Consider the following 121,896-nt stretch of genomic DNA (forward strand, 5'->3'; position numbering starts at 1 on the left):
CTAACCTTTTCATGAGACACTTTAAGATTGGCTTTAGCCTTCTTCCAAAGATCTTTAATATTATCCGGATCTATTGTCTCGGGCAGAATGTCACTCAGAGACCAGAGGTTAGAGAGCGGCGTGTTGGGAACAAACTTAAACATCAAAGAAGCTGGAGTAAACTTGTGTGATTCATGAACCGCCGAATTCAAAGCAAAAGCTAACCAATGCAGGGACGTGTCCCACCTAGAATGATCTTCATGATGATAGGCAATAAGTGCGGACCTGAGATTACGGTTAACCCGTTCAGCCAGAGATGGTTGAGGGTAATAAGCAGAAGTGGTTACATGAGAGATGGACAAGTCAAAACAGAATTTACGAAAAAGATTTGATGTGAACGCCTTAGCATTATCAGATACAATATATTGGCACGGACCAAAAGAAGCAAAAATAGAATTTAGACAGGTAATGGTGGACTGAGCGGTAGCCAGCTTAGTCGGAAATAACCAAGAAAATCTGGTAAAACCATCTACACATACAAAGATGAATTTGTTGGCATTTCCCTTCGACTGGGGGAAGGGTCCTACATAATCAATATACAGGCGTTCCATGGGGCGCGACGCTTGATGAGAAGACAAAAGGCCTACTTTAGTGGACATGGTGGGTTTACTGATCAAACAAGATTTACAAGCTTTTACAAGTTCCCGAATTTCACCGTCCATACCTTTCCAGATGAACATGTCACGAATCTTTTCACGAGTCTTAAAGATACCCAGATGCCCTCCTAATGGGGTCTCATGATAATACTTGAAGATCATAGGTACAAGAACTGCTGGAACAACAACTTTCATCATCTTATCATGCCTCGAAGGGCAACATAAAACACCATTCCTCAGAACATAAGGGACAACATGTTCCCCAGAAGAAAGGGTTTCCATTATCGGAGCCAGCGTCGGATCTTCACGTTGGTATTTCTTGATATCCCTAAAAAGCATGGGAGCATCTGTTAGGATGGCATTAACCTCAGATAGCATGGACTCGGGAGGTGATGAACTGTCGACCGGTTCGTGGGTCTCGACGTCGTCATGAAACATACGGCTGAGTCCATCAGCAACAACATTTTCGGTACCTCTGATATGTCTAACATCAAACTGGAAGGCGGAAATACGAATAGCCCAGCGGGCTATACGACCAGTACGACGCGGCCTACCTAAGACCCAGCTTAAGGCTTGATTATCTGTCTCCAGGTCGAATTTGACATGTTCCAGATAGAGACGGAACTTTTCTAAGGCAAATAAGACTGCCAAACCTTCGAGCTCATAGATGGAATACTTGGCTTCTTGAGCCGACAATGTCCTAGACGCATAGGCGATGGGTCGCCTCCCTAGTTCAGTCTCTTGAAGAAGGACTGCCGCTACTGCTGACGACGATGCGTCGGTTTGGACAATGAATTTCTTCGAGAAATCAGGCATAGCAAGGACAGGGGCATTACAGAGAGCTAATTTCAGATCTTCAAAAGCGGCTTGTTGAGAAGGTCCCCACTCGAATTTGATGCCTTTCCTACGAAGAAGGTTTAAGGGCGCCGCTCTATTAGCAAAGTTAGGAATGAACTTTCTGAAGAAATTCACCATACCAATGAACCTGGCGATACCTTTAATGTCCTTGGGAGGTTTAAAATCACGGATGGCCTGTGTTCTAGAATGATCGACTGCTACACCATCGGGTGACACAATATGCCCTAGGAATGACATAGAGGGCTTAGCAAAGGCAACCTTGGACAACTTAACAGTTAACCCCGCCTTACGAAGGCGATCAAGAACTTCTCGCAGATGATCTAGATGTTCTTCAAAAGTCTCTGAAAATACTACGACATCATCTAAGTAGTGATATAAGTACTCGAATTTGATGTCGGAGAAGACCCTATCTAGCAGCCTAGTGAGCACAGCTGCTCCCGTGGGGAGCCCGAAAGGCACGCGGTTGTATTCATATAAATTCCAGTCCGTGGCAAACGCTGTAAGGTGTTTAGACTCTTCGGCAAGGGGAATTTGATTATAGGCCTGATTTAAGTCCAAGATGGTGAAGAACTTGGCCTTACGAAACCATGAAAAACAAGAATGAAGGTCGGGAAGGGGCACAGATTGTAACACCACCTTCCGATTGAGAGCCCTGTAATCAATGACAGGCCTGAAGCCTCCTTGGGGTTTCGGTACTAGAAAAATAGGCGAAGAATACGCTGACTTAGAGGGCCTAATAATACCGTCCTTCAACATCTGATCGATGATTTCCTTCAGAGCCTTCATTTTAGGTGGAGATAGCCTATACGGTGGAAAACGGACAGGAATCGAATCCGTAACCTCAATTTTGTATTCTATAAGGTCAGTAACACCAAGAGTATCAGAGAACACCTCGGAAAACGACTGACACAGTTTGCGAATACTATCAGCCTGCTCCTCAGGTAGATGTCTAAGGTCTAACAACATCTCATCCTGGGTAGGCGAAATAGAAGAACATGACACAGAATTACACTTTAATAGTGGGATTTTACAACTAGAAGCAAATTTGAATGTGCACGACCTAGACTTGAGATCGAGCACAAGACCAGTGTGAGAAATAGAATCAGCTCCCAATATAATGGGGCAAGACAATTGCTTGGCCACAAACAATTTAATTTTCCATGTAAACTTAAAAACACGAATTTTGACCAGTAAGGAACCTAGAATTTCTAATGGAGATGAATTAGCCGAAACGTATTGAACAGGAGAAGAGACATAGTCAGGAAGTTTACAAACCGATTTCAATTTAGAATACCATTCAGCTGCAATGATCGAACAAACACTACCTGAATCTAAGAGAGCTGTTATAGGCTCGTTATTTAACTCAATCTTAAGAAAAGGAACAGGTGCGGGGGTATCCGCCGCAATCCTAAGACATTCTTTAGGGCATTCAAAAGATGAATTTGAAGGCTGATCGTTCTCTGCATTTACAATCTGTTTACTAGGGGCTGAGTCTCGGGAAGATGGATTAGTCGACTCAACCGAAGCCACTAGTCACTTTTTATTATTGGCATAGATGGAATTTGCACCAGAAGTTGAGCAGGAGGGGGTGCTATTTGAGTTCGGACAATTCTTGGCGATATGTGAGAAGGCCCCACATTTAAAACAGCCTTGTGCTGAACCAGCTCCATTATTTGCCCTACTACTTTTGACCAATGGACATTTATTGCGAAGATGGTCAGGCGACCCGCAAGCATAACATTTACGGGGTGTGACTGGTCGGCGAGGTGGAGGCCGAGTGTTACTAAAGGAAGGCGGGGGTTCTTTCGCTACACGCAAGGAATCGGCGTATCTAACTCCTTCCGCTGAGACGGCCAACGCTTCAAGTTCAGAAAAAGTTTGCGGGCACGCCGCAAAACACAAGTATGACCTATAAGATGGTGAAATGCCTTCCACAATAGCTTGTACAATTTGGTCCTCAGGGAAGTGAAGAGCAAACACCCTGGTATAAAACTTAATGTCTTGTATGAAATCAGCCAAGTTTTCATCCAACCTCTGTACTCGATAATAGTATTTCTGAATCAGAGATGACCTTGCGCGGGCAGGAATAAAATTAGCAAGTAGATGTGCATGAAAATCTTCGATGGATGACTGTTCAGCTATGGCTCTTACTATTTTGTCGGAGAGAATACCAATAGCATACGGATAGATAATTTGCAAGATTTGACATGGAGACAGAGAAAAAACAAGGGCATGATCCTGAAATTCCACTAGAAATCTTAAAAATGAAATTACGTCACTGGTGGTATTAACAGAAAACTTGGATATACCTCTGAGCAACATTGCCAATGGATGAGGCAAGCTACTAAATCCGGGTGACATAGTAGGTAAAGGTTTCAATGGCAAGGAAGTCAATTCAGAACGGATGTTACTCAATGATGCACGACGTTCAGATTCGTTGTCCAATGGGGCAGGGATAGTTTGAGCAGCAACGGTTATCCTATTAACTTCTCCCTTGGGAGGCGCTTCCTCACTACCTGGATTCACTATGGTGGGTTGATCAGATTTGGGAGGAACTTCCCCAGTTAACAATTGAGTGACCTTACTAGATAACTCGGAAATATTTTCCAGGAGCGTACTAGCTTCCTTCCTCTGAACGTCATTCAGTTTTAGAGACAACAGATCGTTAACCCTATTCGAAAAATGATATAGCCTGCCTTGCACACGCTTAATTTGATTTGGAGACGGATCATTTTCATCAAAAAAACTAACTACAGAAGCTAGCCCAGTAATATTCTCCGTGATCGTGGAAAGAGAGTCGTCAATTTCTTTCTCTCCCAAATTGGGGATGGAAATGGGCAAATCAAGGGACTCTCTAAGCTTGTTAGTGTCTACTGCAACCGTGCCCCCAGATTGTACATTTCTAATAGTCAATTCATAGATCAACTCCTCCTTGCGCAAATAGTTAAGAAGGAGAACATCGCGAGGGCCGGGCATGATGACAGAACAACTTGGAAAAAATCAAAAAATTCCAGCAACTGAGAAAATGGTTAGAGTTCGGAACAAACAATGTTTAGCCGTCAAAAGGGGCTAAATTGAGACCCATTCAACCACGCTCTGCTACCACTTGTTACCGTGTTTTAGCGGTAGGTAGAGGTGTAAGAAGGTGCGGGCGTGAATGGGTTTCAAACTACGGAATCAAAGTTAATGTAAAATTTAACGAGGTTATATTTTCTTTTCAATATTAAGTAATAACAAAGAACAGGTACTTAGTAGCCGAAACACAATTTGAAATGTACAATTACAGGGGTTACAGAGTTTGGGCTTCGAGCCCTGAGTTCACAATTCTTGAGCAACTAGCCCAACTTTCCGATATACAAATTTTAACAAAGGGGCAGAAGACCCCAACCAAACCCTGGAGCACTTGCTCCAAATTACACAGTTAAGCCTCCTCGAGGCACACAACACTCCGTTTCCAAAAGAGCCACACGCTCTTTAATTTAAGCCTCTCCCAGGCCACACCAAACTCCACCTTCAAGTTGTCCACAACGGACACAAACCCAGGGTAAAATACCCAATCTACTGAGGTCTATTAAATGAAAAGCAGGTTAATTAAATGACCTCTAAAACAATTTGAGAGGAGGCGAACTTGCACTCCTAATACACTTTGATTTTAAGACCTACTTTGGCTCTTAGGCCACTGATGCAAGGGCTAATCCCATACTACAGAGGTGACTTAGAAAAGAACAATTTGTTTTACGTTATCGAAGAATAGGTTGAGAAACAATAAGTTCACCTCAAAACATTATGAGTGGGAGCTCGAGAGGGTTAGCACTCTCTATCCCAGTATGTAGCTTTTCAAGAGAATAGAAGAAAAGACTAGTTACATTTTAGGAAAAGGTTACATGGTGGAACGCTTCGCACCCGCCCCGAGAGTTAAACTGCTGAGCAAGAAAAGAAAGAATTTATTAATCGGCCATTACCTTATTGTTGACCGCTGCCGAAGAAAGAGGCGCCTCCCGCCTCCTGCTAGGTACTTAACACACTGAAAGATGGAACAGAAGTGGCCCAGAGACCCAAAAATCAGCAGTTTAAATACTCTCGCGGAAGTTTCTAGGCGTTAGGGGAAAGAAAACACCCGCCCACAATGTTTTTATTGGATAGGACCCCGCAACAGATACAAGTTGGGGGAAGATACACTAGATTGGTCAGAAATTACTAAAAGAAATTCGGGATTGGATAAATCTAAAACAAGGGGAAAAAGAGGGGTATACAGCCAACTTAAACCATAACAGAAAGAAATTTAACAAGAAACAAACTTTTGAAATAAAAATTTCTCCAACAAAATAGTTCTTTGACTCCGCACTAGGGTGCACTATTGTTGATCTTCAGTAGTGTCCTCTAGAAGAGAAAGTTCACACTTCTTACTTCAAGCGAAACAAAAACACATCAAAAGTGACACAGTTCAAAAACTCAAAATTTTCCACGTGGTGACATCTTCTGAGAAAGTAGAGAATTAATAGAGTAGATAAAGTTCAACCTTCCTCCAGAAGAGGAGTTTCAACTGGCGCAACTTTTAAATAAACGGTGTAGAGGTGTACCGCCCGGTACAAAATTAATAATTAAAGTCCTTGCTGCACAAGACACAGTTTAAAATCGTCACTGATAACGTCTGAAAATACGGTCGTGAAGTAGTAAGCACAGCTCAAACACTTGAAAATGCAATGTTGAATAATTTTTTATCACAGTCTATGAGCCATTATCATAAGCAGATTGGGATGATTGTTGGTCGTGATTATATTATACTAGTATGAATTATCTAATGAAAAGTTCTTAATGTTCACCGAGTTTATTACTGGAAAAACAGTAAAGTCTTGTTCTAATATGGCACGAACACTGAGAAATAAAGTTACACACAGTTCAAGGATGTACTGTCATAAAAGAAATGAGTCCTAGAATAATCAAAGTTGTCGTAAATGATGGTTTCTGTTTATCACACACGATAATTTGAGGTATCGTCGTAGTTCACTATCACGCGAAATTAACAAAGTCCACAATGCCATGTACTAGTCTATAAATATCAAATACTTGAATTTTCATTCCAATTATTTCACAAGTGTTATAGGCCTATTCCGGAAATGTCTAGTATTTTATCGTTGTCGCGGCACGTTAGAATAAGTGCGGTGTGACGTTCTGTACAAATTCAACGGCGTTCGATTATGGCCATAACTACGTACTCGCGAAACGCAACGAGACTGGACTGACAGACTGTACTCGCCACGAGGGTCTGACTGCTCTCTCTCCCCCTCTGCCTCTCTCTGCTTGCTGGCCTTGACATAGTGGCCTATATATCCCCGCCAGATGGGCGGCGCTATGAATCATGTGACGAAGAGTGCTCATTCTTTCCAAACTTTAAATTGTTATATTTCAAAAACTACTGGACAGATTGACTTGAAATTTGCAGGGTTTTACTTTTATAATGTCAGCTACAATTTAGCATTGGTCCTGTTTTAATCGGTCCAGGTGTTAAAAAATTCATGAGAAAAAGAACTTCGAGAAACGTTTATAGGGGAGGCAAGTTACAAGCGGCAGTGACGTCACCTGACCTTGCCTGACTTGCTCGTGAAGTCTGGTAGGTACTAGAATGTTCTTTCACTCAGCTGTTCATATATCGGAATGGAATTGTATGCTGGAAATAAAGTTTTTAATTAATATGTGCCAGGTCCTATGCATTCCTGGTACAGTATCTAGAATGTTTATTGCTGGGAGGAATTTGAGATCAACAGTTTTCAGGAGTTTTGTGTAACCTTTACAATTTAGCCATATTTACTTGGAAGTTATGATTTATATTCCATTCTATCAGTTGAGAGATGTCATAATTAAAGTGCTTTATGCAAGAAGTTTTATTAGTGGTGTAGCAACTACTGGGGGCATTAATGAAACAATTATAAAAGACAAACATTTGGACATTAAATACAATTTAGATAGTTAAAACCATATCATAAAATCAAAATTAAACAAGGTAAAATGCATGGAAACTAACGCCAGGATATAGACAGCGGAAGGAACCCTACGAGGTTGTGGATTGAAGAACTTTTGTGGCTGAAACTTTGAACAAAGAATAATTTAGTTAATATCTACTTATTGTAAGTACCGGTACTTATTTATTATAAAAACACCTAAAAAGGAAATAATCAACACTACCATTAATATTAAACACAAAATAGAAAAACAAACACTGAAGTTACAATCCTACAATCTTATAGATGCTAGTCTTCATGGAAAACACTTTAAATGTGAAGCGACCACCTTCACTAAAAAACAGGTCGAAGGAAAATAATTCCAAAAGAAGCAGATTTACTGAGGTCAAGCTTAATGAAAAATTAATTTAAGTTACAAGAATGTTATAAAAGGCTTGCCTCGTGGCAACGTGAAGATGGATGTAAGACCTCTTTACACCATCATAAATTTAGAAAAAAAAAATTGACGGGTAAACTCTTGTGACAAATTAAAGAAGTGAAATAAAATGAAGTTAAGTTGCATTAGCAAATTTAAGATTTGCTTACCCCAAGAGAAGCCAGAGCTCCCATGGAGCACTGAGCTCACAGACAGTATGTCCGCTCTACATGATGCCAAAAACAGAATTCCAACACTCTGCAACGCGCTTTCCGAAGGTAGTTGATGCCAGATGGTGCAACCAGAAGTGTGCCCGCAAAATTAATGACCAATGACTGAACAGGAGTTACCTTTCGATTTACTTAACCCAATCAAATTTAAATGTTTTAATAGACGCTGGTCGCCTTGTCCTTGAAAACTTCTCAAAGCTTGCATTTGTGCAAGTGGTACATAGTGTCCCACAAATTTAGATGATTAAATTTAATAGAATTTTAAGTAATCCAAAATTTACTTGAACAGGCCAAACATATAAACTTGTGCAGCACACGTCATAGCTTTGTTAACTTTTTGAATGTCTTATAGTATTTGTATGTATGTATGTATGTATGTATGTATGTTTAGTCCTCAGCCCGAAGGCTGGTTGGATCCTCAACAGCTCTGCCATCAGCTGTCATAGATGGCCTAGGCATCACTGAAGAGGCATACTAGGGAAATTTGGAGTGAGGTAGTTTCTCGTTGCTTTCCTCACCGAGCCAGAAGTTGCTATTACATATCAGTCTGCCAAGCCCACTGAAATGCATGCACCAACCGACCCTATGAGCAATATCTTCACACCATTCATAGCAGGGACTGGCTGCAGAAGGAATGGCATTACTAGCATTACTCATACCTCAGTCACTTTCATTCACTGTCAAAGCCAAGGATAAAGCTGAGACAGATCAATGAAAGTAACAAAATTGCTCTAGCCCATACCACTGTAAACACTAGGTCCCGCCAGCAAAGGCATTTATAGTATTTACTTCATTAATTAATATTTGTGAAGTGTATTGCTTTTCAGCTTCGGCCTTGGGGATCAAACCTGGAAATTAATGCACCAGAAAGTCCTGAATTTAATCTATCAGTATACGCAAATGATCCTCAACTGAGCACCAGTAGCAGTGATACTCGACTGAGTAACAGTGGCCCCTTGCGTGTTAGTGTTACTCAGCCGAGTAGTAGTTGTTCTGCGAAGGAAAGAAAGGTGACTAAAACTTTTAAGTAAGCAAAGTCCACGGCTGGTATGTGATGCCTACAAATACATTACAAAGAACAACTTAAGCAATTGTCATACTATGGAGACAGCTAACATTTTGAAATTTGACACAAAAAACTATTAGAAAAATCATACAAAGAGGTCCTACAACTCTGAAAATTTGTAGTAACAATTGAAAAGTGTGTGTGTGGCTTTTCTTATGAAAAATCAGTCAGTACTGATCTGCATTTAGAGCAGTTACCCAGGTGGCAGATTCCCTATCTGATATTTTCCAAGCATTTTCTTAAATGATTTCAAAGAAATTGGAAATTTATTGAACATCTCTCTTGGTAAGTTTTTCCAATCCCTAACTCTCCTTCCTATAAATGAATATTTGCCCCAATTAGTCCTCTTGAATTCCAACTTTATCTTCATATTATAATCTTTCTTACTTTTAAAGACACCGATCAAACTTATTCATCTACTAATGTCATTCCACGCCATCTCTTCACTGACAGCTCGGAACGTACTACTTACGTTATATACTCATCTCGGAAAAGAGCAGCTGAAGAGAATAATTTAAAAAAACTAGAATGGAACATCGACATGAAAAATGCATTTTTTAAATCTTAAAAAAATGAACAACTAGGGAAAACATACACATCAAAGATGGACAAAAGTGCTGTATACTAAAAATGTTTTAACATCTGTTCAAGTTAATAGAAATTGTTTTAAATTAGGTTAGAACATAAGTAGATCCATCTTCCCTTTCCAGTTTAAATACCCCACTCAACTCTTCTCAGTATTTTAATTATTTTTTATCTTTTTTAAACTGATATTCTTTTAGCATAGCAAGGTACTTTTTTAAGTTTTTAAGAATAAGAAAATTCTTTGTAATTTCCCCTATGCAATGTAATATAGCTGAAGATGTTCCTAAGGAATGAAACATGTTCTACAAATAATTAATTTGCTGAAAGCAGATATATAGTACAAAGCAGGTGGAAGTTTACTGTTATTGATTTAATGTAAATAAGATTTGCGCTCCTTTGTAACTTTCAGCGAACACCAAAGAGGCTTTAACGACCAGCCAGGATGCCTTATAAATACTTCCATTCTCAGAGGACTCCTCAAGACAGCAAAGACAGATAAGCAAGATGTTACCGTGATCTTTCTAGACATATCAAAAGCCTTTGACAACATCGGACATGAGCACTTAAATCTAACACTAGCTGGCGAGCCACTTCCATCTAAACTGAAGGAACTAATCATCAATCTACAGACTGACAATACAACACAGATCGAAACCACTAAGGGTAAAACGAAGCCAATTCGCTTGTTGAGAGGACTTATGCAGGGATCACCATTATCGCCAGCATTGTATAACTTGGCCACAGATTTCATTTTTGATGAGATAACAGAAGAAAACCTACTACAAGCATATGGCAAATCAGTTTCTGCAGAATTGCCCCCTCTTAGTATTATAGGTTTCGCCGATGACACAGTTATTGTTGGCAAAAATAAGGAAGCGGCTCTTGAGTTGACACGCATCGCTATCACGTTGTTCCAGGAAATCGGTCTACAGATAAATGCCAACAAATGTGTGGGCATATGTATTGAAAAGGGGAAACTCGTGGACGGAGTGCTCGATATTCATGACAATTTTAAGGTCAGTACTGTTAAAGAAAGAGAAGAAATTCGATATCTTGGTGTCACTTTTAACGAAACACTCACCTTTGATGCAAACACTTCTTTAAAAACCTTGCACAAGAAGTTAGATGCTCTTACAGCCTCACCTTTGTTAAAGGCAGATCAAAAGTTCACTGTTTTGAACAAAGCAGTTAGTCCCATTCTCGTGTATGCTTTTCAGACCGCTGAAATTAGACAAGTACCGCTTAGCTTCCTGAAAACCGCCGACAAAATGGTAAAGAGCTCCCTAAAGGAAATTTTGCAATTACCCACGGATACACCCGATAGTTCTCTGTATTCTGATTTAAGATTCAAAGGCCTCGGACTTTTCAAAGCAACCTGGGAAGTACACCTGCAACAAATAAGCGCATGCAACGCTCTTCGCCGAGCCAGCAATAGCTACGTTTTAAAGATGCGTGATCTGACATCCGAAACGACGCATTGTCTACAGGCCCTCAACATCACAGATATTAACTGATTCTCCAATAAAGGCAGTGACCTTCCAAATCCAAGAAAAATCCGCCAAGAACTAAGAAGTCGTGAAATGGCAACTTGGTGCTCTTTGCCTCAGAAGGGGATCGGTGTAGAGTTGTATAAAGAGTACACACCGGCCAATAATTGGATTAGGCATCACCAGGGACTTTCTTGTAGCGAATGGCGAGAGGCAATCAAGATGACATCGAATGTTTCTGCAGTACGAACTATCCCGGGCAGAACTCAGGACGGAAACCTCTGTCGCAGATGCGTCAGAGAGAAAGAAACACTGGCTCACGTCCTGGGTTCTTGCCCCTACGGCGAAGTACTGAGAAACTCACGTCACCACAAGATAAGATCACTGATTGCAGAAGAACTCCGTAGCAAAAACTTCCGTGTATATGAAGAAGTCCACGGTTTGTCTACGACAGGGAGCACAAGACGAATTGACATAATTGCCTTTAAAGATAACGACACGAAAGGCTTCATTATCGATCCGACTATCCGATTCGAGCACCATGTCGGCCAGTCTACTGAAGTTCATCTTGAAAAACAGAACATCTACGCGCCCACCATTCCGTTCTACAAAAATAAATACCAGCTGAATGAAGTAGAGATTATCGGCCTAATGATTGGTGCTCATGGCACAATACCTGCCTTGTTCGTAGAATTTTGGAAAAAGTTCGACCTGCCCATCAACAGCATTGAAAGAATAGTTACCACCACCATACGTGGATCAGTACAAATCCTGAAATCTCACCTGTTCGGACCTCCATAATCTAAGAAATCCTTATTATCACTATATTTCTATATGATAAAAACTTTCTCTATCCTGATATGCTTTACTTTGTCCATTGTGGCAACCCGTAATTGCGGGAACTCGTTGATTCGTTCAATAAATATATATATAAGCTGATTTCTTGTAAACATACCACTTAGTCGAGCAGCTTGTCTCTTTTCTCCCAAGTTTTCCCAGCCCAAACTTTGCAACATTACGGTACTGCATTCTGGGACAGTGAGGGCTCGGGGGAGAATTGTCTTTATTTGTTGGCTAAAAACACTGGAGACTGCAAAGCTGATAACCATGCAAAAGTGACAGCTCAAGTTTTCAAAAAACTACTTTACAATAGCTGTTAATAAAACTTGGGCTTTTTACTGTAATGGAATCTTCTGGAATAGTAGCTTCACAATATAAATTCATAGACCATTTCTATAAGTTGCATTCTGAGGGGCAAAGAGTTGTCTATCTAGATGTAACTTCGTATGACACTCATGGTATTGTGAAGAAAGGTTTAGATATTGATAATGCAACTAGTAATTGCATATTGAAGGCACCAATATTGCAAAGCAAACATATTATGGTATTGCTTTCTGGGACAGTGAAGGATGGGTGGAGAATTGTCTATTTGTTGCTGAAAAACTTTGGAGACTGCAAAGCTGTTAACCATACCAAATGACAGCTCACGTTTTCAAAAACTGGTTTAGATCCTATGTTGTAGAGAACCTACCATGTGATCAGAAACGTGCAATTATGATGGACAACACAAGCTATCATTCGTAGCAGCTGATTCAGTTTCCTTCCACGAGCAGCAATGTCACTGCACGATCCTCTCGACAGATCTTCAATTTTGGTGTGAGAAGTGTAGACTAAGAAGAAACAGAAGGAAAAGGAAGAAGCAATGATAAAATTGAATATATAGGTTACCAGATGCTTTTAGAAGAGTGTAGGCCTTAGTTCTCTAAAACATAGTGCGGAGGAAAATTATACACTAAAAGCAAAAATATGTGGAAATAGTGGTAAGCAATATTGTATCACCAAACAAAAAGTCCTACTTTTATAAAACACCATTATTATTTAAGAGACATACTGATATGTTGTCCGCCTCTATGGTGTAGTGGTTAGCGTGATTATCTGCCACCCACGGAGGCCCAGGTTCAATTCCCGGCTCTGCCACAAAATTTGAAAAGTGGTATGAGCGCTGGAATGGGGTCCACTCAGCCTCGGGAGGTCATCTGAGTAGAGGGCATTTTGATTCCCACCTCAGTCATCCTCGAAGTGGTTTTCCATGGTTTTCCACTTCTCCTCCAGGCAAATGCCGGGATGGTACCTAACTTAAGGTCAGGGCCGCTTCCTTCCCTTTTCCTTGTCTATCCCTTCCAATCTTCCCATCCCCCACAAGGCCTCTCTGTTCAGCATATCAGGTGAGGCCACCTGGGTAGGGTACTGATCCTCCTTCCCAATTGTATCCTATGATGCTCCAGGACACTGCCCTTGAGGGGGTAGAGGTGGGATCCCTCACTGAGTCCGAGCGAGAAACCAACCCTGGAGGGTAAACAGATTAAGAAGACAGATTTATTGCAAAACATCTGGCCTGTTTGAAACATAATCATAAAACTCAGAGCAGTTCATGTATATGAAGGTATATTTAACTAGAAGTACCCTTCACAATGTCCATCAAGAGTCTGTTTCCCTCATCTATCCATTGAGTGGAAATCAATGTAAAAACCTGTTCTACATTTGCAGTACATGCAGGAATAGAAAGAAAGAAAAAATATATCCACTTATCATTAGATGACTACATTTCAAGGCTTGAATTGTTTTGTTAAGAAATTTGTTTAAATTCCACAAATGTATACCTGCAGTCACAATGAATTCTCCTTCAGAAATAATTATCTGTGCAGTCGAACTATATTTACAAATCTTTTCTTCACAACCCAAAAATAAATATTTTAAACCACAGAATGTTTTGAATTTCTAAAAACGGGGGACTACAGGTCATTTTATGTTTTTGCAGTTTAATTCAGTACCTTTTCTTTGCACATATAATTTACACTTAACAATATTCATACCGAGAGAGTTAGGATCGTGCATCTCTGAGCTTTCATTTGGGAGATAGTGGGTTTGAACCCCATTGTTGGCAGCCCTGAAGATGTTTTTCCATGGTTTCCCATTTTCACACCAGGCACTGCTGGGGCTGTACGTTAAATAAGGCCATGCCCACTTCCTTCCCACTCGTAGCCCTTTTCTATCCAGTCATCGCCATAAGACTTATCTGTGTCTGTGTAAGGTAAAGGAGATTGTAAAACAACAAAGAAAAGCGATAATGTTTTAAAACCTAAAATATTTAGAATACTATATTTTAGCTTCATGAATTCCCAGTTGTAAGTGACTAGATAGACTATTTAATAATTTTTATTTGGTGTAGAGGATAGTCTACCTTCCAAATGCTGGGCAGAATATTAAATTGTAGGGCATGTCCAGAATTTTCTGGGTGTCTGGTAACCTTATGAATATACGTAGATATTGAAAGACTAGGTCACAGGACAAACACAGGGAGAGAAAGGAAGCCAAACAGATTTCTATATGATCTGATTTGTCTTTTTTTTTTTTCCTTGCTTCTTTTCATTACTGGTACTTACCTGCTGAGTCACCATGTGTCTGTAAACATGCATTGCTGCATTGATTTTCTACTGAACTGTTCAAAATTCTGACAAAATAACAGGAAGATAGATGTCTTTATAAGAGATAATTTATTCACACTTTTAAATGATGTCCTCATCAATATGTAAAACCATGGATGCCAATGAGGAGAGAAAAAACAAGAAAAGACAGTATTAATGTTCTTTGAAAACTGCAGTTCAAAGAAAGTCGGTCATAGCTGATCAGTAGTCCTTCATAATTTTGACTGTTTCACTGTATACCAGTTGGTTAGCATCAATGGCCCAGAGAAAATCAAGGTGATTGAAGGAATGTAGTGGTACATCATACTTGTGTGCATTTGGCAGTCCATCGAACAATCTTTGAATATCCTGTAATGAAAAAAAAAGAAAATGCATTTGTTCAGTTTCTGGAAAAAATCTGTTATTTAATTTTATGTTTTTGTGGTTTCATACAGTGCCTTTTTTGTGCATATAATTTACACTTAATGATATTAAAGTTTTATTTATTAATTTTTTTTACAACTTGCTTTACATTGCACTGACACAGATAGGTCTTATGACAACAATGGGATAGAAAATGGCTAGGAATGGGAAGGGCCAAGGCCTTAATTAAGGTATATCCCCAGCATTTTCCTGGTGTGAAAATGGGAAACCATGGTAAACCAAAGTTTAACATGGCAGTATCAAGTGGAAGGATTTCAACATGTGAAATAGAGGAAATGTTATACAATGATAAATTTGACAGATGCTGAACTGGATTTTGTGATACCCAGTGATAATGTTATTTGCTTTACGTACAATTATCTACTTTTATGGTTGTTGGAGATGCCAAGGTGCCAGAATTTAGTCCCACAGTTCTTTTACATGCCAGTAAATTTACCAACACAGGGCTGACGTATTTGAGCACGATCAAATACCACTGGACTGAGTCAGGATCGAACCTGGCAAGTTGGGGTCAGAAGGCCAGCGCCTCAACCGTCTGAGCCACTCAGACCAGCAATACCCAGAGATCGTAAATTCAATAGTGAATATACTGAAGAAGAAGATGTTAGAGATGCAACTTTAGCCAGTACCAGTGTTACAGTGATTACAGAGAATTCAAATGCAGAAAATTTTCCTCTTTATTTTATTTATAAGGACAGAAAAAACTAAGCAATCTGACCCGGCTCGAACTTCTTTAAGTGTTATTTACATGTTACCTTTTGCTCGGCACATTGAGAATCATTATGTTCATTTTTGGAAAATGGTGTTAACAAACAGATATGTTAAGTACATACTGTTTGCCACAAATTTTCATATCAGTTTGTGTTTTGAACCCTAAATGCCAGGCTGAGTGGCTCAGATAGTTGAGGCACTGGCCTTCTGACCCCATCTTGGCAGCTTCGATTCTGGTTCACTCCAGTGCTATTTGAAGGTGCACAAATACATCAGTCTCATGTTGGTGACTTTATTGACACATAAAAGAACTCCTGTGGAACACAATTCCAGCATTTTGGTATCTCTGAAAATTATTATTATTATTATTATTATTATTATTATTATTATTATTATTATTATTATTATTATTATTATTATTATTATTCCTAAATGTTATGCTAATTTTGAATTTGTTATGAAGTGAAGGATTCTCAAAAATGTTTTCAGGTTATTGATAAAATGTCATTTTATTGTAAAATATTTTTAGTGGAATGTCGTATGGCTTTTAGTGCCGGGATATCCCAGGACGGGTTCGGCTCGCCAGGTGCAGGTCTTTCTATTTGACTCCCGTAGGCGACCTGCGCATCGTGATGAGGATGAAATGATGATGAAGACAACACATACACCCAGCCCCCGTGCCGTAGGAATGAACCAATTAAGGTTAAAATCCCCGACCCAGCCGGGAATAGAACCCGGAACCCTCTGAACCGAACGCCAGTACGCCGACCGTTCAGCCAAGTCGGACAATATTTTTAGTGAAAATGAATCACTAATAAGGCTTAGATAATTGTTTTTATATCGGGTCTACCAGTAATGTAATGTTTTCCACCTGACCGCTTTGGGGTTAAACCCCAAAATATTTAGAATACTTTTAGCTTCATGAACTCCCTGTTGTTAACAACTAGACTGACTATTTAATCATGTTTTATTCAGTGTAGAAGATAAGCTACCACAAAGATAATGCTTGCCATTTAATTCAGTTACAAATACATTGGAATATCCTTCTGTGCCTGAAGTGAAAACTAACTTGTCTCTTCATCTGTCTCTTAATACAGACCAGGGCAAAATACAGCTTCAACTGAATTCCGAGCCTCTTTTATGTGTGTGACAACATGGAAGCTGCTGAAATAGGAGTGGTGTTAAGTAATGTCATTCAGAGTCTGAAACGTGCTACTCAGGGAACTAGTCGTGCTGCAATAGAAATTTTTTGATCCAGTGAGGAAAGCAATAGTAAACTAACTCACTCCTCATTATGCCTTGTATGTTTCTTTATAGCACTGCCATCAGTTTTTGCAGTTTTGACACTTGTATAACCTTTGGTGTTACTATTTGGGAATCCAACCAATCTCCGGGCTTTAGACTTAAAAAACAGACAGACAGACAGACAGACAGACAGACAGACAGACAGACAGACAGACAGACAGACAGACAGACAGACAGACAGACAGACAGACAGACAGACAGACAGACAGACAGACAGACAGACAGACAGACAGACAGACAGACAGACAGACAGACAGAATACTCCTTTGATGTTTGTTCCTCAAAATGAATTTAACCCGGGAGTGGTAATGCAGGATGCTGTCAGACCCCCATGGTGAAATCTTTACATGTAACTACTCCATCCACGTTCGGTTGGCTGTATTGCTGATACACCACTGTGCAAAACTTAAGGACGAAAGTAACTTTCACATGTTGTGTCACTACCATGTAACAGAGCTCGAGGAAACTTGAACCATACATAGAAAGAACTGCTACAGTACGGTACGGTAGGCAACTGAAAGGAATATGTGATAAGACTAACAGAAATTACACTTTTATACCGAGACAATAAATTACACGTAAGACACTGCAACTCATGATGGTCGCCTGGATATCAGTAAAGAAGGAACATGGATCTTAAAAGAGTGTATGATCACCACGGACAGCGATGCATGCTCTGCAATGTGTTCCCATGGTGGCCACAAGATTGCTAAGGATTTCTTGTGGTAGGGCGTTCAATTCCTCCACCAGCGCGGTTGACAACTGCTGGATGGTTGTTGGTGCATTTGGTCATGCTGCAATACATCTGCCTAACATGTCCCACACATACTCGATGGGATTTAAGTCGGAGGGAACTGGCAGGCCAGTCCATTCTCCGAATATCCTCTCATTCCAAGAGCTCCTCCATCTGCGCTGTTCGATGCAGTAATGCGTTGCCATCCATAAAAATTAAGTCAGGGCCCCGAAAAGATGCACATGGAGAAAGAGTACACTGTCACCATAATGTTGACGGGTGAGTGTACCCCGTTCAAAGATTTGGATGTCGGTACGCCCATGCAATATTATGCCTCTCCACACCATAACACTTAGAACACCAAAATGATCATGTTCGACAATGTTCCTGGGTGCATTATGTGTTTCCACCTCTTGCCAGATGAGGGTACATCTAGAATAATTGCTCAAACTGAATCTGATCTCATCTGAGAAGAGCACACGACCCTACTACTCGTCGTTCCAGATCTGATGCTCTCGGCACCATCGCAAACGGTGCCACCAATGTGCGGGTGTCAACGGAACACAGCGTAATGGTCGTCGGGCAAACAGACCACCCCCATGCAGTCACTGTGTCACTGTGGAGCATGAGATTGGGTGCCTTGCAGTCCTATTAAACGTGGTTGCAATTGCACCCACTGTTTGACGTGAGTCTCTTCTTGCCTGTTGCACAATGTAGCGGTTATCTACTGCTGAAGGTGACCATGGTTGGCCTTCTCCTCTCCTTCGGGCAGCAGTGCCTGTGGTTCGGAATGCTCACCGTGCACATGAAACAATGATGTGAGCAATACCAAACTCCTGGGCTACATTCATCACACTTCATCCTTCTTCCAGTTTCTTGATTATTCTTCCCTGTGTGAAGTCATCCAGATGTTGTCTCCGGGCCATATTGTGCATCATAACAGCTCGCTGATTGACTCGCACTGTCTTGTCCCGTTCCTTCAACTGCCTCGTTTTGTGGGGCCAGACCCATTTGGCACTAGAGTCGCGCTGACCTCACACCAGGTTTCTATGCACATGTGAGAGACCTCTGGCAACATGTTACTCCACTTTCATTCATTTCCACCGAGTAGTTGATATACCATGTTGCTCTGTGTGTCTCATCCTTTAGTTTTGCACAGCAGTGTACTTTGTCTACTTTCATTTACATGTTTTCTTGACAAGTTCCTGCATGAATCTCCAGTGTTCTTCATCTTAGAGAAATAAAATGACCAGTTAATGTGGAGCATTTGTGGAACTATTCATGTATTAACTCTAAGTCATTCTGTTGTAAGTGCTTAGCTTATTATATTATTATTCATGAAGCACATGAAAAAATGTTTGTTAGCCTTGCATTGATGCCAGAGAACGCACAGCTAGCAAATCTGAATATGACTTATAATGAAACAGAACTGCAATAAAAGCTCAAATGATGGCAAATAGAATTGTTGCTAGATCTGTGATTTGTATCTATCTGTTGATGTGGCAGTGAAATACTGTACGCAATATTGAAGTTTTACTCTCTGTTAAAACCTCTCTTATTGTTTATTTGATACAATTTGATTGTACGTTCATTCTAGTATTGCAGAAGAGAAGAAACTGATGGGGATCCGAGGACACCCCCCCCCCCTCCCTCCCATTACTATTGGCGTTATGAAAAGTCACGTTACTACTCTTGGGTTAAGAAAGTGATAGAGAGAGAGAGATATAGATAACAGTTATATTTATGCACCCAAGAAATCGGCAACATTTTCACTTATAATCTATCCCTGACAAGTCAGTAAAACTGGGTTTCTGCCTTTTTGAGCAAAATTAAAAGCTGGTAAGTTCAGCGCTCGCTTTGATTGCTAAGCAATACGGACAGCGATCAAAAGTGTGGTTCGCCTACCACCAGGAGCGTGCCAATGATCTGGCCACTGCAGGCCTAGTGACGACTAGGTCTGCGCTTATCCCCTCTCTCCTCCTACCCTTTGCTCAGCTATCAGCATTGCTGAGTACAATGTTGAGCTGCAACTATACCAATGAATCATGACTGCACTAAATTAATACCAATATAATGGTCCGTTATTGGACATTATAAATTTTCCAGCTAACTCATTCTTGGTTGCCTGCGTTTCGCCCTCGTGTGCTAAGTTAGGCTCGTCAGTTGGGACTTAGCACACCACCCAAGACGCAAGGCTAGTGCATACTGTGGAGGCCACTGCATAGGCTATTTGAAGCCACCAGCAGTGCCAGTGCACTATGAGAGCTATGTCTCATTTCCAAAAATAGATGCCTGCCTGGCCATCAAATGATGTAGATGTTGATTCCCATAGGGAACCTAAAATATTTGTCCCGAATGAGTAAATTTATAATACCAATATAATGGTCCGTTATTGGACATTATAAATTTTCCAGCTAACTCATTCTTGGTTGCCTGCGTTTCTCCCTCGTGTGCTAAGTTAGGCTCGTCAGTTGGGACTTAGCACACCACCCAAGATGCAAGGCTAGTGCATACTGTGGAGGCAACAACAACAACAAGAAGTTATTTCATTCCAACCTCTGATTTAGGTGGGCGGGCCACAGCTAATCCAGTAGCTCTTAGGCCGTGTAAATTGAATTGTATAGCAAAAGTGAACATCTTGCGTGTGGCATGTATCGTACATACATAGAGGAGGGAGAAGGAAAAGGGTTTGGCGCAGAGGCAACCGAAACCACCCAAGGTGGACCCCAGGGAGAGGCCACACCACACCCGCCCACATTAACCCCCGGTATCCCCCATTTATTGATCAAGACAGGAATACATATATACAGTTAACAACATATAATACAACTGTTAGAATGGAGATGTGCTGGAGTATAGTTCATTGCGTTGAAAATGACAGATATAAAGGCAGTAAAAAGAAGGAATGTGAACACACAGTACAGAACTTTAAACACACACATTGGAAACTGTGGGCCAAAAGAAAATGTTTTCGTGGCAAGGCCTTGTGCACTATGTAAACGGAACACGAATGGCCTGGTGGTGGTATAATCCATCAGGCAGACATATACAAACAAGGAAGATATTTAACACAGTACTGTCAAAAGTAGAAGAGGTACAATTATAATACACGTAAGGAAGGTGAAAAGAAACGGTAGCATGTGATAGTTGAGGAATATCATCAAGCAATAGTAATGTTGAGATCAGTCCATGAGAAAATGACTAAGGAGTACAAGCAACAGTTTGGAGAACAGAATTGTAAGGGATAGCACGTTAGTGCCATAAAACACTCAGTTAGGCAGCATGAGAGTAAGTACCACTGCAGCCAGGAACATTGTACACAAGTAAACATATATAAATAGCAATTGTAATGGGTAGCAGTGGGGAACGGATAGGGAAGCTACGTGAGTGGTGGAGGAATGAGATGATAAGTTCCAGGTATCCTATTATTAGTAAAAATATGAGTAGCTAAAGGTGATAATTTAAGTGCTTCAATGATCGAAGAATTATGGGTGGAGTGACCAGTTTGAAGAAATTTGAGTCTAAGATTATGTAGATGGGATAAGATAGTGGGAAAGGTATAAAGGGGAATAAAATTGGCAGACGGAGTATCAAATGGGAGGCGGTAGGCGATACGTAAGGCATGCCTGTCCAGTTTAAGTAACTGTAGATAAAGACGGCTGTCAGCCGGAAGCCAGGTCAAGGAGCCATAGGTGACGATGGGACAGATGAATGTGTGATAGACACGGAGTACTTGGGGCGGTCTAAGGCCCCAAGTACGACCAGTGAGAAGACGGAGAGCATAAAAACGGTGAAGGGAGCGTTTGTAGACATGATTAATGTGATGATTCCATTTAAGGTTATTTTGAAATTTAATGCCCAGGTACGTTAATAAGTTAGTCTCGGAGAGAAGAGTATTATACATGGTTAGATGGACCCTGTTTCGAGGTTGAGTAATTCGAGATTTTTTCCGAAAAACTATGAGTTGAGTTTTAGTTGGGTTGATAGAAATGTGCCAAGAATTGAACCAAGTTTCAAGAACGGTTAAATAATTTTGGAGATGTTTTGTTAATGTTTTAGTAGTGGGCGTTAAAGCTAAAATGGCGAGGTCATCGGCGTATTGATAAAGGCGGAGGGGGGGATCAGGGTGGGGGATATCGTGGGTATATAGGATATAAAGAAGAGGAGAAAGAGGGGAGCCTTGAGCAACGCCAGCTGTTAAGGGGAAAGGAGAAGAAAGTGTGCCATGGATATTGATCTGTGCCGTGCGGCATTTCAGATAATTGTACACAAAACGGATGATAGTAAACGGAAGCGGGAGATGACGGAGTTTATAAAGTAGTCCTGGATGCCAGACCGAGTCAAAGGCGCGGTTGACATCGAGGCAAACTAATGCTGCTGTTTTGCGAGGTTGTAGAAAGGTATGGAGGGAGGCAGAGATATGAAATAAATGTTCATGAGTAGAATGATGAGGGCGAAAACCAGCCTGAGATGAAGGGAAAAGACCTAAGGGATCGAGGTAGGAAGTAATCCTGCGACTTATGATTCCTTCAAGAATTTTACTAAGAACCGGAAGTAAAGAAATCGGGCGGTAGGAATGTATGTCAGATGGGAGTTTATTGGATTTGAGAAAGAGAAGAAGAGTGGCCTTACCCCAATGAGCGGGGTAGGCCCCGGTATATAAAATAAAGGTGTAAATCGTACTGAGAAGGTCGATGAGAATGGAAGGCGCTTCTTGGATATGCCGGTATGAGATACGATCAAAGCCAGGAGAGGTATTTTTCCTATGTTTCAAATAATGACGGATATCGGAAGGTGTGATAGGAGCATTTAAGGGATGGGTATAATCGACTTGGGGAAAATGTAGAAAAGAAGGTTCGAGGTCAGAGTGGTCAGGGTGAAAAAAGTGATTAATGAGATGTTCTTCAGGATGAAGAAAGTCAGGATTCGAAGAAGGGGAAAAGACTGTCCTAAAATAATCCGCAAAGATATTCGCTTTGTCTTTATCAGTACGGGGATGGTTCGGAGCATGTAAAATGGGGTAGGTGGGAAGGGATTTGTGCATTTTAGTGAGTTGTCGAAAAGTCGTCCAGAATTTTCGTGGTTCGTGATAATCAGCTAAGTCAGTACATTTATCAGTCCAAAATTTACGTTTAATAGCCTTTATGTATGATCGAGCATGTCGTAATGTGCGTCGATGAAGCTGTAACGTAGTCGGGTCTTTGGTACGTAGATATGAATTGTAGTAGTCATGAGCAAGGTGAAGGAGACGTAAAGCCTTAGGTGGGATGGGTGGTTTAGAAGGGTGATAAGAGTGGCGAGGAATATGGAGGTTATCAGAAATGATAATGGCACGTTCAATAGTATCAATCAGGGAGTGAAGGGCGGGGATGGAGGTAGGGGGTGAGGTACCGTGGAGTAAGTTTTCTATAGTAGTGCGATATTCCTGCCAGTTAGCATGGGAAAAACGACGGGTAGGAGGAGGACGGGAAGATGAGAGATGAGAACCCGAATAAACACCAGAAATAGTAATGAGGGCCGGAGCATGATCACTTTTTAACGGGACTAGTTGTTGAATAGTGGGAGAAGATGCCAAAGAGGGGGAAAGGAAAAGGACATCAGGAGTGGATTGGTTAGCAGGTAAGGTATGAAAAGGGAAAGGATAATGTACACCCCGGATATGATGACATAAGCCTGTAAAGTCACGATGTTGTGTTGGAGTATACGAAGTTATATTAATATCGGCTAAAATGATATAATCGGTAAAAGTCGAATCGATGTGCTGTATAAAATCTGTGTGAGCTGATAGACCAGGTGAGAGATATAGAGTAGCAATAGTGATCGATTTGTGAGGAGTAAGTATTTCTAATATGAGGTATTCGGAGAAATTGTTAGGAAAATTAAAATAATGTTGAATTACTGTGTATGTGCGACGAACGCCGATGGCGATGCCCCCGCGACCTTGACCAGGGCGGTCAGCGCGGTAAAGTACAAATGGAGCGAATTTAGGGTGAAAAGCAGGCGTCAAAAAGGTTTCATTTAATACAAAAACGTCCGGGGTATACATGGAAAAGGACGTATCCAGAAGCGGAAGGTTGGCGCGAACTGATCTTACATTAGCATAATAAACCTTGAATTTATCGCATGAAATGTACCGTACTCAGGGGAAAGAATGAAAAATGCATTCGACTCCCCGAGTATGACACATCCACATGTGTATTGAGCACCAACCGAGCCGCTAACTGGATTTGGGTAAGGATATGGGGACGGTGAGTAGGAAGGATATTCTGCAACACCATCGTGACAAAACGAATGATGTTTTCAGAAGTAGGAGGAAGGAGAACAGTATTGGATTGGGTAGTAGGTAGATCATGGGATTGGACTGGTATGGCGGTTTCAGGCTTATTAGGTTCAGGGAGAGGTTTGTTTTTACATTTGTAACTGAAGGAAGGGTGTTCAAGGTTACAGTTAACACACTTGGGAGTTGATTTATTGGGACACACTTGTGTAGAATGTTCCCGACTTGAGCAAATGGCACATACCTCAGGGTGATTACAAGGCGCTCCAGGAGCATGGTCATAACGCTGACATTTTGGACAGCGAATCCGTTGTGGAGGCGCAGATCGAGATGACTCCACCCTGTGACGACGGCCGTAGATCAGCGCGCCGTCTCGCAGCAGCGCGTCCAGCGGCGGGGCAGTCTTGGTTAGAATGCGCACCAAGGTTGTAGGACTATTTGCATTCCTGATGCGGTGGACGCGGTAGATGTCGAGGCCGTCTTGTTGAAGTTGATCTTGAATGTCACTATCATTGTAGTCCTTGTCCACTCCGTATGCCACCACTGACATGATGGAAGATGTGCGGGCGGGCGGGTCAGGGCGATGAACAGGGCTGCGCAGAGGCATGTTGGTGACCTTGGCGTTGGGTCCCAGTCGAGTAATACCAATTTTATTTATAAAATGGGAGTAGTACGACTTGCTGGTTTTAATGTTGAAGCCCCCGTCTCGGGCGCGTTGTATTTCAATATTATATTCTGAAGGATTCAGCGTATAGGCGCACAAGACTGTGTAAAGCGTCCTGATGTTGGAGTGTGCTTCGTCCAGGTCTCGAAGCTTTATAAGGTAAAATGCCGGCTGTAGCGTGGCCTTGAAAGACTGGTCAATGGCACTGCGGTTGCGAATGTTCGGTGGTAAGGCAGGATTCATCGCAGCCTAGGCGTAAGATTTCATTCTGCCAGGCATAAACGGTGGAGGCTGCTGTTGTTGAGAAGTGGTTGGTGTCAGTTGTGAAAGCGGTTCGATTCCCGCTAAAGGGTCAGTAATGGCCCTAGGAGCAGGATCTCGGTCACAAGATGATGAGCGGCTGGAAGCAGGAGAAACAGCAGGCTGTGTACCCGGAGCGTTACGGATCTTCTTACGGCCCCCGGTTGTATCCGAAGCGTCGGAATCCGCCCGTCGTCGAGGCTGCTTTGTCTGCGTGACGTCCATTTCTGGTGATGGAGGTCGATCTGCCAATGGTGTAGAAGATGAGTCACTCATGTTGTAGCTTCCTTCTGGTCTGGAAGAGTGTGTGGATTCGTCGTTGTTCATAGTAGCTGGGCCGATCATTAGCCAAAAACTGAGAGTGTCAAAGAATTTGTCAACACCCAGAATCTACTTAAGGGCGGCGCACTCATCAATGGCAAGCGTTATTCAGTGGAGTTTGCTCCAGACGCCCTGATACATCAACTGCGCTATCCTGTCCGTACTGCCCATCTTGAGTCCGCGCTGTCCCTCCAGCTTCCTACCTTGACTTCCACTTCCCTTACTACTACAACTTCTATCACTACCTCTACATCTGCTCCTTCTCCTTCTTCTAGTATATATACTACGGCTAGCCACTCCTCTCCCATACCATCAACAACTGTCACTTCCCTCTCGACTCCTCCCTCCCACGACCACCAATCCTCCTCAACAGTTGACCGGGCAGCCGCCAGTCCTCGGACTCGACATCCCCTTCCGTCGTCCAGTTGTGTCGTCCGCGGCGTGGATCCTGCCATTCCGGAGGAAGATATCCTGCGTGAACTTTCTATGACAGGCATCACCGCTCACCGTGTCACCCGTATCAACAACGATAGTGGCCCTACTTTCATGGTTCGACTTCACCTTCCTAGTGATGCTGCAGTCCATCAACTGGTCACTTCTGGCGTCCGCCTTCGACGTCGGTATCATCGAGTGGAATATTCACGCTCCCCTCCTATGTCGCCCCCCACTCCCTCTTCCGCCTTCACACCTCGTCCACAATCAGTCCCGCCACCCACCCCCCCTCCACCGCAGGCTGTGTATTCATCTCCTCCAACACAACCTTTCTTTCTTTCGCCCCTTCCAATTCTAGACCTTCTCTGCCTTCTTGCCACTTCTATTACTAACATTTCCACGACCGTCTACTACCTTCTATGCTACCATTACAATCAATATCCTTCCTCTGTGCCTTCTCCGTCCGCCTACTCGGTCCCTCCGCCCTATATATGATCCCTCTTCGCTCTTTTCCGACACAAACTTCTCATCTGTCCTCTCTATGTATATGTAAATTTCTGTAACTACTCATGTAATCTTTTGTCCACAGTCCTTTTGTAATACGCGCCCGAGATACTTCTCAATTACCCCAATAAAGGTGAACCCAGTGGGGTTCGGCCCCGGTTGGTGTGGTGCGGTTTCGGTCCTGTGGGTTCCCTTGCTGGTCGCGGTTCCCCTGCGCCGGACCCGTTAAAATTAATTTTACGTATGTACTACACATACACTCTATGAGTCTACTTTACTGTACACTTTCCTTCAACTGGCCGAAGAGCTGCTTAGTTCAGCTGGTGGCCCGCCTTCCCATCTGGGAAGGAGTGAACCAACCTTATGATGATGATGATGATTATGCTTCCACGGTATGCACTAGCCTTGCGTCTTGGGTGGTGTGCTAAGTCCCAACTGACGAGCCTAACTTAGCACACAAGGGCGAAACGCAGGCAACCAAGAATGAGTTAGCTGAAAAATTTATAATGTCCAATAACGGACCATTATATTGGTATTATAAATTTACTCATTCGGGACAAATATTTTAGGTTCCCTATGGGAATCAACATCTACATCATTTGATGGCCAGGCAGGCATCTATTTTTGGAAATGAGACATAGCTCTCATAGTGCATTGGCACTGCTGGTGGCTTCAAATAGCCTATGCAGTGGCCAAACCCCCAATCCCCCCCAAAGCACTATCATTACTAAAACTAGCTCACGAACTGTACAACTCCTATTTACGTACTCGCGACAATACGACTTTACGAGAACACAGAAGAACACTAAGACATGCACGTTCGTACATCAAAGCAATAAAACAAAAACTATGGACTACTGCATGTTCAGAACTATCTGAAATGCACACGACTCTAACAAATTCTGGACTACATTTCGAAGACTAACTAAAACACATAAACCACGACCCACCTATCCTATACACATCGCTCCCAACCCTCCTACTACAGACAAAGAAAAAGCAGATGTTTTTGCCGACCATTATTCTCAAGTCTTTTCTCCCCCACAAATACCACAATACAGACATCCAGAAGAACCTACAATAATACAGTATAATAACCCAGATCTTACTCATCTCCAACCCTCCTTCAATCACTTTCGAGAAGTAGACTATAACCATCCACTTAACGCTCCAATCACACCTCAAGAAATACAAAATTTTCTACGTTACAAACGTAACACCGCTCCCGGCCCAGATAATATCTCCTATCGCCACATTAAAGAAGCCCCACTCATCCTAATCAACATTCTCTGCACGATCTATAACACTATGTTATATACCGGTGTTTTTCCTGAACACTGGGGTAAATCTATCATATTATTATTCCCGAAACCTAACAAGCTTCCGTCTGACATTCACTCCTATAGACCAATATCACTCCTCACAGTACTCAGTAAAATTTTTGAAGGAATATTATATAAAAGAATGTCGAGATACCTACATTCTCTCAACCTCCTTCCAACCTCCCAAGCCGGCTTCCGACCACATTTTTCCACCCAAGACCACCTCTTCCACATCACATCCTCCGAAAACACCTATATAAAGACCCGTAAACCAGCCGCCCTAATATGCCTTGATGTTAACAAAGCCTTCGACTCTGTCTGGCACGAAGGACTTATATTCAAAATTAGCCACCTCCCGCTCCCCACCACCATCATAAGACTAATATTTAACTATCTCAAAACCAGGAAAGCCGTAATTAACATCAACGGAACCCACTCGTATACCTTCCCCATAACCTCAGGTCTAGCTCAAGGCTCCCCACTCTCTCCTTTCCTTTATATACTATACACATACGACACACCGCACCCAGCACCACCATTACGACTCTACCAATATGCTGATGACCTTGCCATCCTAGCCTTCAGTCCCACCTTCACATCCCTAAGCAACAGGCTACAGAAATACTTAGACACCCTCAAAACCTGGCTAAACCACTGGCACATCTCCATCAACCCCACCAAAACCCAATTCATAGTTTTCCGAAATAAATCCCGTCTCTGCCCTGCACGCCACAAAGTCCACATAACAATGTATAATACACCCTTTGTTGAAACTAACAGACTAACTTACCTAGGAATTAAATTTCAAAATAACCTGCATTGGAACCATCACCTAGACGACATCCACAGGAAAGCTTTAAGCCGTTTTCGAGCACTCAGATCCCTAACAGGTTTCACATGGGGACTTAAACCCACCCAGATAATTAACGTTTATAAGACTTTCATCCGACCATTAATAACCTACGCCTCCCTGACATGGATCACAGCCCACCCAACTGAATACGTTAAACTTAATAGACTCGACCGACACGCCATACGTATAGCCCACCATCTACCTACAGATACACCCTCTGCCAATTTCACCCCCTATTATACCTTCCCAAAAATAACATCATACCTACATAAACTACGCCTCCAATATTTGACAAGAGGCACACTCCATAACAACCCTATAATTAAAGAAGCCCTACCACTGTCACCCCTAGCCACCGCAATTCTAAACGACAACCGCACTCCAGAAAATTCCCATATTTTCCCACCTCCCATCACCTAACTTCCACCACCTTCCCACTGTCACCGCCACAAAGTCTCAACAATCGCATATCATAATAGAAAGGATGCTCCTGACCACAGTGACACATCACCAGAATAGCGTACCGGCCGACTTAGGCACCACAAGTGCTGTCACAGATAATAAGTGAAAGTGAAGTGAAGTGAAATCTCTAGTAATTCTCAAAGAAAGTGAAAAATTTCAGTGAATTTATCATGTGAGTGTTTCAAATTGTATACGTGAAAATGAATAATATTACAATCACCAGTATTATTACTAAAAGATTATTACTATTATTATTGCTTTTCAAAACATTATTATTATTATTATCATATTATGGCTATTAATCAAAATTATCACTACTTCCCTGGACAGCAATAATAACATCTAAACGGACAACATAAACATTTGGCTATCATAATTATCATTCTCATTATTAAATTACTGTCATTATTATTACTATTTATTTACTAAATATTTTATTTCCATCCTATGCAAAGATAAGAATTCAAAATATAAACCGCCACAAGACGAGACCAAACCATCAATGAACACATACTTACTACTACCGCATTGTTGACAACACTGACAGACCCACTAACACAGTGACCACTACGACTATGAATGACATTCCAAACAAACATGTGACTAGTAGTACTACCACAGGTGTTTATAAACAAACAAATAACACCAAGACAAGACAGACCGTACCCCGCAAAAGACGTACTAAATAGTATAAACCACAGTATAAATAAATATTAAATATGTAACTTGTGAAATACAAAGTGTATCGTATTACCAAATACATATGTTACAAATAAAAAACAAAACGGACCTAAAAACTATAGCCAAGCAAGAGGCTCCACGAAACAAGAAATTTACCTTTAAAAATGTGTAAAATATATAACTTGTGCTAAATTTATAATTATTGTAAATTGATACATATGTACTGAATACGATCAGCAAGAAGGACTTAAAGACTCTAACCAAAGAAGAAGCTCAATGAAACAATTACCAAATGTAAATATATATGTAAATACAAATGTACAAAGAAAGAATTCAATAAACGGGATCTAGCGGGGGAAGACTATGGGGGGGTGTGGTGCGGGTCCTCTCCGTGGGATGGTTCCCCTTGGCGGTCCGGCGACCTCTGCGCCAAATCAACAATATAAATGACGTATGTACAACACATACAATCTGTCAAAGGACAGGAATGAAATAACCTCAGCAGCAGCAGCAACCTCCACGGTATGCACTAGCCTTGCGTCTTGGGTGGTGTGCTAAGTCCCAACTGACGAGCCTAACTTAGCACACGAGGGCGAAACGCAGGCAACCAAGAATGAGTTAGCTGGAAAATTTATAATGTCCAATAATGGACCATTATATTGGTATTATAAATTTACTCATTCGGGACAAATATTTTAGGTTCCCTATGGGAATCCAACATCTACATCACTAAATTTATCTGTCAATTTAATTGCAGAATCTGCCAAGCTTTCTATATCTTGCATTCTACCGGCGATTCTATGAATGAGCGTTCTCCAAGTTGTCCTGTTTCACACTGCCTCCTTTAGTTGTTCCAGGGTGAGGGTGGTGTCTGCTTTAATGGTGTCAAACTAATGAGTCCTCTGGCGACCTGGTCTTCTTGTACTGCTGATCATTCTTAGCATGATTGCTTTCTCCAATGCATCTAATTGTATAACGTGGCCAAGTATGCTAGTCTCAGTTTCATTATCACACCAACCAATGATATACAGGGCTTGATGCACTCTAAAACTGCCTTATTGGTAATTTGTTCAGTCCATGGTATTCGTAAGTCTTTGCCAACACCAGAGCTGAAAAGCATCGATCTTCCTTTTGTCTGCCTGTTTCAGCATCGAGCTCTCACATCCATACATGAACAGTGGGAATATAATTGCATTGACTAATCTGCACTTAGTAGCCAAATTGATATCTCTGTTTTTCCAGATCAGGGACATAGTCATCATAGCGATTCATCCAAGCGAAATCCGTCTTTTAATATCAGGACCGCAACTTCCACTTTGACTGATTCTGGCTTCCAAGAAGATGAAATCCTCCACACTCTCTATTTCCTCCACATTTAGCTTTAGAGAAACTGTACCACACTCGTCTATAGTCATAATTTTGGTCTTTTTAATATTGAGATAGAGGCCCATTTTTTCACTTTCATCTTTGAGGTGGGAAATTAAAAGCTTTAGATCTTCTTCTGTTTCTGCCAGCAGGGTTGTATCATCGGCATATCTCAAATTGTTTATAGTTCTTCCTTCAATAGATGATGCTGATTCCTGACAGATCCCCAGCCCAAAACCATATCCATGTTAAAAAAAACATTAGAGTATAACGTAAGGAGGATTGGAGAGAGGTTACAACCTTGCCTCACACCTTCTTATACCTTCATCTCTTCACCAATGTGGTCTCCAAGTTTGATGTAAGCAGTTTGGTTCCAAAACACCTTCATGTCAATGTGTCTCAGGATCAGGTGCGGCTTGTTCTATATGTTCAGTGGTTCAGTGAACTTTGTCTAGAAATAGGTAACTCTTAGTAAAATGGTTTATCAAGGGCCTATTAATTTAATTATCTCTGAATATTCGTGCATGTAGCAATGATTTTGACATCAACACTCAGTTGCTGTTTGGAAACAGCAAAGATGTTCAGTTTCTGGACTGTGGGCAAGGGGGTGTGGGAAGTAATGGGGGTGCGCTAGGCCATGGGTTATGAGATGCAAGGATCAGTCATTGCTTGTGAGTGGACCAGTGATAGACCCAAGCTACATTGGGCAGCCACTAAATTAGCCGAAGCACTGTCTCAAAGTGCACAGTTAAAATTTGTCATTTGTGGTAGTTTTTGAAGGGATTTCAATTTTATAATTTTGCATTTTTTTATATAATTAACCACAATGTACCAGAATATTTTGGTAACTAGGTGTATGATATGTAGCCTAAGTTTATGTAATTAATGTAAATGTTTAATTACCGTAGTAAATAAGTGTTGTATGAAAATTAAATAGCAAAATACATCAAGACAAAAGCATAAATAACAGTAATCTGCCTAAAAAAGTTCTTGAAGAAGTTATTCCAATGCCAGAAACATCTTCAACATCAGATAAAACTGGATCAGCTTGAGGGAATTATGCCTCATTTTCTCTCTTTCATTTCTCATTGTTTTGTCATTTGAGCTGCAGCCATGCACCTTCAAAGGAAAGTTGAATTGCTAATCAAGCAGTATCACTGTTTTACACCAATGTTAACATCAAGTAAATATTAACATGATATTTTTCAAAGCAGTGTATCCTCAGATGTTTCATCCATGCAACACCACTGCTCAGAATATCATGTTTAACATTATTAAAAGTTTTTTCATAATCAATGAAGCAAGCAAGAATAGTTCGTTATTGGTCAAGACATTTTTAACTCTTAAATGCACAGCATTGCATATGTGCAAAGGAGAATATACTTCCTTTTTATATCTGCTTTATGATTTTACAAGTGTTCACTTACTTCTGCCTTGCAGACAAGCTCGCTAGGGGTTGCTAGTGTATTAAAGAAATGAACAATTTTTATTTTATGACTTTTCTTGCTAATCAGCTGGATGGGGTAAACTTTAAACAGTTAAGGTAAAACAAATAAAATGTATTTACCTCACAAAAATTGAAGGGTGGCAGTAGATATAGTAATCATACAGCTTTGCATATACCAATGCGTAAAACATTCAAAACTCTTAACATTTTGACTGATCCAAATAAATAAAAACACGGTATGTTAAGTTTGACAAATAATTTAAAAAAATATTTTTCTGGTAACAATCTATTATTTTTGAAATAAAAACCGTCATATTTAAAAGAAATAATAAATTATGCATTTAACACACTGAAGACAGAGTAGGTGAAGTTAGATCTTACACTGTGGCCTGAGCATTTTGGTGTGTTTTCACATTTTTATACAAAAGTAACCGATAACCTTACTTGCTGACACAAACCTATTGTGGATTCAGCTACATTTGAACTACACATGCATACCTTGTTTTTCACAATTGGAGAAAAACCACTAACTTTTATAAATACATCTAAAAAAACATTTTTTCAATTTTAATTTTTTAAAATTTTCACAATGCATATTAAAAACATGAACAGTTATATATTCACACACACCATGATATATTTATGAAACAAAACATACATACAAATTATTGAAAAGTGAAAAAATACATTAATTGTGGAAACTGGCCATACAAGAGCATGCGGCTAGGAAGCTGCTTTGGTAGTACCAACTTAGTATCATGATACAATAAGGTTCAGATGATGTGCTGCTACCTGGTATTCTTAATGAACTACAAGTACTATGAAATGTGTTTGTGTACTCTGCTAACGTTTTTAGTATATTGAAGTGGTTATAAAAGCACTACAACTCAACGCCGTACGGCATACGTTGCTTAACCTCCATGTGATATTACCATCGATGCACGGCGCACGGTGCTCGTCTACAAAGTGTTAACGGTTAAACTAAACATGGATTGACATACTGCTTACATCATACATAAGATGCTTTAAGTTCAGTCTTTCCCCATTTTTAAGGGACAGTGTGATTTGAAATGTAAATGATGTTGTCCTCACATCAGTTAATTTCTTTTTCACAACCAGGCACTTCAAAACAATATTATGTGGCATAGTACCTCAAAAAAGACATTCAGAACAGTGATAATAGTCAAGAAAGATTTTGAAGATGTGATTCACCAACTTACCCTAAGACCAGCCAACCAGTCATTTTCGCTATAGAGAAGGTACACTGGAGCAGTTATTTTACTAAGATCGTAGTCAGGAGGTGACCATTGACCATACTTTGCCTTGTTTCCAAAAATTCCATAGTCATATTGACGGAAGTGACCTGTAAAAATACAAGCTTTATTAAAATCTAGTGAAACTCATTTGCATTGAATATGAAGAATTGTATATGCTTGAATATTCTGGTGGAAAACAGGTGTATTTGCTTTGTGTGGCAGCATCCATATGCAGTGGAACTCTTTGCTTTGTACTGTGTTATCCTGTAAAATAAGTTTCTAAATGTCCTAAAAATTCTGATGTTAATACATTTACTATATCATGTTTAAATTTTGTAGTTAATCTACAACATAATCAAACAGCAGAATTTTCAACTTACAAATACAGGGATATTCTAAATGATTGTTGGGGTTACAAAAATTCATAATTCATAGGGCAATTGACATAGGAATATGAATCTTGTTTATTGGTGTACTGTAACTCATAAAGTTATTTTGACATACATAGTACATTACAGATGCTCGATATGTGCACCTTGTGTTACTCTACACACATCTACTCGATAGTCCATCTCTTCCCACACACGAGTCAACATGGCAGCGGTGATGCTTTCGAAGGTGGCTTGGATGCACTGCTTCACTTTCTGAATATCCACCAGTAGAGGAGGAACAAATACCTGATCTTTAACATATCCCCACAGGAAGAAATCGCATGGTGTAAGTTCTGGTGAACGTGGTGGAAAGGGTAAGAGCATCAGATTACCTTCCGTTCCACGTCCCATCCATCGTTGTGGGAGTTCTTGGTTTAAAAATGCTCTAACCTCCCTGTGGAAATGAGGTGGTGCACCATCCTGTTGCAGCACGTAATCATCCCTGTCGTCACTCAACTGGGGTAACAGCTATTCGTGAGCATGTCCAGGTGAGTCAGCCCTGTAACTGTCTGTTCATTGAAGAACAGGCCATAGACCTTTGTGTTTGAAATGGCACAGAACACATTCACCTTAGAAGAGTCTCGCACATGTTCCACATTACAATGGGGGTTCATTGCACCCCAAACGCGAACGTTTTGTTTGTTTACCTTTCCACTTACATGAAAAGTAGCTTCGTCACTGAAAACTACTCTGTCAAGAAAACCATCATCTTCTTCAATCCATTCCTGCAGTGCCATGCAAAAGTTGAAATGTAGGGCTTTGTCATTGGCTGTTAGAGCTTGACAGAATTGTAGGCGATATGGCTTTACCTTTAGGTGCCTTCGTAACACACGCCATACTGTGGTTTGAGGAACTTGCCCTGCTACAACTCATAGTTGATTTCTTAGGACTACGGAGATAAACGCCCCTAATCCAATTCACATCCGCTTCTGACACAGCGGGATGCCCACTGCTTTTCCCTATGCACAAACAACCTGTATCCATAAATTGTGCGTACCATCTGCGAATAGAGTTGTCAGAAGAAGGCTCCTTCCCGTATTTTGTCCGAAAATGGCGCTGGACTCGGGTAACGGATCGGTGTTGATGAAATTCAAGAGTACAAAAAGCTTTCTCCTTATAGCTAACTGCCATTTTGTTAAACACAGCTAAAACAAAACTTTGAGAGTTTGTCTAACCATTACTGCAAAAAATAAAAATGGTACATTTTCCACATTTTCAAAAATAAATTTACGAAACCCCGACAATCATTTAGAATAACCCTGTATTATTCTCCAGACTTTCTCTCATAACTGGTCTATAATTTTGTTTTATAGATCTATTCCTTTCTCAATACAATCATAAGTATAAAATACAGTACTTTTTTTTTTGTTAGTGGCTTTACATCGCACCTACACAGACAGGTCTTATGGTGACGATGGGATAGAAAAGGGCTGGAGTGGGAAGGAAGCAGCCATGGCCTTAAATAAGGTGCAGCCCCAGCATTTGCCTGGTGTGAAAATGGGAAACCACGGAAAACCATCTTCAGGGCTGCCGACAGTAGAATTCGAACCCACTATCTCCCGGATGCAAGCAAGCTTACAGTTGCGGGCTCCTAACCACACGGCCAACTCGCCCAGTAAATATAAAATAAACTTATGGTATTGAAATTTTGTTTAGTAAATACCAAGCTTTTCAGTGAAAGTCATGATTTTTGTCTTTAATTGACTGAAGTCATTGAATGGAAAACTCATTACACCCATTTTTCTTTTTCTTTTTTGCTATTTGCTCTACGTCGCACTGACACAGATAGGTCTTATAGTGACGATGGAACAGGAAGTGGCTAGGAGTGGGAAGGAAGCAGCCGTGTCATTAATTAAGGTACAGCCCCAGCATTTGCCTGGTGTGAAAATGGGAAACCATGGAAAACCATCTTCAGGGCTGCCGACAGTGGGGTTCCCTTCGAACCCACTATCTCCCGAATACTGGATACTGGCCGCACTTAAGCGACTGCAGCTATCGAGCTCGGTCACCAATCATCATCATCATCATCATCATCATATGAATCAACTCTTTTTGCCTGAGTGAAGTAAATGAGTGTTCTCTGCTTTGTTCTATCCAAGTAGACTCCTTCCTTTCGCTTTCGGTTCTACTGCTACGTAAACTCTCATGCTTCAAGTTCCTGAATAATAATAATAATAATAATAATAATAATAATAATAATAATAATAATAATAATAATAATAATAATAATAATAATTTCTTCTTTCTTTCTTAATCCGTTTACTCTCCAGGGTTGCCCCCCCCCCCCCCCAGACCCAGTGAGGAATCCCACCTCCACCACCTCAACAGCAGTGCCCTGGAGTGTGAGACCTTGCGTCAGGGAGATACAACTGGGAAGGAGGGCCAGTGGCTCACCCAGGTGGCCTTATCTGCTGATCAAGGGCCTTGTGAGGGGATGGGAAGACTGGAAGGGATAGACAAGGAAGTGGGAAGGAAGCAGCCTTGGCTTTAAGTTATGTACCATTCCAGCATTTGCCTGGAGGAGAAATGAGAAACCACGGAAAACCAGTTCAAGTATAGCTGAGGTGAGAATCGAACCCACCTCTCTCAATTAAATTCCCGAGGCTGAGTGGACCCCATTAATAATAATTTCTTTAAGGAAAAATAAGTGCTGCATTTGAATCTTTCTTCTAATAGAAAATTATATATTCAATCCATAAAAAAATGTCCATGTAAGGAATACATGATTTTATCTTCAGTAAAAGGTCTGAAGATATTTTTGTCAAGCAGTAGACTATATAGTAGTGCACTGCTGGTAGAAACTTTTGCCAAGCTATGCATGGCAGGCTGTGTCCAATACACCAAGAGCTTGTGCCATCTGGCTGCTTAATCAGTCAGTCACTACTGATCTGCATTTAGGGCAGTCGCCCAGGTGGCAGATTCTCTATCTGTTGTTTTCCTAGCCTTTTCTTAAATGATTGCAAAGAAATTGGAAATTTATTGAACATCTCCCTTGGTAAGTTATTCCAATCCCTAACTCCCCTTTCTATAAACAAATATTTGCCCCAGTTTGTCCTCTTGAATTCAACTTTATCTTCATACTGTGATCTTTCCTACTTTTAAAGACATTACTCAAACTTATTCATCTACTGATGTCATTCCATGCCATCTCTCCACTTTAGTCAAGCAGCTCATCTCCTTTCTCTCAAGTCTTCCCAGTCCAAACTTTGCAACATTTTTGTAATGCTACTCTTTTGTCAGAAATCACCCAGAACAAATCGAGCTGCTTTTCTTTGGATTTTTACCAGTTTTTGAATCAAGTAATCCTGGTGAGGGTCCCATATACTGGAACCATACTCTAGTTGGGGTCTTACCAGAAACTTATATGCCCTTTCCTTTAAATCCTTACTATAACCCTTAAATACCTCATAACCATGTGCAGAGATCTGAACCTTTTATTTACAATCATATTTATGTGATTACCTCAATGAAGATCTTTCCTTATATTAAGACCGAGGTATTTACAATGATCCAAAATTGGAACTTGCACCCCATCAACACAGTAATTAAAACTGAGAGGACTTTTCCTATTTGTGAAACTCACAACCTGACTTTTAACCCCGTTTATCATCATACCATTGCAGTTGCTGACAATCTTGTAACTTATTTATACTCTGTGCAGAATAACATCATTGCAAAAAGCCTTATCTCTGATTCCACTTCTTTACACATATCATCAGGGGCGGCCGTACCTTATGTGCTGAAGTGCTGCTGCACATTGCCTGTAGGAAAAATAAATTAGTTTAAAAATATTATCTACAATCAAATACAATGCATTGAAAAAGGCGTCAGCCAAAGAATAGGAAATTATTCAACTCCCCTCACAACCAGGTAACTACTGGGGCACCCCATGCTGGGTGCTGTGTGGTCACAGCTCAGCGAGAACTAAGCTTTTAGCCAGAAATGAGGAACTCTGCCTTTTGCGCATGCGTGCCCAACGTTTCCGATACAAAGAGAATGTGTTCCGACAGGCTGTGGAAACAACAGTCAAGACATCACTTCACAGCGATTCTTCGTTTGACCACAGAGAGGCAGCACTAGCACTAGTCACACTTGCATTACGACCGATATGAGAACGTGGCAGCTGGCACCCTCTTGACTCAGCGGTAGTATTTAAGAGGGGATCGCTCAAAGCAAACGGGAAAACAAAATACTGTAAAGCTGTCCCCGCCAGGTATTTTAATACCAAAGAGGATAGAATACTACCAACTTGCCTATTCCATAGCCACATTTGTAAATCGATGAACTATAAAAATTGTACTTTTTATATTGTCAAAATAATGGCATGATATTGTGATTTTCTTTAATTAAAAATCTCTGGTTTATAAATGTCAACATAAAAACATAACATGTAATTTTGCATTAAGACGTTGCTGGTTTTATTTGAATGATGTTGGTAACATTGCAAAGTTATGTTTTTGCACGCTCACACCAAGTGTTTGAGTTGGTGAATATTTTGCCATTGCAGGTGTTATTGTGTGTTTAATTATATAGGTTTATAGTTTTTTATGAGGAATGTGTATATGTGTTGAGGTTGTTTGCTTGTTTGTTCAGTGTGGAAAACTCAGTGGAGAGTCCCTTGAAAACCACATACCACCGGGCGAGTTGGCCGTGCAGTTAGAGGCGCGCAGCTGTGAGCTCGCATCCGGGAGATAGTGGGTTCGTATCCCACTGTCGGCAGCCCTAAAGGTGGTTTTACGCGTGGTTTCCCATTTTCACACTAGGCAAATGCTGGGGCTGTACCTAAATTAAGACCACGGGCGCTTCCTTCCCATTCCTAGACCTTTCCTGTCCCATCGTCGCCATAAGACCTATCTGTGTCGGTGCGATGTAAAGCAAATGGCAAAAAAAAAAAAAAAAAAAAGAAAACCACACACCGGAATGTTTCTAAATATTTTTATTTTTTGGAGTGGGGATGGGTTACAGCATACAACTGATTTTCTGCACCAGCTGCCACTGCATATCATTGATACATATATATATATATATATATATATATATAAGAAAACATAAAGGTCCAATAATACTGCCTTGAGGAATTCCCCTCTTAATTATTACAGGGACAGATAAAGCTTCGCCTACTCTAATTCTCTGAGTTCTATTTTCTAGAAACATAGCCACCCATTCTGTCACTCTTTTGTCAAGTCCAATTGCACTTTGCCAGTAGTCTCCCATGATCTACCCTATCAAATGCCTTAGATAGGTCAGTTGCGATACAGTCCATTCGACCTCCTGAATCCAGGATATCTGCTATATCTTGCTGGAATCCTACAAGAGCTTCAGTGGAATAACCTTTCCTAAACCCGAACTGCCTTTTATCAAACCTTCGCAAACATGTCTAATATAATCAGAAAGAATACTTTCCCAAAGCTTACATGCAATGCATGTCAAACTGACTAGCCTGTAATTTTCAGCTTTATGTCTATCACTCTTTCCTTTATACACAGGGGCTATTATAGCAACTCTTCATTCATTTGGTGAGAGGTGCTGGTCCCCATGGTCAGCTGTCCTAAGAATGGTTTTCAGTGGTTTTCCATTCTGCACTAAGGCAAATACCGAGACAGTCCTAGTATAGGCCATGGTCGCCAACCCCTTCACCTTTTCTGAACATCTCCTTCACAGTATCACATCTCCCTGGCCTAAGAGACGGCGTTACGATCTAGCAGGACCACCATCCCCTTCATTGACGGAATGAAAATGTTTTAGTAATAGTGCTAGTAGTAGCAATACCAATCTTTTGTTCTGGTTCATACAAACACACACATAATATTTGTATAGCATACATTCTAATCAGCTTACCAGGATCAAAAAGACTGCCAGAGTTAATTTCTTGAGCATAGTGTAACAATTGCTTTACGGAGGCACCAGCTGGAGTATGAGCAATAATACTTGGCAGCATAGTCTGAAAGAGAGGGAAAAAAGATATGTAAAAATATACCTGGATGTGCATGTAATAAATATACCAATTAATGTTCATTGACAGTTTTCTTAATTTTTTGTTTAGCTCATGCAACCTTGAAAAATGTCTACTGCAAAACTTTCTGCATGGAACATATGATATTGTATTGGTCGGTCGGTCGGTCGGTCGGTCCGTCGGTCCGTCCGTCCGTCCGTCCGTCCTGATCTGCATTCAGAGCAGTCACCCAAGTGGCAGATTCTCTATCTGTTGTTTTCCTAGCCTTTTTTAAATGATTGCAAAGAAATTGGAAATTTATTGAACATCTCCCTTGATAAGTTATTCCAATCCCTAACTCCCCTTTCTATAAACAAATATTTGTCCCAATTTGTCCTCTTGAATACCAACTTTATCTTCATATTGTTATCTTTCCTACTTTTAAAGACATCACTCAAACTTATTCGTCTAATGATGTCATTCCCTGCTCTCTCTCCACTGACAGCTCGGAACATACCAGTTAGTTGAGCAGCTCGTCCCTTTCTCCCAAGTCTTCCCAGCCCAAACTTTGCAACATTTTTGTAATACTATTCTTTTGTCGGAAATCACCCAGAACTTATCAAGCTGCTTTTCTTTGGACTTTGTTTATGAAATAGAATTTACTAATCTGGTTTCATGACAAAATTTAGATGTTTATTCAATTAAGACTTATATGAATAATTTGAAGTGATTAAGAATGATATTAGGAACCTCCATTTTTTGCAGGTGTTTCACACAAAATGTTGTCATGGTTCCTCTGGCACCTATTAACAGTCCAACAACTTTAATGCTAGAAATTCCATAGGAGAGTTTGAAATATTCTATTGGTAGCTTTTTTCTTGGTCTATCACATCAGGCAGGCTGGAGTTGACTTGGAATCTGACAGTTCAATCCTAGACCACGGAGCTGTCCTTTTTGCGGTCAATGGCTATTTTGTCATTCTGTCTGTTGCTTCCTCCAGTGGCAATACTGTTCATGGAATTCCTTCACACACTTCCAGGCATTGCTGGGAAAGGGCATTTGCTATCTTCGTCCAGATTCTGTGATGGCTGGTGTTCCTTAGGAGCTCCCCTCTTGGACAAAAACTGATAACGTGTGCAAGAGTTTTGGTCTCGCTGCAGTGGTTCTGTCCCGGCTTTGTGCAACATTATACTGTAGCTCGAGGGCTTCTGTTTGGTCAAATATCGACAAATCTTTCAGGGAAATAAGTACACTGGTTTGTTGATGGGTCCTTACTGTCAATATTTATTATACCTTTGTTAATTCAATCAATCATTGATCGTACATGTTTCGAGAAATGACCATTTTCTTCATCAGCGATAATAACATCATATCTGTTAGCTTGAGCATGATGGCCAAAATCTCCTTATTATCTAAGACCCTTTCATTGATAACAATTAATACATTAATTACTACCATACTTAAAGTTTTATGTTCACTAAAGATTGTTGTGTCTGTTCTTGCCTTAATGCTGAAAACTCATTTAAAAAGTTTTTATAAAATGCCACTATTTTTATACAAATTAACTCAGATATTGAAAATTTATAAAAACTGGTGGTCTTGATTGCTTGAAGTTATTAAAATACCTGTAGTCCAGCTACGATGAAAAAATGATCTTATCATTCATATTTTTGGCTATCTATGTCTTATATTCAAAATGTACTGTTCCTTTTTATGTGCTTCAGTAGAGCAATCTCATTCTATGATATATTCTAGCCCAATTTAAAACAGAACTGATCCACCAGTCGTGCTGTGTCTTTGAAATATGATGAGTGTGCCAGCTAGACGTTCTTCTTATTTATAATGTATGTGACGTTGGTGACGAGTATTAGCTCTCCCCAACCATATTTCGAATACTGCATTTGTGTTTTTTTTTTTAATTGTGTCATTCTGAATTATTTCAGTCTTGTATTCTACAAGTACCTTCTACGTGGCCTTGCCCACTTTATTTAATTGATACCATCTTCGTCATTGTCACCATAAGATTATATTGCTGTAATGTTTTCTCTTGCAATCCTTAATCTTGGTCTGGTAAAATTACGTGCCCTAAGTTGGTGGGCGAGTCTATGACTTTCGCTTTCCGTTCTGTGGGGCTATGCTCATTATCGGTGTGGTCCGCGATGAGTCTTGCCTTGAGTATGATGGAGGAAGGACGTGTGATTACTCCGCTCCGGCATTTGGTTTCTAAATGCGACATGAAGCCTGGATAGATGGCATTTGTATGAGGGCTTGCCCTCAAAAATCTTCTCAAACACATTTCAACTGAACGTCCTCTGAGCTATTTAGTTTTCTTATGATGTGTAAAGTATAATACTTGAGCCTCTACGTAAGTAACGTGTTTCTGCAGCTTCAACCAACATGTAAGTCTCTTCTTAAATTCTATTCCTTTGGCCTCTGGATTCTATTGAAGGTGGTGTACAAACGGTGTGTCTCAAGATTCCTGGTGTGTGAAACTTCTAAAAGCGTCCATCCTCACCTTCTTTGATTTTAGTTAGGGCATTCTTTTATTCGGGTTCCCTATTGTATTTTGATAATATCGCCTAACTGTTTCTGAAAGGCGTGGGTAGTGAAATTTAAGAAGGTTACTTCCAAAAAAGAATTATGATTTCATATTTCTTCTAATTTGAAAAGGCAAATTGGTTTATATCTATCTAACGTTTTCGGAAAGTTATGTGTAATTGGAAAAGTAACTACGCTGTTTATAAACTATGGAGCACGAGAGGTTTCACCTGAATTTCAGTGAAATGTTTTTCTGCCACATTCTAATTCAGGTTAATTTTATTTATTCTCCTAAGCCTTCTTTTTAATTATGTTTTTGGGGTTTCTTTCCCTCCGGTATTTGTACCATTGTTGCTCTTGTTTGATTTTGGTGGTTGCTATGGACGCATGGGATGTTTACGTTTCCATAGTAACCGGTTGGGTTGATCTCTGCTACTATTTTATTATCATTATTTTCTTGGGCAGGCCAATTTAAAGACAAAAATGGTCAATTTTGTGAGTTATTAAAGTCTTTCAGAGTCTCAATCCAGCGGTTCATGGCATATGTTCTTGAAGAGGTGCAGCTCCTTTCCCATGAACACCTCTTAATTCTTTGGTATTTTGGGTATGTTCCTTTGCTTCATTAGTCAGACAAAGGTTGAAAATTCAATTCCCCTGCTCAGCATCAAGATTGTGTGTTTTCACAAAGTATTCATTTCCTCTACATAGGGTTGGCATCAGAAAGAGTATACCACCATAAAAACGACCAGGTCTACATGGGTGACATGGTTTGCACCGTTGACTCTACCAGGGTGTGAGGAAAAGTAGCAGAAGAAGAAGAATGATATAAAAACACTGGGGAAGGATAATGTCATTATGTCTGAGTACCAAAGGACAAATTTTGGAAAAGCTTAGGTGAGAGAAATGTTCCAATGACACTTATCAGAACCATGTATGTTAGAGCTGTCGATAGATTAAATATGTTGATCAATTAACTGAATACCTTTAATCAATTAATTGGTTGATTAATCAAATTTTAATTGGGTTCACACAGTATTCTTGAAAGCTTTATTTAAACTTAATTGTAGAGTGTGGGCTGTACACCGAAAAGTGTCGTACTTTGCTCTCACAACTCCTAGAATGATATTTCTCGCATTGTCAGTGGAAAGAGTGACAACTTAGTCTTCCAACCCCGATTCAGGAACTATATCTTCAAACTCTTCTGTGCAGTTAGCGACATTGTGGTTTTCTCTATGATATGTTGAATGACCGAGCAAATTGGCCATGTGGTTAGGAGTGCGCAGCTGTGAGCTCACATCCGGAAGAGAGTGGGTTCGAACCCCACTGTTGGCAGCCCTGAAGATGGTTTTCCATGGTTTCCCATTTTCACACCAGGCAAATGCTGGGGCTGTACCTTAATTTAGGCCACAGCCGCTTCCTTTGCATTCCTAGGCCTTTCCTGTCCCATCATCGCCATAAGACCTATCTGTGTCAGTGCAAAAAAAAAAGAGAGAGAGAGAGAAAAAAAAGAAAAGAAATATTGAATGATGATACTACATATTTGAATCAATCCAATGAGCAGTAACCCCCAGGTAGCTATGGTTAAATATGGATGATCGAATATCCTCCGCGAGATTAACAAATTCAATCATTTAATACTGATCTGCATTTAGGGCAGTCGCCCAGGTGGCAGACTCCCTATCTGTTGTTTTCCTAGCCTTTTCTTAAGTGATTTCAAAGAAATTAGAAATTTATTGAACATCTCCCTTGGTTATTCCAATCCCTAACTCCCCTTCCTATAGATGAATATTTGCCCCAGTTTGTCCTCTTGAATTCCAACTTTGTCTTCATATTGTGATCTTTCCTACTTTTATAAAGTTGTTGTTTAAGTTCATCCAGTAATTTGACCTTTCTGCATCATACAACTTGTCCTTTTTTTTGTTATGTGTCTCTAGAGAGAAAATAGTAAGTGAGAAATGAGAGCTTCCCACAAAACCACTTCAATACCATGCTCAGAGACATCGTAACTTTCCTGCACAGTCCACTAGTTTGTTGGGGTTTTCAGTTTCTATATTAAAGAATACAGGCTTCACTATTAGGTGTTCTAGTGTTGACTGAGAAGATGAACTGGTAGAGACATTGATAGATGCAGGTACACTTTGGAAGGGATGAATATGTTCAAAATGATACTGAAGATACTTGTATAGTACGCACTAGTTCCCATTCAGCACTATGGAGCTCAGGGCTCAAGAAAAGGTTCGTGTACTATACTTTCAACATAACGTTTTACCACATTTCTTACAAAACACTCTTTTTCTGTCTATCGCCTTACAACAGTCATTTAGTTTATGTCAGGAAAATTCACGAAGTTTTCCTCGCATCGGTTGATAAGCCGTATTTGTTTGGTAACTGAAGTTCACAAACACTGAATGCGAATATATACTGTCTGCTGTACAACAACCGCACATGAACTGAGGTTTAAGTTGTCACATTTTCTACTGTGTCTTTCTAGAAAGTGGTATCTGCACATTCCCACATTACCTGGAAATTTCTTAATGACAGTCACTTCAAGTACCTTCCCCACATCCTTCCATTATGCCGCCTGACTGTGTTTTGTAAAATTCCGCAAATATACTACAATAGCATTAGAGAAAGATATGAACATTAGCTTACTTTAATGACCAGTCCATCATACAACAGCTCAGGCTAGCACACCAAATGGCAAATAACAATGCAATACACTTTGATCGGTTAATCAAATTTTTAGATTAATCAGTTAATCAGCCTGGTTAATCAATTAAATTGACAGCTCTAATAAATATGCTGAATGATTATTGTCAGACTGCGTCCAATTAGGTAACAAACAAAACAAACTCCATAGCACTATAACCGTGATGGGCCATGACCTACGAAACGACCTCTACTCAGCCTGAAGGCCTGCAGATTATGAGGTGATGCGTGGTTGGTATGCCAAAACCTATTGGCTGTTATTCTTGGATTTCTAGACCAGGGCTGTTATCTCACCATCAGATAGCTCTTGAATTGTTCTCACATAGTTTGAGCTCAAACTAACCCTCGGCACCATCAAATTCCACTTTAATCAAATGAAATTTTCTTCATTCCAGTTACAAGGTATTACAAGATGTAGGTTTGAAACAACCAACAAAAATAACTGCATATTTCCAGCTGCAGAAATTAAGTTCTTACAAATAAAAAAAATAAAAAAAGCTGGATAAAATGTTAGTGTCAGCTTCCAGATCATAAGACCACAGATTCAAACCCAGTATAGGTACTGTAATACAATTTTTGATGGTTGGAGAAATGTCCTGTCAGTACTGTCTTGTATGTTGTTGGCATGTAAAAAATCTCTGGTGGTGCATTCAGTGTTAATCAGACAAAATTAATTAAAATTCATCAATTGATTGCCCAATTGAATTATGGTTTCAAATCAAAAGGCCAGCATATGGTAGCTGAAGCATACAATTATTACAATTCTTTAGATCTCCAAAATGATTTAATATATATTTAGCAGTAACCCTTCTTTTCATGGCTTTCCTATAACTAGACCAATCAGGTCTATGAAGAAGTAGGATGTCTTTCCACAAATGGATCCACAAGATGAGCTAATAATTATTGTTGTTGACTGGGCAAAATGTGTAGGTATGGTGATTGATCCCACTATAATATTCAAGGAAAACGAATAGCAACCATGCACTGAGGCTCTGGGAAAGAAGTATGGAATTAAAAAATGGGAAGTCATTGGACTTATGATTGGCAATAGAGGGACAATTCCTTCAGAAGTTCAGCTTTCTATGAATAGAAAAAAGTCCTGGACATCATAATCTAGACACAACGGACTTCATGCTGAAATTTTGTTGGCGATTGTTAGACACCATTTGTAATACCTGACCTAAAATATCATGTATTGGATTTTCTTTTTCCAATAAAATCAGAAAGAGAAAGTCCACATGATGGTTGACAATTTCAGTTTTGAGTAATGTCTCAAACCCTGCTTACATCTAAACAACTGATAAAAGAAAAATGGTTCATAGGAACTTATTAGGAGGACAATAATTTTGATTCCCTAATAGGGGCAGCTATAAGAATAACTTACTTACTATGCTTTATGCATGGGAACATAAATCATGTCCTAAGTTCACAAGAATAAATTAGTACCTTACTGGTATCTAGGTATTATGGATTTGGATATGAATCATACTATACCTCATTAAGTTCCTTTGAGTCATAGCCTGCAATTAGGAACAAGACATCGCTGCACACTTTCTGAAATATTGCTCCATCCTTGCACAGCACCTTTCCAGCAAGATCCATCAGTTCATTGTTGGGTAGGAACTCCTTAATTCCGAGAAGTTTCAGTATGACCTGTTATGAAAAAAGAATTTTGAAACTGTAACAAGTATTGTTGACACGAGCGTCAGCAGAATTAGTTGCAGGGGTGCAGTTCTGGGTGGTCTGGTGGTGGTGGTGGTTGTGGTAGGGTAATGGAGGGAGACAGTGTCTGGAAACATTTTTATAATATGTCAGAATGATGTGTTTTTAAGGCATTTTCATCATTTAAAATTTTGTATGCTGATGCTGCAGCAGTCAGTCAATAGTTTCAAGAGAGCATATGATTGTTTTGGCCTCACCATGACTCAGGGTTGTCAGATACTGTACCTGAAATCAAAATACTGGACAGATGTGCAATCGAGGAAATCAACGGGCTCGTATTCAACTAGTTACGAACTTTGTTTCAAAATGATACACACATTATTATGCTGACATCATAGTGCAGTTTATTAATGGATGCCTTAACATTTGTACACAGACTGAAACTGAGCAAGTTGGCCGCGTGGTTTAGGTCATGTAGCTATGATCTTGTATTCGGGAGATGATGGGTTCGAATTCCACTATCAGCAGCCTTGAAGGTGGTTTCTTGTGGCTTACCATTTTACACCAAACAAATGCTGGGGCCGTAGCCTGTTTTTTAAGACCACGGTCGATTACAATCTTAGCCCTTTTCTATCCCATCGTCACCGTAAGAGCTGCCTCTGTTGTGCAACGTAAAACAAATAGGGAAAAAACTCAATTTATTTAATTATTCATATCATTTCTTTCAATTTCAATATACTTTTTCATTTCTCTGAAGTGCTGTTAACAAATATTTTGTAATTCTTTGCAATTTCATAAAAATATCTGCATGACATTGAAGAAAAATTCACGGAAATGAACTCGGACCTAATCAAGTCAACAGAACATAATATTTCTCACAGCTGACAATTTCACATGAACATATGGTGGACTCGGACTACCGCAGGTAGTGGTCTGCCATTATGCGTCTTATTCGCCAGGATGGACAACCCGAGAATTGCAAAATATAAAATAAATTTTTTAAAAATCTACAAATTCACACCAGATAAAGAAATCAAGGAGTGAAGAAATCTATCCTCTTTGAAATAAATAAATAAATAAATAAATAAATAAAGAAAGAAAGGAAGAAAGGAAGCTCTTGGTACTTATCAGAGCTGGAAACACTGGTGTATTTCTCTCGATGATCAAAATACAGGACAATTGCTGTCTCGGATAGGAACTGTCCAGGACATTTAACACAAATACGGTACTGTCCTGTAAAATCCAGGAAGTCTGGCAACCCTGGCGTCCATGCACAAATATTGTATCAGTTTTTACTTACTGTTGCTGCTTGTTGCATTCTGTCTCCTATTTGCTGCCTCATAACATATTTCACATGACTCCGTACTTGCACATTGTCAACATCAAACTGAACGAGCAGCCTATGAAGATTATTCATTGCTGACGTCATGGATTGCTGCTCCACAACATTATAGAATCTTCTGTTTTGATGTGTTTCCCTTATTACCTCTCTGCCTTGGCCAGTATATATTCTGTTCGCCTGAGCCTAAACAGCAAGTTTGTCACCGTGTTCAGCGGTCGAGTGTTGACAAAGAGGTCCTGTTCTGTTTTTAGGAGCTGGTCTCCCCGCTAGTAATCATCCTTACATTCAAAGTAAGAGGATTAAAATTTGTAAGGAGGAACCAGCTGTTAAACTTTCTGCAACACAAGGTTAAGTAATAAACCATGGAACTGAAGTCTGTAAACATCTTGGAGTAATTATTCAGCAGAGGACTTTGTGGGATTTTGCAAGAAGTAGCAAGTCAGGCATTGTTCATTTACATTTAAAAAATCCAAGATCCTTTCCCAACTTACCCCAGGGACTAGCCGTGCAGAGTTCAGTGTCTGTCTCTCAGGTGTCATTCTGGAATGGGTAGATCGCTTCTCATTCCTTGGCAGCATCTCATATAAACGATGCACCTCAGAAGAGGATGTAGAAAACAGGCTCTGTGCGTGTTGTTCATTAGGCATTTGGTTGGCTATCCAAGTGGGTCTTTAACAATAAAGACCAAACAGTTTATACCAGACTCATGATGTATAAAGCAGTCATTAAAATATCATTACTCTATGGATGTGGAACTTGGATGCTGTACCACTAAGACATCAAAAAACTTGAATGTTTTCATCAGCAGAAACTTCATTCAGTCTTAAATATCAAATGAGAGATCCATGTCTCCAAACTTGCTGTTTTTGAGAAAGCGTGCATGAAAAATATAGAAGCCTCTTTCATTGGCCATTGGCTTCAGTGGTTGGGCATGTGTGCCATATGAATGACACCAGGCTTACTCTCCAATTCCTTTATGGTGAACTATCCTCAGGCACAAGACCCTCTGATGCCCCTTTGAAGTGTTATAAAGACCAGCTTAAACAAACCATGAAGGTCACTGACATTAAACCTAAAACCTGGGACTCACTTGCCACTTTTGCAGCAAACTGCTGCAACAGCACGCAGGCATGAAGAGGTTAAACAACAATTACGCATATTCCATCAGATGCAGCCTTATTCTCCCCCATCCATCGAGTCACGTCAACAGTCACGTAAGAACTAGCTGAACGTGTGTGCTTACATAACATAATATTACTAACGTATAATAATGAAATATATTCATTGGAAAAGATAAGAACAACACTCTAAGGCAATAATAGAATTGATAATGTGACCAGCTTTCATGCAGATGAATTTGAAATTTCATGGTAGTAATAATACTAACAGTGGCAGACCAGCACACAAAATGCAGTAGTAATAATACTATTGCTGGGTGCACAGTATTAATTGATCACCCTACTACAGTGATTTTCATTCCAACTGATCTGGTCTGCAAAGTTCGGTAGTAATAATACTACTTCTGGGTGCACAGTATTAATTGATCGCCCTACTAATTTTCATTCCAGTTGATCGGGTCCGCAAAGTGTGGTAGTAATAATACTACTGCTGTGTGCGCAGTATTAATTGATCACCCTACTAATTTTCATTCCAATTGATCGGGTCCGCAAAGTGCGGTAGTAATAATACTACTGCTGGGTGCACAGTATTAATTGATCGCCCTACTACAGTGATTTTCATTCCAACTGATCTGGTCTGCAAAGTTCGGTAGTAATAATACTACTGCTGGGTGCACAGTATTAATTGATCACCCTACTAATTTTCATTCCAGTTGATAGGGTCCACAAAATGCAGTAGTAATAATACTACTGCTGGGTGCACAGTATTAATTGATCACCCTACTACAGTGATTTTCATTCCAACTGATCTGGTCTGCAAAGTTCAGTAGTAATAATACTACTGCTGGGTGCACAGTATTAATTGATCACCCTACTAATTTTCATTCCAATTGATAGGGTCCACAAAATGCAGTAGTAATAATACTACTGCTGGGTGCACAGTATTAATTGATCACCCTACTACAGTGATTTTCATTCCAACTGATCTGGTCTGCAAAGTTCAGTAGTAATAATACTACTGCTGGGTGCACAGTATTAATTGATCACCCTACTAATTTTCATTCCAATTGATAGGGTCCACAAAATGCAGTAGTAATAATACTACTGCTGGGTGCACAGTATTAATTGATTGCCCTACTAATTTTCATTCCAATTGATCGGATCTGCAAAGTGTGGTAGTAATCATACTACTGCTGTGTGAGTGTGGTAGTAATAATTGTACTGCTGTGTGCACAGTATTAATTGATCACCCTACTACAGTGATTTTCATTCCAACTGATCTGGTCCAACCCACACACATATGATTTATTTGGTTTATTAAACCAATCAATATATGAAAATACCTTCAGAGCAGTGAAAAATCCTGTTATATGCAATAACCAAAACGTAAAGCACAAAACACAGAGTAATGCAACAACCCTCAGATGAAACACTTACACTTTTGTCAGAGTGTGTTCAATCTGTTCTGTTAGTGTACCGTATATTACAGTACATAACAAATGCAGAACTGTTCCCTTACAGCAGCCATTCCCAAACTGTGGTCTGCGGACCCCTGGGGGGCCACGAGGATAATCCTAGGGGTCCGCAATAATAATGTAAGTTGTATTTAAACAGCAAACTTTTATTGTACACATACAATTCATAGATCATTATTCTAAACTTATGAATTATGTATTCACTGTTGTATAATATAGATAAGGTAGGTATTAGACCCATGTAATTCTTGGCCAGTAAGTGGTAAAAGTTGGCAGTATCTCGTAAAGACCTTGTATCGCAACTCCATGTCTCTGATAGACTTTTGGGTCCATGACATCCCCTGCTATCATTTCTTGATGTGTACAGTACTTTGCATCCATCTCTTGGCACAGGCCAGAGCAAAGTGTAGCTTCCACCGAAGTCCCAGTCTCATCCATGGCTGTGACAATATGGAAGCTGCTGAGGTATGGGAGGTGCTGAGTAATGACACTCTAGTAATTACATAATTTCTAGAAAGGAAGTACAATTCACTATTGTAGAGGCTGATCTTTGGTTCAGGTGACTACGTTTGTAAAACACTTGGTCTTTGGAAAAGAACACCATCCGTCCCATTGATCCAATAACCATACCAAATGAATTTTCTCAAGTAACTTTCCAGATCCAGACTGTTATAATTATTAGTTAAGTGTCACTATGTTTTATAATTTCTATGCATATATAAAGTATCTTTTTGCAGCCTCCATGGCTTAGGTGGCATCACACTGGTCTCTCACCGCTTGATACCGTGGTTTAAGTCCCGGTCACTCCATGTGATATTTGTGCTGGACAAAGCAGAGGCAGGACAGGTTTTTCTCCGGGCACTCCGGTTTTCCCTGTCATCTTTCATTCCAGCAACACTCTCCATTAACATTTCATTTCATCTGTCAGTCATTTATCATTGCCCCAGAGGAGTGCGACTGGCTTTGGCAGCCGGCACATTTTTCCTATCCTCGCCGCTAGATGGGGCTTCATTCATTCCAACCCTGACCTGGTCGAATGACTGGAAACAGGCTGTGGATTTTCATTTTTTTTTCATATAAAATATCTTTGTGTAAATGAAGTTAAGTTTAAATTTAAAGGAAAGTAAATATTAGTCTTAAATTACTGTATACGAATACAATCAAACATGGTAACATTCCAAATTCTGTTTTTTGTTCACTGAATTCAGAATTACAAGGGCAAGTAAATAAGTATCTGCAGTTTTGCTCTAATTGTCTTTAAGTTGGCTCTATAGTATTGTGTGCTAACCAGTTGCTAGATGGCACCATTGTCTACATCTGGAGTAGGTTTCAGCATTATCAGATCAGTACAACTTGTGCTGCCATGACATAAAGGATGGCTACACCACTCTGTTTGCACCAAGGAAGAACAACATTCTGTAATCTGTTTTTTGTGGTCTGAGGGTGTACCAGGAGCGGAAATTCATAGAAGACTTTCAGCACAATACGGAGATAATGTTTTGCCACAGCGAAGTGTTTATGAGTGGATTGAACAGTTCAAAAGGTGTCGCACGAACATGAAGGATCAGGAAAGATCCGGGCGTACATCTGCAGCCGTAACTGATGCCAATATTGAACAAGTGTGTGATATGATCCTGAATAAGAGATGAGTGATTATTGATGACGTGGCAAACCATATGCACATTAGCCATGGTTCTCAGACCACAAAAAACGGATTACGGAACTCTGTTCTTCCTTGTTGCATACAGAGAGTGGTGCGGCCATCTTTACATCGCAACGGCGCAAGCTGTACCAATCTGATAACGCTGAAACCTACCACAGACGTAGAAAATGGTGCTATCTAGCAGCTCGTCAGCACACAATGCCATAAAGCCAACCTAAAGACAATTAGAAAAAAATTGCTGATACTTATTGACTTGCCTAAGTATGTTCTGTGACTGGGGGTCCTTGGGCATGAAGGGGGCCTCAGACACAAAAAGTTTGGGGAATCCTGCCTTACAGCTATTGTTCAGTGCAATACAGATACAAAGCTACGAAGGTAATCCCATAATTAGGTCTCCTGTATTTTATAAATACATAGACCTGTTTATTTGTACAATGGTTTACATCATTTTACAGCTTGAACACTTACCTATTTTTATACATAATCACCATTTTGGTTGATGCATTTTTATAGACGCTGTGACAGTTTGTTATGCCCATGTCATACCAGCTCGCCGTCATACTGTTCAGGAAGTTATGAGCGGTGCTTCGGGAAACCTCAGGAACCAAAGTGCAGAGATCATCCAGGGTGATCCGCCGATCTTCACACACTATTTGCTCAACCTTCACGACTGTCTCGATGGAAATTGACGGTCTCCTACTCATTTGTTCGTTCGTCGTGAATTTCAGTCCGACTGGCTGCAAACTCTGTACACCACTTATAAACATTTTTGATATCCATGTACAACTCACCATACACTTCCGTCAATTGGCGATGGATTTCAATCGGTTCAGTACTTTTTGCGTTCAAAAACCGAATAACTACGCGCACTTCGCACTTGGCGGTAACATCCAACGGTAGCTCCATTCTAAATGGCTGCCAAGCCAAAACTGAGTGTCTCAGCACTGCGTGCGCATGTTTATGAGTGAGCCTGGGAAACACTCTTCACAATATTGTGACCAACAGCCACACAAGCAGAGTTCTGTATTTATAAAAAAAATAGGAGACCTTACTTTTGGGATTACCCTTATAATTGGGGTAACAAACCAAATAAAATGCAACTTCTCTGTAATGAGCCACCAGAGACTAGGAGGTATCCCTGAAAGAGCAACCTCTAAAAGTTTGTTGGTAGAGTTAAGTTTACCCATGAGTGAATTTTCGAGAAAATCTGTGAAAAATGTCAAATTTTGATTTTGATGTCATAAAATACTACAGGCCTTCATCTATCAGAATACTGCATCGCCACTCCACTACCGCAATTTTTTAAATCCCTGCGCTGATTTCATTGTTCTGTGGATTTTAGTGTAAGTAGTGTATATCATGTAGATGTTTACTCACTGTTTTTTCGTACGAAGTTCGATCAAATATAAACAGGATTTTTGTTCCTGAACATCAACAATTGGTAGGACTGGCCCTGTGCTTCTGCTATGCTTAGGCGGGACCGCTAGGTGTGGGGAGAGCATGCTGTTAGATATTTCCCGCTGTTTCGTCAGTAACGCTCACGATGTCGGAGCAACAGGTGCACCCCTCCACTGCGCAACGCATAATTATAAAATTTCTTGCTCGTGAAGGAGTTACAGTGGCAGAAATTTGCCAGAAGTTGACTGCACAGTTCGGTGATCAAACATTGTCAAGGACGCGTGTGTAAGGAGATGCGGAGGAAAGGAGAGGCAGCACCAGTGAAATCCAAGACTCAACTGTCAGCTGGCAAGGTTCTTGCAACCAATTTTTTCGACTGGCAACGCATTTTGCTGATTGATTTTTTGCATGAGCGACACACAATCAATGCTGCTTACTACTGCGAGTTGTTGAACAAGGCAAGGGTTGCATATTACTGCAAAAGACGAGACCAACCAATTCAACAATGGGCGGTCCCATACTGCAGCTCTAACTGTCTTCAAGCTACAGGAAATGCACTGGATTACACTTAATCATCCTCCTTATAACCCAGACTTATCGCCCTGCAATTTCCATTTGTTCAGACCGCTTAAAGAAGTTCTAGGAGGGCAACGATTTGAAGATGATGAGAGTGTGGAAGACTTCGTGCACAACTGGCTGGTGACCTGGTCCTGTTCTTTTTATGTGAGGGCATCAAAAAGCTGCCCATATGCTGGGACAAATGCATTTACAAAGCAGGAAACTATGTGGAAAAAAAATATTGTAATTGCGTTGTGTTTTTTCAATAAATGAATTTAAATAAAAAATAAAATCCCGTTTATATTTGATCCCCCCTTGTACTTTAAATTTTTAGTAGTTTTCTGTCTATAAAATGTCCCTTGCTTTACAGTTTTTCAGAAAAGGCAGTTAAAATGTGCTAATTTACTTCACATATACCGGGTGGTACAGCTGCCCCTATTCACGCAGTTTTATGCAACCCGCAGATTATAGTCGAACCTAAAAATATTGACCTTGACTACTCACTACAATCTCTGCTCTTACAACGCTTTCCATAATTCGTTTATTCGTGTCAAGCAAATCAGCATTAATGATAAAATACCGATTGATGGTAAAGAATCGTGAAAATTATGTGTCGCAGAAACGTCCTGTACAGAGAATATTATTGGTGAATGACTAGAAGTAGCAGCAACACAACAGTGCTAAACAGCAACCCGTGATAGCCGAGCTTGCTAAAAGTTAGAGGAGAGTACCGGTGTTCGTTAGTAGGCGGTTCGAGTCCTGTGTACGACGAATATTTTTATTGCGTTGTTGATGTTCGTGAGAGTCGTGTTGTTGACGACAAATCTAAATCATGATCAGTTCTCATATTGCAGGTACTCAGCTATGTTTGTTTTTTAAGGAGCTCTCAAAAGAGCTATTTGCAATAAAGTGAGATTGTACCGACAGCGGTGCGATGGGCTTATGCATGGCCATTCGATTAATGAAGCAAATGTTCAAAATGACCACCTGTTTCGTTAATGCATATCTGTGCACGGTGGAGGAGAGACATTCTTGCTTGCTGCAACATATGTGGTGGAATCTGCCTGCAGGCTTCCGTGATGAGCCGCCGTAAATGATTCGGGCTCTCAGGCTCCTGCTCATAGGCTCTTTCCTTTAAATAACCCCAGAGGAAAAAGTCGAGTGGAGTAAGGTCAGGTGATCTAGCCGGCCATGGGACCGGACCCCCTCGTCCAATCCATCGTCCAGGATATGTCCTATGCAAGTGGTTCCGTACTGCCAACGACCAGTGTGGGGGAGCTCCATCCTGCTGGAACCACATCCGTAACCGTGTCATAAGGAGCACATCCTCCAATAAGAGTGGGAGGTACTCACGAAGAAACTCTAGATAGCGTCATCCCGTGAGGTTTCCTTCGAAGAAATATGGTCCAATTATCTTGTCACCTAGTATCCCGCACCACACGTTGACGCCCCATTGTACCTGAAATCGAGCTCCCCTGATCCAGTGAGGATTTTCAACGCTTCAGTAATGGAAGTTGTGACGATTAACAGTTCCGTTGTTGTGAAATCTGGATTCATCACTAAAGAGAATGTCCATTAAGAAATTCGCATCAGCTTCAACTCTTTGTAATATCCATTGCGAAAATTCTGTCCGTTTTGGAAAGTCATCTCCGTGAAGTTCCTGGTGCAGCTGTTGATGGAAAGGGTGGAATTTATGGCGGTGCAATATTCGCAGTACAGATACATGACTGATGTTCAGTTCATTTCCTATGGCCCGTGAGCTTGTGTGTGGGTTGTATGCAATTGCATTTTGAACAGCTTCGTCGTTATTTCCAGACGCCACTGGAGCATCCCGAATGGGGGGTAATGTATGAAATGACCCCGTTGCACGCAACCGTCTTTCAAAACGTCGAAATGTATCTGCAGTTGGCAGCCTTCGTCCAGGAAATCGTTCTTGATACAAGCGTCTGGCTTCCCGTGCATTTTGCCTTGCTTCTCCATGAAGTAGTACCATATTCACATAATCATCCCGTGAATACATAATGTTTGCTTTCGTGCTAACCGTACAGTACGTGCTCACACGTTGCTGCTAGGATTACGATATGCTGTTTCATGTGCCCTACGTATGAAGTGTAGACCGCTGTTAGTTGGTCTTCGAGTCGAACGTGCGCAGTTGCTTGGTTGAATGGGTGGGTCAGAATGTTGACAATACGTGCACTGCGCTTCATTCCCTGTAGTCGTTCGCCATATGGAAGTCGCATGTTATTATTCCTTTCGTATGTATGCTTTCTTTGTAAAGGTGGCAAATTACTTTTGAGACTTAAGCACGTTAAATATTTATTACGAATGGCCTTACAAGTATAATATAAAAATAAAATTGAAAAGCTCGTAACTAGATTCGAACTCTAAATGCCTGCTAACATATCGTATGCTCGCTGCGATTGGTGCCATGTAGCCACTGCAGGCGACAAAGAATTGGTCTCGTAGCTCTGTACTAATGGAATTACCTAGGCTATCGCTTCGATACTGATCGTTGATGTTAAAAGTTCTGAACTCGAATGTGCAAACACCACAGTGAACTAAAGAATCGCGTCTCTCTTACGCCCAGATAGTTGCAACCATTTTCTACGCGTTACTTGGTTGAATGAGTCCAGCGTTATGTTTCAGGTGGTATTCACAATCGGAGGTATGTGGCGATATTTATGATACCTGTTTATTATAACTTCTGTAGAAGAATATCGGAGACTTCAGAAAGGTCTTCGTAAACGATGCCTAGGCGAATACGAAATGACATTAAAAAATGCATGACGCAAGAATGGTTGGAACCCTTCCTGCTTCAAGTAACCTATCGAGGTACGTCTTCCATACGTAATTCCGCGCAGCTATTTGCAACGTACAAGCGCCATCCTTGTAACTCTGTATTCACGAGGAGAGCGGAAGTTCCCGCTTCGACAAGTTACTGATGAGTTACAGCCTTATGGTCCCGTTTTATGCCTTTTTTGATCGCTCTAACGGTAGTAATTACATGGTGTAAGCTATCACATCTGCTGTACAGCATTTGTGTGCCACAGATTATAAACTACAGTGCAAAACAGGTTTCTTTTCGATGTGATGAGACTGTACAAAATGGTGGTGCATTGACATGTCTGTAAATGGTCTTACCCTATCACGTTTTCTATGATACCACGACCGCCCTTTCTATCAAAAGAAAATGGCCTCTTGGACCAAACAGGTGTGCAATTCTCTACCGACAGCTATAGGCGTGTTTATGGTTTGTACAGTATAGTAACATTTCGTAAAAATTAGAGTATTGGACACTGCTCTACATACAATGGTACAGTGTTTTTGAGATGGACCTCACTTACTGCCTCTTGTACCATTTTTCCATTGTGCGGAGAAGTCTACATCGGGTTAACTGCACATAACATTGCTGTAAGGTGTTGCGCAAGATGGGACTAAGAGGCATTTACGTCCTAGCTGGTTGCATATATTCGGGAAAAAATAGGGGCAGCTGTACCACCCGGTATATGGTGAATTAAAAATAGCCGTTGATTTTCATCTGAGAAAAAATATATAAAAACTAATCATGAAAAAATTATGGTGCACAAATTTTAAAAGAAATTCTAGAGGATTATCTATCATTAGATATTAAAACCGAGTGCAATCTTAAAAAGTGCATATATGATGAACCTGTTGACAAAATATGAAGTTGAAAAACTTGAATTTTCAATACAAGGGACTATTTATGGGCCATCCCATGAAAATGAAGTAATTTGGCTACAGTTAAGTAATTTTATGAACAGTATTGCGATATTATATTACATCTCTGGAACAACTTAGAAAAATGTAGCTTTGTTAGGTTAGAACTTTTGAATTTCACTCATGGGTTACCTTAAATTTCAGTTTGTATATGATTTGATTTTGGATTTCATTGTTCCTTTCCAGGACTTAAATTCCACCTTCAGTGTATCAAAACTTAGTGGAATGTCTAAGTAACAATTTTTATAATCTACTTTACATTGTACCGATACAGATAGGTCTTATGGCGATGATGGAAGAGGAAAGGGCTAGAAGTGGGAAGGAAGTGACCATGGCCTGGTGTGACAATGGTAAACCACAGAAAACCATCTTAAGGGCTGTCAACAGTGGGGTTTGAATCCACTATCTCCCAAATGCAAGCTGATAGCTAGATGATCAAATCACACAGCCACTTGCTTAGTTGTCTTCGTAACAAAAGGAAGTCCTACACACTATTAGTTACATTGCTGGCTACACACTATTAGTTACATTGCTGGCATCTTTGGAACAAACAGCAAGGGATGTCTGGAGACTTTCGGCCACAAAGTATATATTTCATTGTGTAGAAATTCAGTATGACTTACATTACTTTTATAGCATGATAAGGATGTAATATGTTAAAAAACTTAAATGGAATACCTTGTAGAGGAGAGATGTGTCCACTGCGACAGCCAAGAACCCACCTGCCATCCCCCAGAAGTAATTTTGCTTTTATAACCTAATGCAATTTATCACGCACCACTGTCCATCGCCTAACTATGTACCAACATTTCCATTGGGTGAGCCACAATTGGATATGATGTCACTCCCAGCATTGAAGTAAAATGAATTCTGTTACCAACCCGCGCACAAGAAACACACAACTGCACAATATCCAGACCAATGCAGGTGTCACGCAGGATACTAGAGGCCTAGGGCCGCTTCGCGGCTTCTAACTTGCGGGCTTACGCCCCCAGACCCCCTTTGCTTGATCCAGACCAATGTCTTTGTCACTAACCGACCCTAACCAATCCAGACCAATGGCTTTGTCACTAACCTACCTTAACCAATCCAGACCAATGGCTTTGTCACTAACCTGCCCTAACGTATCCAGACCAATGGAGGTGTCACGCGGGGTACTAGAGGCCTAGGGCTACTTTGCGGCTTCTAACCTGGGGGCTTATGCCCCCAGACCCCCTTTGCTTGATGCAGACCAATGGCTTTGTAAGAAGTGAGCGAGACAGAAATAAATGACAGCGCTATCACGCCTAGATGCTTGCACTGCAAAATTGTAAGTCTTACTGAACTTTTGCCATTTCATTGCATCTGCCACAATTCCTATGGAATAAGTTTAAAGGAGGGCATTTCAGTTTTACTGAGTGTCAGATAGAATGAATCAAATATCAGAGTCTATAGAGGTTCGTTATAACCAGAGCTGACAAAGTTAACTGCATTGATGACTTTCCTTTTGTATTATATTTCACTGTCTTTTGTGTCCTATCCATGCTACTGTAAGTTGCTGAGTATTTTAATATCAGTGTGACTTACCGCAATGAATGCTTCCCCTTTTGAGAATAGTTTGAAGAATGGACTTGTCATATGGTTCATGTAGGCAATGGGAGCCAAGGAGAACATAGCTCGGATCTTGTCATTGTATTCAGGCCTTTCAGAACACATCACATAGAACATGGTGGTACCCATGGAATGACCAGCATAAAACAGCTTCTCCTCGCCAGTGACATTCAGAATGTAATTTATTTCCGCTGGAACATCATGGATGCCATTCTCATGCCAGCTGTAAAGTAAAATATTTCTAAGTCTCATTGAAGAAACAAGCATTATACATTAAAATGAAAATCTTCATATATAGGGTGTGCACAAATTATTGGAGTGGTTTCAAAAAATTCCTATTTGTTTATTATTTGTTGTAACATTACAAAATTATATAGACAGACAGAAAAACTCACAAAGTTGTTTTATGAGCCTCCCAATTTTCACACTGTATTGCTCTCAAAGTTCTGTATAGCCACTGCATCCCTGATATATCTGCTGCTTGATCATGTCAGCAGTAACTTCATCAATCCCAGCTGATTTAGTATTTTTTTTCTTTTTCGTTAGTTGTTTTACGTCGCACCGACACAGATAGGTCTTACGGCAACGATGGGAGAGGAAAGGGCTAGGAGTGGGAAGGAAGCGGCCGTGGCCTTAATTAAGGTACAGCCCCAGCATTTGCCTGGTGTGAAAATGGGAAACCACGGAAAACCATTTTCAGGGCTGCCGACAGTGGGGTTTGAACCAACTATCTCCCGAATACTGGATACTGGCCGCACTTAAGTGACTGCAGCTATCGAGCTCAGTACTTAGTACTTTTCATCCTTCTTAGAGCAATTTCCACCTCTGACCAAGTAATTGGAACATCATCTGTCTTCAGCCTTTCTTCCACCTCATTTAGGAGTGTCTCGAAATAGATCTTACTGAGCTCGATAGCTGCAATTGCTTAAGTGTGGCCAGTATCCAGTATTCAGGAGATGATGGGTTCGACCCCACTGTCGGCAACCCTGAAGATGGTTTTCCATGGTTTCCCATTTTCACACCAGGCAAATGCTGGGGTTGTACCTTAAGGCCACGGCCGCTTCCTTCCCACTCCTAGACCTTTCCTGTCCCATCATCGCCATAAGACCTATCTGTGTTGGTGTGACGTAAAACAACTTGTAAAAAAAAATTAAAAAATAGATCTTCATTTTATTTCTAATTTCTTGTTCGCTCCTGACTAGGTTTGTCAGATCTCTTGCTTTTACCAAGCTATACAGCATCTTCCTGTTTCCTTTACTATCTTCCTGTTGTTTTGGGTAAATTCAGCCCAGCACTTTTCCTTCTCTCACAATCCTTTTTACTTCTAATATCCTATTTCAGTATTCTTGGTCTAGTTTTTGTACTTTCTCATCTCTCAGTTAACTGTTGTCTCTCTTTCAACATCCCTCACTTTCATGGCCTTATTTCATTTTTCTATCACCTCTTTCACTCTGTCATTCCACCAGGATGTTCTTTTATTCATTATGTTTCTGCTTGTTCTTCCTCACACTTCTTCTGCACTACTGATGAAACTAGTTTTAAAATTATTCCATTCCTCATCACTACAGCTGGACTGTGACATTGGTAACTTGCTTGTGATTATTTCTTGGAACTTCTGATCAGAAATGTAGTCAATCAATGTCCTTGTCAAGAACAAAGCCAGCACCAGTACAGTTTGTATCCATCATTTATTGGTTTTGTGTTGCATCCCTTCCACTTCAACTCACTTAGACCCAAGATGTTAATGTGTCTATGCTTCATCATATCTGTTTTTTGTTACATTTTCCAGTCAATGTTAATATGTTCATGGAAGCAACTCTGAGGCTGGCTTCTCGGTTATTTCATCTCCTTTTGGTATTTCTTCTTATACTGTCTGGATGAACTTGAGACTTGTTAGAATCATTATTATTTTGAAAAATACTTGAAGTTTGGTATTCATTTGAGTTATTTTTCACTTGGAGGCCTTGTTCTTTGGTTGAAGGCAATTTGCACAGTAGTCTTCCAAATGACTTGCTAGGCCTATCACCGAAGATAATTTTTTTGTGGTCCCCTGCCACATCTGCAAGGCAAAAGTTTGTTGATTAATTTATGTGTCATCAAACCTCTTAAGGGTAACTCTTCCACCCGTAGCCGTTGGTTCACCATTAGGTATTGATGAAATGAAATGAAATGTCGTATGGCTTTTAGTGCCGGGATATCCCAGGACGGGTTCGGCTCGCCAGGTGCAAGTCTTTCTATTTGACTCCCGTAGGCAACCTGCGCATTGTGATGAGGATGAAATGATGATGAAGACAACACATACACCCAGCCCCCGTGCCGTAGGAATGAACCAATTAACGTTAAAATTCCCGATCCGGCCGGGAATCGAACCCGGGACCCTCTGAACCGAAGACCAGTACGCTGACCGTTCAGCCAACGAGTCGGACATTAGGTATTGATTTTAGCTAATTATATCTTTTTTTGTGGGTATATTTTGTTGTTGCATATTTTCTTATTACTGTATCATTATTATATTGGTTACATATAATATCTAGGTTAGTGGTGAGAAGAGTGGTAAAATATCGAAGGAACAATAAGAAATTAGAAAGAACACCTAAAAGTGAATTGCAGTTTTAAAAAATTGGTTTTAAGAACATACAGTAAAACATTGTTCATCTGCCACTTTCGGGACTGAAGGCATGGTCAGAGCACAAGTATGGCCAGATTACCAGACGAGCAATGGTTAGTGTTATTAACTGCTGTCCTCAGGGGCCCAGGTTCGATTCCCGTTACTGCCAGAAATTTAAGAATTGCAAGAGGGCTGGTATGTGGTTGAAATGGTACATGCAGCTCACCTCCATTGGGGGTGTGCCTGAAGGGAGCTGCACTACCTTGGGATGAGGACACAAGTTTACTTACCATTAGGTTGTCAGGTTTGGTACTGGCCACCCAACCCTCGGCCGGACAGTCGCAGGTGGTACTGTATACTGTCACATAAGGTAGCAGGATTTCTCCTGACCTGACTAACAATCTCTATTGTACCATTTTTTTTCAATTGGTTTTTACGTCACACCGACACAGATAGGTCTTTTGGTGGTGATTCTATTTTACCAGATCCTATTAAACTTTTCATAGTAATCTCTCTCATTCTGTAAGAAGAATATCATACCTCCTAATTATCATAGAAGAAACAAAGCAATTCTTACTCCATACCTGAAGTCCCAGAATTCATCACTGTTGACATCCAAAGTTTTATGCCTCTTGGAATATGTGTTGCCTCGGCAATTACCTAACCAGACATCATATCCAGCGTCAGCAAGAATGTATGCTACGAAAAAGACCAGTAAGCAAATTTGTATTAATAGACTCCACTAGATTTTCCATTCAAACTTAATTTTTACTCCCTGTTGCATTAGGATAAGACAACTGCAGAATTGTGTTCTAGGTCATGGTTCTAATCTAGAAAACTGGATAAGAAATTAGGCCATAATTGAAAAGGTAGGATTCCATCCAGTGGTGTATCTTGACGCTGATAATGTGGTGTGCTGATAGTGGCCTTGAAAAAAATGTAGGTTTTCAATCATTTTATTATGATTCAATATTTATTAATTCACATAATAATTTCACACAGTGTAAATGGATACAACCGCCTCTGTGGTGTAGTGATTAGTGTGATTAGCTGCCAGCCCCGGAGGTCCGGGTCTGATTCCCAGCTCTGCCACAAAATTTGAGAAGTAGTACGAGGGTTGGAACAGGGACCACTCAGCCTTGTGAGGTCAACTGAGTAGAGGGCGTTCGATTCCCACATCAGCCATCCTCGAAGAGGTTTTCCATGGTTTCCCACTTCTCCTCTAGGCAAATGCCAGGATGGCACCTAACTTAAGGCCACAGCCGCTTCCTTCCCTCTTCCTCGTCTATCCCTTCCAATCTCCCCATCCTCCCACAAGATCCCTGTTCAGCATAGCAGGTGAGGCTGCCTGGCCGAGGTACTGTCCTCCTTCCCAGTTGTATCTCCCGACCCAAAGTCTCACGCTCCATGACAATGCCCTTGAGGCAGTAGAGGTGAGATTCCTCACTGAGTCCGATGGAAAAACCAACCCTGGAGGGTAAACGGATTAAGAAAGGAAGTATATGGATACATTTCTTATAGGAGTATTCAATATAAAAAGAGGAAAAGCTAAAAGATAATATTTAAAAAAATGATGTCATACATAACAGCAGTTATTTACATACTACATTTATGAGAGTTAAAATATAAATGAAATATTAGGTGCATGTCTTTGGAGGTTTCAACTTCATTTGTAAGTTAGTTTAAACAAAATCTTTTCTATGACCTTGTCATGTATGAATCTTTGAGTCTTAGTTCTTGCATACGTCTTTTTCAGTTGCTATGATAATTAAATTACTAAGTCTATTCTGACTTTGTGTGCACCCTTGATATGTGTGTATTCATTTCAGAGCTGAAAACAAGTGCTCAACAGAAGTAGGTGTATTTGGTATGGTTAGAATCAGCTCAGCCAACTTGTGCACTAATTCTTTAAATCTCAAAATTAAGTCATTGTTCTTCGAGAACCTCAGCAACTTATTTGCAGGTAATCTTTGGAATTCTTTGCTTGAATATTATATTGCTGTTAGACTTATAAAGTCAAATAATGACCCATACACAAGTTTTAAGGAGTCTAGAAGTTAATCTCGAAGTGTTACTTTGTAGTTATCCAACTTTTGATGCAGTGGCGATGCGTGATGTTTTGAAAAGTGTTACCACACTCCTCCTTGAGAGTATATTGTCGCTTGCACCTTCTTTCTGTAAGCTGTACTCTAGTCTGGACCTTCTGAACTGAATCATATTGGCAGCAATGTTGATGTGTGCTTGAGACACCTCATGGCGTTTCTTTAAAACTCTTAAACTATATAAATTCTCCATACCCTCATTTTCCCAAGCATTCTTTCTTGAGGAAACTGGGACACACGGCCAACAATACAGTTTATTCATTTTTGCATAACCAAATAACCAGTGCAGATCCCTGTACCATTGTCATGAAAATATCGTACTGTTCTTTCCGATTCCTTGATGAAATTCTTAAGAGAAGGTGTGGGTCTAACTTTTCAGTTACCTATGTTTTTCTTTACCTTCAAAGTTTCCTAAGGAAATTGGTGTGTTCATTAAACTTTCTATTCTGCATGAGCATTATGGGCCCACCAACACAGTTACTTATGAGAGTTAAAATATTAATGAAATATTAGGTGCATGTCTTTGGAGGTTTCAACTTCATTTGTAAGTTAGTTTGAACAAAATCTTTTCTATGACCTTGTCATATATGAATCTTTGAGTCTTAGTTCTTGAATACATCCTTTACAGTTGCGACAGCACTTATTTTAATGTTTAATAAGTTGTATAGTACAATATGCTATCTCTACCTAAGACAAATTAAATATAAATTCACTCTGTAACAAGAAAAATCAGGTAATTTTATATCGAAAACAATAATTAACACAAATTATAACAGTGCACTTATGAGCGCAGTGGAAAGAACAGACAGAACTGCTCACCACCAAAGTTTTAAATATTTGTTACCACTTTGTATTGTGGTAACATGACGAGAGAACATACGAGGGTACATCTCAGTGTTGGGAGGGGGGGGGTGTGTGTGCAGGTCTTTGCTGGGCGCAGGCGCAGTAATACTCGCCTAGCTGTTAGAAAAGATTTAATGCGTATCCACTGCTTGGAGTTTGCAACAGTCTCTCTCTCTCTCTCTCTCTCTCTCAGCTTTGACAGTGGCTATAGAGTTTTTGAGACATGTCCCAGTGAAGAAACAAATATATTAAAGAGCACTAGATTTTTGTATTTTCAAACTGTTACCAGTGGTAACAGTGGATACTAGCACACTTTGCCACTGTTTTGATGATGCAAAAGCTGAAGAAAACAATATTTTGAAACTGAGCTTTATCTTTAGCATCCAGAACAGGATCATATGTTCTGAGTGCATCCAGAAATTCCATGAAACTTCCCTTGTTCAAAGTGTCATTTTATTCATCATGGCCCCCCAGAGGAAGTACTTGTTTAGCCAAGAAGCACTTAGCACCTCCCTGTTCTTCTATACTTCCTCATTGTGTTTATTTACATTACCTCTTTGTAGGGGTGCAACGTTAGGGTGTGCAGGCTCCTCGCATTATAAAAATAATATACACTCATGTTCTTAAAAACTACAGATAGGAAGTTCATATTCACACGACATATGCATTAGTATGTTCTGAAGAAATTATTAGCATTTGAACCATGTCGGCCCTCAGGATGCCTCACAGATGTATGCAAGAACCGTACTGTCAAATGTGTGAGTTTGAAAGAGGGCGCAGTAATGTCATGAGAGAACATGATACATCCATCCAGTAAATTGCTGTTTGTGTGATATGAAGTGTGTCGGCAGTGCAACAGGTGCGTACAGAATCGTTCACAGAAGGCCATAGAAGACGACGAGATGGGTCTGGTCGCACCACCCAGACCACCTCCCGAGAAGATCGATACCTCATCCGAATGACATTGCAAGACAGATTTGCGTCCTCCTTGGCTCTGGTGTAACAGTGGAACAGTGTAACATATTGTACACTATGAGGAGTGACAGTCCGTCGTCGTTTATTACGGTCTGGGTTACCGGCGTGTCGTCCACTTCTCTGCCTAACTTTGAATAATGTGCATAAACACGCTAGACTGGAATGGTGCATGGAACGACGTCACTGGGGATGGGGACAGGAATTGCAGCAGATAGTGTTTTCAGACGAATCCAGGTTCTGTTTGTTTGAAAACGATGGCCACATTTTTGCTTGCCGCAGAGAGGGGGGAGAGGCATCATATTGACTGCATTCGCACAAGACATAGGGCACCAACTCAAGGCCTTATTGTGTGGGGTGCTATTGGGTACAACTGTGCATGTCCAGGGCACTGTAACCAGTTTGACCTATGTGAATGACATCCTGCGACCCTTAGCCATACCCGCCGCTTACACAGTACGAACAGGACTCGCCTGAGCTCGCAACAGCGGGCTCGGCAGGAGTCTCGCTCCTCGAGGGAGCTTCGCCGGAGGAGAGGACCGCGCGGGGCCGTCCGACTCCTCCTTCTCGAAATGTTTTTTTGTTAAAAACAATTTCGGTAATGATCCTTCCGCAGGTTCACCTACGGAAACCTTGTTACGACTTTTACTTCCTCTAAATAATCAAGTTTGGTCATCTTTCCAGACACATCGGAAACTGCGCGAAGCAGATCCCGCGCACCGGTCCGAAGACCTCACTAAATCATTCAATCGGTAGTAGCGACGGGCGGTGTGTACAAAGGGCAGGGACGTAATCAACGCGAGCTTATGACTCGCGCTTACTGGGAATTCCTCGTTCATGGGGAACAATTGCAAGCCCCAATCCCTAGCACGAAGGAGGTTCAACGGGTTGCCTGGTCCTTTCGGACTAGGAGGACACGCTGATTCCTTCAGTGTAGCGCGCGTGCGCCCCAGAACATCTAAGGGCATCACAGACCTGTTATTGCTCAATCTCGTGCGGCTAGAAGCCGCCTGTCCCTCTAAGAAGATGTGTTGTCGCCGGTAGCACGAACGGATACCGGATGCGACTATTTAGCAGGCTAGAGTCTCGTTCGCTATCGGAATTAACCAGACAAATCGCTCCACCAACTAAGAACGGCCATGCACCACCACCCACCGAATCAAGAAAGAGCTCTCAATCTGTCAATCCTTCCGGTGTCCGGGCCTGGTGAGGTTTCCCGTGTTGAGTCAAATTAAGCCGCAGGCTCCACTCCTGGTGGTGCCCTTCCGTCAATTCCTTTAAGTTTCAGCTTTGCAACCATACTTCCCCCGGAACCCAAAAGCTTTGGTTTCCCGGGAGCTGCCCGCCGAGTCATCGGAGGAACTTCGGCGGATCGCTAGCTGGCATCGTTTATGGTTAGAACTAGGTGACTGAAATGCTAATCGTTTCTGTTTTTGCCTGTATTGAACTTTCTAATAATAGTTACAATTTCTTGTTTTTATGTCCACATTATTCAATACATAAAAATGTTTATTGTCTCTAAAAGGACATTTTCCATGATACAAACATTAAATGGGACATGTTTTGCTCGTTGTGTCGAGCATTCTTCAGCCATTTTGTACAATTATCTCAAGGTATATATTAAACCTATATATTAAACCTTATTTTACAACATTTGTTCATTAAAATGTTATTATACAATGAAATATCATTAATATATAAAAAAATTAAAAATAAAGCAAGAAGTAACAATTAAAATGGGTTTATAATAGACTAGCCAAATCACAGGAAGTTGATGTCCAAGTCCTAGTAATATGCCAATTAAATTGTAAGATTTGGCTAAAATTCCATTTTTTTCTAACACTGCTAGTGTTAAGTTATTTATCAAAGTATAAATGTTCATATAAAGATTAATGAATTAGAAGATTAAACTTGCAATATATTCTCATTAAATGAGAATTACACCATTATTAAAAAATGGAATATTGGAGGTTTGTAATCTGTTGCAGTCTTCACCAAACCCCAACTGATTTGAGTCGGCCAGTTTTTACTGGTCTGTATGTTATTATAGTGTGGTTAAAAGGGACACGAATATTTGTTACGCACTAAAGCATGACATATAAAGGGACATATTAACAATAGCAGTGTTAGAAAAAATAGAATTTTAGCCCAATTTAATTGGCATATTACTTTTTTTTAATGCTAGTTGCTTTACGTCGCACCGACACAGATAGGTCTTATGGCAACAATGGGACGGGAAAGGGCTAGGAGTTGCAAGGAACCGGCCGTGGCCTTAACTGAGGTACAGCCCCAGCATTTGACTGGTGTGAAAATGGGAAACCACGGAAAACCATTTTCAGGGCTGCCGACACTGGGGTTCGAACCTACTATCTCCCGAATACTGGATACTGGCCGCACTTAAGCGACTGCAGCTATCGAGCTCGGTGGCATATTACTAGGACTTGGACATCAAATTCCTGTGATTAATGTCTAGTCTATTATAGACCCATTTTAACTGTCACTTCTTCCTGCTTTATTTTTTTTAAATATAGTAATGATATTTTATTGTATAATAACATTTTAATGAACAAATATTGTAAAATAAGGTTTAATATAATGACTCAAACTTGAGATAATTGTACAAAATGGCTGAAGATGCTCGACACAACGAGCGAAACATGTCCCATTTAATGTTTGTATTGTAGTAAATGTCCTTTTAGAGACAATGAACATTTTTATGCATTGAATAAGTTGGACATAAAAACAAGACATTGTAACTATTTGTAGAATCAGTCAATTTTTTTAATTTGTAGAGTGAGGAATTACCACTTGGTTGCATCTAGCAGCAGTTAATTGTACCAAGTGTAACACAGCACAGCTATAAACAATGCTTGCCCCTGCCATCTCTCGCAACACCACGACACGCTCCTGACAAAAGGCCTGCACCAAATTATTGAAAAATATCTGCATTGGGCCATTTTAAAATAATTTTGGCACCATGTACGATCACAAATTCCACAGACATAACCTTAGTCTGCGTTTTTTTTTAAATACCATATTGTTGTGATCTGGGGAAAGGACAACAAAGAAGTGCAACAACACCTAGATGTACTGAACGAAAAAATGAGAAGAATGACATAAACATCAGTACAGAGAAAAGCAAGACTATGGCGATGTTGAGAGGGGAAAGGCAAGGAAAGGGCAGTGTGAGAAATGAAGATGTTAGAAAGGAAGTTGGGATAGGAAAGCTAAATGAGAGAGTTGTGAAAGAATAAATTAAGGTGGTTTGGACATGTAAAGAGGATGGAGGAGAACAGAATTCCAAGACAGATGCTGGAGGCAAAGTACGAGGGCAAGAGGGCAAGAGGAAGACCTGGAACAAGGTGGATTGAATCAGTGAAGAGCAGCATAAGAAAAAAAAAATAGAGTGGGACAAGATCGTGGAAGAGTAATGGTGGAAGGAAAGAGAAAGATGAAGTGCCATAAATACCTTGACCCAACAGGAGCTGGATGAGGGGAAATGATAATGATCATGATGATGACCGTATTGATTTTATAGCTTCCATCCCATTCCTTGATGGGTCCTGCTAAAGGGTGATGCCCACCCTCAGACCAGGAGATGTTTAGAGGTGATTTGAGGTGCGATGAAGGGTGGTAAGGGAGGGGTTATCGCCTGTATTAGGAACTGTTGCTGCATTTGCCTGAAAGTGAGAATGGGAAATCACAGGAAATTATTCCCAGTAATAGCATAGCCAGGATCGGCCAATTGAGGGGTGGGGGTGGTTTAGTTACAAAATGATGACAGAACATAATGAAAGTGTTTGTGCGTGTGGTGTGGGGCACGCATGCAACCTAGCACATGGGGGAAAAAATGCTGGCAACCAGGAATGAGTTAGCTGGAAAATTTATAATGTCCAATAACGGACCATTTATATTGGTAGTATAAATTTACTCATTCGGGACAAATATTTCAGATTCCCTATGGGAATCAACATCTATATCATCTGATGGCCAAGCAAGCATCAATTTTTGGTACCTAATGAGAAAAAGTCTCTCATAGTGCATTGGCAATGCCGGTGGCTCCATGTAGCCTACGCAGTGGATCCTACCCCCTCTTCCGATTATGGACCTACTTTGCCTTCTCGCCACCTCCATTACCAACATTACCACAATGCTCTACTACCTTATGTCACAACACTACCCTAATACTCCGTACTCCCACCACCTACCAACCCCGCAAACTGTCCCACCAGCTCAATTTTTGTAAAACTCTAATTTGTAAATCTATGTAATTCTCTGCTTCAGTATGCGTGCCCGAGATACGCAAACTAATGTGCATTTTATTTGATAAACAAGGGTTTAACGCTTGGGGAGTGTGTGCTGGTTCTCTCTCCTGGGGTCCCCTTGTGGTCGCTTAACACCTGCGCTCCCCAACTCATCTTCCCCCTATGTATGAACAACACATACTTTTCACTGTACTTTTACCTTCATCAATCTCCTCCTTATCTAAGGCTGAAGAGCTCCTCGTTGAGCTGATTGCCCGCCCCTCCTCGTGTGAGGAGAGAGAATGAAATGTTGTGGTCGCTTAACCCCTGCGCTCCCCAACTCATCTTCCCCCTATGTATGAACAACACACACTTTTCACTGTGCTTTTACCTTCATCAATCTCCTCCTTATCTAAGGCCGAAGAGCTCCTCGTTGAGCTGATTGCCCGCTCCTCCTCGTGTGAGGAGAGAGAATGAAATAACTTATTTACTTACTTACTTACTTACCTCCACGGTTTACACTAGCCATGCATCTTGGTAGGTGTGCTAGGTACCAAGTGATTAGTCCAACCTAGCACACGGGGGCGAAACGCTGGCAACCAGGAATGAGTTAGCTGGAAAATTTATAATGGCCAATAACGGACCATTTATGTTGATATTATATGCAAGTCTTGTCGTTACAAGGACATGGATGCAAGTGAATTATGTTGATATTTAGATTGCAGTACACTACAAAATCTTACATTAAAATACAGAAAAATAATAATACCAGGGGCAGATTATAAGGGCCAGAGCGGCCGGGCCCCACCTTTGTAATTTGTAGTTGTTATTGTAAACGCTATGAAGCAAGTATGATATTCAACGCTAATAATCCATCAACGGCCTTGGTTCCGTGAAAGCGGGCCAGCCTCTTCTGGCCCAAACCACCTTGCCTCCCCGGACGCTCTCAGAGGCGTATCCCCTCTTTGTCTGCCTGGCAGATTGGCAGTGTTCATGGGTGTTGTTGGCGAGTTATTGCGTCGTTTGGGGCCAGAGGAAGCTGCCCCGTTGTGCTGGCTTTATTTCACGTTTCATTTGGCTGTGCGCGGAAGCAGGAGCGCCGACTTCGGGTAATTATTGGGGGTCGGGGCATGATTAACTTGAACTCAGGCATGTGAAATGAGGAAAAACTATTAATGCAAACATTCCTATATTCACACACTAACAGAAAAAATAGAACAATAATAGAGCCTGTTTCTCAAATATATTTTTGAATGAGTCTTTTGTACGGAGTTTCCAATAATATTCACAAGTAAACAGAAAAATAGAACTTGATTCATAAATACATATTGCACCCTACGGGTCAGGGTGGCCACAGTTATTTTCCCAACTAGTCAGATAAATATCTCAGGGTATTCATGTTTCCAGAAAAATGGTTAATTTTTCTATGATTTCGTTTAACGTGCGTTCAAAGAGAAAATAGTGCCACCATACGCGGTTCAGAATTCCGTAATTCAACGCTCAGTAGTGGATTCCGCATACGTATACTTCAGTCAACATTTCCAAAGACACATCCGCATAACGAGAACCTTACTCACTAAATACAACTACAGACTATCATTACAAATGAGAACTCATTCAATTATATAAAACTTAATCAAGAAACACATTTATTAAATTATTAAGAATCGCGAAGGAAATGGTTAAATGTCAAATATTGCTCGTGATCTTCCAATCATTAACCTAATAAATAAATATTTTAATTCCTGAATCAAATATTTTAAGTCAGCGCTGGCTTATTTCTAAATTAAGTTTGCATATCTTAACATTCTGGGTTGAGTATTCCTGAAATGAATTCATGTTTTGTTTCAACTTCCTATTAAAATTTACATCTGGTCATTTAAGTATACAAATATATCATAATCTTCTGACCACGGTCAAAGTTCAGTATGTCAATAAATTACTCTATCACTTACGGTGTTAACTATCCACCATCATCAAAAATAGTTTCTTGGTCCGATTGCCATTTAAAATACGGTTCCTAGCTAAATATTCGCTCTTATAATATTTCAAATTAAAAACATCGATGATATCCTACGTAAATCTCATATAATTTCCCTACTCTAGCTAGATAATTTCTTATGTAACGTATTCCAGTTCAATATGCACGTAGCCAATAAGCATTTATCATATATGAATCCTCTAGATTCAAAATCCTCTATGTCCAATTCTATAAATTGTTCAGGAAGTGACTTTTTCTTTGACAAGTTATTCTTGAAATGGTATTGAACAATTTGTGTTATCTAAACATGCAAAGAGGATCCAGAAGCAATTATAAGTAATATAAAATACATTAAGAGATATTAATATTCAGTAAAATCATTGTTAAATATGAACGTAGGTCGTTTTGAATCTCAAATACTAATACAGGGGATTTTGAAACTCATAATCATGAATATTACTGGATATGGAGCATTTTGAAACTAACTCACTTTACTTCAGCTTTTACCACGAAAATGATGTTAAACAATATAAGATCACTGAATCATATTTTATACAACTGTTTTGCATTCTTGGCCTAGTAATCATGAATACAAACTTCTATATCACAGTCAACAATGTAACTATAAGCACTTCAATAATACTTTAATCGCTAAACATTACTCAGCTTTCTCGGTTTTCCCTAGATCTTTTCCAAGTATCCACCTGCCGCAACCTTTTTCGCCCTCTTCCTGGAGTTAATTTAGCAACAAGAAAAGTTTCGTCCCTCATTTTTCAATAAATGTTGCCAAGGAAATGGACAACAAATTGCTTTCTCCTTAAGGCACTAGGAAGCCACCTACTACAGAGTAACTCATATTGCCAACATACTGCTTTAGAATTCTCCTGTCCGAGGTAGAAAGAACGGACAACTTGTCCTTTCTCTAGTGATTAAGCCTTTTACTTTAATCAAAATCCCCGTGAATACATTCAAATTATCCTTCGACAATCATACTGTTTTGTCTTCATTCTGGTCCATTAGTACCGTATACAAAAATCTGTAGTTAAGAGAAGATCGCTAGAGTTGGCTGCACTGCGAAACAAGTGACGTCATTCTTATTCCTCAATATACCTGAAATTTCTCATTGGTTGATACACATAGAGGCTTCTGAACGTAACTGGTGGTGGATATAGAGGATTTTGAATTTAACAGTGATTTTCAAGTAGCTTGTTCTACGTAATTTAGCGAGTTTTGAGACTCAGAGGTTCACTAACCGATCAAGCTCATCCTTGGAAATCTACTGCTGTGCTTATCTCAATTTCAAAAAAGAAGGTCTTTAGGGGGTTTTGAATCTAGAGGATTCATATAGATGTGCAAGTGCCTACATTACGATATCTCAACACTACATTATCATACTAGTTACATACAAGTTTCATCTTCCACGCAATTGACATTCATTCAGAATACGATATAATCATGCATACATCTACCCATCACCGGTTATTATTACTGTCAAACCATTTTCAAACTTCATTTAAATATGCATAATTTTATTGTCCATACCTCGCTATAGTTCTTCCCTGGGGCATACTTCCTATCCGTAGTTGCTTTACTTGTGCCCTTATATTGCACATTATATATATCGTATACGTCTTACTTCCTGTTAATCTGCGCAATATTTCATTTTAAACACCATATATACTTCCATTATTTCTGTTACCGTCTTTTTGTGGTAGTTATGCATGAAAGAAGGTGCTGGGTGGTGAATAGGTCTCAAGCTACTAAAGTGAAATTAATTTTAAAATTTAACAAGGTTATATTTTCTTTTCAAAATTAGGTAACAACAAATAGAACAGGTACTTAGTAGCCGAAACACGATTGAAAAATACATTTACATAGGTACCCCATTTGGGGCTTCAAAGGTCAGAAACATAATTCTTGAGCAATGAGCCCAACCTTACAATGAACACCATACAACAAAGGGGCCGAAAACCCCCAAACATGCCAGAAACATTTGCTTCCAATTACACCCAAAAAGCCTCCTTGAGGCAGAAACACAATTTTCAAGGAAAGGGCAACTTCCCCCTAAAATACAAGCCTATCATAGGCCACTCCGAACTCCACTTTTAAGCTGTCCTCCAAGGACATATACACAGGGGTAAAATACCCAACCTACTGAGGTCTGTTAAATGACAAGAAGGTTAATGCATGACCTCTAAAATACAATTTGAGAGGAGGCGAACTTGCACTCCCAATACACTTTGCTTAAGACCTACTTGGCCCTAGGCCGTAAATACAAGGGCTAATCCCATACTAAAGAGGTGACTTAAGAAGAGAACAATTTGTTTTACGTTAACGAAGAATAGGTCGAGAAAACTAAGTTCACCTCACAACAATATGAGTGGGAGCTCGAGAGGGTTAGCACTCTCTATCCCAGTATGAAGCTTTAAAAGAGAATATATGAAAAGAGTAGTTACATTTTAGGAAAAGGTTACATGGTTGAACGCTTAGAACCCGCCCCGAAAGTTAAACTGCTGAGCTAGCAAAGAAAGAAGTTATAAATCGGCCATTATCTTGTTGTTGACCGCTGCCGAAGAAAGAGGCGCTTCCCGCCCCCTGCTATGTACTTAATACACTGAAAGATGGAACAGAAGTGGCGCAGGGACCCAAAAATCAGCAGTTTATATCCTCTCGCGGAAGGTTCTAGGCGTTAGGGGAATGAAAACACCCGCCCACAATAATTTTATTGGCTAGGGTACAGAAACATATCCAAGTTGGGGGAAAATACATCGGATTGGTCGGAAATTACTAAAAGAAATTCGGGATTGGATAAACCTAAAACAAGGGGAAAAGAGGGGTATACAGCCAACTTAAACAATAACAGAAGGAAATTTAACAAAAAACAAACATTTGAAATAAAAATTTCTCCAACAAAATAGTTCTTTGACTCCGCACTAGGGTGCACTATTGTTGATCTTCAGTAGTGTCCTCTAGTAGAGAAAGTTTACACTTCTTACTTCAAGCGAAACAAAAACACATCAAAAATGACACAGTTCAAAAACTCAAAATTTTCCACGTGGTGACATCTTCTGAGAAGGTAAAGAATTAACAGCGTAGATAAAGTTCAGACTTCCTCCAGCAGAGGAGTTTCACCTGGCGCAATTTTTAAATTAGCGGCGTGGAGGTGTACCGCCCGGTACAGACCTCCCCCCCCCCAAAAGTTCCTCCAGGGGTGACACATGAAATCTGTTTGAAACAAGGTCCAAGTTATGCTGTGGATATGAAGATTGATTGCAGAAGCATTTATAAGATTTCTTAATTTGGTTTGATTCAGTTTCAAAATTTTGTTGTTGCAGATGAAGTAAAGTCTTTATATTTGTAGAAGTTGAATTTCTGAAGATAACTTTTTATACTTGAAAGTGAAGGAAAAAAAATTTCCAAAGTCCACCAAATATTGCAGTTGAATTCCCAAGTGTAGTCATTACTTATAGTAACTGTTCATGTAGTAGATGGTGATGAAGTGGGATGGCCAGACCGGCCGTTGCGGCTTGCGTCCAAAGGAGGCCGCTCGGACCCCTCAAGTACCCTGAGATACCGCTCGCCCGCACTATGAGGGGAGCAGAGGTGTTGAAGCACGCCGCGCCCGCGGTGAACATATACAGGTTGCGGGCAAGTAGCAGGTCGTGCGCCGCACATCAGCCTAGGCCGGGAGGAGAGCTCCGGCTCGCCGTGCACACGTCGTCCTCGCTGGGGCCGAGGGGGCCCGTCCTCTGCTCCAGTTGCTGCACGGCGCCGCGCGGCTGCGGGGGCACTGAAACATTAAAGCTTGGCGGCAGAATTGTGTTGGACCACCATCTTTTTTTTTAAGGGCACAGGCCTGGTGAGGAGGTTGAGGGGTCAGCGGCGTGCAGATATCCATGGCATTTACTCAAATCAAGCCACAGTGTGTATTTAAGCAGGAGACGGGAGCGTGGTAATGCCCGAGGCAAGGACAGAATGGCAGTTTAACGGATCGGGGAAGGTTTTACAAGAGGCTTACATATAAGACAAAATATTATAGAAGGGGCAGAAAGCCTTAAAAGTTGAACTCAAAAAAAAATATAACCTTCATATTCCTTTCAAATTATATGAAGCAAGTTGACACAAAATTTACACTGGTTTCACCTGTGACAGGTGAACCCTAAATATCCTCTCGGTGGCTGGATTGCTTACTAACAACGTAACTGGCGTAAGAAAATCGAGAATGATGCATGGCCCATGAAATCTGGGGGCAAGCTTGCCCGCGGGAACAAAATTCTTGACCATCACCTGGTCGCCTACATTCAGAGTGGTGGGTCTCCGTCCACGATCATACCTTTCCCTGACCTTTTCGTGAGACACTTTAAGATTGGCTTTAGCCTCCTTCCAAAGATCTTTAATATTATCCGGATCTATTGTCTCGGGTAGAATGTCACTCAGAGACCAAAGGTTAGAGAGCGGCGTGTTGGGAACAAACTTGAACATCAAGGAAGCTGGAGTGAACTTATGAGATTCATGAACCGCCGAATTCAAAGCAAAAGCTAACCAATGCAGGGACGTGTCCCACCTGGAATGATCATCATGATGATAGGCAATCAGTGCGGACCTGAGATTACGATTAACCCGTTCAGCCAGAGATGGTTGAGGGTAATAAGCAGAAGTAGTTACATGAGAGATGGATAAGTCAAAACAGAATTTACGAAATAAATTAGATGTAAAAGCCTTAGCATTATCAGATACAATATATTGGCACGGACCAAAAGAAGCAAAAATAGAATTTAGGCAAGTAATGGTGGACTGCGCGGTAGCCAGCTTAGTCGGAAATAACCAGGAAAATCTGGTAAAACCATCTACACACACAAGGATGAACTTGTTGGCATTACCCTTTGACTGGGGGAATGGTCCTACATAATCAATATACAGGCGTTCCATGGGGCGCGATGCTTGATGCGAAGACAAGAGGCCTACCTTGGTGGACATGGTTGGTTTACTAATCAAACAGGATTTACAAGCCGTTACTAGTTCACGGATTTCACCGTCCATACCTTTCCAGATGAACATTTCACGAATCTTTTCACGAGTTTTAAAGATACCAAGATGCCCTCCTAATGGGGTCTCATGATAATACTTGAAGATCATAGGTACAAGAACCGCTGGAACAACAACCTTCATCATCTTATCATGCCTCGAAGGGCAACATAGAACACCATTCCTCAGAACATAAGGGACGACATGTTCCCCAGAAGAAAGGGTTTCCATTATCGGAGCCAGCGTCGGATCTTCACGTTGGTATTTCTCAATATCCCTAAAAAGCATGGGAGCATCTGTTAAGATGGCATTAACACCAGATAGTATGGACTCGGGAGGTGATGAACTGTCGACCGGTTCCTGGGTCTCGACGTCGTTAGAAAACATACGGCTGAGTCCATCAGCAACAACATTTTCGGTACCTCTGATATGCCTGACATCAAATTGGAAGGCAGAAATACGGATGGCCCAACGGGCTATACGGCCAGTACGACGCGGCCTACCTAAGACCCAGCTTAAAGCTTGATTATCTGTCTCCAGGTCGAATTTGACGTGTTCCAGATAGAGACGGAACTTTTCTAAGGCGAATAAGACTGCCAAACCTTCGAGCTCATAGATGGAATACTTGGCTTCTTGAGCCGACAATGTCCTAGACGCATAGGCGATGGGGCGCCTCCCTAGTTCAGTCTCTTGAAGAAGGACTGCAGCTACCGCTGACGACGACGCGTCGGTTTGGACGATGAATTTCTTCGAGAAATCAGGCATAGCAAGTACAGGGGCATTACAAAGTGCTAATTTAAGGTCTTCAAAAGCGGCTTGTTGAGAAGGTCCCCACTCGAATTTGATGCCTTTCCTACGAAGAAGGTTTAAGGGCGCCGCTCTATTAGCGAAGTTAGGAATAAACTTCCTGAAGAAATTCACCATACCAATGAACCTGGCGATACCTTTAATGTCCTTGGGAGGTTTGAAATCACGGATGGCCTGGGTTCTAGAATGATCGACTGCTACACTATCAGGTGACACAATATGCCCTAGGAAGGACATAGAAGGCTTAGCGAAGGCAACCTTGGACAACTTAACAGTTAACCCAGCCTTACGAAGGCGATCGAGAACTTCTCGCAGATGATCTAGATGTTCTTCAAAAGTCTCTGAAAATACGACGACATCATCCAAGTAGTGATATAAGTACTCAAATTTGATGTCGGAGAAGACCCTATCTAGTAGCCTAGTGAGTACAGCTGCTCCGGTGGGGAGCCCGAAAGGCACGCGGTTGTATTCATATAAATTCCAGTCCGTGGCAAACGCTGTAAGGTGTTTAGACTCTTCGGCAAGGGGAATTTGATTGTAGGCCTGATTTAAGTCCAAGATAGTAAAGAACTTGGCCTTACGAAACCATGAAAAACAAGAATGAAGGTCAGGAAGGGGCACAGATTGCAACACCACCTTCCGATTGAGAGCCCTATAATCAATGACAGGCCTGAAGCCTCCTTGGGGTTTCGGAACTAGAAAAATAGGCGAAGAATACGCCGACTTAGAGGGCCTAATAATACCATCCTTCAACATCTGATCGATAATTTCTTTCAGAGCCTTCATTTTAGGTGGAGATAGCCTATACGGTGGAAAACGAACAGGAATCGAATCCGTGACCTCAATTTTGTATTCGATCAGGTCAGTAACACCAAGAGTATCAGAGAACACCTCGGGAAACGACTGACACAATTTGCGAATACTATCAGCCTGCTCCTCAGGTAGATGTCTAAGGTCTAACAACATCTCATCCTGGGTAGGCGAAATAGAAGAACATGATGCAGATTTACACTTTAATAGAGGAATGCTACAATTAGAGGCAAATTTGAAAGTGCAAGACCTACTCTGAAGATCGAGCACAAGACCAGTGTGAGAAATAAAGTCCGCTCCCAATATAATGGGGCAAGACAAGAGCTTGGCCACAAACAATTTAATTCTCCAAGTGAATTTAAAAATACGAATTTTGACCAATAAGGAACCTAGAATTTCTAATGGGGATGAATTAGCCGAAACATATTGCACAGGAGATGAGACATAGTCAGGTAGTTTACAAACAGATTTCAATTTAGAATACCATTCAGCCGAAATAATCGAACAAACACTGCCTGAGTCTAAGAGAGCTGTAATAGGCTCGTTATTTAACTCAATCTTAAGAAAAGGAACCGGTGCGGGGGAATCCGCCGCAATCCTAAGACACTCTTTGGGACCTTCAAAAGATAAATTTGAAAATTGCTCGTTCTCTAAATTTACAACCTGTTTACCAGGGGCTGAGTCTCGGGAAGATGGATTAGTTGACTCAGCCGAAGCCACTAGTCACTTTTTATTATTGGCATAGGTAGAATTTGCACCAGAAGTTGAGCAGGAGGGGGTGCTATTCGAGTTTGGGCAATTCTTGGCGATATGTGAGAAAGCCCCACATTTAAAACAGCCTTGTGCTGAACCAGCTCCATTATTTGCCCTACTAGTTTTGACCAATGGACATTTATTGCGAAGATGGTCAGGCGACCCGCAAGCATAACATTTACGGGGTGTGACTGGTCGGCGAGGTGGAGGCCGAGTGTTACTAAAGGAAGGCGGGGGTTCTTTCGCTACACGCAAAGAATCGGCGTATCTAACTCCTTCCGCTGAGACGGCCAACGCTTCAAGTTCAGAGAAAGTTTGCGGGCACGCCGCGAAACACAAGTATGACCTATAAGATGGTGAAATGCGTTCCACAATAGCCTGTACAATCTGATCTTCAGGAAAATGAAGGGCAAACACCCTAGTATAAAACTTAATATCTTGGATGAAGTCTGCCAAGTTTTCATCCAAGCGCTGTACACGGTAATAGTACTTCTGAATAAGGGAGGACCTGGCCCTAGCCGGGATGAAGTTAGCTAGCAAATGGGCATGGAAATCCTCAATAGATGATTGCTCGGCAATGGCTCTTACGATTTTATCAGAGAGAATACCAATAGCATACGGATAGATAATTTGCAAAATTTGACATGGAGAAAGAGAAAACACAAGGGCATGATTCTGAAATTCAACCAGAAATCTTAAAAATGAAATTACTTCACTGGTGGTATTAACCGAAAACTTAGAGATACCTCTGAGCAACATTGCCAATGGATGAGGCAAGCTGCTAAACCCGGGTGACATAGTAGGTAAAGGTTTCAATGGCAAGGAAGTTAATTCAGAACGGATGTTACTCAACGATACACGGCGTTCAGGCTCGTTGTCCAATGGGGCAGAGATAGTTTGGGCAGCAATGGTTTTCCTATTTACTTCTCCCTTAGGAGGTGCTTCCTCGCTACCTACATTCACTATGGTGGGTTGATCAGATTTGGGAGGAACTTCCCCAGTTAACAATTGAGTGACCTTGCTAGATAATTCAGACATATTTTCAAGCAGCGTACTAGCTTCCTTCTTCTGAACGTCATTCAACTTTAGAGACAACAGATCGTTAACTCTATTTGAAAAGTGATATAGCCTAGCTTGCACACGCTTAATTTGATTGGGAGAAGGATCATTTTCATCAAAAAAACTAACTACAGAAGCTAGCCCAGTAATATTCTCCGTGATCGTGGAAAGAGAGTCGTCAATTTCTTTCTCTCCCAAATTGGGGATGGAAATGGGCAAATCTAGGGACTCTCTAAGCTTGTTAGTGTCTACTGCAACCGTGCCTCCAGATTGCACATTTCTGATAGTTAATTCATAGATCAACTCCTCTTTGCGCAAATAATTAAGATGGAGAACATCGCGAGGGCCTGACATGATGACAGAACAATTTTGAAAAAGTCAAAAAATTCCAGCAACTGAGAAAATGGTTAGAGTTCGGATCAAAACCATGTGTAGCCGTCAAAAGGGGCTAAATTGAGACCCATTCAACCACGCTCAGCTACCACTTGTTACCGTCTTTTTGTGGTAGTTATGCATGAAAGAAGGTGCTGGGTGGTGAATAGGTCTCAAGCTACTAAAGTGAAATTAATTTTAAAATTTAACAAGGTTATATTTTCTTTTCAAAATTAGGTAACAACAAATAGAACAGGTACTTAGTAGCCGAAACACGATTGAAAAATACATTTACATAGGTACCCCATTTGGGGCTTCAAAGGTCAGAAACAATTCTTGAGCAATGAGCCCAACCTTACAATGAACACCATACAACAAAGGGGCCGAAAACCCCCAAACATGCCAGAAACATTTGCTTCCAATTACACCCAAAAAGCCTCCTTGAGGCAGAAACACAATTTTCAAGGAAAGGGCAACTTCCCCCTAAAATACAAGCCTATCATAGGCCACTCCGAACTCCACTTTTAAGCTGTCCTCCAAGGACATATACACAGGGGTAAAATACCCAACCTACTGAGGTCTGTTAAATGACAAGAAGGTTAATGCATGACCTCTAAAATACAATTTGAGAGGAGGCGAACTTGCACTCCCAATACACTTTGCTTAAGACCTACTTGGCCCTAGGCCGTAAATACAAGGGCTAATCCCATACTAAAGAGGTGACTTAAGAAGAGAACAATTTGTTTTACGTTAACGAAGAATAGGTCGAGAAAACTAAGTTCACCCTCACAACAATATGAGTGGGAGCTCGAGAGGGTTAGCACTCTCTATCCCAGTATGAAGCTTTAAAAGAGAATATATGAAAAGAGTAGTTACATTTTAGGAAAAGGTTACATGGTTGAACGCTTAGAACCCGCCCCGAAAGTTAAACTGCTGAGCTAGCAAAGAAAGAAGTTATAAATCGGCCATTACCTTGTTGTTGACCGCTGCCGAAGAAAGAGGCGCTTCCCGCCCCCTGCTATGTACTTAATACACTGAAAGATGGAACAGAAGTGGCGCAGAGACCCAAAAATCAGCAGTTTATATCCTCTCGCGGAAGGTTCTAGGCGTTAGGGGAATGAAAACACCCGCCCACAATAATTTTATTGGCTAGGGTACAGAAACATATCCAAGTTGGGGGAAAATACATCGGATTGGTCGGAAATTACTAAAAGAAATTCGGGATTGGATAAACCTAAAACAAGGGGAAAAAGAGGGGTATACAGCCAACTTAAACAATAACAGAAGGAAATTTAACAAAAAACAAACATTTGAAATAAAAATTTCTCCAACAAAATAGTTCTTTGACTCCGCACTAGGGTGCACTATTGTTGATCTTCAGTAGTGTCCTCTAGTAGAGAAAGTTTACACTTCTTACTTCAAGCGAAACAAAAACACATCAAAAATGACACAGTTCAAAAACTCAAAATTTTCCACGTGGTGACATCTTCTGAGAAGGTAAAGAATTAACAGCGTAGATAAAGTTCAGACTTCCTCCAGCAGAGGAGTTTCACCTGGCGCAATTTTTAAATTAGCGGCGTGGAGGTGTACCGCCCGGTACAATTTCATTTATAACCTTCATTTCAACCTATATTTAACTCATTCAACATCTATAATTAACGCGTTTAACCTCTAAAATTGATTAAACATAACGATACGCAACATTCCTTTAGCGCAGAATTCGTTCCTCATAACACGTTTTGTCGTACAATTCAACACATAACCCCAAATTCGGTGTCTACTCTTCCAATATAATCATTCAGCAAAGAGTATGGTAACTTAACTTAAACAATTCAAAACATGCGTCCCTCTATGACGTAATCTGGGTTCGAATGGTATTATATCACTCATGGATCTTTCTAGCTAACCGGGATTCTTTGGAAACATCTGTTACACTATGTCACATTTAAAGTCGTATTCTCACTCCTTTGGATAAGATAATATAGTAAACACGTAACCATTATGTCACGAGATATCGTCTTAAGTTCACACTGACTTAATATATATTAATATCGTCTTAAATATTTCACACTGCACTTTCTTATATTAATTGCAAACTTAATTATTTCACGCTTAGGCTATTCAGTTCTATTGCATATACTGGTAATACTCTACATAAGAAATTATACTACTTATTACTATTACTTAGCTCGCCATTCAATATCTCGGGCCTTAGTTGCTCTTCTTCAACTGCTCCTCGGTCTGGTTACAGGCCTTGGATCGAGAACTGGACAGGTTCTCCATCACTGGTAGCTCGGGTTGAGTGACCTCCTCCACTCGGGTCGGGTGGTTTTAACTGCCAGGATGACATCTCCATCCAGGTTGGTCTATGCCGATTTAGCAAGCCATCATCTCCTCAGGAACACAGTAGATAATATGCATCGATTCTGAAAGATATGTATTCATCATGGTTCTGCGAAGTATATATATATATATATTTTTTTTTTTTAAATGATTGCCTCTTTATTTACGCTATCGTTGCTGTTATTTCCACTTAATATAGCTCAATCTCCAGCTCTCGCGTCTCAATCAACTTCTTGTTTCCAAACGATTTGCGTCTAAGTATTTGGACGAACTTTTCAAAATTTCTGGATTTTATTCCTTCCTTACTGTATTTCAGTGTTTATCTCTTCGTTTCCTTCAATATTACCGTCCTCTCAGCTTAAAATTCACGTTAGAAACTACAAATCTTGCTTATTTTTGAGAGCGATGTTCAGCATGTCATGTCCTTACGAAGTCAATTTTTTGAGTAAGTTTTTATAATAATCCGTTTGATCCTTCTTATTTTTTAAAAACAATTCAATCGATTCTACTCCACTGTACACCGCCTTCATAGTGGTAGGTTTAAATCAGTCATGGCCTTCTAACATACATAAATATCGATACTCTGCTACACATTTCTTTGCCTTGGCTGGCCTCTACCTTCCGTAGGCGCCATTTTGTAATACGTCTAGTAAATGCATCGGGTACAATATTTTAAAGGAATGTTTTATGTACAAAACTATCAAAAATAATCACAAGTAAAAACATTAGAACTTGCTTCATAAATACATTTTCTTAATAAATATCCTATTACCATATTATATGTAACGTATTTCATGATACGAAATGTGAAAAACTCTACCACCAGGTGTACCTCCTGAACAGTCTCCACTGGGAAATGTAGTTCTCTGAAGGAATGCCCGCTTTCTCATCTCATTTCTTGATATAGAACCATCTACCACCTTCTCCAGACTTAACACCTTAGGAGCCTCTGAAGACTACCGAACTCCATGTTTTAAGAGGACTTAACATCTAGGAGGAGAATTTTTGGAAGGCAGAAAACGCCTTGATCCCCCAAAGTCGCCGCGCTGCACGGAAGTGTGATTATTGCGGTACTGCAATTCTCAATTGTTTGGTGGACAAGCGAGTGTCTAATTTAAGGTGAACCGAGTGGATTGTGTATTAAAAACTCCTTTCAATTCATGAAGTCTAGAAGAAAAGATACAAATTAAATGTTTAGGTGATTACCAGACAAATGATTTCACATTATCTCAATTTGATGGCAAATAACAAATCTAAGAAATTACCATGGTTTGCTGAGTACAAAACATACATACATACATACATACATACATACATACATACATACATACATACATACATACATACATACATACATACATACATACATTATCATTATAGACTGTTATGCCTTTCAGTGTTCAGTCTGCAAGCCTGTGTGAATTTACTAAACGTCACCACAATCCTCGATTTGCAACTAGTGTTGTGGCCTCACTTCTTCACCTCTCATCTTTAAATCGTTATAAACTGAGTATAACCATCGTAGTCTTGGTCTACCTCTACTTCTCTTACCCTCCATAACAGAGTCCATTATCCTCCTAGGTAACCTATCCTCCTCCATGCACCTCACATGACCCACCACCGAAGCCGGTTTATGCGTACAGCTTCATCCATCGAGTCCATTCCTAAATGAGCCTTTATCTCCTCATTCCGAGTACCCTCCTGCCATTGTTCCCACCTGTTTGTACCAGCAATCATTCTTGCTACTTTCATGTCTGTTACTTCTAACTTATGAATAAGATATCCTGAGCCCACTCAGCTTTCGCTCCCGTAAAGCAAAGTTGGTCTGGAAACAGGCTGATGTAAAGATGGTTTCGTCTGAGAGCTGACTTCCTTCTTACAGAATACTGTTGATCGCAACTGTGAGCTCACTGCATTAGCTTTACGACACATTGATTCAATCTCACTATACTGTCCCCTTCAAATTTGGCTATCTTTAGATTATTTACGACAAGTCAACATTAAAAGTTCTATTGTTCACCGGGAGTTGTATTCATCATCTGGAAAGCTGTGGGTGAGCACCAAACTGGATTTTTTTGTCGTTTAGAAGGACGATGTATTGATCCGTGTTCGACTGAGTGCAGGGTAGATCACGTGACAAGCCAGTGTGCCCAGTGAGCCACGCGCCGTCGACCTCTGCTCTGATTTGTTCTACTCTGCTGCTGCTCTGGTCAACGCTACTTTCGGAACCACGTGGGAAGAATATTCTGCCGTGCAAGCAGACATCCGCTCTGCTAAAATTAGTGCAATTTTATTATCAAATCTTATGGAGTGAATCTCAACATTAGTGAACCAAGTTAAGTTTTTTTTCTCCACGAGAACATTAAGCACTCCAGCGTGTGTGTACACATTTTAATATCTGTTGTATTAGTTACAGCCTGCATTTCTGGAGCGTGACGGAATTCATCCCAGTGAATCGCCGTGTACATCAAGATGGATTCTTCCTCTTCAATGTACATCTTAATTTCATCGTGGGACGTCTACTGCCGTGTCTCCATGACCTTCTAAACATGTGAGGCGCATCTGGTCGGAGAGGGTGACTGATCGTGAAAAATGCCGGAATGACTGACTTCAACCTGGAATCGTACCTAAGCTAAACTTGAGTACCATTTAACTGTTTATTTTCTTTCTCATCTTTATAAAGCTAGAGGATCTTTCTTCTCTAAATCGTAGCTCTATTAGTTCTTGTAGTAGGTTGAGTTATTTCATTCTCCATTTCTTAATGTGTCATGGTAGTCGAGTTACATGCGTGTGACTGAAATTGGGAACCTATTAGATTAGCTGTGTAGTTTGTCTTTGAATGAGTTCTGTTACATAGGATTTAGACAGATTTAAAAATCACTGACCACCCGATAATCCTTATTTGTTTACCTGTGATATTGGAAATAATCTGGATTGGAGTTACGTGTAAAACTTGTGAGATAGGGTCGAATTTAGTGTCATTTTCAGATCACTTGTATTCTTTAGGATCGAGTCATCTAATTTCACGACATTTCAGGAGGGCTGATACATCTAATAATCACTTAAATAATAATAAAATTAAGTAAAGATCGGGTTAAGAATGGAATTAAATGGTCGTGAGCTATAAATTATTTTAGATTCCTTATATGTGAGATTTAATGTGCTCAATTTATGATGCGCCTGGAATGCGGCAATCCTGCGGGATATTAATTGGAGAATTTATTAGTGAATGCCTTGTTGTGTCTTTGGGAGCACAATATGATTCATTATAAGTGGAGCACGCCTCTGTGGTGTAGTGGTTAGCATGATTAGCTGCCACCCCCGGAGGTCCGGGTTCGATTCCCGGTTCTGCCACGAAATTTGAAAAGTGGTACGAGGGCTGGAACGAGGTCCACTCAGCCTCGGGAGGTCAACTGAGTAGAGGAGAGTTCGATTCCCACCTTAGCCATCCTGGAAGTGGTTTTCCCTTCTCCTCCAGGCAAATGCTGGGATGGTACCTAACTTAAGGCTACGACCGCTTCCTTGCCTGTCCCATCCAATCGTCCCATCCCTTCACAAGGCCCCTGTTCAGCACAGCAGGTGAGGCCGCCTGGGCTAGGTACTGGTCATTTTCCCCAGTTGTATCCCCGACCCAAAGTCTGAAGCTCCAGGACACTGCCCTTGAGGCGGTAGAGGTGGGATCCCTCGCTGAGTCCGAGGGAAAAACCGACCCTGGAGGGTAAACAGATTAGGAAGGAAGGATATGTGGAGCACACGTTGAATGTATTTCATGAATAGGGAGTAATAATAATAATGTGATTAAGGCTCACGAACGCTACATTTGCGACTTGTAACCCACGTGATGGCGATGATTATGGAATTTAGATGAATCTCCGTTGATGTTTAATGAGTATTTCATTCAAGTGATGCCACGAATTTCGATCACTAGCCACTATTGGAGTAAGAATATTTCCAGACACGAATTCATCCTCCGGATGTTATTGACGCGACCATGCTAAAAATAATGAACTAATTTATAAGGGCAGGATTCGTTATAAATAGTGCATATAAAAACTACGTGTTACCTTGTGTGAATGTGGTGTGTGCGTGTGTTGTAATTATGAATATTTTCCATGTTTCGATTGTTTAATGTAATTTGATCTGGTCGTGCATTTATTGCAACGACACGGATTGTGTTCAACGTTGTTTGCCACCATGTGGACTTATTTAGCACACCTTAAGGAACAATTTGATGAGATTAGTATCGAGTAAGACTAGGCTAGGATTTCATTTGCATTATTTAAAGATTTAGATGAAAGATCGTCGAGTTCATTTTAGCAAGGCAAGCGATTTGTAAATTAATCTTCAACTGATTCACACGTGGATATGAGAAAACTTTTAAAGCATTTTTATTAAAATTCCAAATAATTTGCAAACTGACTTGAAACTTTAAATGCCATACAAGCATAATTTCAAGGTTCACAAACGGCATAATCATCACAATTTGGGTGATAACGAGTAATGATAATAATAATTAATTGGAAATCTACTTAATTAGGAGAATGTGTATTGCAATTACCATGAGAATTATTTGCTGAGATACACTAATTTATAAACACGATCGTCTGATGATAAAGTAATGTACTACGCAGATAATGTTAGAGATTAATGATAATAATAATTAATTAATCATAAATTTTGGAATTAATTTTGGTTTTCAATCAGAATTTCTGCTGGTGTTATCAATGAACGTTATACACTTTAGTTATTGAAATCCATCAGAATTCAACATTGACCACGTGTTGAGATTACTATAAATTAATGGAACCTTAAGTTAATTTTATTATGGAATAACAAGCGAGATAGCTGCCTACTAATTTTGTGTAAATCCTTATCGAAGTATCTGGACACTTTCATTTAAATAATTCAATTTTTAAAGGCAGTGAAGGCCTAATCTTTTGTTAATTTTCATTCCAGAACAGTAAGACTGGAGGATGAGGATTGCATTTTGGTTATTCATTGCTTCAGGAGGACCTGACATTATGAAAGCCTATTGTAATAAAACTGCAGCAAGGATATTTTTGTGTTTTGGATGCTTATGTCAATAAATGTAAGAGTGTTGTTTTTAATTTTATTTTTTGTGCTTGGTCGTCACCCCTTTTCCCTTAAATGCCTCTTAAAAAACGGAAAGCAGGAACGAACGGTCCACCCCGGGATCTCTCGCTCACTGGCTGGGCTTAGCTCGGCAATAATGGGGGCAATATTACCATCCTGGGAGAACACACAACCTAAATACTTGAAATTATCGACCTGTTCTAGCTTTGTATCACCAATCTGACATTCAGTTCTGTTGAATTTCTTACCTACTGACATCAATTTAGTCTTCAAGAGACTAATTTTCACACCATACTCATTGCACCTATTTTCAAGTTCCAAGATATTAGACTGTAGGCTTTAGGCACAATCTGCCATTAAGACCAAGTCGTCAGCATAGGCCAGACTGCTTACTACATTTCCACCTAACTGAATCCCTCCCTGCCATTTTATACCTTTCAGCAGATGATCCATGTAAACTACGAACAGCAAAGGTGAAAGATTACAGCCTTGTCTAACCCCTGTAAGTACCCTGAACCAAGAACTCATTCTACCTTAAAGTCCTACTGAAGCCCAATTGCCAAAATAAATGCCTTTGATTTAATAATCTACTTTTAATTCCATAGTTCCCCAGAATAGCGAACACCTTTTCCTTCGGTACCCTGTCATATGCTTTCTCTAGATCTACGAAACATAAACACAACTGCCTATTGCTCTCGTAGCATTTTTCAATTACCTGGCGCATACTGAAAATCTGATCCTGACAGCCTCTCTGTGGTCTGAAACCACACTGGTTTTCATCCAACTTCCTCTCAACCACTGAGCACCCTCCCTTTCAATATGCCAGTGAATACTTTGCCTGGTATACTAATCAATGATATACCTCGATAGTTGTTGCAATCCTTCCTGTCCCTTGCTTATAAATAGGTGCAATTACTGCTTTTGTCCAATCTGAAGGTACCTTACCAACTCTCCATGCTAATCTTACTACTCTGTGAAGCCATTTCATTCCTGCCTTCCTACTATACTTCACCATTTCAGGTCTAATCTCATCTATTCCTGCTGCTTTATGACAATGGAGTTTATTTACCATCCTTTCCACTTCCTCAAGCGTAATTTCACCAACGTCATTTTCCTCCTCCCCATGAGCTTGGCTGTTCGCAACACCACCATGATGATTTCCTTTTACATTGATAAGATGTTCAAAATATTCCTTCTACCTCTTCAGCGATTCCCTGGGATCTGTTATGAGTTCACCTGAATTACTCAAAACACTGTTCATTTCCTTTTTCCCTCCCTTCCTTAGATTCTTTATTACTGTCTAGAAAGGTTTCCCTGCTGCTTGACCTAGCCTTTCCTGGTTATTACCAAAATCTTCCCACGACTTCTTTTTGGATTCAACAACTATTTGTTTCGCTCTGTTTCTTTAATCTACGCACAAATCCCTGTCTGCCTTGGCCCTTGTCTGGAGCCATTTCTGATAAGCCTTCTTTTTACGTTTACAAGCTGCTCTCACTTCATCATTCCACCAAGATGTTCGCCTTTTCCCATCTTTACACACATTTATTCCTAGTCTTTTTTTTTGCTAGTTGCTTTACGTCGCACCGACACAGATAGCTCTTATGGCGACGATGGGATAGGAAAGGCCTAGGAGTTGGAAGGAAGCGGCCGTGGCCTTAATTAAGGTACAGCCCCAGCATTTTCCTGGTGTGAGAATGGGAAAGCACAGAAAACCATCTTCAGGGCTGCCGACAGTGGGGCTCGAACCCACGGTCTCCGGATGCAAGCTCACAGCCGCGCGCCTCTACGCGCACGGCCAACTCGCCCGGTATTCCTAGTCATTCTCTTGCTGTTTCTATTACAGCATCCCTGTATGCCACCCATTTCCTTTCTATATCCTGAACCTGCTTACTGTCTACTGTTCGAAACTTCTCACTAATCATATCCATGTACTTCTGTCTAATTTCCTCGTCCTGGAGATTTTCTACCCGTATTCGTTTGCAGACAGATTTCACTTTCTCTACTCTAGGGCTAGAGATACTTAGTTCACTGCGGATCAGATAGTGGTCTGTATCATCGAAAAAAAATCCCCGGAAATCTCGTACATTCCTAACAGATTTCTTGAATTCGAAGTCGGTTAAGTTATAGTTTATTACGGATCTAGTACCCCTAGCCTCCCATGTGTAGCGGTGAATAGCCTTATGCTTGAAGAATGTATTTGTAACTGCTAAACCCATACTAGCACAGAAGTCCAGCAAACGCTTCCCATTCCCATTAGCTTCCATATCTTTCCCACATTTAGCGATCACCTTTCGTATCCTTCAGTTCTACTCCCAACTCTCGCATTGAAATCGCCCATTAGCACTATTCCATCCTTGCTGTTGACCCTGACCACGATGTCGCTCAATGCTTCATAAAACTTGTCAACTTCATTCTCATCTGCACCCTCACATAGTGAATACACTGAGACAATTCTCGTCCTAATTCCTCCAACTGCCAAATCTACCCACATCATTCGCTCATTTACGTGCCTAACAGAAACTATGTTGCGTGCAATGGTATTCCTGATAAAGAGCTCTACCCCAGATTCTGCCCTTCCCTTTCTAACACCCGTCAAGTACACTTTATAATCTCCTATCTCTTTCTCGCTATCTCCCCTTACCCGAATATCACTTACTCCTAGCACATCCAGATGCATCCTCTTTGATGACTCAGCCAGTTCTACCTTCTTTCTTCCATAAGCCCCATTAATATTGATAGCTCCCCATCGAATTCCATTTCGTTCGCCAAGTTGTTTCCAAGGAGTCCCTCGCCTGTCAAATGGGAGTGGGACTCCGTTACTCCCATAGGTCCGAGGCTTGCTTAAAATGTTCTGAGCTCGGTAAATTCATGAAGCAGGATGCTACCCTACTTGCACATAGTCCAAGTGAGGATCTCTCCTCTAACGGGTTACGGACCACTGGTGAATTGTATAGTCCTAGCCGCCTGAGCACAAGGAGGGCCATGACTCAGAATATGTCCAAGATGCCCACTCCCATTCCATAGCAACTGATATCCCGACTCTCAGGACCACTTACTAGGCCACTCAGCCGTTGCCCATGGTTCACGAACTAGGACGTGACTACAGTAACCCACACCATGAACCATCTGAGTACAAAAATGATGGGAAATTAAAAAAGTGCATTTCCGTGTTACTGTGAACATGGTCAATACAGAAATACTGTAAGTACCATTCTTTTTAAATTCTGAGGATTGTACAGAAAAAACTCTTATTTTATATTTACAGATAAAATACTAATTATGAAAATAGTGAAAGAACACAAACTAATGTTACAGTGACAAAGTGTTGAACTTTGAAAAAAAATCCCTGACATTAATTTTCAAAAATGTCTAAATACCTTCAAAACACTGCACCACCTGACGCAAGTTGACTTCGCTCTGCTTCTGCTGTTGAAACTGGAGTAGTTAGTGCAATTTGTAGAGTTCTGTGTACCTCAGAGAACGATTCTTCGAAGGAATGTTTCATGAATGTGAAACATTCACAAACTGAAGGAATATCTTTAAAGGTATTGCGATGAATCGCTGAAAGTTCATTTCTCAATTTCTCTTGGGAAATAAATGGACTGTAACTCTATGAAAAAGTTTTGACTAAATTGACTATTATCATCGTCGTCGTCGTTCATTGCTAATTATTGCAAATAATACACAACCTTGTACTACAAAATAAACTTGTAACTTTCCTTGTCAGAAAACGACTGGCCCCTTTTTAATTATTGCCGGGGTGGGGGGGCTTTCCTAGCCCCGCTAGGTACTGATTAAAGCTGTTAAATGTTGCTAAATATCTGCACGTGGCTTAAGACCGGCTTCAGAGCACTAAACGAAGAACAAATTTTCCCATTGGAGGGATATGAACAAAACTGACAGGATTGCGCTATAGCAAGTGGGTACGCTATGGCAACACCAGCAGAAATCCACGGTCTGTTTCTGTTTGATGCTGATTTCTCAGCATGGCTCTCAAGCTGGTATTAAGCCACTTACAGATTTAGCAACAGAGTCTCGCAAAGTCCATTTGAATTCGACCGCGAAGTGACCTGATTGGTTAATTTCAGCAGCTAATAAAATGACTACGGCCAAGACCGACTCGGTCTTGCTACGGCGCGACATATCGAATTTTTTTAAAAATATTTATCAGAATGACCAACCCTCTAACGCACATATACCCGGTTTACATTTTTACGACCATCCTGTATATTCACAGAGTGCATTAAGTATACGGAAGAATTAACACCTGGCTCCAATGTCAATTACAACCAGAGTTATACGAAGGGAATTCAATATATAATGAAAGACTTCCACCCCCTCCTAAAAGCAGGTTGGTTTTATTGAGGGTTCAAATACACCATGTTATTCCCCAATCCTTTCGCTACAATACCCTATTTTTGAACATAATCTCCGTTCAATGCTACGGCCTTACGCCACCGTAATGTGAGGGACTGTATGGCTGCATGGTACCACTCGACTGGTCGATGTTGGAGCCAACGTCGTGCTGCAATGATAATTTCCCCATCATCCACGTACAGTAGTGCTTCTTGCGGAGTGCATCCTTCATTGGGCCAAACAGTTGGAAGTCAGAAGGCGCGAGATCCGGGCTTTAGGGTGGATGAGGAAGAACAGTCCAGATCATACAGGTTTACTCGACCTTGTTGTGATGATGAAACACGCCCCGCCCAATGATTCACCGTGCTTTTGTCCACTGCCAGGTCTCTGTAGACATTCTGCAAGCACCTATGGATATCTGTCATGCCCTGGTTTTCTGCCAAAAGAAACTCAATAACTGCTCTCTGTTTGGTAAGATGAAATTGCGTATGGCTTTTAGTGCCGGGAGTGCCCGAGGACAAGTTCGGCTCGCCAGATGTAGTTTTTTTTTTGATGTGACCCCGTAGGCGTCGTGATGAGGATGAAATGATGGAGACGACACATACACCCAGCTCCCGTGTCAGCGAAATTAACCAATTAAGGTTAAAATTCCCGACCCTGCCGGGAATCGAACCCGGGACCACTCTGACCAAAGGCCAGCACGCTAACCATTTAGCCATGGAGCCGGACTCTCTGTTTGGTACGCATCTCCGTTACAGACGCCATTTTGAAGGCTACTTATAGCGCTGCCACCTATCGGAAATTAATGAAACTCTACGAGACGAAGCGGGAATATTCAAAGATGTCACAAACAAAATTACATTTTTTAAAAACCGAACCGTATATAACGTTTGGGAAGATGGTTACCTAGTTGTTCTTCTCTTAAAAAAATTAAAAAATAAATCTCAACAACTATCTAACATTAGTGGAGAGTAAGCAGGTGGCTTCCCTTGGTCTTCTCAAAACACGTACCGTAGTGCAGTATATTAGTATTCATGGTACTTACCATAGCCAATACCAGGACCCATAAGCACCCAGTCCGCAGAACTGGAGAGCAGCCCGTGCTGGACAAGAATAGGAGGTTTCTTGGTGCCATCCACCAGTGGAGATACAGGGCTGTATGGTACACGGTGCATGGTAAGTATGTAGTCATCATCAGTGATTACCTCATGGATTTCTACTGGATACCCGTGCTTCTTGAGCAACTGCGGCTGTAAAATTAATATCGATAATTGAACACTTTTCATGACTCCACGGCCAACTCCAGTGAAGGAGGATCTGAGACACTGGCTCAAGAAAGAGGTTAAGGACCTGGGTTCATGGTAACAAAGGACCTTCTGGAAAGGATGAGAAGAACGCGTTGTGTTGAGTGGTCTGAAAAGCGGAGAACCGCGTTCTCCACTAAGTAGAGGGAATACTGGAAATGTAGAAAGGTTAACATGTGTTAACCGCGGTCCTAAGTGCCCGAAACGATATCGGTATGGAAGAAAAACCTCACAAAAAAGACACTTTCACAGCCACGTGCTTCAGTTATGCACAGCTATAGTCTACTTTGATTCTGGACCTGTGCATCATATGCGATCATGCGACTTTTTAATATCTTTGATAGATTTTGTCGAACTGGATCGCATCTCCAATGAATCCATCAGGGAGAAATGTTGCACCGATTAAAGAAAAATCCACAGTTCTAGCTTTTCAGACAAGCAACTCATTTTGAAAACATCCTAGGGATGAGCTACAAATTTTATGTAAAAATATAATAAAATATGAGAATATATTATTTATTCCTAAAAATAACGATCCTTTTCTTAGCCATCATTATCCGGTCGATTAGATTAGCAGTTTGCCATTTTCTACCACTACGATCGCTAATGTGTGTCAATGCAGAGTTTCACTTAAGCCCTCAACTACATTATGTGTGGACATTTTTCAAGAAAATCAAAACACGCCTGTATGTATTAAACCAAGAAACACATTACAGAAAGAATTATGCAAGTAAGTTAATTTGGCTAAAGCAGGGCCTCTCAGGGTGAATGTGCACGGTGCAAAAGACGACTTGGCTTAGTTGACCAGAGTGCAGACCCCCCACTCCTCGATTTGCAACAATAGCGCTTTCTCTCTCTTTCCTCACGCCTGTCTCGCTCGCTCCGCCTGTCTCCCTCTGCCCCACTTGTGCCGTAGCGCTCCAAATACGGGCTGAGTTGAGCCGAGTAGAGCCGAGCTTAGCCGAGTAGCCCAGAGACGAAGCGTTGATCCTGAGCCATGCCGAGCGGCACCGATGCACAGTGCACGGAGCTCTTTCGCCTCGATCTGCACGCGTGAGATTTTGGGCGTTTGAGAGGCCCTGGGCTAGAGTTTGAATCAAAAAGAAAACGAGTAAAGAAACACGCGACTTAAGGCTGTTTTTCCGGAACTACATTCAGGCCGGAAGTGATTTTTCGAATTTCTTTTTAGTTAGAGCTATTCAAGACTCTTTCCGGGTCCTTTAGCCCTTCAACTTTCGGCACAATTGATGAAATTGCTTAATTTTATGTTTTTCGTAGTATGGGGCCCCCTGATTTGTCAGCTAAGAAATGTTTTCAATATTAAAATGCGCGGAGACGTCTACGATGATCTGGACTTGTACGAAGAGTAGGGGCTGACACTATTGCGAAGACAGGTTGCATGTTAGAAGTCGCCGGTAGGAGACCAAAAAGACGACCAGAACAGCGATGGAGACAACGAATCCATGTAGCGGACCCCGCCAGCAGGAGGGACAAACGCTGAAGAAGAAGAACATATATTTTGACCAAAATATGGCTTCCGATTCAGATAGCTAGAAATAAAATTCATGAAACTCAATCGTCAAAAGTTACCAGTGTTTCGCCCAGAGTGCGGCATGGGCTCATCAGTTGGATACCGCACCTTTTCCAAGACACTGGCCGGCTAGCACGCCGGTAGCGACACCACTGTGTGTGTGCGAAAAGTTTTCATTCCCCACCCTGAAGGGGTGGGGCGGGCCACCTGAAGGTTTACGCCCTCCCTCTAGCCGAGAGCTTGGGCGGGGAGGAGGAGATGTGTGGAAATTGGAAGTTGGGAAAAGGCGATGTGAAGAATGCTGGATGGAAAAGGAAAGGCCTCGTGTCTAAGGGGGCTTTAGTATTATGATGAGTTTTTATTGTTTCTGTTACCGTGTTTTGGTGGTAGTTATGCATGAAAGAAGGTGCTGGGTGGTGAATAGGTCTCAAGCTACTAAAGTGAAATTAATTTTAAAATTTAACAAGGTTATATTTTCTTTGCAAAATTAGGTAACAACAAATAGAACAGGTATTTAGTAGCCGAAACACGATTGAAAAAAATACATTTACATAGGTACCCCATTTGGGGCTTCAAAAGTCAGAAACATAATTCTTGGGCAATCAGCTCAGTTTTACCCCAAACACAATTTTAACAGAGGGGCAGAAAACCCCATTCATACCTAGGAGCCCTTGCTCCACATTACACTGAAAAGCCTCCTCGAGGCATACAACATACAATTTTCAAAAGAGCCACTCGCTCTCAATTTTAAGCCTCTCCCAGGCCACACCAAACTCCACCTTTAAGCTGTCCTCAAAGGACATATACACAGGGGTAAAATACCCAACCTACTGAGGTCTATTAAATGACAAGAAGGTTAATACATGACCTCTAAAATACAATTTGAGGGGAGGCGAACTTGCACTCCTAATACACTTTGTTTAAGACCTACTTGGCCTTAGGCCGTTAGTGCAAGGGCTAGTCCCATACTACAGAGGTGACTTAAGAAAATAACAATTTACATTACATTACGGAAGAATTGGTTGAGAAAATAAGTTCACCTCAAGACAATGTGAGTGGGAGCTCGAGAGGGTTAGCACTCTCTATCCCAGTATGTAGCTTTACAAGAGAATAGATGAAAAGAGAAGTTACATTTTAGGAAAAGGTTACATAGTGGAACGCTTAGAACCCGCCCCGAAAGTTAAACTGCTGAGCTAGCAAAGAAAGAATTTATTAATCGGCCATTACCTTGTTGTTGACCGCTGCCGAGGAAAGAGGCGCTTCCCGCCTCCTGCTAAGTACTTAATACACTGAAAGATGGAACAGAAGTGGCGCAGAGACCCAAAAATCAGCAGTTTAAATACTCTCGCGGAAGTTTCTAGGCGTTAGGGGAATGAAAACACCCTCCCACAAACACTTTATTGGGTAGGACACAGCAACATATTCAAGTTGGGGGAAGATACATCTGATTGGATAGAAATAAATTTAAGAAATTCGGGATTGGTTAGGTTCAACACAAGGGGAAAGAAGGGGTGAATATTGCCAACTTAAACAATGACTGAAAGAAATTTAACAAAGAACAAACTCTTGAAATTAAATTTTCTCCAAAAAAACAGTTCTTTCACTTCGCACTAGAGTGCACCGTTGTTGATCTTCAGTAGTGTCCTCTAGAAGAGAAAGTTCGCACTTCTAACTACAAGTGAAACAAAAACACATCAAAAATGACACAGTTCAAAAACTCAAAATTTTCCACGTGGTGACATCTTCTGAGAAAGTAGAGAATTAATAGCGTAGATAAAGTTCAGACTTCCTCCAGCAGAGGAGTTTCAACTGGCGCACATTTTAAATTAGCGGAGTGGAGGTGTACCGCCCGGTACAGACCTCCCCCCCCAAAAGTTCCTCCCGGGGTGACACATGAAATGGTTTGCAAACATGGTCCAAGTTTTGATGTAGATATGGACATTAATTGCCAAAAAAAATTTATAAGATTTTCATGATTTGGTTTGTTTCAGTTTCAAAATTTTGTTGTTGCAGGAGAAGTATAGTCTTTAAGTTTGTAGAAGTAGAATTCTGAAGATAAACTTTTAATACTTAAAAGTGATGAAGAATTTTGCAATGTCCACCAACTATTGCTTGTTGGTTTCCCAAGTGTAGTCATTACTTATAGTAACTGTTCATGTAGTTGAGGTTAATGAAGTTGGATGGCCAGACCGGCCGTTGCAGCTTGCGTCCAACGGAGGCCGCTCGGACCCCTCAAGTACCCTGAGATACCGCTCGCCCGCACTATGAGGGGAGCAGAGGTGTTGAAGCACGCCGCGCCCGCGGTGAACATATACAGGCTGCGGGCAAGTAGCAGGTCGTGTGCCGCACATCAGCCTTGGCCGGGAGGAGAGCTCCGGCTCGCCGTGCACATGTCGTCCTCGCTGGGGCCGAGGGGGCCCGTCCTCGAACCCAGCCGCGGGACAGCGCCGCGCGGCTGCGGGGGCACTGAAACATAAAGCTAGGCGGCAGAATTGTGTTGGACCATCATCTTTTTTGAGGGCACAGGCATTATGGAGAGGTTGAGGGGCCAGCGGCGTGTAGATATCCATGGCATTTAATATTATGAAGCCACAGTGTGTATTGGAGCAGGAGACGGGAGCGTGGTAATGGCCGTGGCAAGGACAGGATGGCAGTTTAACAGTCGGGGGACGTTTACAAGAAATGCTTACATATAAAACAAAATATTATAGAAGGAGCAGAATGCCTTAAGTGTGGAACTCAAAAAAAAAAATTTAACCATCATATTCCTATCAAATTATATGAAGCAAGTTAACACAAAATTTACACCGGTTTCACCTGGGACAGGTGAACCCTAAATATCCTCTCAGTGGCTGGATTACTTACTAACAATAAGGTAACCGGCGTAATGAAATCCAGAATAATGCATGGCCCATGGAATCTGGGGGCAAGCTTGCCCGCGGGAACAAAGTTCTTGACCAACACCTGGTCACCTACCTTCAAAGTGGTGGGTCTCCGTCCACGATCATACCTTTCCCTAACCTTTTCATGAGATACCTTAAGATTGGCTTTAGCCTTCTTCCAAAGATCTTTAATGTTATCCGGATCTATTGTCTCGGGTAGAATGTCACTCAGAGACCAGAGGTTAGAGAGCGGCGTGTTGGGAACAAATTTGAACATCAAAGAAGCTGGAGTGAACTTATGAGATTCATGAACCGCCGAATTCAAAGCAAAAGCTAACCAATGCAGGGACGTGTCCCACCTGGAATGATCTTCATGATGATAGGCAATAAGTGCGGACCTGAGATTACGATTAACCCGTTCATGGTTGAGGGTAATAAGCAGAAGTAGTTACATGAGAGATGGATAAGTCAAAACAGAATTTACGAAATAAATTAGATGTAAAAGCCTTAGCATTATCAGATACAACATATTGGCACGGACCAAAAGAAGCAAAAATAGAATTTAAGCAAGTAATTGTAGACTGAGCGGTAGCCAGCTTAGTCGGAAATAACCACGAAAATCTGGTAAAACCATCTGCACATACAAAGATGAACTTGTTAGCATTACCCTTTGACTGGGGGAAGGGTCCTACATAATCAATATACAGGCGTTCCATGGGGCGCGATGCTTGATGCGAAGACAAAAGGCCTACCTTGGTGGACATGGTGGGTTTACTGAGCAAACAAGATTTACAAGCTTTTACAAGTTCACGAATTTCGCCGTCCATACCTTTCCAGATGAACATTTCACGAATCTTTTCACGGGTTTTAAAGATTCCAAGATGCCCTCCTAATGGGGTCTCATGATAATACTTGAAGATCATAGGTACAAGAACCGCTGGAACAACAAATTTCATCAACTTATCATGCCTCGAAGGGCAACATAAAACACCATTCCTCAGAACATAAGGGACAGCATGTTCCCCAGAAGAAAGGGTTTCCATTATCGGAGCCAGCGTCGGATCTTCACGTTGGTATTTCTCAATATCCCTAAAAAGCATGGGAGCATCTGTTAAGATGGCATTAACACCAGATAGTATGGACTCGGAAGGTGATGAACTGTCGACCGGTTCGTGGGTCTCGACGTCGTTATGAAACATACGGCTGAGTCCATCAGCAACAACATTTTCGGTACCTCTGATATGTCTAACATCAAACTGGAAGGCGGAAATACGAATAGCCCAGCGGGCTATACGACCAGTACGACGCGGCCTACCTAAGACCCAGCTTAAAGCTTGATTATCTGTCTCCAGGTCGAATTTGACATGTTCCAGATAGAGACGGAATTTTTCTAAGGCAAATAAGACTGCCAACCCTTCGAGCTCATAGATGGAATACTTGGCTTCTTGAGCCGATAGAGTCCTAGATGCATAGGCGATGGGTCGCCTCCCTAGTTCAGTCTCTTGAAGAAGGACTGCAGCTACAGCTGACGATGACGCGTCCGTTTGGACGATGAATTTCTTTGAGAAATCAGGCATAGCAAGGACAGGGGCATTACAGAGAGCTAATTTCAGATCTTCAAAAGCGGCTTGTTGAGAAGGTCCCCACTCGAATTTGATGCCTTTCCTACGAAGAAGGTTTAAGGGCGCCGCTCTATTAGCAAAGTTAGGAATGAACTTTCTGAAGAAATTCACCATACCAATGAACCTGGCGATACCTTTAATGTCCTTGGGAGGTTTAAAATCACGGATGGCCTGGGTTCTAGAATGATCGACTGCTACCCCATCGGGTGACACAATATGCCCTAGGAATGACATAGAGGGCTTAGCAAAGGCAACCTTGGACAACTTAACAGTTAACCCAGCCTTACGAAGGCGATCGAGAACTTCTCGCAGATGATCTAGATGTTCTTCAAAAGTCTCTGAAAATACGACGACATCATCCAAGTAGTGATATAAGTACTCAAATTTGATGTCGGAGAAGACCCTATCTAGTAGCCTAGTGAGTACAGCTGCTCCGGTGGGGAGCCCGAAAGGCACGCGGTTGTATTCGTATAAATTCCAGTCCGTGGCAAACGCTGTAAGGTGTTTAGACTCTTCGGCAAGGGGAATTTGATTATAGGCCTGATTCAAGTCCAAGATAGTGAAGAACTTGGCCTTACGAAACCATGAAAAACAAGAATGAAGGTCAGGAAGGGGCACAGATTGCAACACCACCTTCCGATTGAGAGCCCTGTAATCAATGACAGGCCTGAAGCCTCCTTGGGGTTTCGGGACTAGAAACATAGGCGATGAATACGCCGACTTAGAGGGCCTAATAATACCATCCTTCAACATCTGATCGATAATTTCTTTCAGAGCCTTCATTTTAGGTGGAGATAGCCTATAAGGTGGAAAACGGACAGGAATCGAATCGGTGACCTCAATTTTGTATTCAATAAGGTCAGTAACACCAAGAGTATCAGTGAACACCTCGGGAAACGACTGACACAGTTTGCGAATACTATCAGCCTGCTCCTCAGGTAGATGTCTAAGGTCTAACAACATCTCATCCTGGGTAGGCGAAATAGAAGAACATGACACAGAATTACACTTTAATAGTGGTATTTTACAACTAGAAGCAAATTTGAATGTGCACGACCTAGACTGGAGATCGAGCACAAGACCAGTGTGAGAAATAAAGTCAGCTCCCAATATAATGGGGCAAGACAATTGCTTGGCCACAAACAATTTAATTTTCCATGTAAACTTAAAAATACGAATTTTGACCAGTACGGAACCTAGAATTTCTAATGGAGATGAATTAGCCGAAACATATTGAATAGGAGATGGGACGTAGTCAGGTAGTTTACAAACAGCTTTCAATTTAGAATACCATTCAGCCGAAATAATCGAACAAACACTGCCTGAATCTAAGAGAGCTGTTATAGGCTCGTTATTTAACTCAATCTTAAGAAAAGGAACAGGTGCGGGGGTATCCGCCGCAATCCTAAGACACTCTTTGGGACATTCAAAAGATGTATTCGAAGACTTATCGTTCCGTGAATTCTCGACCTTTTTGCCAGGGGCTGAGCCTTGGGAAGCAGAATTAGTTGACTCAGCCGCAGCCACTAGTCACTTTTGATTGTTGTTGGAAGTTACACCAGAAGTTGAGCAGGAGGGGGTGCTATTCGAATTGGGACAATTCTTTGCGATATGTGAGAAAGCCCCACATTTAAAACAGCCTTGTGATGAACCCGCTCCATTATTTGCCCTACTAGACTTGATCAGAGGACACTTATTGCGCAGATGGTCAGGCGACCCGCAAGCATAACATTTACGAGGGGTGACTGATCGGCGAGGTGGAGGCCGAGTATTACTAATGGAAGGCGGGGGTTCTTTCGCGACACGCAAAGAATCGGCGAATCTAACTCCTTCCGCTGAGACGGCCAATGCTTCAAGTTCCGAGAAAGTTTGCGGGCACGCCGCGAAATACAAATATGACCTATAGGGAGGTGAAATTCCCTCTACAATAGCCTGTACAATCTGATCTTCAGGAAAATGAAGGGCAAACACCCTAGTATAAAACTTAATGTCCTGTATGAAATCAGCCAAGTTTTCATCCAAGCGCTGTACACGATAATAGTACTTCTGAATAAGGGAGGACCTGGCCCTAGCCGGGATGAAATTAGCTAGCAAATGGGCATGGAAATCCTCAATAGATGATTGCTCGGCAATGGCTCTTACGATTTTATCAGAGAGAATACCAATAGCATACGGATAGATAATTTGCAAAATTTGACATGGAGACAGAGAAAACACAAGGGCATGATCCTGAAATTCCACTAGAAATCTTAAAAATGAAATTACATCACTGGTGGTATTAACGGAAAACTTAGAGATACCTCTGAGCAACATTGCCAATGGATGAGGCAAGCTGCTAAACCCGGGTGACATAGTAGGTAAAGGTTTCAATGGTAATGAAGTTAATTCAGAACGGATGTTACTCAATGATGCACGACGTTCAGATTCGTTGTCCAATGGGGCAGGGATAGTTTGAGCAGCAACGGTTACCCTATTAACTTCTCCCTTGGGAGGCGCTTCCTCACTACCAGTATTCACTATGGTGGGTTGATCAGATTTGGGAGGAACTTCCCCAGTTAACAATTGAGTGACCTTACTAGATAATTCGGAAATATTTTCCAGGAGCGTACTAGCTTCCTTCCTCTGAACGTCATTCAGTTTTAGAGACAACAGATCGTTAACCCTATTCGAAAAATGATATAGCCTGCCTTGCACACGCTTAATTTGATTAGGAGACGGATCATTTTCATCAAAAAAACTAACTACAGAAGCTAGCCCAGTAACGTTCTCCGTGATCGTGGAAAGAGAATCGTCAATTTCTTTCTCTCCCAAATTGGGGATGGAAATGGGCAAATCAAGGGACTCTCTAAGCTTGTTAGTGTCTACTGCAACCGTGCCTCCAGATTGCACATTTCTGATAGTTAATTCATAGATCAACTCCTCCTTGCGCAAGTAGTTAAGAAGGAGAACATCGCGAGGGCCGGGCATGATGACCGAACAATTTTGAAAAGTCAAAAAAAAATTCCATCAACTGAGAAAATAGTTAGAGTTCGGATCTAAACAATGTCTAGCCGTCAAAAGGGGCTAAATTGAGACCCATTCAACCACGCTCTGCTACCACTTGTTACCGTGTTTTGGTGGTAGTTATGCATGAAAGAAGGTGCTGGGTGGTGAATAGGTCTCAAGCTACTAAAGTGAAATTAATTTTAAAATTTAACAAGGTTATATTTTCTTTGCAAAATTAGGTAACAACAAATAGAACAGGTACTTAGTAGCCGAAACACGATTGAAAAAAATACATTTACATAGGTACCCCATTTGGGGCTTCAAAAGTCAGAAACATAATTCTTGGGCAATCAGCTCAGTTTTACCCCAAACACAATTTTAACAGAGGGGCAGAAAACCCCATTCATACCTAGGAGCCCTTGCTCCACATTACACTGAAAAGCCTCCTCGAGGCATACAACATACAATTTTCAAAAGAGCCACTCGCTCTCAATTTTAAGCCTCTCCCAGGCCACACCAAACTCCACCTTTAAGCTGTCCTCAAAGGACATATACACAGGGGTAAAATACCCAACCTACTGAGGTCTATTAAATGACAAGAAGGTTAATACATGACCTCTAAAATACAATTTGAGGGGAGGCGAACTTGCACTCCTAATACACTTTGTTTAAGACCTACTTGGCCTTAGGCCGTTAGTGCAAGGGCTAGTCCCATACTACAGAGGTGACTTAAGAAAATAACAATTTACATTACATTACGGAAGAATTGGTTGAGAAAATAAGTTCACCTCAAGACAATGTGAGTGGGAGCTCGAGAGGGTTAGCACTCTCTATCCCAGTATGTAGCTTTACAAGAGAATAGATGAAAAGAGAAGTTACATTTTAGGAAAAGGTTACATAGTGGAACGCTTAGAACCCGCCCCGAAAGTTAAACTGCTGAGCTAGCAAAGAAAGAATTTATTAATCGGCCATTACCTTGTTGTTGACCGCTGCCGAGGAAAGAGGCGCTTCCCGCCTCCTGCTAAGTACTTAATACACTGAAAGATGGAACAGAAGTGGCGCAGAGACCCAAAAATCAGCAGTTTAAATACTCTCGCGGAAGTTTCTAGGCGTTAGGGGAATGAAAACACCCTCCCACAAACACTTTATTGGGTAGGACACAGCAACATATTCAAGTTGGGGGAAGATACATCTGATTGGATAGAAATAAATTTAAGAAATTCGGGATTGGTTAGGTTCAACACAAGGGGAAAGAAGGGGTGAATATTGCCAACTTAAACAATGACTGAAAGAAATTTAACAAAGAATAAACTCTTGAAATTAAATTTTCTCCAAAAAAACAGTTCTTTCACTTCGCACTAGAGTGCACCGTTGTTGATCTTCAGTAGTGTCCTCTAGAAGAGAAAGTTCGCACTTCTAACTACAAGTGAAACAAAAACACATCAAAAATGACACAGTTCAAAAACTCAAAATTTTCCACGTGGTGACATCTTCTGAGAAAGTAGAGAATTAATAGCGTAGATAAAGTTCAGACTTCCTCCAGCAGAGGAGTTTCAACTGGCGCACATTTTAAATTAGCGGAGTGGAGGTGTACCGCCCGGTACAGTTTCCTTTAAATTAAAATACAGAGACGCAATGTGAATGATACAGAGCATTGATATAGCCTAATGATTTATGAGAGTGGGCTAGGGAAAAGGTGTAAGGCGAAGGTATTGTAGAACGAGGAGAAGTTGGTGAGGGAAGTAAGAAGAAGGCGAAGTAGATCTGGGGTTGGTGGAGGAGTAGGGTGGCAGGATTGGGACGGTAGGTGATCGAAGATGTGGACGAGGTGAGATAGGAGGAGGGTCAGGCCGGGGACGACTGCGAGGTGTGTTAGGACGGTGCAGGGGTTGTGGGGGAGAATGCGAAGGTTCCACACGATTATGGCGACCATAGATGTGAATTCCGGAAGCGATGAGGCGCTGGACGGCGTCTGAAGTGGGTAGTTGAATCCGCACCAGGAAAGTAGGTCATTCTCAGTTATAGATGCGGAAGGCGCGCTGTACAGGGATGTCTGCCTGGCGGAGGTCGTGGGCAAGAACGGCAGGCGCTATGCTGGGATCGATCCCGCGGATGACGCAGCTGTAGATAGATGGTGGTGTGTGCTGAGGTAGGTGTACCATGTTCTCCGGAGAAGCGACGGTATGTCCCTCGGCAGATGGCTGCGTAGAAGGAGGGTGAGACGTTTGAACACTGATGGGAGGGAGGGGGAGAGAAGCTTGCGAGAGGAAGAAAGGATGAGACATAGTCAGAGTAGTAAGAGAAGCAGAGGTATGGGCGACATTGGTGGTAGTGGTGGTAGTAGTAGTCATACTAGTGGTGGTGGCAGATACGATACAAGGAGTAGTAAGGGTAGCGGGAGTAAATAGTAGTAGTAGGAGGAGGGGAAGGGCAGGAAGACACTGGTAAGGGGTGGTGGGGACTGGGGAGGCGTAATGTCAGCACTGGCAGCCAGTTCTTCGTCTGCTTCAATCTCAGCTTGGAGGTGAGCCGGTGTAGAAACCACGGAGTAGAGGCGGTGATGGATGAGAGCGCCGGTTTTCTGGACTGAGAGACAGGCAGCGGCAGATGTGTAGTAGAGCAGGACCTCTGGTGCTGGGTCGGTGTCGTTGTAGAGGCGGTGAACAAAGTAGACACCGGTCGAGAGAAGGGTTTCACAGATGTCCTCTTCCGGGATATCGGGATCAATGTCCTGGATGATGCAAGTGGATAACATTGCTGGGGAAGGCCGTCAACCTACTTATGGACAGCCAATTATGCTATTTGACCCGGCGAGGTGAGATGTATAGTTGAGGCTAGAGATGGGCAAAAAATAACACAACAGTTATTTTGGAACTGTTCCGAACTCGGAACTGGTCTCTAAGTGAACAGTACGCCGGAACATCCTGTTCCGAAAGAACAGTGTTCCGTGTCGCCTGCACTCCAGCGAGATTGGTCTAGCAGCATCCTGTTCCGAAAGAACAGTGTTCCGTATCGCCTGCACTCGGCGGGACTGGTCTACCGAAATCCTGTTCGGAAGGAACAGTGTTCTGTATCGCCCTGTTTCATAAAACTAACTCATATCATTAGAACTCATAAAAATATTTAATGGTTAACCAAATTCTGTTTCATAAAGGTGTATACATGACTAATAAAATGTCTTCACTCATAATATTAGTTAATTAGTCAGTTGATCCAATTGGAGGTTAGAATCGGTTTGTTGCACATGTTCTTCGTATGTGTTTGTTCGCAGCAGTAGGCTATTGCTTGACTACAGCTGCATATTAATCCATATGTTCAATAGGGTCACTTGATATTTTCGTTGTTCTGACTTTCGGTACATAGGAGAATGGGTACCGGTAAAAAGATTTAAAGTAATGTGAGAGAAGAAATGTTCTTTGAGGAAAGTTTTTGGGTTGCAGCCTATTGCACACTCTATAACCCTCCTTTCTTTTTCTTGTTTATGTGCTCTTAAAAACCTCTGTTGAGATGGACTAGCAACATCTTGGTTTACCGGTGGTATAAGCAGAGCATAAAAGGGTAGACTGAGTCTCCGAACAGAACTGCACCGGAAAAAGGTCTCCAACCATCAGTCATCTTATTGTTCAAGTCACTTAGCCTTAGAGCCCTAGCATCGTTGACATTACCAGGCCAATTCTCACAACATAATAGAATTCTAAGTGGTGGTGGTGATGATTATTGTTTTAAGAGGAAGTACAACTAGGCAACCATCCTCTATATGTTACTAATCAGAGAAAAAAAATGGAAGGGATCCAATTCTTCGAAAAATGAAGGTATCGTCCAACGGAAGACAAGGGCCACGAAGTGCGTGAAAAAGAAAGACTCCCTAGGTCTCGCAACCTAATACCATCGGGGTCAGAAAAGAACAAGAGTTGACCAAGGGAGGTCGGATAGGATAGATGGAAGTGGCACAAGTAAGTGGGAGCAATGCTAGGATTCAGCTATGAGCCCCGTGGTCGCCAATCCACGCTATCAACTGTATAATTCTAAATTTGGTCCACATATGAGCATTACATTCAAGGAATGTTTCCCATACCAATCAGCAAATGCTGGTTCATACGCACTTGGTGCATCAATTTCTGGCGTTCCATCAAGTACTCCACAAACTAAAGGAATACCGCCAAGTTCAGTGAATATGACAAATGCAGCACTTCGCCATAGTCAGCTAACCAACATGCGACATCATGAGGAAGGGTGTCATCTGGCGCTGACATAACTCTGCAGACTGTCGTTTTTTAAATACCATGTATGTCAGAAACAGAATGCTACTGTGTACTAATACCTAACCAGTTCAGTGCAATCTGAAGCTGCTGTTTTGGGGTTAGTGCTTCATTCCTTGCATTCTCTTATCAAGCACATATTCAGATGTTCTGTAATCCGACGTAAATCTCTCGTTGTATTCATATGTTTGTTCCCCACCAGTGCATTCGCTCCTCATCACTATTTGAATCAGAGTCAACCCGTTCACTGATCTTCATAATCTTATGCCAAAATATTAAAATACCACTCACTTTGTGTTTTTTTTCGTTATTGGCTTTACGTCGCACAGACACAGATAGGTCTTATGGCGACGATGGGACAGCAAAAGGCTAGGAGTGGACAGGAAGCGGCCGTGACCTTAATTAAGGTACATCCCCAGCATTTGCCTGGCGTGAAAATGGGAAACCACGGAAAACCATCTTCAGGCCTGCCGACAGTGGGGTTCGAACCCACTATCTCCCGAATACTGGATACTGGCCGCACTTAAGCGACTGCAGCTATCGAGCTCGGTCCACTCGCTTTGGTTTCACTAATAATGTAGATTATGAGTCGAAATACACTCATGGAAATAATCCCACTTTTATTAGTCATATTGTCCTTGAAACTGTTTACAAATATTATTAGGAATATCTACTAATACTATTTACTCATAAACTAATGGGCCTAACTAATATTATTACCTAATAACTCTATGAAACGTAATACTCATAATATTAGTTAATATTATTGGTTTCTTACTAATAATATTAGTGAAAAATGTTTTATGAAAGGGGGCTGTACTGTACACTCGGCGGGACTGGTCTAGCAACACCCTGTTCCGAAAGAACAGTGTTCCGTATCGCCTGCACTCAGCTGGATTGGTCTAGCAACACCCTGTTCCGAAAGAACAGTGTTCCGTATCGCCTACTCTCGGCGGGACTGGTCTAGCAACACCCTGTTCCAAAAGAACAGTGTTCCGTATCCAGGTTGGCTGATTGTTCCGACTCTGGGCGAACGTGAGTGCTATTTCTCTGCACTGGCTTCGAAGTTCTTAGAAACTTGACTGCACTGGAGCATCAATGGAAGGGGAAGGAACCCACAAAATATGAAATTGTAAGACGTAGAGGCGCGCATCTCGGTCAGCATTTTGACAGACAACGAAAGTGTGCATGGCACTGATTTTTAATATTCGTATGAATTCTTGATGCGTGAAACCACGTGCATCATCAAAGTATTCTTTTAGCGCGATTTACGGCTGTCTGTGTTGCGCTATCCACTCTAATTTTTTCATAAGAAGTGTTAGACTATTACATACCGACATATAAAACATGGCGATATCAATATACCAATTGTTATTGAACAAGACCTAATTATTTCATATTTTACTGGTACCTGTCTTCTTAGTTAATCTATAATTGTTATTCTGTCTGTAGAAACTAATTTATTTATTAGGCTGTATGATAGGTACCTGAAAAATGAAACATTTAACAACAGATCACACCTGAAAATTAAATTAAATTTAATTAAGGTGTTTCTTTCTCAGGTTTCATTAATACCCACTTTTTGTGATTAAAACTATATTTCAGCGTTCTCTACATACATTAAGAGTAAAGCATGAAACTAACAGTGAGGAACCAATTTTATAATGAGCATTTATGAGGTTCGTTAATGTTTTCTAATTCCCCACTGCCTAAACCTTTTACTGTTATTCGGAACATAGTATTTTTTCGGAACCGGAACAACTGGAACTGTTCCGGAAAAAGAACAACTTCGCCCATCTCTAGTTGAGGCGTCACCCCGGCCGCACAGAAATGTAGGATATGTGAGGGAATATCTGAGACAACTTACAAGGAGACTGCGACAAAAAGCCCCGCCGACACACTTACGTCTAGCCGCTGACAAGTGTGGTGCTTGCATCGTTGGAAATCGGGTACATTCGGCCACACTCGTTACCGGCCCCGCGCTTTCTTTGTGGTGATCAACGATGATAGTTTCGGCTGCAGTCGGGTAAGTTCGGCTGACAAGTGTGGTGCTTGCATCGTTCAAAATCGGCAATATTCGGAGCCCCGATGCTAGTTTCGGCTGCGTAAGTGGGTGTTCCGTGTATCAGCTGCATTCGCGCCAATAATATTGTTACATAGTTTTCTGAGTTTTGTCTCTCAAGTGTAGTGGATAGTTTTCTCTTGTACCTCATGTGTGGGTTATGTTGCTGTTTTCTGCTACGTATAACGTGTACAGTTGATTAGTTAGTTTTTGCCTGTGTTATGTGAGTGAAGATTTAATTAGAGTAATACTGCTGCTATTTGTGCTATTGTGTATCTGCCTTGTGTGAATATTAACGTAGTATTTGTGCTTATATTATAGGGTAGATATCCTGTTTAAACAACATATTTAATGAAAATATGGATCGCTTTGCATGCAGTCATTGCGCTAAGACTTTTAGTCACAATAAAACTTTGGTGAAGCATATAAAGCTGAAGCATTCAGGTTCGAGTACACAGTTTATCTGAAATTTATGCGATTTTAGAACCGACTCGAAATTTTCCTTGACGCGTCATTTGAAAGGGAAACACTCATCACCAAGGTCAGAAAGTAATTGTAATGTCAAGTGTCCACTGTGTAACGAGACTCCCGCTACAAAACATGATATTATACAGCACTACACATCAGAGCACGAGGTATCTATCGTGAATACAACTATCAAGTTTTCGAGTGAAGAGGAGTTCTATAAATGGAAAAATGAAACCGAAAAAGAAGAAGTCTGTGAGTTTGTAATATGGCGATCAAAATATGTTAATAAGAAAGAAGGGTGTGCAAAAATGTCATTTAGATGTCATCGTGATGGTGTCTTTAAGACTGAAAGCAAAAATATACGCCACTGTAAAATGTTAGAGAGCAACAAGATTAATGGACATTGTCCCGCAAAAAATGATGTAAGCTTTCATTCGTCAGGCGAAGTAACAGTTTTGTACTGTAAAACTCACGTAGGTCATCAACCAGAGTTAGGTCGTCTAAGACTATCACAAGCCGAAAAAACTGACATTGCAGCCAAGATTGCAATGCAAGTTCCATTCAATAAAATACTAGATGATATTAGAGATTCCTTGGGTGGCTCAGGGCTAGAACGAATCCACCTACTCACTAGAAAGGATCTTTCTAACGTAGAGCAGCAGTACAGTTTAAAATCATCCGCAGTTCGACATAAAAATGACTGTACGTCTGTCGAATCGTGGATTAATGAGATGGAGATTGCTGGTGATGTCGTGATGTTTTACAAACCGCAGGGTATTCTTCTAGAAACCCATCCTCAACTGCAAGCTGATGACTTCATTCTTATTATGATGAATGAAGCACAGAGGGAAATGCTTCGGCAGTATGGCAACGATTCTGTATGTTTTGATGGTACTCGTGGCCTCAGCAATTGCGGATTTGAACTTACAACTCTTCTCGTTCTAGATGATCTTTCTCAGGGATTTCCATGTGCTTTTATGTTTTCAAGTAGAAGTGACACATGTGTTATGACACTGTTCTTATTTGTTATAAGAAATGCAATGTCAGAAGCCCTGCAGCCAAGAGTATTTATGTCAGATATGGCAGAAATGTATTATAATGCTTGGTCTGCGGTAATGCTACCTCCTGAATTTCGCCTATTTTGTACGTGGCATGTTGATCACGCCTGGCGAAAAAATCTTTCAAAAGTGAACAGTCGCGAGAAACAGGTTGAAGTGTACAAACTGCTGCGTACTTTACTAGAAGAGGGGGACGAGGTAGCATTTTCAAAAATGATAGGACAAGTCTTAATCATGTTGAAAAATGACCCAAACACCAGGGCTTTTGGTATGTATTTCGAAAATGAGTACAAACCGTGTGTTTCTAATTGGGCCTACTGTCACCGCCTGCATTCCGGACTAAACACAAATATGCATCTTGAACGAATGCATGGTGTATTGAAACACATTTACATGGGTGGAAAAAAAACCTAAGAGGTTGGATATAGCAATTAATACGCTTATGACTTTTGTGAGAGATAAACTCTATGATAGACTGATTCACATTCACAAAGGTAAAATTACCAGCAAATTGTCGGCGATCAGACAACGGCACCAAAGCTCACTGCTGCTATCTGAGGAAAGTGCTGTCTGCGAGGGAGAAATATGGAGGGTTTCATCACGAAACAGGAACGAAATTTACGAAGTGAGGAAGACGGATAAACCGAGCTGCAGCTGTAGTTTACAATGTGCTGAATGCAAAGCATGTGTTCATCAATACATCTGCGGCTGCCTTGATTCGTCTATTAAATTCAATATGTGTAAACATATTCACCTTGTCTGCAGAATGATACCAACAACTACAGAGGGAGGAGACGAGTCTTCAGAAAGTAGCCTAATTATTCAAGAACAGCCACACACTGAGGAGCAAGATATTATTCTTAGATAGTTACAAACTACAGATGTCACGAGAAAATGTACAAACATAGAGCAAAGTAAGGCGAAACTTCTACATGCATTCAAAGAAATTCTCGATCAAGCCGACTGCGAAGAAGACATATATATTATTCAGAGACAAATTAAGCCCATTATTCCAACTCTTCAGGCCCGAAAATCAAAATTAACGTTTCTATCTACGCCAGAGTCTACTGCAGCAAAAATCACTAAATTTGAACCTCAAAGGAGGCTATTTTCAACCAAGAAAGTTCAAAAGAAGACATGTTTATCTCTTTCTAGACCTACAAACGATGAACAGGATAATATTGCAGCACAGTTGTTGATACTTCCGGAAACTCAGTCGAACGTTGGTGTAAATCTCTAATCACGAGACATTTTACAGTTACATGTTAGTGACATTATTGTGTATATCATTTTTTTGTACGCACCGTTTTATTTCTGAAGTGGAACTGTTTTTAATATTACGTTTAATTTAGTGCGTTAGGAGACTGCTCTCTTTTCTTCCCTGACAGTTGCTGTACTCTATCGTGAGAATGAAGTGACTAAAATGTGTGATTTTAACGTAATATTGTGCAATTTCTGAAGTGCAACTTTTTAAATAATAGCCTACGTTTAATTTAGTGCGTTACGAGACTGTTCTCTTTTCTTGAGCGACTGACAGTACTCTGCCATGAGAATCAAGTGATCAGACTGTGATTTTACCGTCAGATTATGTGTAATTTAGTGTATTGGGAGACCGTTCTCATTTCTTGAGTGACTAATTGATGTATTATTCCATGAAAAAGAGGTGCCTAAACTGTGTTTTGAATAACGGTGTATTCTACTGTGAGAATATATCCGCAAGCCTTGAACAACTTCAGTATTTTGGTGAGTACAATAATGTTATTTTACATTTAAATATCTGAAATATTTCCCGCTCCTGCCTTCCTTTCAAATGCCACGTTGCTCGCGCGTGTCCGCTCTTGATGTTGCTCGTACAGTAGTGCGAGCGAGGCCTCTAACGAGTGTGACCGAATATAGCCGATTTTCAACGATGCAGACACCACACTTGTCAGCGGCTAGACGCAAGTCGCCGACACCACTGCTGCTTGCTTCAATGCTTTCATTCCCCACCCTGAAGGGGTGGGGCGGGCCACCTAGAGGGTGTCGCCCTCTCTCTGGCCAAGAGATGCGGGCGGGTTGGGGAGATGTGATGGAAGAAGGAGGTGGGTAAAGGATGTGAAGAGTTAGGAGATGGGAGAGGAATTGTGCCTATGTCTGGGTATTACACAATTGCTTTATTTAAGTCATAAGTACATGATACATAAAACATATATGATTTACGAAAGGGTGTGAGGGATAAGGGGGTGTGCAAGGGGGAGAGATGAAGCGTAGAAGGAAGTGCCGGGGTAAAGGTGCAAGGTAAGGAGATGAAGGCTGGCTGTCATGTGATTAAGTGAAGTGAGGAGAAGTCGAAGGAGTTCAAACGTTGGGATGGTTGGGGGGATGAAACCAGTCGGAGGAAGGGGAGGACAAACTGGTGGAGATGGGTAAACAGGAGGAGGGTCCGGCCGGGGTCGGCGACGAGGAAAGGTAAATCGGGTCGAAGGTTGGGGAGGCGAACGGGAGGGTTCCACACGATGGTGACGGCCATATAGCTTGATCCCATGAGTGATGAGTTGGTTCACGTCTTCGGGCGTCGGCAGGTGGAGGCGAACTAAAAACGTTGGACCATCAGCGTTGTGTATCCGAAGCGCTCGTTGTACGGGCAGTCCTTGCTGACTGAGGTGAGTAGCGATGTCGTCAGTAGGAATGCTTGGGTCCACCCCGCAAGCAACACAGCTGTAGTTATGAGTACGGTTGGGCGACGGTGGTGGTGATGGTGAATTGGCCATGTTTGTTGAAGTCCCGGTGTTTGTTCGCTCGGCAGGTGGCTGGGAGGTTATACACTGAGGTCTTGGTTGATCAGTGGTGGGAGGGTTAGGGAGTGTAGACATCATAAGGGGTAAAGGATGGGATAGAGTTGTAGTGGTGGTAGGGTGGGTTGGGGAGGTAGATGCAGAGGTGGTGGTGACGGTGGTGGTAGTAGTTGTGGTGGTAACAGGGTTGGTATGACTAGGGAACAACGGTGGCGATGGAGGAGGGGGTGACACCACTGCAAGCCATACATGTGATAAGCACAATGCAGTGCCGACGTACTAGGAGAGAATTGCATCTCCACTTGCTATATTGCCCTCCCGGTCTAGCATGACCAAAATATGGCTTCCGATTGAGATAGCTAGAAATAAAATTCATGAAACTCAATCGTCAAAAGTTACCAGTGTTTCGCCCAGAGTGCGGCATGGGCTCATCAGTTGGATACCGCACCTTTTCCAAGACATTGTGCTTATCACATGTATGGCTTGCAGTGGTGTCGCTACCGGCGTGCTAGCTGGCCAGTGTCTTGGAAAAGGTGCGGTATCCAACTGATGAGCCCATGCCGCACTCTGGGCGAAACACTGGTAAATTTTGACGATTGAGTTTCATGAATTTTATTTCTAACATATATTTTGTTAAAAAAAATCATTTTCTCAACTTCTCATTAATTTACAGCAAGTAGCGGCGACTGGGGGTTAGAGGTAGGGGGGCAAAAAATATGCAGACAACAGAAAGTAGCCGGGTTGAGGGATATAGCGGGCGGAGCGCGGGAGGGGGGGGAGGTTTATACACATCAAAACTGAACAAAAAAGCTGCAAAATGATAAGTTTTTAATGGTCTGTGAGCGAATTTCGACAGAAAGGTAAAGGTGGTCAGTTTACTAACTCAAGTGCGGCAATAATAGTTTTTTGAGATTTTGATTCAATACTATACTTTCACCAAAGACACAATATTACGCACATATTACAATTAAATAGAAGTACGGCGTGATTATCAAATTTAAAAAAATCATTTAGTATTTGACTATACTCTAAGAAACTAACAGACAATATTAAAGAGACTGCCAGAGTGACGAATGCACGCGGCAAGCAGGTGAATCATACCTCAGTGTCCATGACCTTGGCAAAAAATATACCCCTGTTACCCTTCCTCATAGCATTTACAAAATCTCCACTACTTGCTGTGGCGGTATACAAATCGGTTAGCCGCGACGAACGACATTTTGTGCGTATTTTTTATAATAATTTTGTTAATAATGAAAAATTTGCACAAAAAAATTCCTATAATTCCTAGTTTCAGCTGGCTAAAATGTAATAAGAATGTAATGTTTTCTCTATAATGTGGGTGGGGGCAACTTTCCCCCCCCCCCCTCTCGCCCCCCTTAGTCGCCTATACTGTTTACAGCGATACTAAGTGACTCGCAGGTTGCTCGGTGAAGGTGAGGGGTTAGCGGCCATGGCCTATACAAGGAACTGTCCAGGCATTCACCTTAGTGCAGGGGAATGAAAAAACACGGAAAATATAGCTACAAGAATAAAACACGTGTCGAGCGGTTCGCGACGTGTAGCGAGTGTTAGTGCCGCGGAAATTACGACGTATTTTGGTGAAGATGTATTAGACAATGACGATGATTTTGATTTCAGCTTTGGTGATAGGATAACAGAGATACATTTCATCTCTATGATTCCATCCACAGACAATAAAAAATATGCTAGTCGGCGATTTGTGTTGCGTCAGAAAATAGGTGTACGGTAAGGAAAGATGCAAGGACAATGTACGCTGCCTGCTGAAATGTGCCCTTGTATTTCAACTCCTGTTTCGAGTCATCATACTAAACTCAACATGTAAAGGTAAGATACAAACACATGTTATCAGTGTTTGAAGAAAATTATTTTTACAAAGCATTCAGTAAAATACCATGCACGTTTGATCAAAATAATTTGCGATAACGTTACGTTCGGTGGACATTTCCTGCTGGACGATAATTTATCGTCCATAACGGGTAACGGGTTATTCATATAGAGTAACGACTGAAAATATAATGTTCACAAGCAATGACTCGGTAAGTAATTCAGTCAAATATGATTTCCTGTAATTAAATGTCAAAAATAATAACAACCTTTTTTTATTATTATTAACATTATAATACCAAAAACACACAACTAACCTAATTATTTCTTTGTTTTCGACGATATTGAGTGCTATTTGCACCATTTTCCTTCTGCGGAAACTAAAATCCCTCATACCCGGCGAGTTGGCCGTGCGGTTAGGATCGCGCAGCTGTGAGCTTGCCTCCGGGAGATAGTGGGTTCGAACCCCACTGTCGGCAGCCCTGAAGATGGTTTTCCATGGTTTCCCATTTTCACACTAGACAAATGCTAGGGCTGTACCTTAATTAAGGCCACGACCGATTCCTTCCCAGTACTAGCCCTTTCCTGTCCCATCGTCGCCATAAGACATATCTGTGTCGGTGCGACGACGTAAAGCCAATAGAAAAAATTTAATATATACTGTATTAGGCATGTTTTCAAAAGGCTATTTGCACTTAAATAATTCTATCTTAACAGAAATACTAAAGGAAGAGGTTGTTACTTTTAATCCTTCCCTTACAGTCAACTAGCATCTTTCCCCGCCCTTTTCCTTCAATTCCGCTTTCAAATCCCCAATCGTCTTTGCATCTATATTATTTCCTATTTCTTTCAAAACATCAGTAGAGTATGGTAACTTCATTTTCATGTATTTAAAGAAAGAGTTTCGTTTCGATTATCATACATTTAGAAATACTCCTACCGAGCTCGATAGCTGCAGTCGCTTAAGTGCGGCCAGTATTCAGGAGATAGTAGGTTCGAACCCCACTGTCGGCAGCCCTGAAGATGGTTTTCCGTGGTTTCCCATTTTCACACCAGGCAAATGCTAAGGCTGTACCTTAATTAAGGCCACGGAGCTTCCTTCCCACTCCTAGCCCTCTCCTGTCCCATCGTCGCCATAAGACCTATCTGTGTCGGTGCGACGTAAAGCAACTAGCAAAAAACAAAATACTTCATATAAGTCTCATGTAAAACAATGGAGAAGCGGAAAGCGCATACCATGTATTACCATTGCGCTGCCTAGCGGACAAGTTTTGCCTGATACATCCCTATACCACCAGGAAGATCGAGACGGTGGTGCCCTAACAGGGGATCTAGTTACCGGTACTGTTACAATATTCATATTTTTGGGAATAACTTCTTTTTCTTTCAATTGCAAACACAATTTTTATGGCTCAAATGATAGACAATTTCAATGTTAGTTCAGTGGTTGACTTAACTCAACTCCCTCAAAGTGGGTGACAATGTTACTACTTGGGACCGTCGATTTCTGTGTTCGTTGTTCGTTCGTTCGTAATTTGTTTACCCTCCAGGGTCGGTTTTTCCCTCGGACTCAGCGAGGGATCCCACCTCTACCGCCTCAAGGGCAGTGTCCTGGAGATTCAGACTTTGGGTCGGGGATACAACTGGGGAGAATGACCAGTAACTCGCCCAGGCGGCCTCACCTGCTATGCTGAACAGGGGCCTAGTGGAGGGATGGGAAGATTGGATGGGACAGGCAAGGAAGAGGGAAGGAAGCGGCCGTGGCCTGCGGTTAGGTACCATCCCGGCATTTGCCTGGAGGAGAAGTGGGAAACCACGGAAAACCACTTCCAGGATGGCTGAGGTGGGAATCGAACCCACCTCTACTCAGTTGACCTCCCGAGGCTGAGTGGACCCCGTTCCTGTCCTCGTACCAGTTTTCAAATTTCGTGGCAGAGCCGGGAATCGAACCCGGACCTCTGGGGGTGGCTGCTAATCACGCTAACCACTACACCACAGAGGCGGACTGTGTTCGTTGTTATGACACTAATTACGAGTGTTTCGTTGGGACAGTATGGTACCGCACGGCGCTTACCGTACCTTTCTGTTATTTTTCTCCTCTTAACTTCTTGAGGGTAATACTGTCCGGCCACGCGGTATAGGGGGCAACGTGTCCGTCTGTCACCCGGCGGCCTCGGATTCGATTCCCGGCCGGGTCAGGGATTTTTAATTGTAAATTATTAATATCCCTGACCTGGGGATTGGGTGTTTGTGTCGTCCTTAAAGTTCCTTCACATACAACACACTACACTTCCGTAATTCCACTTACACGCAGGTTCCTCTCAAATGGTGGAAGCAGTGGCAAAAGATCTGTAGAGGTCGACGCCACGAACAAATATCATTAAAAAAAAAAATGTTGATTCTAAAGGAACAATTCGTACTGTAGTCGCAAATAACGATTTATATGGGTCATACAATTGCATAATTGTAGATCTTACTCAAAAGTCCACGTCGTAAGACACGTGGAGAGCGTGCCTAATAATGTGTGAACATTTCAGTGGCTTGACGCTTGAAGTAGAGGATACTGATGCTAAAGCCATATACATTGAACCAGCGGAATCTAATGTATTATCTGATAAAGATTCGGCTGAGGAAGATGAACGGGGTTTCGCAGATAGTCTTACGGGACGTCAACTCTGAGCACCAGCTGAAGCAGCAAATTCCGCACAGCAGTAGAGAATCCATGCCCGATAATGATTCACGGCCCGCGAAGAGAGCGAAATTATCACCTCATCCACCAGCTACCAGGATGGCAGATGACCTAGTTCCCACAACAGCCCACTTCCCTAGTGCGATTTTTTTCCAGTTTTCGAAATATGATGCTGACTGAAATATTTGAGTTGTTTTTTGACGATGAAATTGTGAAGTTCTTGTGCTCTGAAGCCAGCAAACGTGCGCTTTAAAAAAAATGGAGAAGCTCCTAAAGTAACCCCCAAAGAAATGACAATATTCGTTACCATTTTACATCTAAGTGGCTATGTGCAAGTGCCGCTATCGAAACGAGGCAGGTGCAAAATATGTACAGTGAAACCCCTCAATTTGGACACCCCTTTTGATTGGACATATATTGTATGCTCCGTTTATTCCCCTATACATTTACATTTAAAAAATCCTCTGTACATTGGGCACCCCTCAACTATGGACATTGGACAGCCCTTAATTGACAGTTTGGACAGGTACAAAACTTTTTGTTTTACTGTTTTGTAATGTTTTAGTGCAAGTAATTTTAACATTGTATTTGAAAATGCGCCCGCCTCTGTGGTATAGTGGTTAGTGTGATAAGCTGCCACCCCCGGAGGCCCGGGTTCGATTCCCGGCTCTGGCACGAAATTTGAAAAGTGGTACTAGGGCTGGAACGGGGTCCACTCAGCCTCGGGAGGTCAACTGAGTAGAGGGGGGTTCAATTCCCTCCTCAGCCACCCTGGAAGTGGTTTTCCGTGGTTTCCCACTTCTCCTCCAGGCAAATGCCGGGATGGTACCTAACTTAAGGCCACGGCCGCTTCCTTCCCTCTTCCTTGTCTATCCCTCCCAAACTCCCCATCCCCCCATCAGGCCCCTGTTGAGCAAAGCAGGTGAGGCCGCCTGGGCGAGGTACTGGTAATCCTTCCCAGTTGTATCCCCCGACCCAGAGTCTGAAGCTCCAGGACACTGCCCTTAAGGCGGTAGAGGTGGGATCCCTCGCTGAGTCCGAGGGAAAAACCGAACTTGGAGGGTAAACAGATAAAGTAGAAGAAGAAGAAAAAGGAGTTGAAAGAATTAATAGAAAAGACAACAGGGTTAGCACATAAAAAACCCAGTTTCAGGCGAATAAAATGGAATAAAAATTTAATTTTTACTCCACAAAGTGGCCGGGAGGGGGGGGGGGCGACTGTCCCCCTACCCCCCCCCCCTTAATCACCACTACTGTTGAGATACAATGTTTACAATGTGCTACGTCTTCCGGAATGTTTTAGAACAAGTTTGTTACTTTCGCAGATTTATATCAATCTCATTTTTGACGTTGACAATTTGAATTTTTTTTTTGCTAGTGGCTTTACATCGTACCGACAAAGATAAGTCTTATGGCGACGATGGGATAGGAAAGGGCCAGGAGTTGGAAGGAAGTGGCCATGGCCTTAATTAAGGTACAGCCCCAGCATTTGCCTGGTGTGAAAATAGGAAACCACGGAAAAACATCTTCAGGGCTACCGACAGTAGGATTCGAACCCACTATCTCCCGGATGCAAGCACACAGCTGCGCGCTCCTAACCGCACGGTCAACTCGCCCGGTGAAAATATCAAAAGTATGAGCAACGCGCTAATACTAACTTACCATCCGGTGGCGGTCTGGATAACAGCGAGTTGTGTTGAAAATAGGCCCTGTACTGTACGAGGTTACAAACCTACAGCTACGTACGTATTACCATATAATTCTACTGAAACTGACAAAATTTTAATTCTTGGTGTGAAACTTCATCAATTTTCTAATTGTAATCAGGTTCTTACCGTATCCATTTTAGCCTCATCCAAGACTTCATCTTGGAGCTTCTGCGAAGGGGCAGCATTCACACCGAGCAGACAGACTGCCACAATGCAGATGAATCTAGCTGCCATGGCCATAACCAGTCACGAGTATCGAGAAGACTGATACATGTTTTATACCTTCCTCTTATCGAAACAGTGACGTTGATTTAGAATAATTACAAAATCTAATAAAAATACGCCATTATCTCAACAAGCACACGTGAAGATTACAGGTCAATTGATAATTAGTGGATTTCCACATACAATAGTTCATGTGGTAAATAAGTTCAGAATCTTCTTCTTCGTCTTCTTCTTCTTCTTCCTCTTCTGTATCTGTTTACCCTCCAGGGTCGTTCTTTCCCTCAGACTCGAGGGATCCCACCTCTACCGCCCCAAGGGCAGTACCCTGGAGCTTCAGACTCTGGGTCGATGATACAACTGGGAAGAATGACCAGTACCTCACCCAGGCGGCCTCACCATCTAGGCTGAACAGGGGGAACGGGAAGATCGGAAGGGACAGTCAAGAGAGAGGGAAGGAAGTGGCCTTAAGTTAGGTACCATCCCGGCATTTGCCTGGAGGAGAAGTGGGAAACCACGGAAAACCACTTCCAGGATGGCTGAGGTGCGAATCGAACCTATCTCCACTCAGTTGACCTCCCGAGGCTGAGTGGTCCCCTGTTCCAGCCCTCGTACCAATTTTTCAAATTTCGTGGCAGAGCCGGGAATTGAACCTGGGCCTCCGGGGGTGGCAGCTAATCACACTAACCACTACACCACAGAGGCGGCTAGTTCACATTCTAGGCCGTAAAAGGATTAAAATGTAGTAACTTCCAGGGACGTGTAACGTGTACTCGCACATCTATCTTTGCTCTCAAACGGTGGGGTGACAGATGCGAACTTGGCCCTGTTTTACAATCGGATGCCCTTCCAGAAACGAGTCTTGTCTGGAGGGATGTAGGCCACTTTATTAGCCTATTCAATATTTCTGTGATGGTGTGTCAGTGGCGTATGGCCTCCGGAGAGGCCTGGTGCAGGTCTTTCGATTTTACTCCCGTCGGCGACCTGCGTCCGGCTCCAAGGCTAAATGGATAGCGTGTTGGCCTTTGGTCACAGGGGTTCTGAGTTCGATTCCCGGCCGAATCGGGAATTTCAACCATTATTGGTTAATTTCGCTGGCACGGGAGCTGGGTGAATGCGTCATCATCATTAATTCATCTTCATCACGACGCGCACGTCACCTGCGGGAGAGCCGAACTAGTGC

At 41.4% G+C, this 121,896-nt stretch overlaps 1 protein-coding gene and 1 pseudogene across 1 annotated transcript; both read right to left on the reverse strand.

Annotated features, from left to right (window-relative positions):
* Positions 1 to 14,771: 14,771 nt before the first annotated feature.
* Positions 14,772 to 120,763, reverse strand: LOC136866517 (lipase 3). Its single transcript, XM_067143564.2, has 8 exons — positions 120,618 to 120,763; positions 94,346 to 94,550; positions 63,124 to 63,238; positions 59,908 to 60,154; positions 46,882 to 47,040; positions 40,047 to 40,149; positions 33,742 to 33,884; positions 14,772 to 15,069 (listed from the first exon to the last, which is right to left on the reverse strand). Exons 1-8 carry the CDS (start codon positions 120,729 to 120,731, stop codon positions 14,923 to 14,925), a joined length of 1,233 nt encoding a protein of 410 aa, XP_066999665.2. The 5' UTR covers positions 120,732 to 120,763; the 3' UTR covers positions 14,772 to 14,922.
* LOC136866518 (uncharacterized) lies at positions 34,263 to 34,960 on the reverse strand (annotated as a pseudogene).
* Positions 120,764 to 121,896: the final 1,133 nt, after the last annotated feature.

This window comes from Anabrus simplex, chromosome 3 (assembly GCF_040414725.1).
Source record: "Anabrus simplex isolate iqAnaSimp1 chromosome 3, ASM4041472v1, whole genome shotgun sequence".
Lineage (NCBI taxonomy): Eukaryota > Metazoa > Arthropoda > Insecta > Orthoptera > Tettigoniidae > Anabrus > Anabrus simplex.

What these genes read in the sequence shown, in the direction of transcription:
- LOC136866517 (XM_067143564.2), bottom strand. Translation starts at nt 120,731, where the DNA reads ATGGCCATGGCAGCTAGATTCATCTGCATTGTGGCAGTCTGTCTGCTC. An exon ending in TGGCAGTCTTTTTGATCCTG is followed by an intron (nt 33,885 to 40,046) that starts GTAAGCTGATTA and finishes GTATTTTTACAG; the next exon opens with GTCACTTCCGTCAATATGAC. An exon ending in ACTGGTTGGCTGGTCTTAGG is followed by an intron (nt 15,070 to 33,741) that starts GTAAGTTGGTGA and finishes TTTTCATTACAG; the next exon opens with GATATTCAAAGATTGTTCGA.